This window comes from Schistocerca piceifrons, chromosome 5 (assembly GCF_021461385.2).
Source record: "Schistocerca piceifrons isolate TAMUIC-IGC-003096 chromosome 5, iqSchPice1.1, whole genome shotgun sequence".
Lineage (NCBI taxonomy): Eukaryota > Metazoa > Arthropoda > Insecta > Orthoptera > Acrididae > Schistocerca > Schistocerca piceifrons.
Window position 1 is genome coordinate 501,023,960 of NC_060142.1, and position 144,179 is coordinate 501,168,138.

Below are 144,179 nucleotides of genomic sequence, written 5' to 3' on the forward strand. Positions count from 1 at the left end.
CCTGGGCCAGAGTATATGCTTCATAGTTTTTATTCATATGAAACTGAAAACTTTCTCTGAGAATGTGCTTTTGCTTTGAGTATCTACTCTCGAGAATGTTCTCGTTTTTATTCAAACGACCCAATGTATTTACAGAAGCTGGAAGTGTTCAGCCAAAGAAGAAGACTGAACCAAGAACTGCAACAAATGAAGATGCCCAAATAAGTGCTTTAGCTGCCGTTGAGGCTAATCCGCACATCAGTAGCAGACAAACTGAGCAGGAATCAGGAATTTCAAAAAGTTGGTTTTGAAAATTCTACATCATCATACATTTCACCCCCACCATATTTCTATGCACCAAGAATCGCATGTTGATGATTTTGAATGACGTGTAAATTATTGCCACTGGAAAAAAAAAAAAAAAAAAAAAAAAAAAATTTACAACATGATAACACGTTTTTTTCAAGAGTTCTATTTGGTGACGAAGCGTCATTCACAAACAGATGTAACATAAACCATCATAATATGCACTATTGGTCAATGGAAAATCCACAATGGCTGCGACAAGTGGAGCATCAGCGACACTGGCGGCATAATGTAAAGCGTGGAATTATGGGAGGACATCTAATTGGCCCTTATTTTCTCGATGGCAATCTAAATGGTGCAACGTATGCCGATTTCTTAATTAATGTGTTACCGATTCTACTACAAGATGTTTCACTTCCTGACAGACTGGTGATGTACTTTCAACATGATGGATGTCCGGCACATAGCACACGTGCAGTTGAAGCAGTATTAAATAGAATATTTAATGAGAGGTGGATTGGTCATAAAAGAACATCTACCGAACCTTACATCTTCGTACTTCATTCTTTGGGGAAAATTGAAAGATATTTGTTTTCGTGATCCACAGACAACACCTGAAAACATGCGTCAGTGCATTGTCAATGCATGTGCGACAATGACTGAAGGCGATCTACTCACTGTTGAGAGGAATTTCGTGACGTGTATTGCCAAATGCATTGAAGTTGAAGGACATCATTTTAAGCATTTATTACATTAATGAGGTATTATTATTGCTCACACAGTAACAGCATGCGATCCCATAATTTATGATAAGGTCACAAAAGTAAATGTATCACATTGGAACAACAGAAAATAAAGTCCAAATGTAACTACTTTTTGTGTTTTAATTTAAAAGACCACATTGTTACCAACTGTTCATCTAAATGGGTGAGGCATATTATAAGTGTTCGAATATTACAGTGCCATCCATCACAAGGCAAAACAAATGTTCCATAGCAAACATTCATATTTATTTGCATAGTCTATGAATATGTAATCAAAAATGGGGGTGCCTATATAAAAAAATGCAGTTTCTATCAATTTGACGATTGGCATCTGTTTTCCCCTCATCATGCTCAATCAGATTTGTTGTTCTTATTTTTTCATTTGATGCTAATTTCTTGGGATATTTGCTCTGGTCACTATCAGAGGACCAGCCTGTTTAGTCCATAATCAGGTAACAAACTAACTACAAATCTACTAGACAAACACCGATAAGGCTTCCATAAACATTGCAGCCTTAATAAAGGTAACAGATAATCTGAAGCTTGCCATGGATGCACAAGGGGCAGCTGTCATGTGCTTCTTAGTCTTCAGCAAAGCCTTTGACACAGTTGAATATGACATTTTACTTGCCAAACTTAACATGCTAAATTTCCCGCCAAGTGCAGAGCAATGGTTTCACTCGTAACTGACATCTCACCAACAATGCATCATGTCTGGCAACATAGTCACCATGAAGACAGGCAGCACCAGACACCCCCAGGGTTTGGTATTGGGTCCTATACTCTTAATTTTATGTAAATGTGATGTGTCATCAGTCATGTCCTATTGCAAATAGCACATGTACACTGATGACCTGCAGTTGTATCTAAGTAGAAAATCTATAAACCTGAAGACAACTATTGAGAATCTCAATACAGACTTGTATGCGCCATCAACATGGGCGCAAGGTATAGGGCTAAAACTCAACGCATCTGAAACCCAAGCAGTACTGGTTGGTCATTCTGACTCATTAACCCGAAATATCAGAAATCTGTACCATCTATAATTCTAAATGGGACAAATATCAACCTCTCTCATTCAGCAAAGAGTCTAGGAGTAATAACAGATGAAAATCTAAACTGGACTGGACTGAGCAAACGACTGTAATGTGCAAGAAGGCATCAGCAACTCTATGTGGCCTACGAAAATATAAAACGTCTTTCCTCTTCACCTGAGAAAGAAAGCTTTACAAACACTCATACCTACAGCTATTGATCACAGCGATGTTACCCTGTAAGGCCTTTCTCAGGAAAGCTCAAGGGGCCTGGTTTTGAATGCCTATGTTCGTTATATTTGTGATGTTCGACTCTCCGATCATATTTCACCATCATACACATAGCAATCCCCGCTGCTAACAGACAAATGCAGAGATTTCCCTACTTCTCTACTATCTCATTGATGAACCCTTAACGCTCTAGTGTCAACAACATGGCAGAAACACCCTTTCCCATCAGAGCAAAATCCTTTTTGTCCCACTCCATCTTTCAGCCATGGTCTCGAAGTCCTTCTCAGTAGCAGGAACCTGGCTCTCGAGCAGCCTCCTGCATTATATTAGAGAACTAAATACCATCTCCACCTTCAAAGACAGGTACTGACATATCTACTAAAGCAACAATAACATCACCATTACCCCTGTATGTACTCGGTGCCCTTGCACATCACTCTTTCCAACCTGATCTTCATTTCCCAGGATCCTTAGCTGATGTAGTCTCCTGAAATTTTCTTACCCCAGAACTATCAGAAAACATCTATTTTGTAGACCTATAATTCTTCTTATGTCTGCCATTGCCGTCGTCGTCACCATCACTATTAGAGGCTGAAGCTGCAGTAGTACAAGTAATGCCATTATTAACTCCCACTCCCACTTGAGACACTCAAATCATTTTAATACTAGTTGTCATATTAAGACTGTCATTTCTTAAGTAACTATGACATAACAGATACTGTATGTGTGAAACTCTGGTCTGATGTAAGGAATGGCCTGATGCCTCTAATCAGATCACGTCAAATAAATAAATAAAGATATGATCCTTGGAATAGTCAAGCTTACCAACCATGTAGGTGCATCAAAAATACTCCATTCTTTCAAGGAAATTTATCAGACTTATCAAAAGACCCTCAGACATATATACCCATATCATTTGACTGATAACATTATTCTGACTACCCTTTAAATAGACTTTGTGGCAGGAGTGTAGGCAAATCATTGGTGTATATCAAGAACGGGAATAGTTAGTACAAGGGCAGAATCCTGTGAGAATTCTCTGGAAATCTGTAGGGTATTGCAGTTCTTCACCATGGCTGATTGACTCTATTGGATAGGTCACTTCTGATTGGAGACATTTCTGTATGTTTGATAGCATACCGTTCAAGTTTAGTGATTAGGATTTCGTCAGATACTTGCTTTGCTTGACACTTGAAGTGAATGAAAATGAGTGTCTTTCAAGTCTGTCAATAACTTCGGCAACTATGTATTTAACACCAGCAACTGTGAGCAAACAAGGTGTAAAATCAGCTGTCAAACTCAAAACAGAAACAGCATTGCTCTTTAATGCAGAGTTCTCTGCCTTTGAAAGCAGTTAGTGAAGGGATATTGGCCAGTAGATATCAGGGTTGTTATCTCCTCACACCAGTGCCATTTGATGCTCACAGTTCACAATAGTTTGCGTGATTTACTTTCTTTGTGCCAGTTAAAAACAATGCCCCAAAACTGCATTAATTTTCTCTGCTGTAGTGTTTTTACAATTTCAAGTTCAGGAATAGTTGGTATTATTACATTTTTCCAATCCATTTGTTGGTGTGAACTACAATGTCTTCCACCATGTTTCAATGATGAACATATAAAATTCATCAAAATGTGTAAGTGCATTTCTGGCAGTCCCTTTCAGCCCAGGTAAAAATTAGATAAAGTTTTTAGCACTTGTTCTTTCTACAATAAGAGGTTGACTAATGCAAACCTCTTCATTACCTTTTCCGATATAAAATGTGTAGAGGCCTGCTGTAACATCATGTGCAGAAGTTTCCTGCATGTCATCTCCCATTGCGAATATACAGATTCACCATTGTGATCATAAGCTTCAATAATTATATATCAAAATCGTCATCAGATTCATCACACGTCTGACCATCTTCTGAGTATCTATAGGTTTGATTGATCCATGGGAGAGTGTCACAGAGATACTGAAGGAACGGAACTGGAAGACCCTTGAAGATAGACGTAAACTATACTGAGGAAGTCTACTTATAAAGTTTCAATAACCAGCTTTAAATGATGGCTTTGGGAATGTACAACAACCTCATATGTATCACTCACATAGGGATCGTGAGGATAAAATTAAAATAATTACTGTACACACAGGCATTCAAACAATCATTATTCCTGCACTCCATAAATGAATGGAATGGGAAGAAACCCCAGTAACAGGTAGAATGGAATGTTCTCTCTGCCATGACCTCACAGTGGTTTGCACAGTACAGACACAGTTGTAGATGTAGGATTTCTTAGAGTCCCTTGCCATATCACTTCCCTGGAAATAAATATATTCACAGTACAACCAATTATAACTTACTATTAACAAGTATTGAAAAAAATGTGTAACAAATCATAAGCATATAAAGCTGAACAAATAATTACATGAGAGTACTTAGAGTATAGAGAGATTTATGGGGATTACATCTATCCTACGAATGTCTCTGAGATCAGCTATGGCAAACTGGGGATTTGGTGGCTGATACACTGGGGAAAAAAAGAGGTGTGTGGGGGGGGGGGGGGGGTGGGGGGCGTGTATGCAGGGGAAGACTTTTGAAAAAGGTAGTCTGGATCATGAACAATGATGACATGTGGGAACTCAATTACACTTCCAAGCACACAAATGGAGGGAAGGAGGAAAGTACTAGGGCTCTAACTGAATTGCACACCATGCAACTAATGAATCTGGAGTAGGGAGTGTTGAACAACACCAAGGTACTAGTAGGGCTACTGACCTCTTATGGTAGACAAAATGGGTCAGAACGCTGTTGCAAAAACAATGAAGAAAGTATGCCAAGTTTAACAGAACGCAAAATCCACACAACTGGCAAAGTTTTACAGAACATCGAAACTTAGCATAAACCTCAATGCAAGGTGATTTAAATTGTTTCCATAACGAAGCTCTGTCTCAAAATCTGACAGAAAACCCAACGAGATTCCGGCCGTATGTAAAAGTACACCCGTGGAAAGATGCCAGGGGAAAAAAAAAAAATCACAATTTGTATTATCTGACAAAGTCATCGAGGAAAACAAAAGGAATATCTGGAGTTCTGCGAGGAAGTGTGATACGCCCTCTGTTGTTCTGATCTACGAGCGCGCCAAGTTTCCGTCACTTACGACAGATATTGTAGGTGCAAGACAGTTTCAAAATGACGTCTGTAGATGATGTAGGTACGTTACAAACAATGTGCCATCATTGAATTTCTCACTGCAGAGAAAGAAACTATGTGGAATATTCACAAACGCTTGTAAAAAGCCTATGGAGCATCTGCTGTCGATAGAAGTTTTAAATAAATAATAATAATAATAATAATAATAATAATAAAGGAAGTATTAGTCGCTGGTCACCAAGGGTGAGGTCATCAGAGGCGATTTGGCATATCTCCACAATTTGCGGCAGCCAGGAAGACCATCCACAGCTGTCACACCTGACCTAGCTCCCTCGGATGTCCATTTGTTTGCACCATGAAAGGATGCTATTCGTGGAAGACATTTTGAGGGCGATGAGAAAGTGATTCTTCACACAGTGAAGCACTGGCTCCGCCACCAGGACAAAGATTGGTACCGACGGGGCATACACACCCTTGTTTCACGCTGGAGGAAGGCCATAAGAACATGGTGACTACGTGGAAAAAATGGTGTGCAGATAAAACACCATTCTTCCGTATGTGTAATTCTCAATAGGCCTATGTCCAATAAAGAGTTGTTGGAGAAAAAATCCGGTGCATTACTTTCTGTGTAACCCTCATAAATAAATAACATAGGATACAATGTGAGCAGCCCTCTTAAATTGTTTGCACATGATGATATTCACCATCTTGTAAAGTCACCAGATGATCAAAACCAATTACAAAACGATTTAGAAAAGATATCTGTATGGTGCAACTGGCAACTGATTCTAAATAATGAAAAGTATGAAGTCACCCACATGAGTACTAAAAGAAATCCGCTGAACTTCGATTACACGAAAAAATCATACAAATCTAAAGGCTGCAAATACTTGGGGATTACAATTACGAATGACTTAAATTGGAACGATAACACAGAAAACGTTGAAGGGAAAGCAAATGAAGACCGCGATTTATTTGCAGAACACTTAGAAAGTGCAACAAGTTTTATAAAGAGACTTCGTACACCACGCTTGTCCGCCCTCTTCTGGAGTACATAAAATGTATTCGCTGTTGCGAATACGAACAACCATCAGCTGTTTAAGGGAACGAAGACAGTGAAAACTTATGCCGAATCGAGTCTCTAAGCCGGAATTCCCGCTTTACTTGGGCGGTTGCCTTAATTACTTTGGCTATCCGTGCACTACCCTGGGCCAGACCCAGATTACCATTATCACCATATGTCTTCGATCCTGCGTCACAACCTGTGGCCATGTTATGTAATTCCCGTACGTGGGAAGACGTTTTAATTGCTGCCTGACGTCGGGGGATAAATACGGTATTGCAACACCTGTGTTGTTAAGAAGAACGATGTAATGTTCCCTTCAGACAACACAGGTATACGCTACACGACAGGCGGCCACCACAATAACAGTTTCATTTCACAGGCTAAACTATTAATTTCTATTTCAACATACAAAGTAAATTCAAAAGTATGACACAACCCAAAAATAAAAATCGTAAATATGGGATAAACACCGAAAGTGAAAGAAATAGCGTCTACAACACACAAGCAATTCGTCTTCTCCGGCACATCTAATTACGAACTTATCAAAGCTTATCCCAAGTCATCCTCCCATGGCTGCGTCCTTGTCCTTCTGTCTGGTTGGACAGTGGAAATCATGTACTGCCAACATACACCATATTTATGGTCCATGACTGCCAACATCTTCGCTACATGGCGCTCAAGCTTAGCACTAGACTGTGCGTGGCACACAGACGTAAACTGTAGAAACCATTTCATGGGGATGGTAGTAAACACTAACAAATAGTTCATAAGACAGATCAAAACGACATGTTGAATTATTAAACTGAACATACCTATTTGCTTCTTACTCTGTAAAACCTACACTTAGAAGTTATGTGATGTATGTTCTTTGCTAGACGTTCCGTGTAAAGCTTTTTATTTAGTGCATCTATTATTTCCAAATAGTTGTGTTACCGCAACCTCATTACCATACACACGACTTAAGCTAATACTATCGATCGATCGATCACACATGGAGAATCGATGAATTCAAATTTAGATTGTATGTTTACAGTTGGTTTCGACATGTAAATTGTAAATAGAGTATGAATGAATAGTAACATCAGTTGTGATTGAAAGTGAAAAGCCAAACATGTGAGAGTGTCGTAAACGCAACTTCTGTTACCATCTTTTTCGCACAACTGTTGATCTCAGTTGCATCCTGCGTTTGCCTCACTCCAACGCTTAAACAGTAGTAAGTATTCCAACCGTAGTGACAGCAGGCGTATGCTAACCTCAGATTTCGTCATCTGGTTTTCCGAACACTTTCATAATTTATGCAGTGAGCAAAGTATTATAGCTGAATCATTAACCTTCATTATCTGTATATGGCGGCAGACATCCCACAAAACTTTATAGTTTTGTGTTGCCACGGTGGGAAACACTTCGTCTGCAGTAGGCATACCTATCAACAATGTAAGCTAGGTGTTCTGTGCAGTGATTAGTTCTACTTTCGTTTGGACTTTATACGTGGCTAACAATCTGCCGGTCTATGAAGAGACTGCTGTGTGTCACAACACATGTTCCTCGGGAGACTTGGTAAATCAAACTGTGGGTCCAAAGCGGTTTTCAGTAAACATCTAAAGCAGCGTAATTGCGTCAATAATCAATATACAACGTTCTATTCAGGGGACCACTGTTGAGATACTTTCTAAATTTTCCAATGGCATTCTGCATCCTGTTGTGTTAAAAGTCTTGCCAACAAGTCATCCCCAGTTACTCATTAAGCTAAACCAGTGCTCCGTCCATAATACTAAAAATCTAGAATATTAACAATACAATCCAGACAAGTACATTCTGATTAATGTCATCTCATAGGCTACTTAATATCTGAAACAAATGATTAGATGTGAGAGTTCTGGTATCAAATAGGACTGCTATGTGGTCTCAATATGCTTCTTTTAATTTTTCTCTAGTTTAACTAGCAATATTTTTCAATCGCTGCAGATTTATGCAGTTGCTGATTGGCAGTCATGTTTAAGATTTTGAAATATTTTTAGGGTTAAATTCTGGATCTGCTGGAAGAGTAATGAAATGATGACCTTTTAAATTTACATATATAGGCTCTACTCTGTAAATTGTTGTGAAGTGCACGGCAGAGGTAACCACATGTTAAGATTTCTTCCCATTGCAATCTCATATGGAGTGTGGACAGAAAGATTGCATAAGTGCCTCAGGGTGTGCTTTAATGAGCCTAGCCCGTAGCCAGTCTTATTCTCATAGTTGTAAAAGACAGTAGTATGTAGAGGTTTGTAGTATATTCCTTGATTTTTCAATTAATACATATCTTAAATTTTGAAAGTAAACTTTGCTGGTATAATTGACGTCTATCTTCAAATTTCTGCTAGTTGAGGTTTTTCAGCATCTCAGTGAAGCTGTCCTGTTGGTCGAAAACCATATGTTTTGAGTTATGTGCTTTTCTGCAGCCTATAAACACTGCATCTACCTCACTATCTTGCTCTGCAGCTCAGCTCAGAATATGTTCTAAAATACTCTAATGGATGAAAGTCAAAGATATTGAACTACTTGATGTGGCAGGAAGTCTGAGAGAATTTTATCATCATATATCACTGCATTACTGTTCGTTAATATGTATTGAACGTAAGTTTTGTTTACTCATTCTGCTACCCTCCTTGTAGACAGGTGTGTCTTGTGTTTTGTTCCAACTACTGGACAAAGTTTTTTGTTGGAGATGCCATTGATATATTATAGTTAGTGAAGGGGATTCTATCTGATTCTGGAGCTTAGTTCAGTTTCAGTGGTTCAGCTGTTTCTCAACACCACAGACTCTAATATATGTAAGTCATTTAGGAGCACAGAAGACTATCACCAAAGTAGCAGGAACATTAAGTTAACAACAGGCACACACAAAAGAGAAATAACAATTGGTACCTTTGGGAATAAATTCTTTGTTGAGCTAGAGTACAAACACACAGCTGGACACATTGCCAGAATTGCATTTCTGCAGGTGGACTAGGTTGGAGTGGGTAGAGGGAAAGAGAGATGGGAGACGGGAAAAGCCGTTTGCGTAGTTTGTGTCTCGGAGGGAAGCAACAGATTTTTTGGCTAGGGATATGGGAGGGACGTTTGGTAGGTGCACGGGCTAGGCATGTGATAATCGGGTACCAGAACCAGTGAGGTACAGCACATGACGAAGGTATGGACTGGGAGGGAGGACAGGATGGAGGAAGGGGAAACTTGGATAGAGGGTGTGAGGATAGTATGTTAATTTCAGTTGAGGCCTGGAAGGTTACGGGGGTGTAGGATGAGCTGTAAGGTTAACTCCCGTGTGCATATGAGGGTCACTCCAAAAGAAATGCAAACTATTTTTGTAAAAATACAGTTTTCATTCTGCATGTGTGAAAGTTTTACAGTGTGTAGATACGTCCTTCTCGCTTGTTTTCAAACTTAGTTCAACCTGTTCCCATGAGTGGCACCATCACAGCATGTCTTCAAGACGGCTGCTACACTTGACGTTCGTCAGAAGCAACATGCTGTCATAGAATTCCTTTGCTGTGAAAATAAGACAGTGGGAAACATCCACAAGAGGTTGAAAAGTGTGTATGGAGATGCTGCTGTCGATCGCAGTAGAGTTAGTCAGTGTGCAAGCTGGTTACGTGATGAAAGCGGGCATAGCAATTTTGAGAATTGTCCTCGCAGTGGCAGGCCTCGTACTGCACACACTCCAGACAATGTGCAGAGAGTTAACAAATTGGTGACTGCTGACTGACGCATCACAGTGAATGATTTGTCATGGTACGTTGGGATAGGGGAAGGAAGTGTTTGCAGAATACTGAAAGTGTTGGCGTTAAAAAAGGTTTGTGCCAGGTGGGTTCCCAGGATGTTGACAGTGGCTCACAAAGAAACAAGAAAAACGGTATGCGGTGAACTTTTGGAACAGTATGAGAATGGTGGAGATGAATTTTTTGGAGGAATTGTGACAGGTGATGAAACATAGCGCCATCATTTTTCACCAGAGACAAAGAGACAATCAATGGAGTGGCATCATGCAAAGTCACCTAAGAAAGAAAAAAAAAAAAATTCAAAACCTCACCTTCTGCTGGAAAAGTTATGGCTACAGTGTTTTTCAGTTCTGAAGGACTCTTGCTTGTGGACGTCATGCCAGGTGTAATCACCATAAACTCTGATGCATATGTGACAACACTGAGGAAACTTCAAGCTCGACTGAGTCGTGTTCGACCAAATTTGCGAAAGCAGGATGTTTTGCTGTTGCACAACAATGCACGGGCACATGTCAGTCAAAAAACAATGGAAGCGATCACAAAACTCGGATGGACAACACTGAAACACCCGCCTTACAGTCCTGACCTGGCTCCATCTGACTATCATCTCTTTGGGAAACTGAAAGACTCTCTTCGTGGAACAAGGTTTGAAGATGATGACTTCCTTGTGCATGCTGCCAAACAGTGGCTCCAACAGGTTGGTCCAGAATTTTACCGTGCGGGTATACAGGTGCTGGTTCCAAGGTGGCGCAAGGCAGTTGAGAGGGATGGAAATTATGTGGAGAAATGAAAATATTGTTCCTAAAGGATGTATCTACACACTGTAAAACTTTCAGACATGTAGTATAAAAGATGGATTTTTAAAAAAATAGTTTGCATTTCTTTTGGAGGGACCCTCGTATTTCGGAAAAGCTGGGGCTGAGGGGAAGGGTCCAGATACTGTGAGTTGTGAAGGAGACATTGAACTCAAACATGTCACGCTCTGCTACATGCTGTGTCTCTAGGTGGTCAACTCTGTTCTTGAGCACAGTTTCGTGGTGGCCATTCTTTCTGGTGAGCAGCTAATTGATTGTCGTAGCATCATAAAAAGCCATGCAGTGATCGCAACAGACTTTGTATCTAAAATGGCAGCTTTCACAGATGGCCTTGCCTCTGGTGGTGTGGGATAAGCCTGTGACAAGACTGGAGTAGGAAGTGCTGGGTGAGTCGATTGGGCAGGTCTTGCACCTGTGTCTTCAGTATATCATTTCTGTGGCAAGGGGTTGGAAGTGGGATAGGAATGGAGCAATATGTTGTGTAGGTGGGGTGGGCAATGGAATACCACTTTTGATACTGGGTGATGAGAGGTGTGCTCTTTTGTAGCTGATTCTTTAGGGTTGTGTGAGGACATGGCATGGGAAATCTGTTTGTGGAATAGGTTTGGGGGTTGTGCCTGTCTATGAAGGCACTCGTGACACCTTCAACTTCCTGGGCAAGAGAATTCAGATATGCCATCCACAGGTATAGGAACTGTTTTTTGGTATGGAAGGGGCAACAGCTGTTGAAATGTGTGGGTGGGGAGGGGGGGGGGGTGTAGGAGGAGGAGAAGGAGAACGGATGGAGCCATCAGATGTGTGGAAGTCAGTATCCAGGGACGTGGCATGTCGAGCTGAGAAGGATTGTGTGAAGTGAATAGGAGAGAGTGTGTTGAAGATGTGGACGAATGAGGATAGGGTGTCTTGGCCCAGAGTCCAGATAATGAAGATATCGTCAATGAACCTGAACCAGATAAGTGGTTTGGGGCTTTTGGAAGCTGGGAAGTTTTCCTCTAGATGGCCCTTGGAAACATTGGCATAGGAGGATGCCAAGCGGGTATCCATGGCTGTGCCATGGATTTGTTTGTATACATTCCCTGAAAACGAGAAGCAGTTATGTGTGAGGTTATAACTGGCAAGGTGTATGAGGAATGAGGTAGGGGGGTTTGCAATTTTCCTTAATGTAATATATGCATCACTCATCATTGCAGCTGTGTGAGTGTTAAACTGTGGCCATAGGACCTGTTCTCATCCCCCCCTTCCCCCGTGTAAAGGAACATTAGAAAAAAAAAAAAGAATTTCTACTTTTTCTTTGCAACCAATAATTTCATTCCAGTGTCACCAGTAAGAGTCTGGGCACTTATTGTAACACCACTGACAGCCTTTACATATGATCAAAATTTCTGCAGGTTTTGTGAGAGTTCTATTGATATGTTTCATTTATGGTAGTCATTGAAGCTTTTACACATTGCCTTTTGACAGCCAAATGCATTTCTTTTAGTGTCTTTATCCATAGCCCTATGCTTTGTTTTATGCCTGTTGCGCAGTAGGGAGTCTTTGCATGGTAGTTTCTTTACAGTGACTGAATACCGCGGGGGGGGGGGGGGGGGGCTCCCATCATGAACAGTTCTACTAGGTACATATATATCCAGTGCTTGCTCAGTTATTATTCTAAAACTGAGCCACAGTTCAGAGTTAAATGACGAGAATGTTACTCAAGTCAGAGTTACATGAACCCATTTTACCCATCCAGTTTATTTCATTCATGGCAGATGAATTACAGGATGTAACAGCTAACAGTTTAGGGGTCAGTTGCTCCCTCCAAAGGAAAATAAACCTTTTATTAAGTAGGTACATGAAATTCCATAATTAACAGTTTTTTATTGCTGTTTTAAAGAGAGAGAGAATGTGCTATGTCATAGTTCATTTATTTTTCTTCTGACACTTTATTTCAAAAAATTGCAGATAACTCATTCATTTGAATAAAATACTGTTGTACCTCACTTAACAAACCCCCCCCCCCCCCCAAATAATGTGCAATTTTCGTAACAAGCAAACCAAATTGTTAAAAAAATGACTCGCTGAACAAATGATGTTTTGCATGACGAGTGAAGAAAACTTAGTGTGATGTCACCAGCCATTCATGCACAACAGTGAGGAAAACATTCAACAATATGAAAATCTCTCATTATTGGCAGTGGCATATGAACCATGTCTTTAGTAGATGCTGCAGTCTGGGTGTACGTAGCACTCTTTCTGCTACTATCGTAGTGCAGCTTGTGATCACAAATTTTTCTAAACTTGTGTTCACGCAGTGTTTTTTGTGTGCAAATTGTAATAACCATTGTAGAAATGCCCTGAAGGTAAAGCTGCAAGAATACAATCATAAGAGAAAGAAAATGAGCTTAGAAATGAAATGTAAAATCATTGAAAAACGTTAAAGTGGTGTGCACGTTGCTGATTTAGCACGCACATAAAGTCGGTCTATATCAACTACTTGCACTATCCTCACGAACGATGACAAGGTTAAGGAGACAGATGCTTCAAAGGGAGTGACAAAAGTATCTAAACAACCGTTTCGTATTCTGGACAATGTTGAAAGGTTGCTCCTTGTATGGATAAATGAAAAGCAATTCCAAGGCAACACTATTAATAAGAACATCATTTGTGAGAAGGCGAGAATGATTTTCATTGACCTTGTTAAGAAGACACCAGGATCATCAGTAGCTAAAGAAGTGTTGAAGGGAAGCCATGGGTGGTTCTAGAAGTGTAAGAGATTATCAGCAACTTCAAGATGCTTGTAGATTCTGAGGGTTATCTGCAGCAACAGGTTTTTAATTGTGACAAGACCTGTCTGGTCTAGAAAAAGATGCCAAAGCATACTTTTATAACTGCTGAAGAGATTACATAGCCCAGACACAAGCCAATGAAAGACTGTCTCACACTGGTATTCTGTGCCAATGCAAGCTGTGATTAGAAAATTAAACCACTGCTTGTTTACCATTCAGAAATTCTATGAGCCTTCAAGAAGTGTAAAGTGCAGAAAAATTGGTTAAATGTGATGTGGAGATCCACCAACAAGGCTTGGGTGACACATGATCTTTTGTGTGATTGGATCAATGAACTGTTTGGTCCTTCAGTGAAAAAATACCTGCATGAGATGAATCTGCCACTCCATGTCTTGCTTGTTATGTACAATGCTCCTGCCCATTTTTCAGGCCTATAAGACCACCTCCTTGAAGAATTTTTATTCATCAAGATCCAATTTCTGCCTCCCAACACCACACCATTACTCCAGCTTATGGGCCAGCAGATTATTTCTAAGTTTAAGAAGCTCTATACTACAGCACTCTTCAAGCATTACTTTGAGTTGACTGAAGCTACCAATCTCACTCTTAGAGAGTGTTGTAAATATTACTTCAACATCGTTGTCCATGTCAAGATGATTGAAAAGGCGTGGGAAGGGGTTACCAAGAAAACTCTCACTTCTGCTTGGAAGAAGCTTTGGCTGGAGTGCATTGTCAAATGTGACTCCAAGGCATTTGAGTCATTACCTGTGAAGTCTGTAGTCAATGAGATTGTGTCTTTGACTAAAAGCATGGAACTAGAGCTGGATAACAATATCAATGAGCTTGTGGAAGATCACAGTCAAGCTTCCTTGTAAAAACAAATTAGTTATGTATCGTGAATAATAAAGTACACGATTAATACTGTATGAACAATTTTCTTTGAATAGATGGCATGAATAAGATAAAACTTGTAGTACTTTTTCTGCATGGAATGCTTCATTGTATTTTACATTAATTTAGTTGGGATAAATTGTTTCATGTAACGAGTGTTTCACACTACGAGTAAGATTCTGGAATGCATTATGCTCACTATGCAAGGTTCCACTGTACATTTTGTTATTCTTTCTATGGCAGAGGAGTGTTAAGAAGATTTGCTTCATAAGTGTTTCCATATGTACACACACACACACACACACACACACACACACACACACACAAGGAAAAAAGCTTATACCCCTACATGGTGCCAGATTGACGAACAGTGCCAATGCTGCATTTCAGCAGTTGGGTGAGGTTGTGGGGATTGTCAGTTAGAGTGCGTAGAGAGAGATGTAGGAGGCAAGGAGAGGGATCGGGTATGGGTGGGTAGAACCCCTCATCCCCCAGTTTCATAATGGACTGCAGAAATTGAACCATTTCTTTCGCCAGGGATTTGAGTATCTCTCATCATGCCCTGAAATGGGAGACATGCTACCCAAGATCGCTTCCACCCGACCTGCATAATATCCTACACCTTTTGTATGTCACTTCCAGTCCCTTGACACAGGGATCTTATCTCTGTGGTAGACTACTGTGCAAGACCTGCCAAATCCACCTGCCCAGCACTTCCTATTCCAGTCCTGTCACCGGCTTATCCTGCTTCATCATAGGCAGGGCCACCTGTGAAAGCAGCCATATCATATACTAACTCTGTCGCAAATGATGCACAGCTTTTTGTGTTGGTATGAATAGCAACCAGCCATTCAGCAGGGTAAATGGCCACCACCAAACTGTTGTCAAGAACAAAGTTTACCACCTGGTGGCACATGATGCAGTTGCCAACACATCCTTTGCTCCCATAATCGTCCTGCCCTCAGTTCCAGTAACCCATATACCCCACACCCTCCATTCAACAGTTTCCCCTCCCTCCGTCCTGTCACCCCCTCATAATTGACATCTCCATGTCACATTCAGCATGCACCTTTTCCCACCGATTTTGACAACTGTGCTTCATATGCATAGCCTGTGTACTTGCCACCCTTCCCTGCCGCATCCCTAGCAAGCAAACTAACTTCATCCTCCGTGCTACTAGCTTCCCAGCCGCATTCCCTCCCCCACCTTCCTGCCTCTCTCTCCCTTTATCCACCGTGTGTGTGTGTGTGTGTGTGTGTGTGTGTGTGTTATTCTAGCTCAAAAAAGGATTACTCCAAAAGCTAGCAAGTTTTCTTTCTTTTTGTGTGTGCCTATCATCAACTCAATGCTTCTGCCTATTGGTCAGTGGTTCCCCTTAATTCAAGAGTATTTTCTTTCTGCCATAACTTTCATACAACATTTAATAAAAATCCATTTCATAACAAAGCTATCTAACCCTAAAAAATTCCTAATTTTAATTATACAAATAGTTTGGTAACGTTACTGTTGTCCATAAAACCATTATCACTTTCCACAAATTCATGTATGTACCTTTTCAGTACATGTTAGCATTCTTTTCCAAAATTTCTTTTATGAAAAATTGCAATTTTTAATCAGATGATTAATTCACTTTTAAAAGCTATTCACACACTTGGAATATTTAGATAGCAAGTTAATTTTACTGAGAATAAGATTTTGTATCTAAACACGAAATACCTGCTTATTTACAACATTAGTTACATAATTACATGATTATTTTCATCAACATTCTCTGCTGTAAGAACCATTTGATATATTCTTGTTGATATTCTTTCCCTGCCAACATTAGATGCAATATTAAATATATACGAGGGCTGGAACTTAAATAGTGGCAACTATTTATTCACAACCGATTCAAGAGTTACATGTTTGCACCTCTTACTATCCTTCAGAGTAGTCACCAGCATTGTGTAGAACCCGTTGCCAGCGATGTGGAAGGTGTAGTACACCATTAGCAGAGCCTGTTCTGTTGATGATGCTAACGGAGCGGTCTACTGCCTGTCAAATCTTTGGAACAGTTCTGAAGTGAATGCCACGAAGTGGTTCCTTCATCTTTGGAATTAAATCAAAGTCACAAGGACTTAAATCTGGGGAGTATGGTGGATGGTACAGTACTTCCCAGCCCCATCGACTGAACAGAGCAGTCACAGCTTGCGCTGTATGTGCCCGTGCATTGTCATGCAAAATGATGGGTGGGTTGCGCAGAAAGTGTTGCCGCTTCTTTTGCAAAGCTGGCCGCAGGTGATGCTCCAAAAATGAGTGTAATACTGTGAATTGATGGTTTGCCTGTGGAGGAATGTAATGCATTAGAATAATACCATCACAGTCATACACAAGAATCACCATAACTTTCACCATATTGGGGCTCTGACCTACTTTCGACTTTCGTGGCGACCCATAATGACACCATTCATTGGATTGGCGCTTTAGTTTTGGCTCATATGATGTGGCCCATGTCTCATCCAGTGTTACGATACAGCATAATAAAGCCTCTCCTTTGCGCTTATAGCGCTCCAAGTGCGTCTGAGCATTGTCATATCGCATCCATTTCTGCATTTCCATCAAGTCATGTGGAACCCACCATGATGCAGTTTTTCACGTGCCCAAGCATTCCTTCAGGATGCGAAGCACAGTCGTATGCACTAATCTGGTTTCGTGGGCAAGTTCACGAATCGTGTGGCATCAATCACTGTCCACGAAACGTGGCAACAGCATGCACTACTTCTTCAGAGACGCTAGGACAAACTGCCCGATGCATGTCTGCCACAGTTTTCCAACCTTCATTGAAGGCTTTTACCTAACGTGCCACTGTTCTGTATGGCAATGCCGATTCCTCACACGCCTCTTGAAAACCTTGATGTTGTTTTTGCTACCCTGCAATCTGGCTGGTTTTCTTGCTTTTGGTGTTTGTTTGACATACTGTGTTACAGATTTTGGTAAACTATATGGATATGACATTGCACCACATTTACTCACGTTAATGTGTACAGTTACATTTGTAGTCTCTGATTTTGGAAATAATCTGTTTACGCAGTTGCCATGGTATATTCATATGCTAAACACTGAGGTGGTGTAATATAATTATGTATGGCAGTGCACACTCATACTCTGAGAGCATTAGCTAACAACATGTTTGTATATTACCTTTTGGGAGTATTTCTTTGCTTTCATTTAGTGTGGCTTAGACCTTGTGAAGTGCCTAGTCTTTGATAGCCATTCATTCTGTCACATTAAATCACTTTATGTAGATACTCCTTCTGTGGCTGTGTGCCATAAGTAGTAGTGGTAGTAGTAGTAGAGGGGTTTTTGGGCGCACGACAGCAAGGTCTTCAGCGCCCTGCCATAAGGCATGCTGGTCAAGTGATCATAACCTACTCCAGCTGAGACAGTGGCAATACACGCAGAAGAAACTAATGTGAGTGACAGTAATGGAAATTTATGGATAGAGCAACCTTTAAAATAAAGGAAAGGCAACCACTCACCTGTAGTGGACCGATGCGTGGAGCACAGAAACACGTAGCAAGTAACACCATTCACAGTAGCTTTCGAGCTGTTGCTCCTTTTGTAGCAAAATACACACGTTCACACACAGTAGTACACAGATAACAAAATGCACACATCCATAGTCACAGCAAGACTGCTAGTGTGATTTTAATTTGTTGGCACTAAGGTGGAAGGAATTTGGTAGTTTAGGATTCTGTAACCTCTTCCTTGTTAACGTTATACTTGGCAATCATAGTGGAGTTACATAGAATCAGGGCTTAATTAGTGGGGCTGCAAGTGTGACATTGCTGTTGAGTCATGTATCAGTTGGTTTCATACTTGTACAAATGCTGTCAACACTCATAGTATCCCATATTGCAATGAGCTGAAGTTAAGAATGGAGATTGTAAGTTAAATGGTACATATTACTAATATTACTAAATGGTATTTCTTAGCTTCTGAAGGGTGCTTTTGAGTTGTTACTCTCTGGTCTGTATTTTGCGAAGTATAATGTTAGTTACAGTCTTTTATACAGGATCGTCCCAACAAATTTCTGGCTTGAGGAGTGGTAAAGAACCTGCATTAAACATTTATTTATGCAGATTAACTTCCACCATTTTACTGCCAAAAGTGAAAAAATACATTTCATGATGTTGACTCTAAGGTGGGAATTACCTTTTTTAGACCAAACCTTTGTTTCTGATACTGAGAAAGGAAGTGCAGCTATTAAAGACTCTGAAGTTCCACTCATGACGTTTGTCATTTCAATAAGTCACTTTAGGCAAATACTTGGTGAAACCTTTTCACAGGCCACAATATATAACAAATGTTCTCAATATAGTCAAAATATTTGTGTTACTTCTCTCTCTCTCTCTCTCTCTCTCTCTCTCTCTCTCTCTCTCTCTCTCTCTCTCTCTCTCTCTCTCTCTCTCCCTCCCCCCCCCCTCCCCCCCTCCCCCTTATGATAACTTTCTTATTACTCTGGGACACTGTTTATTATTAGCGAAGACATCATGTATGAGATTAGCTAAAGGAGTTTGCAGGCCATGTCCTTCCTATACATAATATAAGCAAGATCATCAGATAAAACTGGTAATATTGGCTGTTTCTGAAGTACAGTACTCACTCAAGATAAATAGTGACAGAAGTTGATTTTACCATCTGTGCTCTCATATAACACTTACTGCATCTTTCTTGCATTTGATACAGACTGCTAGCAAGAGAGCTATGGATGGTTGAACCAGAAACACGTATTCTATTAAAACAAGAAAACTGCTCTATCCAGGGCTTAACCTCGAACCAAAGTTGATAGTACAAGTACAGTTAGTGACACATGATCTGAAAATGGCCGCTGTCAATTATAGTGTGCCTTCTTTTGTGTTTTATTTTTGTTTTTATATATTTCAAAGCTTAGTAATCCTCTACCCTCCAATCATGTAGTCGCCAACTCCACAAAAGTGGATAATGATCAGTGTTAGTAGATTAGCATTAATCATGGTTTGTTGTTAGTATACTTTACAGAAGTAGACTGCAGTAACTGATCTACCTGTCGATGTATAACTTGGTTCATTAAACATCCCTGAAGGCTGTTCTCTGTGATGGAATTCACAGATAATTTTATGAAAAGGATAGATTTCTACACAGCATATAGAGAAGGTGATGAATCACACAGACAGGCACAAAAAAAGACTGCTATACATTTGTGCTTTTGGCTATACATTTGTGCTTTTGGCCGGAAGGCCTTACTCTAAAGCAGAAAACACTCACACAAGCACAACTCACACACACGTGACCACTGTCTCTGGATGCTGAAGCTGGACCTGATGTGTGAATGAATGAATAATTTGATTTGATTCATACACTTCACCTCAACCGCAGAGACTGTAACTACAGATGTCTGTTGCTAGGTATCAAGACAGCTATGTCTCTCCCCCATACACATGCATAAATTAAAACATGACTAAACATTAGATGAGTCATTTCTTGTAGACATTTAATCAAAGTTTTCCTCATTGAAGTTACCTAGATTCAAAATTTATGACTGCACCCTTGCAGAGATATTTGGGATGACAGTTTTCTGCATCATTTTTGGTTTTGTTAAATTTTAGAACAGCCCCTTCTGGAATACAAGTGTTTATTGTTACTGCGCTTAATGTTTGTGATGTATTTGATATTATTTCTCAAAGCAAACATAATACATATCTGATATTTACTTTTTCATACTTATGATATGTCCGTGAAGCCAGGGTAGCTTAGATATGTTAAGATTTTTATATTCGTCAGCAGATAATCCGTCTTCAGCCGATTCTTAGGTAAGGTTCCACTAGTTTTCAAGTAAAACTCTATACTCCTTGGTAGGGCCAGTTGAAATCCATCATTTCAACAATTTTGATCATTTATGATTTTGAGATAGACCCAGAGTGTATTAAAAAATAATTACAATCCGAATCTCCTCCCACTGAAGTTGGTATAATTTCCTCCCATTGAAGTTGGTATAATAATGCTGGGTACACGGGTTTTCCTCCTTTTGAGTCTGCGATATTTGCCATGACTGTCTCAATTCAGGATTGCACTCTGCTTGTAAAGCTGTATTACAAGAATGATGATTCTGCACACATCGCTCCACAGAAGTTCCGCACACTGAAGGGTTTGAAAAAAGGCGTTGGTCCGATGACTGCCATGAGTCTGGGGAAAATGATATGGAAATTCAAAAAACCAGGTTCTTTTGGTGTGCAACCTGGTAGAGGGAGAAAACAAATTGATCCGATGCCAGTGGGAGGAGCGGCCACAGAAATGCAGGAGGAGAATGAGTGGTGGTTTGCAAACGTGTATTGCATGGAGAATTGCCCAAACGAAGGACATACCCATGAGCATGGTACATAAAATCCTATGAAACATCCTTCTTTGCTATCCATTCAAAATTACCCATGTGCACGAATTGCTTCCTGTTGGCCTGCCAGCAAGAGAGACCTTTGCTTTAGAATTTCTTGCTCACATGGAAGTGGATTATGATTGGCCATAGAAGATTTTGTGGACAGACGTAGCCCACTTCCATCTGACAGGATATGTCAATACACCCTCCCCCCCTGAACCATGGACCTTGCCGTTGGTGGGGAGGCTTGCGTACCTCAGCGATACAGATAGCCGTACCTTAGGTGCAACCACAACGGAAGGGTATCTGTTGAGAGGCCAGACAAACGTGTGGTTCCTGAAGAGGGGCAGCAGCCTTTTCAGTAGTTTCAGGGGCAACAGTCTGGATGATTGACTGATCTGGCCTTGCAACATAACCAAAACGGCCTTGCTGTGCTGGTACTGCGAACCGCTGAAAGCAAGGGGGAAACTACAGCCGTAATTTTTCCCGAGGGCATGCAGCTTTACTGTATGGTTAAATGATGATGGCGTCCTCTTGGGTAAAATATTCCGGAGGTAAAATAGTCCCCCATTCAGATCTCCGGGCGGGAACTACTCAGGAGGACATCGTTATCAGGAGAAAGAAAACTGGTGTTCTACGATCGGAGTGTGGAATGTCAGCTCCCTTAATCGGGCAGGTAGGTTAGAAAATTTAAAAAGGGAAATGGATAGGTTAAAGTTAGATATAGTGGGAATTAGTGAAGTTCAGTGGCAGGAGGAACAAGACTTTTGTTCAGGCGAATACAGGGTTATAAATACAAAATCAAATAGGGGTAATGCAGGAGTAGGTTTAATAATGAATAAAAAAATAGGAGTGCAGGTAAGCTACTACAAACAGCATAGTGAGTGCATTATTGTGGCCAGGGTAGACACGAAGCCCACGCCTACCACAGTAGTACAAGTTTATATGCCAACTAGCTCTGCAGATGACGAAGAAATGTATGATGAAATAAAAGAAATTGTTCAGATAGTGAAGGGAGACGAAAATTTAATAGTGATGGGTGACTGGAATTCGGTAGTAGGAAAAGGGAGAGAAGGAAACGTAGTAGGTGAATATGGATTGGGGGGAAGAAATTAAAGAGGAAGCCCCCTGGTAGAATTTTGCACAGAGCACAACTTAATTATGGCTAACACTTGGTTCAAGAATCATAAAAGAAGGTTGTATACATGGAAGAAGCCTAGAGATACTGACAGGTTTCAGATAGATTATATAATGGTAAGACAGAGATTTAGGAACCAGGTTTTAAATTGTAAGACATTTCCAGGGGCAGATGTGGACTCTGACCACAATCTATTGGTTATGAACTGTAGATTAAAACTGAAGAAACTGCAAAAAGGTGGGAATTTAAGGAGATGGGACCTGGATAAACTGAAAGAACTAGAGGTTGTACAGAGTTTCAAGGAGAGCATAAGGGAACAATTGACAGGAATGGGGGAAAGAAATACAGTAGAAGAAGAATGGGTAGCTTTGGGGGATGAAGTAGTGAAGGCAGCAGAGGATCAAATAGGTAAAAAGAAGAGGGCTGCTAGAAATCCCTGGGTAACAGAAGAAATATTGAACTTAATTGATGAAAGGAGAAAATATAAAAATGCAGCAAATGAAGCAGGCAAAAAGGAATACAAACGTCTCAAAAATGACATCGACAGGAAGTGCAAAATGGCTAAGCAGGGATGGCTAGAGGACAAATGTAAGGATGTAGAGGCTTGTCTCACCAGGGGTAAGATAGAAACTGCCTACAAGAAAATTAAAGAGACCTTTGGAGAAAAGAGAACCACTTGTATTAATACCAAGAGCTCAGATGGAAAGCCAGCTCTAAGCAAAGAAGGGAAAGCAGAAAGGTGGAAGGAGTATATAGAGGGTCTATACAAGGGCGATGTACTTGAGGACAATATTATGGAACTGGAAGAGGATGTAGATGAAGATGAAATGGGAGATATGATACTGCGTGAAGAGTTTGACAGAGCACTGAAAGACCTGAGTCAAAACAAGGCCCCGGGAGTAGACAACATTCCATTAGAACTACTGACAGCCTTGAGAGAGCCAGTCCTGACAAAACTCTACCATCTGGTGAGCAAGATATATGAGACAGGCGAAATACCCTCAGACTTCAAGAAGAATATAATAATTCCAATCCCAAAGAAAGTAGGTGTTGACAGATGTGAAAATTATCGAACTATCAGTTTAATAAGTCACGGCTGCAAAATACTAATGCGAACTCTTTACAGGCGAATGGAAAAACTAGTAGAAGCCGACCTCGGGGAAGATCAGTTTGGATTCCGTAGAAATATTGGAACACGTGAGGCAATAGTGACCCTACAACTTATCTTAGAAGCTAGATTAAGAAAAGGCAAACCTACGTTTCTAGCATTTGTAGACTTAGAGAAAGCTTTTGACAATGTCGACTGTAATATTCTCTTTCAAATTCTGAAGGTGGCAGGGGTAAAATACAGGGAGCGTATGGCTATTTACAATTTGTACAGAAACCAGATGGCAGTTATAAGAGTGGAGGGACACGAAAGGGAAGCAGTGGTTGGGAAGGGAGTGAGACAGGATTGTAGCCTCTCCCCGATGTTATTCAATCTGTATATTGAGCAAGCAGTGAAGGAAACAAAAGAAAAATTTGGAGTAGGTATTAAAATCCATGGAGAAGAAATAAAAACTTTGAGGTTTGCCGATGACATTGTAATTCTGTCAGAGACAGCAAAGGACTTCGAAGAGCAGTTGAACGGAATGGATAGTGTCTTGAAAGGAGGATATAAGATGAACATCAACAAAAGCAAAACGAGGATAATGGAATGTAGTCGAATTAAGTCGGGTGATGCTGGGGGAATTAGATTAGGAAATGTGAGACACTTAAAGTAGTAAAGGAGATTTGCTATTTGGGGAGCAAAATCACTGATGATGGTCGAAGTAGAGAGGATATAAAATGTAGACTGGCAATGGCAAGGAAAGCATTTCTGAAGAAGAGAAATTTGTTAACATCGAGTATAGATTTAAGTGTCAGGAAGTCATTTCTGAAAGTATTTGTATGGAGTGTAGCCATGTATGGAAGTGAAACATGGACGATAAATAGTTTGGACAAGAAGAGAATAGAAGCTTTTGAAATGTGGTGCTACAGAAGAATGCTGAAGATTAGATGGGTAGATCACATAACTAATGAGGAGGTATTGAATAGGATTGGGGAGAAGAGAAATTTGTGGCACAGCTTGACTAGAAGAAGGGATCGGTTGGTAGGACATGTTCAGAGGCATCAAGAGATCACCAATTTAGTATTGGAGGGCAGCGTGAAGGGTAAAAATCGTAGAGGGAGACCAAGAGATGAATACACTAAGCAGATTCAGAAGGATGTAGGTTGCAGTAGTTACTGGGAGATGAAGAAGCTTACACAGGATAGAGTAGCATGGAGAGCTGCATCAAACCAGTCTCAGGACTGAAGACCACAACAACAATAACATGTCAATACACAGAATTGTCGAATATGGGCAACGGAAAATCCACACGCAAGCCAACCAGTACCAATTCATCCTAAAAAGGTCATTGTGTGGTGCAGATTTATGGCATTATTTATCGTAGGGCCATATTTTTTCGAAGGGACAGGTGCTTCCAGTCCTGTTACCTGTACCGTCACTATGAGTGTCTTTGGTGCAACCACATCATTCCAGCTCCCCAACAGCATGGATGTGTGGATGGGATCATTTTTATGCTAAATGTGCACCTCCGCACACTGCAAATCCAGTTAAGCAGCTGCTGAAGTGCCATTTTGGAAATGCTAGAATTATCAGCCGCCATTTCTTTACAGCCTGGCCGTCCCGATCACCTGATCTTAATCCATGTGGCTTTTGGCTGTGGGGCTATCTGAAAAATGTAGTGTTCAGTGTTCTGATTGCAAACTTAGGTGCATTGAAGCCATGCATTGCCTGACACACTCCGAACATGAGCCCGGAGACACCTCAATCAGTTGAGGAACATGCTGTTTCTCAATTTCAACTTGTTGCAGAAAATGGTGGACAGCATACTGAACATGTTTTGCACCAATCACACGGAAATCGGATATCTGATTTCATTTTACCTGATGCTTTTTATGCGAATTTTGGTCTCAAGACAATTAAAAACCTGTGTGATTGATGCTTTTTGTGTGCTTTTTGGCCTCAGAACAATTAAAAACCACTATTAAATTATGATGCTTACTAACTATTTATTTTTCTTCTGCCATATGTTTTCCCTCTTCTCTGATAATGTTCCCCCCCCATGAACCATGGACCTTGGTGTTGGTGGGGAGGCTTGCATGCCTCAGCGATACAGATGGCCGTACCGTAGGTGCAACCGCAACGGAGGGGTATCTGTTGAGAGGTCAGACAAACATGTGGTCCCTGAAGAGGGGCAGCAGCCTTTTCAGTAGTTGCAGGGGCAACAGTCTGGATGATTGACTGATCTGGCCTCGTAACATTAACCAAAACAGCCTTGCTGTGCTGGTACTGCGAACGGCTGAAAGCAAGGGGAAACTACGGCCATAATTTTTCCCGAGGGCATGCAGCTTTACTGTATGGTTAAATGATGATGGCAAAGCAAAGAAGGGAAGGCAGAAAGGTGGAAGGAGTATATAGAGGGTTTATACAAGGGCGATGTACTTGAGGACAATATTATGGAAATGGAAGAGGATGTAGATGAAGACGAAATGGGAGAGAAGATACTGCGTGAAGAGTTTGACAGAGCACTGAAAGACCTGAGTCGAAACAAGGCCCCGGGAGTAGACAACATTCCATTGGAACTACTGACGGCCTTGGGTGAGCCAGTCCTGACAAAACTCTACCATCTGGTGAGCAAGATGTATGAAACAGGCGAAATACCCTCAGACTTCAAGAAGAATATAATAATTCCAATCCCAAAGAAAGTAGGTGTTGACAGATGTGAAAATTACCGAACTATCAGTTTAATAAGTCACAGCTGCAAAATACTAACGCGAATTCTTTACAGACAAATGGAAAAACTGGTAGAAGCCGACCTCGGGGAAGATCAGTTTGGATTCCGTAGAAATGTTGGAACGCGTGAGGCAATACTGACCTTACGACTTATCTTAGAAGAAAGATTAAGAAAAGGCAAACCTACGTTTCTAGCATTTGTAGACTTAGAGAAAGCTTTTGACAATGTTAACTGGAATACTCTCTTTCAAATTCTGAAGGTGGCAGGGGTAAAATACAGGGAGCGAAAGGCTATTTACAATTTGTACAGAAACCAGATGGCAGTTATAAGAGTCGAGGGGCATGAAAGGGAAGCAGTGGTTGGGGAAGGAGTGAGACAGGGTTGTAGCCTCTCCCCGATGTTATTCAATATGTATATTGAATAAGCAGTAAAGGAAACAAAAGAAAAATTCGGAGTAGGTATTAAAATTCATGGACAAGAAGTAAAAACTTTGAGGTTTGTCGATGACATTGTAATTCTGTCAGAGACAGCAAAGGACTTGGAAGAGCAGTTGAACGGAATGGACAGTGTCTTGAAAGGAGGATATAAGATGAACATCAACAAAAGCAAAATGAGGATAATGGAATGTAGTCAAATTAAGTCGGGTGATGCTGAGGGAATTAGATTAGGAAATGAGACACTTAAAGTAGTAAAGGAGTTTTGCTATTTAGGGAGTGAAATAACTGATGATGGTCGAAGTAGAGAGGATATAAAATGTAGACTGGCAATGGCAAGGAAAGCGTTTCTCAAGAAGAGAAATTTGTTAACATCGAGTATAGATTTAAGTGTCAGGAAGTCGTTTCTGAAAGTATTTGTATGGAGTGTAGCCATGTATGGAAGTGAAACATGGACGATAAATAGTTTGGACAAGAAGAGAATAGAAGCTTTCGAAATGTGGTGCTACAGAAGAATGCTGAAGATAAGGTGGGTAGATCACGTAACTAATGAGGAAGTATTGAATAGGATTGGGGAGAAGAGAAGTTTGTGGCACAACTTGACTAGAAGAAGGGATCGGTTGGTAGGACATGTTTTGAGGCATCAAGGGATCACAAATTCAGCATTGGAGGGCACCGTGGAGGGTAAAAATCATAGAGGGAGACCAAGAGATGAATACATTAAGCAGATTCAGAAGGATGTAGGTTGCAGTAGGTACTGGGAGATGAAGAAGCTTGCACAGGATAGAGTAGCATGGAGAGCTGCATCAAACCAGTCTCAGGACTGAAGACCACAACAAAACAACAACAACTGATAATGTTCTGTTGCAATTTGATTTCATTCTGACCAGTCGTGTTATTTCTACAGTGGTGGGAAAGTTTAACTTTAATTATAATCACTCGGTACTTTATTTCCTGTCAGTCGGGCACCAAAGTCACAAAACCAGTTTTAATTTCTTGAGATGTTTCATTTCAGCACACTTCATTCCACAACAGCTGTTAGTTTTGATATGGATCAATTTATTCCTTGGAAATGGGAAACCTCTTCTATGGTGTTTTCAGTTAAATATTACTGGAATCATTTTGCAAAATGTTTCGTTGCTGGTTGTGGAAATTTCACGTAATTATTGCTCTCTTTTCAGTAAAACTTCAAATATTTTTTGAAAGATATCATGTCACTTGCAACAACTATAATTGTTCATTTGCCACATATATACATTTGTAAGAAATATAACCTATTCAAGAAATTGATATTTTGTTCATTGAGTACTAAGTGAAGCTATGCTGAACCAAAAGCTTGGTTTAAATGGTACAGTACTTTTCCAGGCTTGATCGTTTTAAGGCATTCCTTTGTTCTGAGAAGTATCTTACCCAGCCAGCAGAAACACTGTACTGGCATCCTGACAGGTTTAATTAATTAGTTAGTTTTATATTCTGTGTACCATAATTGTATCTCCCACTATGATATGGAACAAATCAGTTTTACTATTATACACTGAGGCGACAAAAATCATGAGATAGCGATATGCACATATGCAGATGATGTTAGTGTCACATACATAAGATACACTATGTGATCAAAAGTGTCCGGACACCCCCAAAAACATACATTTTTCATATTAGGTGTGTTGTGCTGCCAGGTACTCCATATCAGTGACCCCTGTAGTCATTAGACTTCATGAGAGAGCAGAATGGAATGCTCCACGGAACTCCCTGACTTCGAACTTGGTCAGGTGATTGGGTGTCACATGTGTAATACGTCTATACGCAAGATTTCCACACGCCTAAACATCTCTAGGTCTATTGTTTCTGTTGTAATAGTGAAGTGGAAACGTGAAGGGACACATACAGCACAAAAGCGTACAGGCCGACCTTGTCTGTTGACTGATAGAGAATGCCCACAGTTGAAGAGGGTCGTGATGTGTAGCAGGCAGAAATCTATCCAGACCATCTCACAGGAATTACAGACTGCATCTGATTCCACTGCAAGTACTATGACAGTTAGGTGGGAGGAGAGAAAACTTGGATTTCATGGTCGAGTGGGTGCTTATAAGCCACACATCACACCGATAAATTCCAAACGATGCCTCACTTGGTGTAAGCAACATAAACGTTGAACGTTTGAACAGTGGAAAAACATTGTGTGGAGTGAACAAATCACAGTACACAATGTGGTGATCCAATGGCTGGATGTGGGTATGGCAGATGCCCGGTAAACATCATCTGCCAGCGTGTGTAGTGCCAACAGTAAAATTCGGAGGCAATGGTGTTATGGTGTGATTGTGTTTTTCTTGGAGGGGGGCTTGCACCCCTTGTTGTTTTGCATGGCACTATCACAGGTGTACATTGATTTTTTAAGCACCTTCTTGCTTCCCACTGTTAAGCAATTCGGGGATGGCGATTGCATCTTTCAACACGATCAAGTACCTGTTCATGATGCATGGCCTGTGGTGGAGTGGTTACATGACAATAACATCCTTGTAATGAACTAACCTGCACAGGGTCCTGACCTGAATCCTATGAAACACCTTTGGGATGTTTTGGAACACCGTCTTCATGCCAGGCCTCACTGACTGACATCGATACCTCTCTTGAGTGCAGCACTCCATGAAGAATGGGCTGCTATTCCCCAAGAAACCTTCCAGCACCCGATTGAACATAAGCCTGCGAGAGTGGAAGCTGTCATCAAGGCTAAGAGTGGGCCAACACCATATTGAATTCCAGCATTACCGATGGAAGGCACCACGAACTTGTAAGTCACTTTCAGCCAGGTGTCTGGATACTTTTGATCACATAGTGTATATAAGGGCAGAGCATTGGTGGGGCTGTTTTTTGTATTCAGATGATTGATGTGAAAAGGTTTCTGACATGATTATGGCCACATTACAAGACTTAATGGACTTTGAACACAGAATGGCAGTTGGAGCTAGATGGTGGCATGTTCCATTTTGGAAATTGTTAGGGAATTCAATATTCTGAGGTTCACAGTGTCAAGAGTGTGGCAAGAGTACCAAATTTCAGGCATTATCTCTCCCTACGGAAAATGCAGTAGCTAATGGCCTTCACTTAAGAACAGTGGCCTTTGTGTAAAGTTGTCAGTGTTAAGAGACATGTAACACTGCATGAAGTAACTCCAGAAATCAATGTGGGACGTACAGCGAACATATCTGTTAGAACAGCACAGCGAAATTTGATTTTAATGGGCTGTGGAAGCAGACAACTGACTCAAAAGTGCCTTTGCTAAAAGCACGACATCGCATGTGGCATCTCTCCTGGGCTCCTAGCCACATCAGATGAGTCCCAATTTCAGTTGGTAAGAGCTGATGGTAAGGTTCAAATGTGGCACAGACTCCACGAAGACATGGATCCAGCTTGTCAACAAAGTACTGTGCAAGCTGATGGTGGGTCAATAATGTTGTAGGCTGTGTTTACTTGAAATGGACTGGTTCCTCCGATCCAGTGAACTGATCATTGATTGGAAATAGTTATGTTCAGATATTTGGAGAATATTTGTAGCCATTCATGGACTTGATACTATGGATGGCTGCACCCTCCCACCTGACCCCAATAGTTTGCGATTGGCATGAGGAACATTCTGGACATTTTGAGTGAATGATTTGGCCACCTGGATCGCCCAATATGAATCCCATTGATCATTTATGGGATATAATTGAGAGATCAGTTCGTGCACAAAATCCTGCACCAGCAACACTTCCGCACTCATGTATGGCTGTAGAGGCAGCATGGCTCAATATTTTTGCGGGGGACTTCCAATGACATGTTGAGACCAAGTCACGTTGAGCTGCTGTACTACATTGGACAAAAGGAGGCCAGACACAACATTAGGAGGCATCCCATGTCATCTCAGTGTAGCATGTATTTGTAGCAGAAAATATGTCATATTTACCATTTACATGATTTCTTAGGATATTTTTTCTTGCATACAGTGATTTATATGTAACTATGTTCATTCTTCCCCCCCCCCCCTCTCTCTCTCTCCCCCTCTCCCTCTCCCTTTAAGCAAAAAAAAAAAACACCACACACACACACACACACACACACACACACACACACAAATCATATTGTTGTTCTTAAAACCATGTTTGATTGTTGATAACAAGTGTAATGACAGAATAAATGTACTGCAAAGCTGTTTTGAGTATGCCAAACCATTTAGAGAGCTGTCTACAAGAGCTTCTAGAGTGCACCCCACACATTACCTTTCATGCCTCAAACACTTTTTCCCTCAATGACAAGTTGCTCCAAAAACTAATGATGCCATAACACATTAGTGAATGAAAATAGGAAAAGTAAGCCAACTTGACATTTTCAGCTCCAAAATCAGATACTGTGTGAATGCTGAAGTTGCAGAGCTTACACTTTCAGAAGATCGGTAACATGTGACATCTCCATATAATACTGTCCCCCGTTTAAGTGGAGTACATTTAGTGTAGTATGTATATCTCTTCTTAGTTTGGTTGTAAATAACAAGCCCTTCATTTTTTTATGCAATATTCTATGTGCTGTTATAGTAGCCTTGGTAAGAATGGCTTATTTGCCTTTGCCTTATGTTTTATGATGTGTGCTCTACTGTCAAATGGGCACATATGACCTTAGTTGTTTTTGTGCCCTGAAACAAAATTACAATTAAATGTCATCTTTATAAATTAACAGAATTACAGCTGAGCATAAATGCCTTTGCATGCAAGATGAACAGTCTTCTGTTCTCCTCAGTATTGCTTATTTTCCCTTCTCTGTCACTTATGCTTGCTTTTACATCCATGCATTTGTAAATTACAGTACCAAGATGGATGACCAAGCCTGTCCAAGATGTAAAACAACAAAGTACCGTAATCCTTCACTGAAACTGATGGTTAATGTATGCGGGCATGCATTATGTGAAAGTTGTGTGGATCTTCTTTTCTTGAAAGGTACGTATGTCAGTGACTTGAAGATATCTGTGCCATGTAATTAATTATTCCAACTGCCACTTATTACAAGCAGGAAGTCAACATTGAGTAAGCTTTGTCACAGTTACTTTGTGTACCTAACTGAAATTTATTCATTGTATTGCCATCTCCTTTCACTACTTCCACAGTGCTCTCTATTCAGCTCCAAAAAATAGCTGAGAAAGTTCTGACTACTTCATTTGATTATCATACTTTAAGTTTGTATTCCATGCCCTCAGTATGTAGCCGACTTCTAATTCTCATTATGGGAGCATAATGTTTTTATTTGCACACACCTGTGAATATACTGTATTTTTGTCTTTACAGGCTCAGGATCTTGTCCAGAATGTTTTGCACCACTTCGAAGAAGTAATTTTCGTGTCCAGCTTTTTGAAGACCCTATGGTGGAGAAGGAAGTGGACATACGAAAGCGTGTGTTGAGGGATTTTAATAAAAAGGAAGAAGATTTCAGTACATTGAGGGAATATAATGATTACTTAGAAGAAGTTGAAACAATAATATTCAACTTAACAAACAATATAGATGTGGTAAACACAAATAAGAGAATTGAGCAGTACAAGAAAGAAAACCGAGAAACTATATTAAAGAACAAAGTAAAACTTGGAAAGGAGGAGATGGAACTGGAAGAACTTCTGGAAGAAGAAAAGTTACAGGAGGAGCTTAGGAAGAAAGAGTTGCAGAAGATAGAGGAGGAAGAGAAGAGGAAAAAGATTAGGGAAAAAGAGGCTCTAATTGATGAACTTATGTTCTCAGATGCAAATGCAAAAAATATTGTGGAAACATATGCTCAGAATATTCAGCAAGTTAAAGAGGAAGCAAGGCAGGCACCTGCAACCCGTGTAACACAGTTTTCAACTGGCATCAAGTTTGGCCGACAATCTCAGCAGGGCTTCTTGCCTATTCCAAAGCAAGATGAAGGGACACCATTCACATACACACTACCTAAATTTGACTGTGGTGGTCCAGAACCACCAACCTGGGAAGAGATGCAGAGGAGAGGTTGTTCGAAATATGTGCGCAGTGAAACACTTGCCGAGAGAGCCGGTGGATACAAAGCAGAATTTGCATGTATGCGTGCATTGCAGGAAGGCCTTATGGGCCTCTACTATTCACATTGATACCTGTGCGTAAACCCAGTGTGTGTCAGCAACATTCATGTGGCTGGTATGAGACATACTTGCCCATCACCACTAATCATTGTGCTGTACTTTTACTTCTGAGGAACTGAAACATGACCACTACAGTTTTCAGATCATAGTGTCAGTCTCAGAAGTAGTATGTGGTTTGGTAGACAGACTTCTTCCTGTGGATATCATTGGGATAGTTCCATTAGTAATAAGTGTTTTACTGCTGCTCAATTAAGATATTTATTTGTAAATTTTTACCTCATTAGTCAGTAATTTGTACAATATGCCCTTTATCTTAAATTTATTAACTGGAAATGGATTTGTAAAAGCTGACAGTAATTTTTGGTTTATTCCATTTTATTTTGTTCTTTGAGACATATTAGCACCACTTCAACCACACTATTGCCAATACAGAATGAAACCGTATGCCAAAAAGAGTAATGCAATATTATTTTCCTTTATTCTTCTGTTGATGGTGTGAGAACAATATTTTAAGAAGTAGTGCTAATTTTACCCATTTGGGTGTATGAGTTATGATTTTATGTGCCTGTTCATAGCAGATGTTTACCATTATTACAGCTTTTATACTTTACAGAAAATAAATCATAATTGAATGTTTGAAGTCAGTGTTGTTATCTAAAACTTCTTTCTAGCTGTAACAGATCTTATCAGCCCTTCAGAAAAAAATACTTCCAGTTTGTGTCGTAAAGGCACGAGTAAATGTTGTGTGTGCATCTTACAAAACTTAGACATGTTAACTAAGACACATTTAATTTAAACTGTGTTACAGAATATTTTATAATTTGTCCCAATTTTCCATTGAAAATGGAAATGGTATAAAACACATTTATCAGAGTGCATCCATAAAGTGGGAGTATAACAGGTGATCAGAAATTTTTCATATCAAAAGTCATGTACTGTGAAGAGTGAAAGAATAGACCACCTCACACTGGTTATTGTTGTGAATACCTACTACTTAGGAAGTTGAAGGTGAAAACACTCCGTCATTGTTCCTTTTCTGTGTATGTTACGTCTTGAATAGGAAGACGGCTTTCAGGTATGCAGTAATCCATTTACATTTCTTGTCTGTAATAAAAAAAATATGCAGCTGTGGGAGTAAATTCCATTACCAAGAGGCTATAATGCTTTTTTTCCTTCTTTGTATTCTTCTGCAGCATGTCTCACTTTTTCATCTTGTGGGAACTGATTTTAACAGTCTTCCGTTTCCTTACAGAGGCCGATGCATTGGTTAGCAGCTGCCGGGCTGGGTTTTGTTGCCACTACATTTCAAACAGCACAAAGAAAGTGGTTGGAGGCAAAAACACGTTGTTTTTTAAATTATATTCATTCACTTGCTTTTTGACCTTGATGACAGTTGATGTAGAAACCTGCAAGTGTACATACTTGACAATAGGGAAAAAGCCCTATTAAGTGAATTTCTGAGGAATGACAATTCACTATGTGGCAGCAATGCTTATTATATCCAAAAAATTCCATAAGATGCATATGCCTTCTGGTTATGTCAAATAATAAGAATCTAAGGAAGCTTGATTAGTGACACATGAATATGTTTTTAACAAACATGAGAATCCAAAGCTGGTTGTTGATCATCGTCAGTTAGACCGTCAGCGAGAGTGCACCGCTAGTTCCTGTTACTAATAGGGCGAGTACACCATTCACTTGTTAAATATTTTTACGAGCTTCAAACAGGAGCAACTGCAGTACTGGATAGCAACTGTGATCATTGTGTACAGATGTGAGCTCAGCTGGCGACCCTTTGCTCACAGCTTCAGACTGCATTGGCTTCTGTCACACAGCTTGAGGCTGCTGCCAAGGGACGTTGCTGTAGGCGATCGGACACGGGGATGCGAGGGACATCGAACACGTCCCACGTGTCTTCTGATCGGTCCACTGCTGTGACCTCCCTGGGTACTGCCTGCACTGAGGTTGACCCCTCACCCGTGATCGAGAGGGAGATCATTCCAAAGTCTGGCAGGCAGCGAAAAACTTTCCAAGGGCCCGATTGTAGGGCCTCCTCAGTTTGTTTGACGAACAGGTTTCGGGCATTATCTGTGGCTGACGATGGTTCTGAGCCAGATGCAGTTGTCCACACTGTTCCAGAGGAAGCTTCTTGGCCCACAAGGTCTGGGCATTCACAGAGGGTGGGTTTGCTGGTAGTTGGGAGCTCCAACATTAGGCACGTAATGGAGCCCCTTAGGAACATGGCTGCCAAGGAGGGGTAGGAAGCCAGAGTGCACTCCGTGTGCATTCCGGGGGGAGTCATTCCGGATGTGGAAAGGATGCTTCCAGATGCTGTGAAGAGTACAAGGTGCAGCCAACTGCAGGTGGTGGCTCATGTCGGTACCAATGATGTGTGTCACTTTGGATCGGAGCAGATTCTGTCTGATTTCGGGCGGCTTATGGAAATGGTAAAGGCTGCCAGTCTTGCTTCCGAGATTAAGGCAGAGCTCACCATCTGCAGCATCGTCGATAGAACCGACTGTGGTCCTTTGATGCAGAGCTGAGTGGAGGGTCTGAATCGGAGGCTCAGGCAGTTCTGTGACCGTGTAGGCTGCAGATTCCTTGACTTGCGCCATCGAGTGGTGGGTTTCCGGGTTCTGCTTAATAGGTCAGGAGTCCACTACACACAGGAGGCTGCTACATGGGTAGTGGGGGCTGTGTGGAAGGGACTGGGCGGTTTTTTAGGTTAGTAGAGGGTCTCTGGGAACCACAAAAGGGGCGTCCGTCTAAAAGTAGGGAGCTAAAACAGAGTAAGGTAGTTGTAGAAACGATTGGTATTGTAGTTGTAAATTGTCGTAGCTGTGTTGGGAAAGAACCAGAGCTCCAAGCCCTAATATAAATCACTGAAGCTAAATACACTCCTGGAAATTGAAATAAGAACACCGTGAATTCATTGTCCCAGGAAGGGGAAACTTTATTGACACATTCCTGGGGTCAGATACATCACATGATCACACTGACAGAACCACAGGCACATAGACACAGGCAACAGAGCGTGCACAATGTCGGCACTAGTACAGTGTATATCCACCTTTCGCAGCAATGCAGGCTGCTATTCTCCCATGGAGACGATCGTAGAGATGCTGGATGTAGTCCTGTGGAACGGCTTGCCATGCCATTTCCACCTGGCGCCTCAGTTGGACCAGCGTTCGTGCTGGACGTGCAGACCGCGTGAGACGACGCTTCATCCAGTCCCAAACATGCTCAATGGGGGACAGATCCGGAGATCTTGCTGGCCAGGGTAGTTGACTTACACCTTCTAGAGCACGTTGGGTGGCACGGGATACATGCGGACGTGCATTGTCCTGTTGGAACAGCAAGTTCCCTTGCCGGTCTAGGAGTGGTAGAACGATGGGTTCGATGACGGTTTGGATGTACCGTGCACTATTCAGTGTCCCCTCGACGATCACCAGTGGTGTACGGCCAGTGTAGGAGATCGCTCCCCACACCATGATGCCGGGTGTTGGCCCTGTGTGCCTCGGTCGTATGCAGTCCTGATTGTGGCGCTCACCTGCACGGCGCCAAACACGCATACGACCATCATTGGCACCAAGGCAGAAGCGACTCTCATCGCTGAAGACGACACGTCTCCATTCGTCCCTCCACTCACGCCTGTCGCGACACCACTGGAGGCGGGCTGCACGATGTTGGGGCGTGAGCGGAAGACGGCCTAACGGTGTGCGGGACCGTAGCCCAGCTTCATGGAGACGGTTGCGAATGGTCCTCGCCGATACCCCAGGAGCAACAGTGTCCCTAATTTGCTGGGAAGTGGCGGTGCGGTCCCCTACGGCACTGCGTAGGATCCTACGGTCTTGGCGTGCATCCGTGCGTCGCTGCGGTTCGGTCCCAGGTTGGTGGGCACGTGCACCTTCCGCCGACCACTGGCGACAACATCGATGTACTGTGGAGACCTCACGCCCCACGTGTTGAGCAATTCGGCAGTACGTCCACCCGGCCTCCCGCATGCCCACTATACGCTCTCGCTCAAAGTCCGTCAACTGCACATACGGTTCACGTCCACGCTGTCGCGGCATGCTACCAGTGTTAAAGACTGCAATGGAGCTCCGTATGCCACGGCAAACTGGCTGACACTGACGGCGGTGTTGCACAAATGCTGCACAGCTAGCGCCATTCGACGGCCAACACCGCAGCTCCTGGTGTGTCCGCTGTGCCGTGCGTGTGATCATTGCTTGTACAGCCCTCTCGCAGTGTCCGGAGCAAGTATGGTGGGTCTGACACACTGGTGTCAATGTGTTCTTTTTTCCATTTCCAGGAGTGTAGTTGTAGGTACAGGGAGCTGGCTAAAGCCGGAAATAAGTTGAGCCGAAATTTTTTCAAATGATCTAACAGTGTTCAGAAAGGATAGATTTAAATACAGTTGGTGGTGGAGTATTTATTGCTGTCAGAGGTAGTTTGGCTTGTAGCGAAATTGAGATGATAGTTCATGTGAAATAGTATGGGTAAATGTTATACCTGACAATCGGAGTAAACTATTAATTGGATCATTTTATTGACCTCCCGATTCAGAAGATATAGTTGCTGAACAGTTCAAAGAAAACTTGAGTCTCATTTCAAATAGGTACCTCACTCACACAATTATAGTTGGTGGTGACTTCGATCTACCATGGATATGCTGGAAAAATTATATGTTTAAAGGCGGCTGCAGGCATAAAGCATCTCCGAAATTGTACTGAATGCTTTCTCAGAAAATTATTTTGAACAATTAGTTCATGAGCCCACTCGAAGCGTAAATGGTTGCGAAAGCGTACTTAACTTTTTAGAAACAAATAGTCTTGGACAAATAGTGAGTGTTGTGATGAATACAGGGATTAGCGATTACAAGGCAGTTGCTGCTAGGCTGAATACCGCAACACCTACAACCATAAAAAAGAAACGCAAGGTATATCTATTTAAAAAATCTGATAAAAATGCTCTTATCGCCTTTTCACTCCTCCTGATCTGATCATGTAAGTGTAGAAAAGTTGTGGAATGTTTTCAGAGAGACAGTATCAACAGTAATTGAGAGATATATACCACATAAATTAATAAGTGATGGTACTGATCCCCCATGGTACACAAAACGGGTCAGATCGTTGTTGCAGAAGCAACAAAAAAAGCATGCCAAATTTAAAAGAACACAAAATCCCCAAGATTGGCAAAGTTTTACAGAAGTTCGAAATATAGCATGTACTTCAATGCGAAATACTTTTAATAATTTACACAATGAAATTCTGTCTCAAAATCTGGCAGAAAACCCAGAGAGATTCTGGTCATACATAAAGCATGTCAGAGGGAAGACACAACAACACCTTCACTGCGCGATAACAACGGTGAAGTCACTGATGACAGTGCCACTAAAGCAAAGTTATGAAACACGGTTTTCCAAAACTCCTTCACCAAAGAAGACAAAGTAAATATTCCTGAATTTCAATCACGAACAACTGCCAAAATGAGAAACATAAAAGTAGATATCCTCAGTGTAATAAATCAGCTTAAATCGCTTGATAAAGGCAAGGCCTCTGGCCCAGATTGAATACCAGTCAGGTTCCTCTCAGAGTATGCTGATAAAATAGCTCCATATTTAGCAATTATATGCAACCACCTGTTCACAGAAATATCCGTACCTAATGACTGGAAAATTGCTCAAGTCACACCTGTACCCAAAAGGGGAAGTAGGAGTAATCCACTGAATTACAGGCCTATATCACTAACGTCGATTTGCAGTAGGGTTTTAGAACATATACTGTATTTGAACATTATGAAGCACCTCAAAGAAAACGATTTATTGACATATAGTCAGCACGGATTCAGAAAATACCGTTCTTGTGAAACACAACTAGCTCTTTATACTCATGAAGTAATACGTGCTATCGACAAGGGTTGTCAAATTGATTCCGTATTTTTAGATTTCCAGAAGGCTTTCGACACCATTCCTCACAAGCATCTTATAACCAAACTTCGTGCCTATGGAGTACCGCCTCAGTTGTGCGACTGGATTCGTGATTTCCTGTCAGAAAGGTGGAAATTGACCCTGAATAAAGAAAAGTGTGAAGTTATTCACATGAGTACTAAAAGAAATCAGCTAAATTTCGATTACGCAATAAGTCACACAAATCTGAGGCCTGTAAATTCAACTAAATACTTAGGGATTACAATTACAAATAACCTAAATTGAAATAATCACATAGATAATAGTGTGGATAGAGCAAACCAAAGACTGCAATTCATTGACAGAACATTAGAAGGTGCAACAGGTCTACCAAAGAGACTTCTTACACTACACTTGTCCACCCTATTCTGGAGTATTGCTGTGCAGTGTGGCATCTGCATTAGGTGGGACTGACAGATGACATCGTAAAAGTACCAAGAAGGGCAGCTCATTTTGTATTATCGCGAAATAGAGAAGATAGTGTCAGAGACATGATACGTGAATTGGAGTGGCAATCAGTAAAACGAAGGCATTTTTTGTTGCGACGGGATCTTATCATGAAATTTTAATCACCAGTTTTCTCCTCTGATTGCGAAAACATTCTGTTGGCACCCACCTACATAGTGAGAAATGATCGTCATGATAAAATAAGAGAAATCAGGGCTCACACAGAAAAATTTAAGTGCTCGTTTTTCCCACGTGCTGTTCGAGAGTGGTGGTGGTTCATTGAACACTCTGCCAGGCACTTTATTGTGAATAGCAGAGTAATCACTTAGATGTAGATGTAGATGTCAGCAGTGTTCTGTAACCATATGCACCGGACATGCTTCTTTGACAGCTGTTCAACAGAGATGGCTGCTGAGGCAAAACATTTGCTAGAAGGATGCCCAAGTGCCACCTGCTACACCTCCATTGCGAGCGGAGTCTACTGGCTGGGCTGTATTAGATCACCAGCTGCTTGTGTGGTTTGCATTTACAAACAAAAATTGAGTGTTTTATGATAGTTTTCCATAATGTAACATTGTTCCTGTCAGAAAAGTTAACGTAATATTGGTAAACTGCAGGAGTATCCAGGGCAAGGTTCCTGAATTAGTATCTCTTATTGAAGGAAATAGTGCGCATATAGTATTAGGAACGGAAAGTTGGTTAAAACCGGAAGTGAACAGTAACGAAATCCTAGACACAGAATGGAATATATACCGCAAGGATAGGATAAACGCCAATGGTGGAGGAGTATTTATAGCAGTAAAGAATTCAATAATATCCAGTGAAGTTATTAGCAAATGCGAATGTGAAATAATCTGGGTTAAGCTAAGTATCAAAGGTGGGTCAGATATGATAGTCGGATGCTTCTATAGACCACCTGCATCAGCAACCGTAGTAGTTGAGCGCCTCAGAGAGAACCTGCAGAACGTCGTGAAGAAGTTTCGTGATCATACTATTGTAATAGGGGGAGACTTCAATCTACCAGGTATAGAATGGGATAGTCACACAATCAGAACTGGAGCCAGGGACAGAGACTCTTGTGACATTATCCTGACTGCCTTGTCCGAGAATTACTTCGAGCAGATAGTTAGAGAACCAACTCGTGAAGCTAACGTTTTAGACCTCATAGCAACAAATAGACCGGAACTTTTCGACTCCGTGAATGTAGAAGAGGGTATCAGTGATCATAAGTCAGTGGTTGCATCAATGACTACAAGTGTAATAAGAAATGCCAAGAAAGGAAGGAAAATATATTTGCTTAACAAGAGTGATAGGGCACAAATCGCAGAATATCTGAGTGACCACCATCAAACGTTCATTTCTGAGGAAGAGGATGTGGAACAAAAATGGAAAAAATTCAGAAACATCGTCCAGTACGCCTTAGATAAGTTCGTACCGACTAAGGTCCAAAGCGAGGGGAAAGATCCACCGTGGTACAACAATCATGTACGAAAGGTACTACGGAAACAAAGAAAGCTTCATCATAGGTTTAAGAGTAGTCGAATCATAGCTGATAAGGAAAAGCTGAACGAAGCGAAAAAGAGCGTAAAGAGAGCAATGAGAGAAGCATTCAACGAATTCGAACATAAAACATTGGCAAACAATCTAAACAAGAACCCTAAAAAGTTTTGGTCATATGTAAAATCGGTAAGCGGATCTAAATCCCCTATTCAGTCACTCGTTGAGCACGATGGCACCGAAACAGAGGACGACCGAAGAAAGGCAGAAATACTGAATTCAGTGTTCCGAAACTGTTTCACTGCGGAAAATCGTAACACGGTCCCTGACTTCAGCCGTCGCACGGACGCCAAAATGGAAAATATTGAAATAAACGATATCGGAATTGAAAAACAACTGCTATCACTTAGTAGCGGAAAAGCATCCGGACCAGACGAGATACCCTTAAGATTCTACAGTGATTATGCTAAAGAACTTGCCCCCTTTCTATCAGCAATTTATCGTAGATCGCTGGAAGAACGTAAAGTACCTAGCGACTGGAAGAAAGTGCAGGTCGTTCCCATTTTCAAGAAGGGTCATAAATCAGATGCGAATAATTATAGGCCTATTTCGCTTACGTCAATCTGTTGTAGAATAATGGAACATGTTTTGTGTTCTCGTATTATGACGTTCTTAGATAATACAAATCTCCTTCATCATAACCAACATGGATTCCGCAAACAGAGATCATGTGAAACTCAGCTCGCCCTATTTGCCCAAGAAATTCACAGTGCCGTAGACACTGGCGAGCAGATTGATGCCGTATTCCTGGACTTCAGGAAGGCATTTGATACGGTTCCGCACTTACGTTTAGTGAAAAAAATACGAGCTTACAGAATATCGGACCAGGTTTGTGATTGGATTCAGGATTTCCTAGAAGAAAGAACACAACATGTCATTCTTAACGGTTCAAAATCTGCAGATGTAGAGGTAATTTCGGGAGTACCGCAAGGAAGCGTGATAGGACCTTTATTGTTTACAATATACATAAATGACTTAGTTGACAACATCGGTAGCTCCGTGAGGCTATTTGCAGATGACACGGTTGTCTACAAGAAAGTAGCAACATCAGAAGACTCGTACGTACTCCAGGGAGACCTGCAGAGGATTAATGCATGGTGCGACAGCTGGCAGCTTTCCCTAAACGTAGATAAATGTAATATAATGCGCATACATAGGGGCAGAAATCCATTCCAGTACGATTATGCCATAGGTGGTAAATCATTGGAAGCGGTAACGACCGTAAAATACTTAGGAGTTACTATCCGGAGCGATCTGAAGTGGAATGATCACATAAAACAAATAGTGGGAAAAGCAGGCGCCAGGTTGAGACTCATAGGAAGAATTCTAAGAAAATGTGACTCATCGACGAAAGAAGTAGCTTACAAAACGCTTGTTCGTCCGATTCTTGAGTATTGCTCATCAGTATGGGACCCTTACCAGTTTGGATTAATAGAAGAGATAGACATGATCCAGCGAAAAGCAGCGCGATTCGTCATGGGGACATTTAGTCAGCGCGAGAGCGTTACGGAGATGCTGAACAAGCTCCAGTGGCGGACACTTCAAGAAAGGCGTTACGCAATACGGAGAGGTTTATTATCGAAATTACGAGAGAGCACATTCCGGGAAGAGATGGGCAACATATTACTACCGCCCACATATATCTCGCGTAATGATCACAACGAAAAGATCCAAGAAATTAGAGCAAATACGGAGACTTACAAGCAGTCGTTCTTCCCACGCACAATTCGTGAATGGAACAGGGAAGGGGGGAGCAGATAGTGGTACAATAAGTACCCTCCGCCACACACCGTAAGGTGGCTCGCGGAGTATAGATGTAGATGTAGATGTAGATGGTGATCACCTGAATGCATTCATGCCCGTCAGAATGCCCTACCTCAGGGGCAACCATGGTGTGCAAAACTTCACGTGAGCACAATGTGCTGCCTGCATGTGGGCTGACGCTCAGCCTGTCTTGGCACTACTTGGTATGCTCAGTCCTCCTCAGTGTAGCACAATCTTTCATTTAGCTGTGCAAAGTGACACTTCCTTCCAGCATTTGGTGTGGCTTATTTTGCTCAGGATGACTTTCTTGACTTTGGCACAATCATGTTGTAAGCACTGCTTATCCTTTGCGATTTGTTCAGGGTATAAAGGAAGTTTACGTGTCCAGTGTGTGTCTGTGCAAAAAGAGGCAGTCAAGTGATCTGCCATTGCAGTCCATTAAAAATGAATGGGAACCACATAGAAGGTTGAGAACTCTCAATATCTTATATGCAGTTGCATGGTCGACGGGTACCACAAATTTGGTATGAAACAGCATTACAACACCCTGCAGAAAGAACTTAAAGATTTAGTAAGTGATGAAAGAGCTAAAAATTATAACAATTGACAGATGATTTGTATGGGATTCAGTGTCCTCTACATCAAGAAGCAATCTTGTGTTAAATATGCAGGTATGAAACATATAATGAAACTGGTAGTGTGAATAGTAGATTTTCTGAAGTCGCACACACTGTTACATTGTCAGTTGCAACAGACTATGATGGAATTGGACAAAGAGTACAGAGACATATTACTGCATAGTATGTTGGTTAAGTCAACGGACATGCCTTGAATGAGTTGTTGAATTTCTGAAGGAAAAAGGAAAGCAAGAATAAAAATTTGAAGATCCAGAATGGCTTGCAGACATTTCTTTTTTAACAGAGTTAACTGCAGAATGTCTTCAGTAAGATGCTGAAAGGTAAGAAGCAACATACTTTTGATTTAATTGTGAATGTGGATGTATTTAAAAAGAAAATCACATTTTGGAAGGAACAACTTCTGACAAGAATGACCATTCATTTCGCTGAGCTCACTGGCATTAAAGAATTTTGACAATTGTGTTGTTGAAAGAATTGCAGGAATAGGTTTCTCAATGTTTGAGGACAATGCCAACCTTACATCTGTTTTTGAGCTGTTTCCAAGACTGCTTGCCATTTCAGTTGAAAGTGCCCATGTGCATCTGCAGATGGAACTGGTCACTCCACCATGTAATTTCCATTTAAAAGACAAATTCTTTTATGTTAAAACTGTTCTGGAGCTCTATGTTGTTTTCCTCACGAAATTTTTCCATATTTCCATAATGAGGTTGCAAATGTGATATCATTGTTTCAATCAAGATATGTACGTGAAAGGTTTTTTTCTATTATGAAACTAAGTATGTCTTGATTACATGTCTGTATGCCAACAGGTTGTGCAAATATAAATTTTATCATGTCCTCATTGTGCCAAAAATTATTAAATAATACCAAAAATTGTTTTCTTTGTGATATATGTTGTTGAGAAATATGAAACAAAGCTGCATTTTGCATGCGGTGCTTTTGAATTCTATCCCCTTCCCATTGAGGCAACATGATGTGGTAGAGGGGAAAGTGTGCAGAAGAGAGACTGACACGCGTGCACAAGCACCACGTGCTAGCATAGTTCTTGTTGGTCCGTGTTCTACCTGTTTCGGAAGGTATTGTGAATTTCTAATATGCTGTATGATATTTCTTATCCGGTAAATTGGAATAAGTGCTGAATGATGGAAGCAACTACAATTTGTGTGATTGTATTATCTTTCTCTGAGAACAGTCCAGAAAGATACTTCACAACAGGTTTATCAGGCAGCTTACTAATATTAATCCAAACTGTTTGTTCTGATTGTTGTGCAATAATTTATACGTATTTTTGGGACTGACTTGCTATTTGATTTGATTTTATTTATTTACAAGAGTGTCAAGACTTTCACATCACTTGCTTACATAAATGTAGCCCATATTCTGTCACATTATCATTGATTTTGAAATAATGAATGTTTGATGAAATAGCAACAAACAAATAAACTTGCAGTTTCACTGATGAAGAAAAGAACCTTCATACACTTTCTATTCAGGTACTTGTTTCATATACCATCCCTGCAGACAGTGGAAACTTCAACAATCCCAGCCTTCTTATGCTGAGCAGGTTGTGAAGCATGACGATCTTCAAATACTGTCAGGTAGACTAGGGATGCCAACACTGAACCAGTCATGGGGCCAACCCAGTACACCTGTGTGCAAGACAAGTCGTATCAATGGCAATCATTGTTATGAAATGCAACTTCAATTGCAATAAAGCAGAATTGCACTAGCTTGCCATCAGTGATGAAACACACTTCTGAAATGTATGTACATAGGAGCAAAATATGACTAAAGCATGTTGAAACTTCATAAGATTTTGCATGCCTGATAAAGACTTTTACTAGCTACAGCAGTCAAAATAAGCATAGGACAGGTCGGTTTAAGCATACATGGCTATCAGGGTCCTCTGATTTGGTATTTCATCTATGGTACTTTGGGTGAATTCAAAATACTATGTTCAACAGTTACTGATGGCTGGGTTTTACATAATGAAAAACAAGGACACGATAGACAAATACATCTCAGATAAGAATATCAGACAAATAAATTATATCCCCATCAATAGAAATAGGAAGTAGTGATGAGTAAATTGTCACTCAGCATACTAACAAAAATGCCAAAGGTCATCCAACATATGCAATAATGTAGAAACAATTTTAACAGCCACTCCTCTGAGAAATTTTAGTTTATTTTGCTTCATCTTTTTTTATATAAATGAAGAAATGAGTAATGTATTATTCTAATAGACACACCACATCTTCTTCAGTGTGTACTGAAATGAAAAAGTATTTAACTGCCGCTCTTCTGAATAATTTTATTTTATATCGAACAATGGAAACTCCACATACAAATATCAATAATGTAGGAAAAGACAGATATATACTTACCATAAAGAAGACACATTAAGCTGTAGACAAGCACAGTTAGAAGACATTTACACAAAGTGTTTGGCCACAGCCTTCACCAGTAAAAGAGAAACAGAGAGAGACACACAGTTCATACACACAAGCAAGTATATCTCGCCCACACATGACCACCAACTCTGGCAGCTCAGGCTCAAATGCAACTATCACAGCAATTTGGTAGGGCCACGGAAGAGGAACAGATAGTAGTGTGTGCTTGGTGGGACAGAGGAATGGTTAGGGGGACAGAGGAATGCTGTCTGGTGGACTGTGCAGGGACTAGAATGCCAACAGGTGCAGCAGCAGGAGCTGCTGGAGCAGGGAGATGGGGACTCAAGGCCAAGACACGCTTCCTTAATTCCATCACAGCCTCAACATTTTCTCTCCCATCCGCTGCACCAGGTTCTCCTGAACCCAGCATACCACGTTCCTGGACGCTGACATCCTCCTCTCTGATGACTTCATCCGCACCTCTGTCAACATTAAACCCACCAACCACTAACAGTACCTGCATTTCATCATCTGTCATCCCTTTTACAACAAAACAATCTCTCTCCCACATCCTGGTTACATGGGGATGGCATAACTGAAGTGACAAGGACTCCCATGCTCAGCATGCTGAGGGTCTTACCAAGGCCTTCATAGACAAATACTATCCCCTAGATCTAATCAGCAAACAGATCTCCCATGCCATTTCCCCTGACACCCCCCAATCCTCCCACCACTCTCAACAAATTCCCACAAAGGGGTGCCCCCTTCATCACCCAGTAACCACCCCAGACTGGAACAACTGAACCACATCCTTCGCCATGGGTTTGATTACCTATCATCATGCCCTTAAATGTGGGACATCCTACCTGATATCCTTCCCTCCCCTCCTAAAGTGGTGTTCCATAACCCGCTCAAACTTCACAACATCCTAGTTCCTCCATATGTCACTCCCAAACCCAACCCCTTGCCATAAGGATTGTATCCCTGTGGAAGACGCCACCCAGCACTTCCTATTCCAGTCCTGTCACAGGTCCATCTTCCACCATCAGGGACCGAGCCATATGTGAAAGAAACCATGTGCATTTACCAGCTTTGCTGCAACCTTCCCACAGCTTATTATATTGGTATGACTACTAACCAGCTGTGCACCAGCATGAACGGCCACCACCAAACTGTGACCAAGAGCAAGGTACACCACCCTGTGGCACAACATGCAGCTGTGTGTAACACACTTGAATTCAATGGTGCTTCACTACCCCTCCACCACCAGCGTTTCTGAGCTGCACTGATGGGAGTTATCCTTACAGCACATTCAATCCTCCCATAATTATACCAGCCTCAATCTACAGTGACATACTCTCTCCATACCCTCCACCCAACAGTTTCCACAGCCTATGTCCCATCATCTCCTCCCCATTCTTGTTTCCCTGTCCCTTTGCTTGCTGTCCTCCACCAAAGCATCTGCCCGCCTTTCCCCACTCCTCTGCTTTTCGCTTCACCCCCACCCCCTGCACCCCGCACCTGCCTGCCCCACTACATCCTGACACTGCACCAGTTGGCATTATTGGCCCTGCACACTCTGCCAGACAGCATTTCGCTGTCCCCGCACTTGTTCCCATGTCCCCCCCCCCCCACTACTGTCCCTTCCCCTTGCCCGCCCCTTCCAGAGTGCTGCTGCCATCCTACGTAATATACCCGGGCCACTGAAACATTGCACTTGACGTTTGCGTATGAAGTTGGCAGCGTAACAGTGTAACAAGTGAAGAACGAGAGGCACTAGGCGTTCAGCATGGGGTGCCAGCCAATCACAGCAAAGTGACCACTGCTGTTACTCACGTGCTGTGATGTCAAAGTTCCCGCGTTGCCAGCTTTGTTTAGTGAATGTGTAAACAACGTGAATTGTATGTTGTTTACTGCATATTTTTGCTGCACTGTGTTCTATATCGTTGTGACTTTTGTTACATTGTGAGTTTACATACTTGGAAAATGGCACCGAAAAGACTTCGTTCACCTAGTGAGAATCCTTTGCGTCGAGGGGTGCTGCTAAACAGCCAGGCACTGGAGTTACTACGCAGAACTTGTGAGTTTTACGAGCAGGAGAAAAACTACATAAGCATTCATGGACTGCTGGTAAAGTGGTGGAACGTACGTCAAAAACTCTTTGAATTAGTGCAAGAACCGTAGTAAGTAAGGGAGTACTACTACAAAACTTGGAAGATACTGAAGTGAGCCGTAATGATTCCGAGCTGTCTGGATCAAATAATACATTTATAACGACCCTGGGAAAGAAGAAAAAGCAGCCTAGTCCTATCACCGATTTAGATTCATTCCAGACTGATGCAATTTGCAGGCACGTTTATGCTTATTACAGGAGAAAAGAGTATCCAACTGTAACTAAGTTATTAGCCTCTTTAAAAGAAAGTGAACTCTTCAGGGGTGGTGAAACATCACTAAAAATTGTGCTAAAAAATGGGTTTCCATTACAAAACACCAGACGGACAAAAAGTACCGTTAGAAAGGGCACATATTGTTACCGCTTGAAGCATTTTCTTGCACAAAATTGTGGGCAGAGACATTCATTCCATAATTTGGCTAGACGAAACGTGGGTTAATGCCGAGGAAGCTGTCAGTAAATGCTGGATGGATAACACACCCAGCATTAGCGGCCATCAGCCGACGGGAAGAGGAGCTACACTCCTGGAAATTGAAATAAGAACACCGTGAATTCATTGTCCCAGGAAGGGGAAACTTTATTGACACATTCCTGGGGTCAGGTACATCACATGATTACACTGACAAAACCACAGGCATATAGACACAGGCAACAGAGCATGCACAATGTCGGCACTAGTACGGTGTATATCCACCTTTCGCAGCAATGCAGGCTGCTATTCTCCCATGGAGACGATCGTAGAGATGCTGGATGTAGTCCTGTGGAACGGCTTGCCATGCCATTTCCACCTGGCGCCTCAGTTGGACCAGCGTTCGTGCTGGACGTGCAGACCGCGTGAGACGACGCTTCATCCAGTCCCAAACATGCTCAATGGGGGACAGATCCGGAGATCTTGCTGGCCAGGGTAGTTGACTTACACCTTCTAGAGCACATTGGGTGGCACGGGATACATGCAGACGTGCATTGTCCTGTTGGAACAGCAAGTTCCCTTGCCGGTCTAGGAATGGTAGAACGATGGGTTCGATGACGGTTTGGATGTACCGTGCACTATTCAGTGTCCCCTCGACGATCACCAGTGGTGTACGGCCAGTGTAGGAGATCGCTCCCCACACCATGATGCCGGGTGTTGGCCCTGTGTGCCTCGGTCGTATGCAGTCCTGATTGTGGCGCTCACCTGCACGGCGCCAAACACGCATACGACCATCATTGGCACCAAGGCAGAAGCGACTCTCATCGCTGAAGATGACACGTCTCCATTCGTCCCTCCATTCACGCCTGTCGCGACACCACTGGAGGCGGGCTGCACGATGTTGGGGCGTGAGCGGAAGACGGCCTAACGGTGTGCGGGACCATAGCCCAGCTTCATGGAGACGGTTGCGAATGGTCCTCGCCGATACCCCAGGAGCAACAGTGTCCCTAATTTGCTGGGAAGTGGCGGTGCGGTCTCCTACGGCACTGCGTAGGATCCTACGGTCTTGGCGTGCATCTGTGCGTTGCTGCGGTCCGGTCCCAGGTCGACGGGCACGTGCACCTTCCGCTGACCACTGGCGACAACATCGATGTACTGTGGAGACCTCACGCCCCACGTGTTGAGCAATTCGGCGGTACGTCCACCCGGCCTCCCGCATGCCCACTATACGCCCTCGCTCAAAGTCCGTCAACTGCACATACGGTTCACGTCCACGCTGTCGCGGCATGCTACCAGTGTTAAAGACTGCGATGGAGCTCCGTATGCCACGGCAAACTGGCTGACACTGACGGCGGTGGTGCACAAATGCTGCGCAGCTAGCGCCATTCGACGGCCAACACCGCGGTTCCTGGTGTGTCCGCTGTGCCGTGCGTGTGATCATTGCTTGTACAGCCCTCTCGCAGTGTCCGGAGCAAGTATGGTGGGTCTGACACACCGGTGTCAATGTGTTCTTTTTTCCATTTCCAGGAGTGTAGATTAATTGTGGTCCATGCAGGCTCCTCCAGTGATTTTGTCCCCGACGCACTTTTAGTTTTTAGATCAGAAAAGACAGGTGATTATCATGAAGATATGGATCACACACGATTTGTCAAGTGGTTCAGGAACCTTTTAAAACAATTTCCTGTCCCTACAACAGTTGTAATGGACAATGCTCCATATCATTCGGTGATACTGAACAAAGCCCCAACCACAAATGATCGGAAAGAAGTTATGGCGCAGTGGTTACAGGCTCGAAATATTGCAGTGGATATGAGTATGACAAAGGTTCTATTATATTCTCTTGTTAAAGAAAATAAGCCTACGACACCTACATATGTAGTAGATGAAATTGCCAAGGAGCAGGGTCATAGTGTAATAAGTCTGCTACCATATCACTGCCATTTCAACCCTATTGAGTTAGTATGGAGTGATGTGGAAAAGTACGTAAGGAACAACAACAAGTCCTTTACAATATCAGAGGTGGAAAAGCTTTTGCGTGAAGCTCTTGTGACTGTGGATGCAGCCTCATGGAGGAAAAAAGTTGAGCACGTTGAGAAGCTTATACGAGCAGCACAGACAATAGAAGGCATTATCAGTGGCCATGAACAATTAATGATTTGTCTTGCTGATGACGACAATGAAGATAGTTTTGGCGGTGAATCGGACAACAGTGACGATGGCAAGCTGGATGGAATTGCATCATAATCACTGTAAATTGGTGAGAGAAAAATTACTAATATTGATTATTTATTGCAATCTCAGTTATTATATATTTTGTAAACTATGTACAGTATTGATTTTAAAGTACCAGTCATCAGATGCTTGTTTTCTGTATTTCTTTGCTCCATTATCGAAAGAGTGTGCATTGTTATGCTTTTACGTGCATTATTATACGGTTGTTTACTTCCTGTCATTGTAGTATAACTATAAACGAGTGTTTATATACTCTGTAATTGCTCAATTGCTTGCATTTACCATTTACAAGACAGGATGGAAAACTGTATCACCTGCTGTTGCAACATCGCTATTACAGTATAGTCAACCTAACTTGACAAAAAGTGAACTGTCAAGTGCAATGTTTTGCCGGCGTGGGTATAGTTCCATTCGGATCTGAGTTGCCGAAGTTAGCAGTCATCTGTGCATAAGGTGTGCTTGCTCGTGTGTATGAACAGTGTGTGTCTCCCTGTTTCTCTTTTACTGATGAAGGCTGTGCCCAAAAGCTATGTTAAGTGCCTTTTAATTTTGCCTGTCTGCAACTTATTGTGTTTTCTTTTTTTATATCATTTGTTTATGTAGATTTTCTACAAATTAAATTGTGTTGTTTGAGTTCTGTAGCAAAGTCATAAACATGATACATCATTTGAAGTTAAATGTTTCACCAATCCAGAAGACAAACACTTTTGCAATGAAAAAGTTAATACTTCATTCATTCTGTAATCTCATAAAACTAACAGCTGTGTCACTAATTTACTGCCAGATGATAAACTGAAGCAGTTGCAATGCCAAAATGTTATTTTAGTTCATGAAATTGGAGATGCAACTCCAGTAGTCAGTGGAATTAAACAGAATGTTAAAATATTGTGACAAGGTGACACGTTACTAGTAATAATATCCTGAACCTGTGACCCTCATATTTTAACTGTATCTGTGTTGAGTACAGTAAACGGTTGTCAAAGGAGGGTGAAGAATGTAGCATTGCAAATAAGTGGTTGACATTGATGACAAAAAGAAGTGAGACTGAAGCCCAATGTTGTTGCCCAAGTAACTCCATTCAAATTACATTGAAACAAAGAGACTGCTAAGCCCCCCATTCAACAGTCAGATCAACAACAAGTGTGTGACATGCCTTCACTCTATGCAGAGAAGTCTGTAGTTTAATCCATGACACTGTTGCAGAGTTGATAGTGTGGAGCTTTGTGTCACCTTACTGCAGGGCAAATAGCTGCTATGTCAATTGCCTCTCTGGCCAAAATTCCATTCTGCTGCCTAAGAGAAGGGCTACTGCAAAAGCAAGCACTAAGGATCTCACCAATATGAACATGTAACTTATAAAATAAGAATCACAAAATAGTAGTAGCAAAACTGTTATTCATTGAGCTTCAGAAAAACAGGTGAGTGTCTTGTGCAATGATGAACTGTATCATGCTGTGGCCCCCTGTTAGCCATATTTGCCCCTAGTGAATGTGTATGTGTGTGTGGTGGCAGAGGGGGGGGGGGGGGGGGGAGAGATTATTACGTGTGAGAATGAACTATTGTGAATGTGGAATTTTGTAATTTTGCTGTTTTTTCATTGGCTTCAGTTCCTCAGGTCAGGAATACTGCAAATGGCAATGGTAGGGCAATAGTCTTGTACTCCTGCTGCAAAAACAATTATGAACTAGTCTTTCCCATTTTAAAGATTGTGATGCGCCTATTTATTTAACAAAAGCCATAACTGAACAGTCTGACTAAATCTAATTAAAACAAACCAAATGGTCAGCCCAAGGTCATGATTCATTACCTTTAAGTGTCTTTCATTTATTCATCATGTCCTACAACTCACCAAGAAGGGAGAACATTCAGGGCATGCATTGTGTCTTGGTACCCACTAATAAAAAATAAGTGAATCACAGTAGTGTATTAACACTAAACTGTCACAATACCACTTACTGTTATTCATGCTTATGTCAGCAAATTTAACAAAATAAATTAGAATGAAAGGTGCTATTTTCTTAAGAAATTGCTACCTCCTCAGTTATACTAATTACCTGCTTTTTATCTCTTATTGGAAGCTTAATATTTCCCGGATTGCACTGGTATTTTACAAAGAATATAGATACCCATATTTGCAAAGAGAGTCCTGTTTACTGAACATTACTACTTATCATGCAGGGTTTTGCTGATTGTCATGTAGCTAGTAGAACTTTTCAATCCTTGAATTTAGATATTCAGATAATTGGTAAAAAGAGTTTCTAATGGGGTACGTTGTTAATTTTCTTTTGAACTGCTAGAGAATTGCAGGTTTTGTTAGATGAGATCTTGTTTCATACCTTTGCAGCAGACTACATAGTTCCATATAAGAGATTGCAAAGTCCACATGAAAATTTTTGCTGTGTCTATGTTTAGATCATAGTTCACCTGAAACTGAATTTTACCGTTAGGAACAGAAACCATTTAGGAATAGATATGTTGATGTGGGTATAAGAATTCCAAGAGTCTTAAAAAGGCTTCTTCATGATGTACAGTTTTTTTTCTGTACAAACACTTTTATTTCCTTATTCTGAATCTGTGCTCAGACTTAATCTGAGTGTTACAGTACCGATTAACATGGCGACTGGAAATCACCAAAGTTAATGGAGAAAAAGTTTGCTATGTTCAGGGGAATGAAAATAAAGATCTCCAGACATCTACTTCTGTAGAGTTCAAAAAATTCGAAGTACAATACAGGCTGTGGGAGTGCAAAAGACATATGTACATCATACTGATTCAGTCACAAACCTGAGTAGGTTAATTTTTGTGAGTATCCTGTCAGAGGATTTGTTGATCAAGAAAAAATATTTGACAATGTAAAGTGGTGCAAGATATTCAAAATCCTAAGAAATGTAAGTATGCCCTTGAGGGAAAGACAGGTAATATGCAGTAGGACAGGAAAAGAAAAAGATGTGAGGCAGAGTTGCAGACTTTTTCCACTACTTTTCAAGCAGTATATTGAAAAAGTAATAATGGAAGTAAAATGAAGTTTCAGAAGAAGATTTAAAATTCAGGGTGAAAGTATAGCAATGACAGGATTTTCTGATGAGAATGTTATCCTATTTGATAAAGAGGAAGATTCACAGGACCTATTGAATGGAGTTAACACTACTGAGCACACATAATGAAATTAGAATAAACCAGGAAAGACAAAAGTATTGAAGACTACCACAAATGAGATTAGCAACAACCTTAACATCAAAACTGGAGACTACAAAGTAGATGAAGAGAACAAATTCAACTAACTTGAAAGAAAATAATGCCTCAAGGCTGAAGGAAGTAGGACGTCAAGCGTAGGCCTTAATCTGAGAAATCTATTATTAGAAGCTTATGTATAGAGCACAAAATTGAACAGAAATGAATCATGGACTCTGGAGTAACTGAAAAATAAGGAAGCATTTAAGATATATATATAAAGATTTATAAGGATGCTGAAAATTAACTGGAGTAATAAGATAAAAAAATTAGAAAGTTCTCTGTAGAATTGCTTTTGACCAAAAAGCCTTTTTCTGAATAAGACAAAACACACACACACCATTCATGCAAACAACTCACCCACACATGACCACTGTTTCTGGCTGCTGAGGCCAGACTGTGAGCAACTGCACATGATAGAAGAAGCAATCTGGCTGGTGGAGGTGAGGAGAGTACTGAGGTGAGGAAGAGGAGGGAAAGCAGGATAAGAGTGGGGGATGGCAAATTGTTGCTTGTGGGAGTATACAGGGACATGGTAGGTAAGAGGGTAGGGCAGTTAGGTGCAGTTGAGAGGTTAGACAGGGGGTGGGGGGAAGCAAAAATGTAGAGAGGTAAAGGACTGTGGACTGAGGGTGCATTGGTGGAATAGCAGAAGCCTTTGCAGTGCTGGAGTGGTGACAGGGAAGGGGATAGATAGGTGAAAGACAGTGACAAATGAAGACTGAGGCCTGGCAGCGTACAGGAACGTAGGGTATATTGCAGAGAGAGTTCCCACATGTGCAGTTCAGTAAAGCTACTATTGCCAGGAAGGATCCAGATGGCACAGGTTGTGAAGCAGTAATTGAAATGAAGAACACTGTGTTGAACAGTGCACTCAACAACTGGGTGGTCCAGTTGTTTCTTGGCCACTGTTTGTCTGGGGCCTTTCATGTGGATAGGCAGCTTGTTGGTTGTTATGCCCATGTAGATTGCAGCTTAGCATGTAGATCACTGGACTGGTTTCACAGGTAGCCCTGCCTTTGATGGGATAGGTGATGCTTGTGACCAAAGTAAGTGGAGTTGGGATGATGTATTGGACAGGTCTCGGATCTCTGTCTATTAAAGGGAAGTGAGCCATGAGACAAGGGGTTGGGAACAGGAATTGTGTAGTTGCTCGCAGTCTGACCTCGGCAGCCAGAGACTGCTTTCATGGTGTGTGTGTGTGTGTGTGTGTGTGTGTGTGTGTGTGTGTGTGTGTGTGTGTGTCTGCAATTCAACATCTTCACTGTATGATGAGTATAAATATATCCTATTCATAATATTATCATTATTTCATCCTGAATTTTCCATTCTTTAGCTAGAAGAATAAATAGGATGATAGTACGTGTATTAAAACACCAGTAAATAACTTCCACGGCACTAAAGAGAATCATAGAAGGCAAAAATGATAAGGCAAGACTAAAATTAGAACATATACAAGTAATTATGGACATTAGGTATAAAGATTACTCTTAGATGATGGGTTTGGTACAGGAGAAGAAATCACCCTTCCCATTGCTCTCACTCTAATGCTGGGCAGTTCTGGTACTGCAGTGCTACAGTCAACTGGATTTGCCAATAATGCTTCAACTGTATATCAGTTCTGAATTTAAGTGTACTGTTTTCAGATAATTTATGTAAAAACACTGATTTGGAAACAAATGTGCCTGTTTATTTTTGAAATAACACATGCAATATAACTCACCCAATGTCCATCCCAGATGTTGTGCCAGATGGCAGGACCAAAACTGCGGGCTGGGTTCATGCTGCCTCCAGTGTAATGGCCCTGCAAAGTTTGCAGCCAGCAGATGCATCATGGAAATACTTACAGAAGCACCAAAAGAACCAATAAAGACTGTAGCTACTATAATACTGTAAAGCTTGTGTAGAGAAGAGACAGAAATGCTTCCTGGGCTTACGCAGAACATAGTTAATAAGGTTGCACAATTATTAAGACAGTGGAGTCATGTACAAAAGGAGCAAGATACAAATTTCTAATCGGCTATCGTGATTTACATTCTTCCAAGAATGCCATTTTCTCTGCCATTGTTTTCGAGTAAAGCAGATTTCAAATGTTCATTGACATCACTGTAACTGTGACATTAAACTCTAATATTCATTTTTTCTCTTATGTGATTGTGCATATGGTGCTAAGTGAAGTGTCAAACACAGATCATGAATGTAACAGAAATATTTGTTCATGGAGTTTACTGAGAAATAATTGTTCTCAAACCTCTTCCCACCTTTTAACATTGAAGCATAGTCAAAACAAAGTTTATATGCAATTACACATACAGTATGGATATAAGTGGGGAGTTAATAACTTCTTGGAGACTGAATACAAATTCTGTATATTAAATCTGAACCATTTTCAGTTAAAGAAATAAAAATTTATATGATAGTTGGCCAACATCAGTTCACCAAAAGCTTTAAAGAACTCAGAATAAATTTTAACTGTCATCAAGAAATACATGGGTCTGGGGAGAGGGTATAATGAGTTCTACTGTGTAGAAACCCCTCCTATCTATGAAGAGTACATTATGTTGCCAAATATTTTCGAACAATTGCTCTGTGTAATGTCTGATTATGCATTAGTGAATAAGTAAGTATTATTACAATGCGTCAGCACAGTAGGCATACCATGAAGAAAGAAATCACAGCACCAAAAAATAATTAATGTAGAATAATGAAATATCAGGAATACATTTGTCTATGTAACATATTTAAGTGATTAACATTACAAGATGACAGGTTAATGTAAGTGTGAGACAAGCCATTGCACATGTGAAATGCCTGTACATTAGTAACTGGTGTAACTGCCAGAATGTATTGTGCAAGCAAGCAACTGTGAATACATTGTGTTGTACATGTGCCAAATGTCAGTTTGTAGGATGGAGTTCCATGCCTATTGCACTTAGTCAGTCACTACAGGAGTGATTAATGCTGTGTGTGGATGATGCCGGAGCTGTCATCCGATGATGTCCCATAAGTACTCAATTGGAAACAAATTTGGTGATTGAGCAGGCTAAGGAACATGTCGGCACACTGTAGAGCATGTTGGGTTACAACAGCAGTATGTGGGGAGCTTAATCCTGTTGGAAAATACCCCTGGAATGCTGTTCACGAATGGCAGCACAACAGGTCAAATCCCCAAACTGACATACAAGTTTGCAGTCAGGGCGTGAGAGTGCTGCTGCTGTCATACAAAATCGCATCCCAGACCATAATTCCAGGTGTAGGTTCAGAGTGTCCAGCACGCAGAAAGGTTGGTTGCAGGCTGTCAACTAGCCTCCTCCTAACTAACATATGGACATCACTGGTACCAAGGCAGAACCAGCTTTCACTGGGAAACACAACAGACTTTTGCTATGCCCTCCAGTGAGCTCTCACTTGATGCCACTGAAGTCGCAAAGGGCAGTAGTTTGGGGTCAGTGGAATCCACACTACTGGTCATCTGGCTCGAAGCTGTCCTTTAAGTAACCAATTTATAACAGTTCATTGTGTCACTGTAGTGCCAACTGCTACTCATATTGCTACTGTTTATGCAGTACGATGCACTAGAGCCATAAGCTGAACATGATGGTTTTCCCTCTTGGTAGTTCCACATGGCCATACAGAGCACAGTCTGCTTGCAATCGTACATTCTCGTGGCCACCATTGGTGCCAATCACATACAGTGGTTATATTCCTTTCAACTCTTTCTGCAATATCACAGAAGGAACATCCAGCTTTTTGTAGCCCTATGACATGTCCTCATTTAAACTAAATGAGGTGTTGATACTGGTGGCTTTGTCATTCTTGACTAACATCAACTCACCACGTCCAATCTCAAAGATAACTAATACTCATGACTATTACATTGTGTATTTAAAGGAAACTTGATTTGCATCTTAACAGTGGTACCACTAGCGCCACTCTTACGCGACTGGTATGAAACTAGAATAAACATCATCACTCAGATGTAGAAGCAGGCCTGCCAGCTTTCAATTATGTTGCACAATCCTTGGTGGTGTAATTTTTTTATCTCAATGTATTTTCATTGGTTAAGTGTTAATGGAGAATTGGGCATGACAGTAGGAGCCTTCAAGTTAAGCCCTCTGTTAGAGAGATTGTACAGGAGATATGTGTGCCAAACCATACCTAATGGGATACAGTCACAGACTAGTGGCAGGTAGCCCATGTGATATCAATGAGTTGATGCTGTATTGAGGCCTAGTCCTCTAAGGTAAGGTTGAGAGCTCCATGCTTTTGGTAAGGATTTGACAACAACTTCAGGACCACAGGCTGCATTTAAGATGTGTTTGAGTGTAAATAATTTTATACTTTGTGTGTCTTCATATCAAACAGATGAACAAGACCTACTCACCTTCTCCCACTTCCTGCAATAGAAGCACTTCTTTGCCACCAATCCCTCCAACTGAAACCACCCTAATTCCAACATTAAACCCTGCCTCTTCCAGTTCATAAGACCATCCAATCGTGATCCTCCTGGCTCCCCCCGTTCCACCTAACCAACCGCTGGTCACCTTCCAGGAATTCTTTACCTCCAACTTAGCCTCACTATCCTTCCCCAGGTCCCTTCCTGAGAACACCAACCTTTCAGTGGAAGGAAGAACAGCTGTACACTACCTCAAAACAAACCCTGACCTAATCATCTTACCTGCAGAAAAAGGTTCTACAGCTGTTGATATGAATCACAGTGACTACCTGGCAGATGGTCTCTGCTAGTTAGCTGGTGGAGGAGTCAGACAATTGGCAGAGGCCTTCTGCCAGGTAGTCATTGTGATTCATAACAACAGTGGTGGAACCTTTGTCTGCAGGTAGGATGATTAGGTCAGGATTTATTTTGAAATTGTGTAATTCCAACACTGAACTCTGCCTCCTCCAGTTCATATGACCATCCAACTGTGATTCTCCCCTCCTCCCATCTAACCAACATCTATATAAACAAATCTGCTGCTCAGCCATGGGCACCAACATGGCATGTTCCTATGCTAACCTTTTAAGGCCATCTAGAGGAGACCTTCCTCCTTCCTGACCTCCCTAAACACCAAACCCATAGTCTGGTTCTGTTTCATGGTTGATATCTTCATGATCTGGTCCCAGGGCCAAGACACCCTATCTTATTCCATCGCAACCTCAACACCTTCTCCCCCATCTGCTTCACATGGTCCTCGATTACCCAGCATGCCACCTTCCTAGACGATGACCTCCTCCTCTCTGATTGCTCCATCCACACTTCTGTCTACATTATACTGACCAACCACCAACAGTACCCAAATATTGATAGCTATCATCCCTTGCACACCAAAAAATCCCTCCCATATAATTTGGCCACCTGGGGCAGTATGTCTGCAGTGACAGAAACTTCCTTTTCAGTATACTGAGGGTCTTACCATGACCTTCACAGATAGCCACAACCCCCAAACCTAGTCTGCAAACAGATCTTCCATGCCATTTCCCCTCACACCCCCAGTCCTCCCACTACCCCCAAGAACCAGTCACAAAGGAGTGTCCCCTTCACCACCCAGTACCACCACAGACTGGAACAACTGAACCACATCCTTCACCAGACTTTGATCACCTATTGTCGTGCCCTGAAATGAGGGACTTCCTACCGAAGATCCTTCCCACCCCTCCTAAAGTGGTGTTCCATCACCCACCCAACCTCCACAACTTCCTAGTCCATTTCTATGCCACTACCAATCCAAACCCCTTGCCTCAAGTATAATATCCCTGTGGAAGACCCAGATGCAAAACCCGCTAGATCCACCCACCCAGCACTTCCCATTTCAGTCCTGTCACAGATTCATCCTACCCCATCAGGGCCTGTGCCTCTGTGAAAGCAGCCATGTCATTTACCAGCTCTGCTCCAATCATTGCACACCTTTTTGTATTGGTATGACTACCGACCTAACTGGGGCCAAGAACACAGTAGACCACCCTGTGGCACAACATGCAACTGAACATAACACACTTGATTCCAATGGCTGCTTCACTACCTGAGCCATCTGGATCTTTAATTCCACCACCAGCTTTTCTGAACTGCACAGATGGGAGTTATCCTTACGATAAATTATCCACTCCCTTAATTATCCCGGCATCGGCCTACAGTTATGTATTGTCCCCACACCCTCCAGCCAGCAATTTCCATCCCATCTATCCATCATCTTGTTGCCATTTTCATGTCCCACCCAGTTTATTTGCAGTTCTTGGCCAATGCATCTACATGCTTTCCTTACTTCTCTCCTTTTTTGCTCTTTTTTTCCTCACCTCCTTGCCCGACGACCTCCTGACACTGCACCTGTTGATAGTGTAGTCCCTGGACACTCCACCAGATAGTGTTCATCCCTCTCCCCACCCTTACACTACTATCCCTTCCTGTTCCTCGCCCCATCCAGATTGCTGCTTGCATACCATGTGATTGTTGCGTTTCAGCCCAAGATGCTGGTGTTGGCAGCCGTGTGTGTGTGTGTGTGTGTGTGTGTGATTAACAAGAAAGTTGGTTCAGTCACTATAGACTATGTATGAGTTTCATAGGTCCTGAAAAGAAATTGAAAATAAATACTTTTTCTTCTTTTTTCACTGTATGTCCAGATAATGTCAGGGTCTGTTCATGATGGGCAATCAGTGTCACACTAGCTGGTAAATATTTCAATTTCTATTCTGTTACAAATAATTTTATTACCCGAAACAATGGTTACCCTTTCTGGCAGATTAAAACTATGTTCTGGTTCTGGGCTCAATATTAAACCCTGGCTTTCAAGAACAGTGGTCTTACCTACTTAAACAATCCTGCTCACAGCTGTGAAGACAGGTAGTAAGTTGTGCCTGGGGAGCTTGGTTGGTAAGAGCATTGTCGACAAAATGCAAGGCTCCAGGTTGAAATTGCTGCCTAGCATACAGTTTTAATCTGCCAAAAAATTCAAAATACAGCACACTGCAGAATGAAAAATTCATTCTAGAAATGACCCCTAGGCTGTGGATAAACCATGATATCATTTCCAGCCAAGTTTCCAGTAGAGCTTCTGTGCCTATAAATATACTCCACAACCTGCTATTCAGTGTGTGGCAGACATAAGGGACTTAGTACTATTTTAGTGTTTTCTTTCCTCTTCCACTCACATATTGAGTGAAGGGAGAATGATTGTTTGTATACCCATGTATAGCTATAATCTTTCTTATCTTATTCTAATGATTAAAGTTATTCAAGAGGGTTTAGTAGAAACAACATTGCATTTCTTTCTCAGTGAAGAGTGAAGTTCGCAAAGTAGGAGAGAGGTATTGTTAGAATTGAAGCAGTGAGACTGAATCATGAGTCATTCCTGGATAACTTAGCCATTGCCTATGAAAGGTAAGGGTCCAGATTCAAAGCCCATTTTGGCACACAGTTTTCATCTCAAAGGACATTTCAGAAGACTGCACATCTTACTGTAGAGTGAAAGACTATTTCTGAAAATAGTTATATAATTCGAGGAAATTTGTGTGTTCTACCTGAATGTGAATCATGTAAAGTTTCTTCTGTGTGTTTTTGTATTTTAAGTGTTTGTGTTCTGTTTTTCTTGGGAGGGAACCAGCCAGGCATTTGTGTATAAAAGTTTAGAAACTCATTATAAATAACACTCAGGGTAGCCAGTGTGCCAAACCATTGGTAGTAGGGGAAGACAGATAGTAAGAAACTGTGCCATCTCCCAAATTGATCTGCATCTGTAGAGTCAGAGCCTGTAAGGATCAGTTACAAGGTAAGGAATTGTGCCTTAATTTACACAACCATGTATGACAGCATCCCATGTAAAATATGAGATTCTGAAATTGTGAATAAACTCTACAGATTTTCATATTTACTCTAATATTTTCTTACCCTTCTGGATTTATATTCACCATCATTGAAAATGTAAATCTTTCTTACCATACTCTAGTATGTATTTAAAACTCCCAAAATGAGCTAAGTCAAGACCTATCACTACTGGCCAGTATTTTTACTGTAACTGTGTACCCTTCTTATCAACAATTTGGGAGTGTACATAACACAGGCCACCACTTACAATGGTCAGTACTGCACAGGAGCAAGGAGCAAGAAGTACCACACCCTCATTGTGAAATGGTGCATGACATATGGAAAAATTGCTGTTAACCAATGCATTTTCCATAATGTACATTACTGGGGAGGGGAGAACTTTATGAACACCCAAAAAAAGGAAAGAAAAAAAACTTAGTTGTCATTGACTTATATTACCATACAGTTTTAAAGATGTTCTGATGTGCAAGTAGGCTGCAGAACCTGAAAATATTTTTAGCAATATGAACACATTTTCCATAATGTGTGTTACCAAGCTCGAGGTACTTTTATGACCACCACAAAAAATTTTAAAAATGCAAATTTCATTACTTTTTTGTTGATTTTTATTCACAATATACATTTTAAAGAGAGACTGATGTGTAAGTAAGGCTCTGAATTGGAAAATATTGAATATGGCATTTGCCGTGGAAAGTGACATTTACTACAAAGACTTAAATTTTTGGGTTATGTTTAATTAAAAATTTTAAAGCATTTATGGAATCTGGTAGAAGAATTCAATTAAAACAACACATACTGATCTCAAAACTGTAAAATATAGAGTAACAGACTAGATTACAATATTTTCAAAAGATGGGCATGAAGTATCCCCCTACCACCCCCATCCCCTTGGAATTGCTATGGTTAAACCTAGTGGACAGACTAAATTGGAATGCTAATTACACTGGTTGCAACAAATAGAGAAAAATCTCAAATAAATGGACAACAAAAAAGTTATGTTTTAAATGTGATGAAACAAGAATAAGTGAGGAACACAGGATACTGTGTGGGTAAAGTAGGGAGATACAGTTGGTGGCAAATAAATCCTGTAACAAGCAGTAGAAGTTAACTTTATGTCGCTACATAGCTCTTTTAAGTACAAGTATCTGCAAATTTGTTTTGAAGAACATGGAGTGTCTGAAACCTGTATGGTCAAAATTACACAGGTGACCGAGGATCATAGACTGACAGTTGTGAGATAAGCAGCCAGGAGTTGAAATGAATGTTTCAGATGGCCTAAGTCTTGAATGACCATTGTGTACAAGGAAAGTGTTTGTGAATTGCTAATGATTAACCACAAACAAGTGCCCACCATATTGAAGTTGGTAGTGTTATCTTGAAAAACGATACTCAGTTGTCTGTGCTGTGTCCACAGAGGAGTTTACCATAGTTTACAATTCGTGGTCAACAATCAGTATGCCGGGAAAACTTTAAACATCACATCTAATTAGAAGATATGTATCACTATGGACAGAAACTTCCAAGAAACTGGATTTCTCTAGCCACTGAGAGCTGTCCAAGATTCTCACCAAAAGAATTGTTCACACAGTAAAATCTGAGGAAATGCTGTTCGATCACATACGAGAAGATTCAGCAATAAGCACTAACCAGCTTTTCTGTGAAATTTCTATTACAAACAAAAAGCTGTTGGAGAATACAGGTGCACCAGCAATTACACCACTCTCATAAACAACTTCTGCAAGTAATGAGGCCAAGTGGTTTTGAATCCAGAGTTTAGTTTTGTCAATGGAACATGGTGTAATGTATACACTACAGTTTGCAGTTGTCATTATGAACAGTTACTATGAGTTTAAGTTTGTACAAAAAGTCTGCAACCGACAAGCACCCAGGTAACATCTCTATTTCACATTGTGTTAGAGTCTCGGTCAGGCAAACGAACATGCAATAACTATGCCAGCTAATGGGAAAGTCTATGACAGGCTAGCATTCTGATAACATAACTATGTTGATTACAATACTAAGTGATTTATCAAAACCATAACAAATCATGTGAAAATCTTTGCTCTGACATTGTATGTGTACCTTCTATGTATCACATCTGTAACCTCAAAATGTTAATGCTTGACTACTGTTATTTATTGGACAGTGTAATTAATTTTGTTGACCATACAGCAAGTTATATAGTGTGCACAATTGACTGGGCAATTTTGTCACTGTTTTTATTATCCTACTGTGAAGTTCAACAAACTGTGACTGTGATTGATGGTTGAATTAGTTCCCATCTGAATATGCTTACAAAGGAAGAGACGCATGCCTTTTTTTACCTGTATAAACTGTGATGTGTAAACTGGAACTGGTTATCAATAACACTACAGTCATAGTGTGAATAACGTGGGAGGAGTCACTTTTAAAATTAATCTGTTGTGTGGTCTACATCATTTGGCACTATCCTTTAGAAAATCAGTTTCCAGAATATTATTTCAGAACATCAAGATACGAGACTTGGAGATATTTGGAACAGAGGGCATTAACAGGTAAGGAATACATCACACAGCTCAGAGACAGACCTTCAGAAAAGGCTTCCTAACACTTCAGTTGATATTAGATGTTAACAAAGTCTTCTTTTTCATAAATGTTTTTCTGCTATAGCCAATCTGCATTTTCTATCTTCTCTACTTTGGCCATTATCAGTTATTTAACTGTCCAAAAACTTATTTACTACTTTAAGTGTCTGATTTCTTAATCTAATTCCTTCAGTGCCATCTAATTTAATTTGACTATATTCCATTACCCTTGTTTTACTTTAGTCAATGTTCATCTTATAGCCTCTTTTCAAGACACTATCAATTCCATTCAAATGCTCTACCAAGTATTTTGCTGTCTCTGACGGAATTACAATGTCACTGGCAAATCTCAAAGTATTTTTTTCTTTTCCTTGAAGTTTAATTATCTCTCCAAATTGTCATTGGTTTCTTTTACTGCTTGCTCAATGTACAGAATAAAATTGGGGATAATTTACAATACTGTCTCACTCCCTTCTCAACTACTGCTTCCCTCCCATGTCCTTCTACTCTTATAAGTGCAGTCTGGTTTCTGTAAAAGTCATAAACAACTTTTCGTTCCCTCTATTTTGCCCCTAGTGCCTTCAAAATTTCAAAGAGTGTATTCCCGTCAACATTATCAAAAGCTGTCTCTAAGACTGCATACTGCATACGGTATAAATGAATGTTTGCCTTTCCCTAGTCCATCTTCTAAGATAAGTTGTAGGATCAGTATTGCCTCTCATGCTCCTACATTTCTCTATAACCCAAATTAATCTTCCCTGAGGTGAGTTTCTGTCAATTTTTCCATTCTTACACAAACACCTCATGTCAGTATTTTGCAGTCATTACTTATTAAACCAATAGTTCAAACAATGGAAACTCCAGGTAGGAATATCAACAATGTAGGAAAAGACAGATTGCTACTCATTGTAAAGAAGACACATTAAGTTGCAGATGAGCACAATTAAAAGACATTTACATAAAGCTTTCAGCTGCAGCTGTCATCAGCAAAAGAGGAACACACATCATTCATACACACAAGCAAGCACACCTCATGCATACACGACGGCCAATTCCAGCATTCTGATTTGGAATGCAGCTATCATGTGGGATGCAAGAGCAATCTGGAGGGGGTGGGGAAAGGTTAATATTGTATAGGTGTATGATGGAATGTGCTGGGAATAGAATGCCAACAGGTGCCACGTCCGGAATTGGGGGGGCTGGGAGGTGGGGTGAAAAGAAGCAAAAAAGGAGAGGAGAGTGGAAAGATGGGCAGATACATTGGCATGTCCACACCTTACACTCCTTGCTATGGTGAACAGTAGGTGTGTGTGTGCCTCATAATCATAACACCATTGTGAAGTCTTCTGCACCTACACTACTTGATCGTATCACTCTCCAGGTGGCAGCTACAATGTCAGATTGTAGAGGTAGGTGTCCTACTCCTCTAAGGGCATAACAGCTAAAATCATTGATTTCCAGCACCTGTAGCCCCATCTGAGTCTTCTGCATGCTAAATTTCTGGTTATAAATTACTGCTACAGTGGACAGATCAAACCTATAACTACCTGAACAACTTTGAGCTTGAACTGTCTCCAGTTTGCATAGGATCTTCCATTGTATTTCTTCCAGTGGATGATACCTCAGTGCTGTTGAACCAAGCTGTTTATCCCAGCTGTTTTTGTGGCTTTTGTGCAATGTATGTAAACTGGTGTATGAAAGTTCCATCAGGTTTTAGGCATCCAGCTGGGAAATTATTATTATTTCATTTTCTTCTTCTTCTAATTCCTCATCCAAATTCTGTGTGAAAATGGAAAATGTTGCATGGGATAAATTAAAAGAACAGTGTATTGAACACCAATGACACATTTATCTTTCTCAGCTGAATTACTCTGTTGTGACTGAAGATTGTATACTGGCTACACCATAAATTATGACAACCATGTCCTGGTCAGACCCTCATCCTTTCCCAATTCGGTGGTCAAGGAAGCATTGGAAATATATGTCACAGACAACCTAGTCAATCAGGACAAGAACTCCCACTTACACAGTTTGTGAAATACTTTTGCTTCTCAATTTTGACTCTTACAGAAATTTGTGTTCTGAGCTTTTGCAGCTTTGTTCTTCAAAACTGCCATCAATTGTAACAGTGGCCAATTGGATTCACAATCATTGTAGGTTGTCAGTTTCTAGTGAGAAGCTCTATATTTGTTTTTAACGGAAGATAGTGAAATTTCAACTCTGATACATTTGTTATTAAACAGAATAAATTTTATCTTTGACTGTGTTGCCTGACACACATGGTTTCACAATATATAGTTATGCCACAGGTTCTGGATATCTCAAGTGACAAACAGGCACTAGTTTATACTCAGTGATCATTGTAAATCACCAGTTTGTCTTGACAATGGCTGGAAGGTTTTCGACCAAAATACTGGAAGATGAAGTAATGGCTTCCCATCTGAATGACCAGTACCTGATGGAACTCTCAATCCATTGGGAAAACTTCAATAACCATAGTATATTAACTTCTGAGTGGTTACTCACAGATGCCAAGGCATAGCTAGAAACCAGCAGACCTAGCTTCACGGGCGCTGCATCACCAGTTCCCCGGTTACGGCGGTCCCAGATGGCATGTGCAGTCATCACAAGCCCGGTGGCACCCATTGCCTCGATGCCGAAAGCCTGCGCCTCCGTACAGCCTTGCTTGGGCACTGTGGTGCAGTCACATGTTACAGACTCGGGCATCACAGCCTGCAGGCACAAAGTTTTTGCCATGACTGGAAGATTTTTCAAAATGTGTAGTATCATAAGTGGCTACAGGACAGTTGTCTGTGGTACAGGCTAAGACAGTGTGTTTCCACAACACTTTCACAACTTGATGTCTTTCTGGATGTTGGGCTTTCAGTCATGCTAATTTCTTTTTACCATTCATTGCACTAGTAGGCAATCTCCTCCAGATGTTCCTGGAGGTTATAACAAGACTACATCTGTGTAATTCTGGAGTATAGTAGAGGGCAGTACAGCTGTAACCAATCATACAACATGATACACTGTTTTGCTCTTATAATATTTTGTTACATTGATAATGCATATTTTTTATATGAGATTGTCAGTTTATTTCAATGTTTGAAGACCCGTATTTTTTGTCATGTTTAATAATTTCCTTTTATTATGATTATTTAGACTTAATGAAAGACAGAAATTATTTGATACAAACTATCCACATATATGTCATCTGTGTTGAAAAATTGATGTGAATGAGATTCTGTGATCTGTTGATATAATTCCTACACATCTTTCTTTTACATTTTTCTCTGGCTATTAGCAGGTACCAAAGAGTTGAATGTAAGCTGTGATGGAGAGAAGTCAACATGTAACTCATCTCTGATGCATCCTTGTGGGTTATATTGTTAACATTTCATGAAACGTGAAAAAATTGTTTGTAGTTATTTAAAAGTGAAAAATACATATGAAAGTGACTGGTGTTCCATTTTAAGGGAGTTATATTTATACCTGAAACTTGTCATTCTGAGAGCACAAATGATTATTGACAAGTGCTGGATGAATGAATTATGCCACAATATTGAGACCAAGAGGAAAAGTGAGATGATGAGCTTAAACACTTTCAAGACCCAAGAATCCTGTCAGCAAAATCATACCTCATTTATTTTCAGGGCAATGAGCAGCAACAACAACAACAACAACGTCAACAGTGACAATCAAAAAGATGAGTAGTATTTTCTACTGTTGACTTTTTGCAACGAGCAGTGCTAACAAATTATTTCTTGGATCCATGTCTTGTAATTGATCTTAATCAATTCTATGTCTGGTAATCACTGACTAAATTGTAACTGTTCTTTGTTATGTCAATTAATTACATAATATTTCAATTATAAGCAGGAGGGGTACCATTACAAGGTGCACAATAGGTTGTAAGTAACTGCTTCTTCCATAACTGGTAATGTTATCAGTACATGTGATATCTCAATCACAGAACTTGCAGCCTTTTCCCATCTATTTTGTTCTCATCTAGTACATGTAATAACAAAGAACACGGTCACAGTAGTGATTAAATATATTCCCTTGTTTGTTTTCAATTGAGATAGGTCAATATGACTCAGTTCAGTGGAAGATGGTTGACCGCAGTGAAGATGGTTGACCAGATGCTGAGAGTCTGGCGAGGTGCCTGCTGAGATAGAGGGAATGAATTTTGATTATAGCTGAAAGGCTAATGGTGTCAGTTCAAGTATTTAGCAATGATTATTGACCAAAGCCAATAACAATGAAAGACAAATATTTCAGGGAAACTTTGATTGTTAATTAACATTTCTGAATGTACCAGTACATGAAGATGTATGAAATGTTATTCAACATTTGGAGAGCACTCTCATCCAGGATATTCTAGCTTAGTTATTGCTCAGACATAATCTTGTCAACATTTTATGTTTAGGTGAGCTTTGTTCAATAGTAATGTATAAGGAAATGAGTAAAGCTAAGTGCATAGTCTTGTATTAAGTTACATGATATTTAATATAAAATATTTTTGAATTTTCTGTCATCAGCAAAGTTAAGGTTTTTTCTTATCTGCAGTACACACTCATGGTTAACCACTGAGCAGCCAAGAGTGCCCCGTGCTTGCACTCATCTGCAAATACAGCTCTGTAGCTGCAGCATTCATTTAAAATATTATAATGCATTGAATTAAAAAGTATGCACTCTCCTGTACCCTGCTATATTATTTATGAGGAGAAAGTTTAGCTCATCTATAAAGGAGACCACATGTAGAACACTAGTGTAACCTTTTCTTACATGCTGCTCAAGTGTTGGGATTCCCACCAGGTTAGATTAAAGGATGACACTGAAGCAATTCAGAGGCGAACCACTAGATTTGTTACAAGTAGGTTTGATCAGCACATGAATGTTATGGAGATGGTTTGTGAATTCAAATGGAGATTAATGGAGGAAAGACAACATTCTTTTTGCAAAACATTGTAGAGAAAGTATAGAGAACCGGCATTTGAAGCTACCTGCAGACTGATTCCACTGCCATCAGTGTACATTTTAGATAAGGAACATGAAGATAAGAAATGAGAAATTAGAGCTTCTACAGAGGCATATAGGTACTCATTTCTCCCGTGCTCTACCAGTGTATGGAAAGGAGAGGAAATGACTGGTAATGATACAAGGTGCATCCACCATGCACCATACAGTGGCATGCTGTATGTAGATATATATCTAGATGTAAATCTGAAATTATTCTGGGCCTCTTCAGTAGCAAAGCTGACAATCAGATCCAATGCTGGGTTAGATTAGGTATTTGTCCGACACTAAGTACCACTCATTTAGTTTTAGGATAAGTAGGTTGACAGGTTACGCATGAGCCAAAATGGTTCACTGCACACTAGGTATTTTTTACTAAGTGTATCAGATGCCACTTTGCAGATAAAATTTGTGTGACGAGTGTGCTGGATAGCTTTTTTTTTCTATCTAAGGACATCCTGAAAAGTGTTAAGAGCTGAAAATATGAGATGATTTTATTTTTCTTGAAACACGAAAATATACTGTTTTCAGGCATATTTTCCTGTGTAAAACTTAGTCTTCTACAACGATAACCAAAAGAGATGGCACAGTTGGAAGTTACTGTACTTGTATTAAGAAGAACCATAATTCAAAACTTCATCTGGCCACCAGGATTTATTTTTCTCTCAGTTTCACAAAATCACTCAGTGCAAATGCTAGAATGGTTCCTCTGAAAAGGACACAGCCCATTTCATTCCTCATGCTTCCTCAGCACTAGCTTGTGCTCCATTTCTAATGACCTCTGAGAGAACCATGTCAATTAACATGCCTCAGGTAGCAAGACTAATGAACTTTATTTATACTCATAAATTGAATACAACCAAACAGTTATTCTGATGTCGATCTGCCCTGCTTGGTTCCAATCCACCAATAGTCACTAATATTGCTCTAGGAGATTTCTTACAAGAGCAGTACCAGTGCAGCTGTATTGGTGAAGAGTGGTACAGCTCAAGGACGGTCCAGTAGCAGGGCTCCCAGTGGGGCAGAAGCTGATAGCCAGTCACAGCTAGTGTGGTTGCTGCAGACAATGCAGACAGATTAACTCTGTCTGCTGGCCATGGGTGCAATTTGCGTTATCCAGGAGTCATGGTGAGTTGCACACTGATAGACAGGCTGTGGGTGTGGCTGGCTTTGAGCCCACTGTGGAGATCTTGGACAAGGCAAGGAGTGAGCACTCAGACGTGGCTCAGAATAAATGACTGCAATGGAGCGAAGAGATCTTCAATTCAGCGACTAGCAAGATGTGTTCAGCATTTGGTCTGGGCAAATCCCAATGTGAACTATTGCTGACCAGTTGGGTGGCGTTGTTTATAGCTGACTGGTGGAAGAATATTGCTCTAATGAAGGGCTGGCATGTGACCTGTGTAAGAAGATTCAGTGCCCACAATGCAGTGCTAATTGCAGTGATTCTCTCACCATTAGCAGCAAAGTTGGCACCAGGCATTACCATGCTGGCTGAAAGAAATGTGGTTGACAACTTGGTAAGCTTATTTTTTTGTTTTCCTTCATCTCCTACAGTGGTGTCGCAAGTGATTGAAGAGGTGGGGGCCAACAGTACAAGCTTGTGTTGCTTGTAGGTGCGTTCCAGGTGAATACAGTACCCTCCCCCCTTAAGAAGAGGTGGTGAAATCAGCACAAAGGTAGTAAGGGTGTTGGCAGTAGGAAGAGTCTCAAGGCTGGTGAGTCATGGGCAGTGTCGGCAGATGTCTTTGGCCACTGGAAGGTGACTCTTGACCAGCAGCAGCTGCCTGCAATGCAACCATGCCAATAGGCCAGCAAGATGTCCAATGTGCCACTGATGCAACCCTCAGGAAACATCAACACTATTAGAGACCTGAGAAGCAACAGATGGGCAGGGCTGTTGTTAAGGTAGGCAAGCCGGCCACCATGAGTCGGTGACAGCAACGAGACTAGGTATCACCCAAGGGTTTGCATTGGAACTTCCATGAGCGTCCTACCATATGACCAGTAAAACAGACAGTGGAAAGAACTGGAAACAGGCAATGGTTTGACCAAGGGAAATATGACAGAAGGCAAAAAGGCAGAATGGCAGGAGGAAGTGACATAAAACATGAAACCGCAGAAATGGAGAATGCGATGGTGGCATCAAGAGGGGTCGGGTCTGTGTGAGGGAGCCCCTACCAGCAGCAAAGGAGGATGGGTCAGCATTGGAGAAGGTCAGATTGGCAGTTGAGGAGGCTGTGTGGCGAAGTGGGCAGAATTGGAGCCAGTTACAGCAGGAGGGTGATGGTGATGGCAGCAGTTGAAGACTCGTTGAATCCAACAAGCAGCATGGGAGTGGTGGAGGAGAAGGCAGCTCCATGGGCACCCAACACAGCACCAATGCAGTGACAGGGGCAGCTGCAAAGGAGCTAACAGCAACAGGTCACTGGGACATTGGCAGGCAATGGGCAGCAGGTTTGTGGGATCTGAGCAGAGAAGCATCGGGCTTGGCTGGGTGAGCAACAGATTGCTAGCAGCAAAGCTAGCACTACATGTTACTGTGGCAGCTGCTGGAGATGTGGTTAACAACAGCAACTCCATGTGCTTATTTGATTGTCAGATTGTTTTCCTGTATATCTTGCAGTAGCGAGTGAGGCGGCAGGCTGAGGTTCATGCCTGTTTTGCTTGGAGGTGGATCCCAGGCTGATATGATTTTTACAGTAAGAACCAGTTTGCAATGTTTCATTGGGGAGTTTGAAAGATGCCTCACTGAACTGATGTTTATTCTCTGGAGTGTAGTGCACAATCCATGTTTCCTCACTGATTACAATGTGACTCAAGAATCTGCATCATCCTTGTGATAGCACTCCAAAATGGACACAGAATACCTGAGCACTCTTCACAATTGGCAGGATTACTGACTGACATGGTGACAAATGAAGCAGTACAACCATGCAACCAACAGTGGTAGAGACATGAAACGTAATGGTGGCATAGTAAGAGCCTGGCCAAGGGTGGCCAACTTTGAAAGGATGTCATGTGACGGGATGTGCAGACATGATGCGCTACTGGTTCTTATTTTAAAAATGACCCTCGTACAATCCTTTAATGTTGATTTAGCATGAAACCTCAGTTTCCTTCCTTTTTTGTGAATCCCATACAATCCCATGTGTGTGAAAGGAATTGTGGAATACAATATACACATGTTTCAAGGGGGAATTTATAGTAAAAACTGAAAGCACACATTAAAGATGACATAGCATTGCCCAGTGATGATAGAGAACAGCTGAAGCATATGATGTTGTGTTAAGAAAGGAAGAGAGACAGATATCAAATTGATGGTGTCACAAATTGGCCTTTTGTTTGGGCACACCATTCCAATTAGTCTTGGTGCACTGCTGTATTTGCTATGCTGACAGAGTAATTCATCTCCTTCAAGAATAAGTCACTCATATAAATGATACATTGATCAAACAGTCCATGGGTGTACTGCCAGTTGTAATATCCTTCCTCCTTCCTTCTTCCATCTATTGTCTACATTAAACAATGCCCAGTCCAGGTAATTAATAAGCAAAGTCCTTTATGGAGATTTGAGAGGAGCAAAAATTACAATAAACTTTAAAGTTTCCTTAGCTTGTCATGTTGAGATGGCTCCAGTTCTTCTAGTCTATAAGTCTTGTTCTTGAAATTGAAAATCTAACATCAGGTTCTTATGGTTGGATTGAACTAAATAAATTGGAAGATTGTTGTTGCAGACTTTTTTATGTGAATATGTTTCCCGTTGATTTCCCACATTTTAGTGTATTATACAGTATTTTGACTTTCAAATTAACAAAGCCGAAATTACATTGTTCGCACCTATTTTTCAAAAACATGTCTGATCATATGAGAGACAAGCTTACGACTTCCACACTTTGTGGAAATAACAACATTCCAAAGGGTTTACAATTTTTCTCAATAAATGAGTTCCTACTAGTTTTTGTCCCATTATTAATTTTGATTATTATTTCATAAATGAATCCAGAAATAAACATAGTAAACAGCACAGGATTGTGTAATTAATAATAGAAATTTTAAGTGTGCAAATAATTTGTAATTTCAAATGTTTCTAAAAAGAAAAAAAAATAACTGTACATCCAGAACTAATACTTATTGATTATAACGTTGAAACCAAAATATTTTATAAAGTAATTCCTATTCATAAATTTTAGCTTGAAATATAACATACTGTGTATAAAATTACATGAAAGTTTTCAGAAGAGCAACTGAGATAATATTGACCTGTCCAAAATTCGAAAAATAATACGAGGGTAATCCCAAAAGTAAGGTCTCCTATTTTTTTATAAGTACATAGACCTGTTTATTTCTATAATGGTTTAAATCAGTTTACAACTTGAACATTTAGATATTTTTCAACATAATCACCATTTCTGTCAATGCATTTTTGTAGACGCTGTGGCAGTTTTTGTATGCACATGTCATACCAGCTCGCCGCCATGCCATTCAGAAAGTTATAAACCTCTGCTTTTACCTCGTCGTCGGAGCTGAATCAATTTCCAGCCAAATGTTCTTTTAACTTAGGGAACAGGTGATAGTCACTGGGCACCAAGTCAGGAGTGTAAGGTGGGTGAGTGATTATGTTCCACTGAAACTGTTGCAGGTGAGCAACGGTTTCCCGAGCAATGTGTGGGCGAGTGTTGTCATGGAGAATGCATATGCCCTTGCTCAACATTCCTCTTCTCCAGTTCTGTGTTGCCCATTTGAGTTTTTTCAGAGTCTCACAGTACCTGTCAGCGTTAATTGTGGTCCCAGTAGGCATGAAGTTGACCAACAATACCCCTTTCTGATCCCAAAAAATGGTTGTCATCACTTTACCGGCAGACTGTGTTTGTTTGAATTTCCATGGCTTTGGTGAAGAACGATGCCACCACTGGCATGATTGTTGCTTAGTCTCAGGTGTAAAGTGGTGTGCCCAGGTTTCATCACCCGTGACAATTGAGTCCAGAACGTTTTCCTGTTCGGCTGCAAGGCAGTGAAGAAATGCGCAGGAAGCATCAACTCGTTGCCACATGTGGTCCTAAGTCAGCATACATGGCACCCATCTTGAGCACACCTTCCAGTAGTTCAATGTTCCCGTTAAAATTCTGTGACCGGTGCTTCGGGAAACCTCAGGAACCAACGTGCAATGATCATCCAGGGTGATCCGTCGATGTTCATGTATCCTTTGTTTGACCTTCAACACTGTCTCCTCAGAAACTGATGGTCTCCCGCTCCTTTGTTCATCGCGAATTTCGGTCCGACCAGCTACAAACTCTCTACACCACTTGTGAACATTTTTGACATCCATGCATGACTCACCATTCACTTCCATCTATTGGTGATGGATTTCAACTAGTGCAGTGCCCTTTGTGTTCAAAAACCAAATAACTGCGCGCAATTCGCACTTGGCAGTAACATCCAATGGGAGCTTCATTCTCAATGGCTGCCAAGCCAAGACTGAGCGCCTCAGTGTGGCATGTGTATGTTTACACACAGTGCGTGAAGCACTCTTCATAACAGTGTGACCAACTCCCACACAAACAGAGTTCTGTACTTATAAAAAAATAGGAGGCCTTACTTTTGGTATTACCCTCATATTAATAGTGTCCAATGGGCACTATGGACTGGCAGTACACCCGTGAACTGTTCAGACATCAATATCAGTGTTTCTAATACTTCTCTTGAAATTTTAAAGAAATGGTTGTATGGTTTTCCATCTGTTGTTAGTTACTTTGCAATTCAAAACTTCTATTGTATCTGAAATGCTAAGTTTCACTATCAGTTTTGGCTGATGGCAGTAAGATGTGGACTTTCTGTGTGAAAATCGTTCAAAAACTGATGGTTGCTAAGTGAGCAATAGGACATGTTTGACAGGATTCACTGTGGGAGGCAAGAACGCAAAGAAACAATCAGAGGGAAAACTAGAGTGGAAGGTATAATTATGATTGCAATGAAAATAAACTGTAGGTGAATGGAATTGTAATGAGAGAACTGAATGATAGATGAACCAAGAAAGTTCTATGCTGGAATCTAAGAGATAAAAAAAGACTGTGATGGCAATATAATTTAAGGTAGAAGATGATATTAGAAATTATCCTTGGGCAACATTGAAATGTGTAAAGTAATATGTAACGTATGGGGAATTTGTAAGAGACCTTTATCAAGCAGGTGGGGACCAAATGTCTGAATGTGTAAACGAAGTTTTTAATAAAGAAACTAAATGTCCTGTATGCTTCCATGATCACTGTGAATAATTTTATGAATAAAACTGTCTAGATTGCTTTCTTTATTATGCTGTTTTGGCTACTGCCATTATCAGGTATCAAAAACATAGAACTTTCAAAACAAGGTTCAGTGTGAATATTAAAAACCTATAACTACTCAGGGCGTCAACTAACTCTGAGTAGATATAGGTATTTAATATCGACACTGGACCTTATTTTGCAAGTTCTAAGTTCCTGATATTTGATGAGGGCAATAGGCAAAATGATGTAATAAAGAAATTTATTAGGCAATAGAGATAGTTGTTTATGCAGCTACCATCTCAAATAAATAAACAAAGTGATAGCAAAATGTGTATAAAAAGAAACTTCAGCAAAAACAATATGGATATGTTTTACATTAAGCTAAATGAAATAAACTGGTCCCTAGATTATAATATTTCAAGTTCTGAGAACTTTAGAAGATTTATAGAAGCATTTTTAGCAGTATTCAATGAAGTATTTCCACGCAGCATTTGGCATAAAAAGACTAAAAATAAACCAAGCTGGATTACTCCAGGCATTAAAAGAATCTAGTATAAGAAAAAGAAACTTGCATAATGAACTGAAATTCAATACAAATCCAGACTTTGTTGAATATGTGAAACAATATGAAACTGTTTTCAAAAAGGTTGTAAAGGCCGCCAAAAGAATGTCTAACAATAAGTTCATCAGAGGTCATATGAACAAGTCAAAAGCTGTCTGGTCCATTATCAATTCTGAACTAGGTACATCAACAAACAGCCAGGAAATTTCAAAAATCAAAGACCAGGCTATTACCATTGTAAACTATGTTCAAATATCCAATTGCTTCAATAATTTTTTTATAAACATAGCTAAATCTAGTGTAAATGTGTCTACTTATAAGGATAATGTGGAGTTATTTGGCCTTACTCAAGATTCTGAACAGCTTCCTGCATTTACAAATGTTATACCGAAAGATGTGGAAGATGTTATATTATCCCTGAAAAACAAAAATTTTGCCAGATGGGATGGTATACCAACTAAAGTAATTAAAATGGTGTTGAAAAGAATATCACATCCTCTGACAGAAATAATTAATCAATCGTTTCAGCAAGGATGCTTTCCAGTATTACTGAAGTATGCTGAAGTAAGACCAGTACACAAAAAAGGCCCAAAAGAAGAAATGGGAAATTACAGAACTGCTTCTAACCTGTCAGTTTTCTCTAAGTTATTTGAAAAGCTTGCTGCAACACAGATACAAAATTTTGTCTCAAAATGTAATATCATCAATAAATATAAAATTGGGCTCCAAAAAGGAAAACGTACCTTAGATGCAATAAACACATTTGTTGAAAGAGTTAGCTCCTCATTGGATAACAGCACAAAGTTGCAGGTACCTTCTGCGACCTAAGCAAAGCATTCAGTTCATAGAATCACTCCATGCTGCTCTATAAATTAGACAGATATGGGATCAGTGGGAGTGCCCTCCAGTGGATGACTTCATATTTGAAGAACAGGACGCAAAGAGTTATAATAACATCTAACTCTGCAAATTACATATCAAAATGGGAAACTATCTCACTAAGTATTCCACAGGGCTACGTTCTGGGACCAATTCTCTTCCCATTTTCTATATATGATTTACCCTTGAACATCAATGCAAAGTCAGTCCTATTTGCAGATGACACTTCAGTGCTGATTGACAAAAAATAGCTCTGCAGAAATCAATGAATGTGTTGTAAACACTTTGGATTCTCTGGAAGTCTGGTTTCAATTAAATGGTCTGAAACTAAACATTACAAAAACACAACTCACAAAGTTCAAAACAAAACAATCTAAACCAAGTGAGATCTATGTCCTACATGAAATGAGAAGATAGAACCAGCAAGCACAGTGAAATTCTTAGGACTAAACTTGGATGAAAACTTAAGCTGGCAGGCACACTCAGAATATTTAGTTAACAAACTAAATAGCCTTTCTTTTGCAATGCCAGTGTTACATGATGTAATAGACACGGACAGCTGAAAAATTGTGTATCATAGTTACTTCAAATCTGTCATCAGATATGGCATAATTTTTTGGGGTAATTCAAGTTATATGGTATGGATATTAAAACTCCAAAAAAGGATCATTAGGAAGATGTGTGCCGCACATCCAAGAACCTCATGTCACCCATTGTTTAAAAAACGAAATATATTATCTGTCCCATCACTATACATTTTTTAAATTCTAATTTTCCTGTACAGTAAACCTGAACTTTTTGCAAAGAATTTCACTTCAAACACACTTACACAACGAGGCAAAAACAAAATTTTATGCTCCCTCCACTCCGATTAAAGCTATATTCTATGACTCCTCAACATGAGCATGAAAATATACAACAAATTAAAGGGCTGTGATATTCTGAACATGGAAATTGGTCATCTAAGGAAAAAATTACATGAACTCTTAGTGGAAAAATGTTATTATTCAGTGGAGGAGTTTATGAATGATGAAGTGATAATTTAAACAGGACAACTACCATCTCTGAAAAAAAAATGAAAAATGTAAAAGTATTGTACTGCTAGAAAATTGTTTGATAACTATACTTGTTATTATTTTTAAGTCTGTAAACTAAATCCCTAAAATTATATACTGACATGTCTCCAGTACAACAGATCACATGATCTGAATATTGTATGTTATGAGATGAAATAAATCAAATCAAATCAAATCAAATCATGAAAACAAGGAGTTTGGTGTGTCCTCAGTAGGGAAAAAGACTCTTACTGCACTTCAGTGTTGTGATTACTTCAGTTGGAGTTGAGCAGTACTCACCAGTAGAAGGCCATAGGCCAGAGAGCTTCCAGCGAGCTGAGCGATGATGTAGACAGCAGCGGCTGGTAGTGTGATGTCACCACGTAGTGCTGCTCCCAGTGTCACGGCTGGGTTCAGGTGGCCCTCCGAAACTTGATGGGTGAACTGCCGGCCCGAACACAGTTTTACTTACCATTCTGCAATGGATGACTTTCAGGTACACGAGGCATTAGGTAGAATTGAATTGAATTTTATTTGATCCTGTAAGATTACATTGTGTACAGGAAATGTACATGTAATATAGGACATGTCAAAGTATTAACATTCATTATCACTTATTTTTCTACACCTTTAGCTTACATTTTTACATCATTGATAATGAATAACAATATATACAAATTTAATGGCATAAGTATTCTACAACACTGTAAAACTCTTTTTCAATGAGATAGTCTTTAAGTTTCTTTGGAAAGTCATTGTGAAGTACACCATCTTGCAGGTTTTTAGGCAGACTTCTTAGTAGTCTGATACCAGAGTACTGACAACATGATATTATTACCATTGCTTGATCTGTGAGTGTGCCCTGATGGTTAAGAGTGGAAGTGTCAGACCACTGATCATAATGTCTAGGGTCAACAACAAAATGCAGTAGATCAGATAGGTTACCATAGAATGTTGTGACACTGTGGATCATGTTATTGTCTTGGGGACATAACTTAACGGCTATTGATATTACTGTGAAGGCATTATTCTGGAGAATTTAGAGGTGCAAGAGATTGGTGTCAGATGTCATAGAGCACACTTCTGACTCATACAGGATAATTGGAACCAAGAGCTGATGCTAGAGCAGCAGCTAGAAGGTGTTGAAATTCTGACAATCAATGTAGTGGGTTTGTGAACAGTGGGACTGTGATCTATATGCAAGGACTGAGAACTTTGCCACAATTTCGCTTTTGCTTGTTTAAAGAGTGTCCCAGGAGGAGTGGTCAGTGTTCAGGGATATGAGAGGAACTAAAAGTAAATACATAGCTACAATGTTAAGAAACTGTACTAAAATTGGCTTAGCTGTTTGGAAAGTAATAAATAGCTTTAGCGATTGTAAGAACAAATCAACTAGTGATCTTACCATAAACCATAAAGGGCGTATCATGAAATCCCAAAACCAGATCACAAATGTTTTTAATGAGCACTTTTCTTCTGTTGGAAAATCCATCAGTGGCCATTCCTACAATCTTCTGTATAGATGTAAGGATATTCCAACCAAAAAAAAGCATATACTTGGCCCCAAGTGACAGCAAGGAAATATAAAAAACACAGTGAGGACATTAAAAGATACAAAATCAGCAAGCCATGATGGATTGTCTATCAACACACTGAAAAGGCACATAGACAACATAACTGATGCATTGTGACAGCAGTAAATGATATAATTGCATCAAGTTGTTTCCCAGATAGTCTAAAGGCAGCACAAGTAACCCCAATTCACAAGAAAGGTCATAAATTTGAAACTGAAAATTACCACCCCATCTTAATTTTACCTGCATTTTTAAGGTAGTTGAGGAGGTTATTTATAGTAGATTGTGACATTCATGAGTCAACACAACTTACTATTTGAAAATCAAAATGGCTTTATGAAAAACAAGTCAACTTCAGTAGCTGCAGCACAATTAATAGACAAGGAGTATGTTACTGGAGTGTTCCTTGATCTAGAAAAGCTTTTGGTTGTGTCAACACCATCATGTTACTTGACAAGTTATGGATCCTGGGTATTAGAGAAACCAGCTATGAGTTAATAAAACCACATATGAGCAATAGAAAACAGTTTATCTTGCGTAAAACAAACAGTGGGTCTTTCAAATCCAAAATTACTGATTTTGAATATGGAGTGCCACAAGGTTTTGTCTTGAGACCGCTTCTTTTCTTGATTTATGTTAATGATATACAGTATTGTTCCTCTAACTGTAAAAAAAACTATTGTATGTGGACAAACCATCAATTGTGTGCAAACACAAAGCCTATGACAGTCTGGAAGTGCTGTGCAATGGTATAACCAAGGAAATAGTCAAGTATTTCAATGAAAGCCATCTAAATGTAAGTACTTCAAAGACTGCAATAATGGAATTTAACACAAGGCCCCATGACGCACTCATCATACAGCCTCCATCACGGTTATGATCATTTTCGTACACCACCAGCATCACCATTATATCATAGCATCATTAATATTATCATCTGTAATAATATTTTAATGGTAATATAGAATCATGTAAAGCATTTTAAAACTAATGAAAATTGTCCACCAATGTGTTTTTCAAAAAACATCATTTATTGTCATCTGTTTTGAAATTTCTTTTAGATACATATAATCACTGGCTGAAAAGCAGTTTTATCTGCTGCCAGTCCCACATTTCGAGGAGAACTAAAAGAACAAAAATAGCCACTGTCAGTCTTTGATAGCTCAACTGAAGATGGCTGACACATTCGTGATAGTGAATGACAGCTGGCTGCACACCATTGCGAAACCTGTTGTGCATGGCAGTCTTTAATTTCATCTTCCCAAACGTTTCTTGACCAGAAGTTCTTTAAATTTTATGAAAAGGAGAAAATCATTAGGAGCAAAATCTGGACTGTAGGGTGGGTGATAAATAATTTCCAATCCAAACTGATCCAGTGAGGCTCTGATTGCAGCAGCAGTAGTGTGAGAATGGACATAGTCATGAAAAAACGCAATAACACAAGATTTTGTGTTGCTCACTGTAATTTTCTCAGGGTACCACAGTATCGGTCTGCACTGCTCATGTGGTGCAATGCGCAGGGCACTAGTTTGCGAGACAGGAAGGTGGCTCAGACCTGTATCGAATCTGCACAGCAGATTAATGACCGTGGCTGACACACCAACCAGCCTGATGGTCATTTATAGGTGAGTTCCCGTACTCATTTAGGCAAATACTTGGCTGATTCCCACCTTTCAACTCAGGAAACATAACACAGAAACAGTCAAAATACAATAACAAAATACAGAACAAAGTTCACACATTTCAGAGATACATAGCACACACAACTTCCCTTCCATAGATAACTGAAGACTGGAGAAGAAGAAGAATCGCAGTACCAATTTGCATTCATCATAGTGTCTATTCTGACAAGAAATCCACCAAGAAAACATTCTTACGATTCCAAAAAGCGAGTGCCATGAACTAGTGTTGATAGAGTTGGAAATTTCATGGTTTTACGGGTGATAGGGATCGATGTCACTTAGGCGTTAGGTGCTTCATCTCTGGAGTGAAGTTAGACCACTATTTCTTATCACCAGTGACAGTCTGATTAAGAAAGGCATTTCCTTCTGTTTGAAACCACATCAAAAACATCAGTGCTCCAGCCATTCTCCGTGTTTTGTGTTAACCACTATCTTGCTGGGGGACCCATAGTGCACTAATTTTTGTACAGCTGAGATGTTCAGGCACAGTTTCACCAAGGAAAGACCAAAAAATTCTTGGGAAAAAGAAAAACTGTAACCCCCTCTAGAGTTACACATCTTTCTTGTATAATTTCGTTCACTTGATTCTTAAAATCATATGTGATGAGTGAATGATGTGCAGGTCAAGTTCTGAGGTGCAAATTTAATTGTCCAGCACTGAAAATTTCACATTACTTCATATAATTGACAGTAAATTTGTGATAGTTTCAACTTCCAAACATTTAACACTTTTGACCTCACAGTCAGTTTGTGTTAAAATCTCACAAAATGCACAATGACTTATATTTTTATTGGCACTTGTAGATCATTGTGAAAGGATATCAAAGAAACCAGTTGACCTAACAACAATATGCTCAGCGAGAACACACAACAGATTATTGACACCTGGAGTACCCTTGTACATAACCATAAGCAATAAAAATGCAATGAGAAAATAAGGAATTTGGAAATTATGGCATTCCCAGACTGGAATTGTTTAACATATATGGGAAAAAAGCTGCTGTCTCTATTATAATTAAGAAAGCTTTGAGCACTTACCCTCTATGGGTATGGTGCTGCATATGAAATAATATATACCAAGTGGGAACTGTTATATTTGGAACATATTCACCAAATGAGAATATGCCACAGCAAACCAAGAGCAAGAATTTGACTAGATGGAGAGACAATGGACAGAACTGAAAGAAGATGGCTAAGCTGAAATGCACATTCATTGAATCTGACAGACTAACATTACTCACATAATGTGACATTCTGGAGACCAAAAATCTGCTCTATAGGAATTAATGAGGGTTTCTAAAACAATGATCGTGTGAAATGCAGCTCATTCTGTCCCTCCTTGAGACCCTAAAGTAGTAGATACAGGCAACCAGGTAAATGCTGTGTTCCTTCACTTCCAGAAGGAAGTTTTGCACTGTTGCCTAATGAACAAAATACGAGTGGACCATCAGACCAACTGAGTGAGTGGATTGAAGAGTTTCTAGCAAACAGAACACAGCGTGTCATTCTCAACAGAGTGATGTCTTCAGACGTAAAAGTAACTTTAGGTGTGCCCCAAGGGAGTAGTTTTCCTAAAATATATAAATGATCTAGCAGACAACGTCAGAAGTTTCATGAGGCTTTTGCGAATGATGCTGTTGGAGATAGAGGAAACACATTGCTAGAAAATTGTAGAGAAATGCAGGAAGACCTGCAGAGCAACTGACCCTCAACATAAACAAATGTAAGGCACTGCATGTACACAGACAGAGAGACCCTTTACTGGATAATTACACAACTGTAGAAAAGTCTCTGAAAGCAGTTACTTCCATAGAACATCTAGGAGTATCAACATGGAGTGATTTGAAGTGGAACAATCACATAAAATTAACTGCAGGTATTCCAGATGTCACACAGATTCAATGGAAGAATCTTGAGGAAATGTAGTTCATCAACAAAGGAAGTAGCTTACAAAACACTACTTTGACTAGTTCTTAATTATTTCTTGTCAGTCTGGAAAACAGAGAAGATCTGAAGGAGAGCAACAAATTTCGTTACAGGTTCCTTTAGTAAAAGCAAAAGCACCACAGAGATGCTCAGCCAACTCCATTGGCAGACACTGCAAGAGAGGCATTCTGCATTGTGGACTGGTCTACTGTTAAAGTTCCAAGAGTGTATGTTCCTAGAAGAGTCAACCAATATATTGCTTTCTCCTGCTTATGTTTCATGAAAAGACCATGAAGATAAAAGAAGAGAGATCTGAGTCCACATGCAGGCTTACTAGCAATCATACTTCCCACAAACCAATGGAAACTGAAACAGGAAAAAGGGGAAGTGATGTTGGTACACACAGTACCCTCCGCCAAACTCTCTAATGTGGCTTGTGGAATATAGACGTAGATGTAGATTTAGTTTAGATGTAGATGAAGAAGAGTGGAGGCAGACGTGACATATTATGAGGTGTGATTGGAAAGTTTTAAGAGTGGGCTTATAATTGTACAGTGGTGGTACTTACATGGTACTGTCCCCTTCTGACTGAACACACCAACTCCAACAATGTTTCCACTTTTGGAAACATCCCTGGAAACTTTTTCCTGAAGTGTGTTATGGACACTCTGGGTTTTTGCCTGGATGTCTTCAATCGAGTCAAATCCCTTCCTTTCCAGTGAAAATTTCAGTTTAGAAAACAGGTGGAATTCTGCAAGGGCCAAATCAGGAATATGGTGGCAGTGGAAGCACAGGAATTTTGAATTTGGTCAAGAATTCAATGGGAGCTTTGTCATGGTGTAGCACCCAACTCCTGTCTTTTTACAATCCAGGCCTTTTCTTCTGCACCTTTTCACACAAACACTCAAGGACACACTTGTAGTATTCCTGGTTAACTGTCTGTCCTCCAGGGGTAAGTTCATGATGCACAATACCACTCGAATCAGAAAAAGTCACCAACATTGTTTTCACCTTCGACCAACTTTGCTGTGCTTTTTTCCATCGTGGTGAATCTGAAGTCTTCCACTGCAAAGACTGCACTTTGGTTTCAGGTTCATATCCATATACCCACAGTTTGTCACCTGTAATTATCCTATTTAACAAATTTGGGTCATTTTTAGTCCGATTAATCAATTCTTGGCACACTTAAAGTTGGTATTGTCTCTAGATACTTGATAAAACTTTTGGAATGAATTTTGTGGATACTCGATGCATGTTCAAATCTTCAGTTAAAATTGACTCAACTGCATAGAAACTTAAATTAAGTTCATCAGCCATCTCCCTAATTGTAAGTCTATGATCAGAGCGCACTAAGTCGTGTACTTCCACAACATTTTTGAGGCGGATGGACGGCCGGACCGTGGTTCATCTTCAAATGATTCGCAGCCATTTTTAAATCTGTTGAATCAGACAAAAACATTTGACTGGTTCATACAATTATCTCCAAAAGTTGTCCAAAAGGATTTTTCTGTTGCATGGCAATGCATCTGCGCACACGTCCAATGTTGTGGCTGCTAAACTGACGACCCTGGGCTTCCAACTGGTCAACTATCCTCTCTACTTGCCACACCTAGCCTCCTCAGACTGTTATCCGTATCTAAGCTTAAAGAAACACCTGAAGGGTAACTGTATTATATTGTATTATATGTTAACTGGGGACCTAGAAACGACGGTGGGACTCCATCCCACCACAGTCGCAGTGGTCCACAACCCCACAACGACTACCACAGTCCACTTCACCTCTCCGCCGCCCCACACCGAACCACTCTTTCACGTTATTGTGTAGTCCAGCCCCCAGTGGATCCCCCCCCTTCCAGACGAGTGTAACCCCCATGTTTGCATGGCAGAGTAATGGTGGAGTACGTGTACGTGGAGATCTTGTTTGCACAGCAATCGCCGACCTAGTGTAGCTGAGGCGGAATAAGGGGAACCATCCCGCATTTGCCGAGGCAAATGGAAAACCGCCTAAAAACCATCCACAGACTGGCCAGCTCACTGGACCTCGACACAAACCTGCTGGGCGGATTTGTGCCGGGGACCAGGTGCTCCTTACACTACATGGCTAACTGGGCGGGCAAGGGTAACTGTATGCAGAACACTGAAGCTGTCAAACAGACTACTGAGAGCTGGTTTCACGACCACCACATAACTTATTTGCAAATACTAAAAAAGCTGCAACAACGATGCACCAACTGTATCAATCTCAGGGGAGAGTGTGTCGAATAAATGGGTAAAATCAAAACCTTAGTGTTGTTCTTTCTACGCAGAGACAGAAATTATTCGGCACCCCGTTGTATACTGCACCGACTTACTGGCTCCCAAATCTAAGTCATACTCTCCACCTGAACTTATAAGGCAGGAAGCCTTGTTACAGGACAATAAGAAGATACTGGGCAACCCAGAGCTTCCCATTCATGACTATCCCATTTTTCACATGTGACAGTTTAAAATCTAGACAACTAACAATAAAAACTGCTACAGAACTTCTTGATGAAATATTTGATACATGCAGTAAATGGACGCAAATGCAAATCAAGCATTAACAGGAGTAGGAACAGACCTGAACGCCTGGTCCCCGGCACATATCCGCCCAGCGGATTTGTGTTGAGGTCCAGTGAACTGGCCAGTCTGTGGATGGTTTTTAGGTGGTTTTCCATCTGCCTTGGCGAATGCGGGCTGGTTCTCCTTATTCTGCCTCTGTTACACTATGTCGGCGATTGCTGCACAAACAAGTTCTCCACGTACGCGTACACAACCATTAATCTACCATGCAAAAATAGGGGTTACACTCGGCTAGTGTGAGACGTTCCCTGGAGTGTCCACTGGGGGCCGAACCGCACAATAACCCTTGGTTCGGTGTGGCGGCGGAGGGGTGAAGTGGACTGCGGTAGTCATCGCGGGGTTGTGGGTCATTCCGGCTGCAGCGGGGATGGAGCCTCTCCGTCATTTCTAGGTCCCCGGCTAACATACAATACAAGCTGATACGCTGTTTTGTTACCTGAAAAGATGTATGTATTACATACTACGTAATTTTTATGTAGTTTACGTAACTAAAAATACATTTTAATTACCGGTCGTGGACGCTGAATAGAATACGAAAAGAACCAGAAATTCAGAGTTCAAAAAAGGTTTGAAATAGATCAAGAATGGGCGTGTGAAGCAAACAAAATGCACGACAACAGCTCGATACTGAACTACAAGCAGTCGGCAGTGGAACTGCGACGAGTGGCCATGCGAGGACGAGTCCGGCTGAGTGAGACCGAGACAGAAGGGAACGGGACCGAGACTGGGAATGAGACCGGCCAACGTGCCGTTGCGAGAACGAGACCGACCATTTCCCGTTCCCGGGAACTATAAGCAGAAAGCCGCGACCGAAGTGAAACATGAAATTAGAATTCATTCCTCGCTCATTCCGTTCATCTTGGAAAACCGTTCCTTTGGACCCGGTAGTTCCCGAACGACCCATCTCTACTCAGAACGTCAAGTAGGAAAGCAGTATAGCCTTCAGCTGATAGGAAGCAACCTCTAACAAGGTGATTAGTTAAAGTATAGCCTATGTGATGCCTCTATAGCTCTCTGTTTCTAGTTGTATTCCTCCTGACTATGAAGACTCTTGTACCACCAGTTAAGTGCAATATATTATTTTTTACCAACGACTTCTAATTATTTTAGTCATTACAGACCCAGACCATGCAGCCAGCTCCTTACCGACTTCACTGACAAACCTGCTTTATATCCAAAGAAGAGATTTGTATGTTTCTATTTAGCACTGGGCACCAGTCATTCACACTGGCGACGATTCGTTCGTCGTCATCGTAACACTGATAAATTACATTTAATATTACAAACTATTGTACTGTATGTGTAAAATATTTGCACACTCTGTTTTATCTATTTTTCACTAATACCATTGTTTTAGGTTTGTATAACAACAAAATGTGTTCTGCCATATGCTAAATAAATGAGCCAAGAATTACGCTAGTGAACATAAAGAATAAATGACACGAAAATACTGCAGCACATCCATTAGCACGATCAGATCTTAAGCTTTGTAAGTAAAGCGTTCCAAATGGAATCAAAACTGAATAACTGATATTTAAAGTTTATTTCCCACTTTTCCACTAAAATAAGTATGATCACTGGCGTTTCTTGATGGTTAAATAAGTATAACACTGGCGTTTCTTGATGGTTGTTTTTGTTGATATGTAACAGAATTTTCTCAGTTGTTCTGACTGTACTCCAATTTCAGAGTTCTAATTTTCAGTATCAACCTAACATTGCTGATACATGAATTAACATATAAAGGGCAATCAAATGAAAATCGAAAGGCCACCACAACAGGACAAGGAATGGTTCTATTCAAAAGTAATCATCACACGCATTAAGACATTTATCCCATTGGGAGACGAGACCATCAATTCCCGTTTACTAGACCGTAACAGGAAGTTTCCTCTGCTCATAGAGTTCCTCGAACGTGGAACAACTATTAATACGTGGGGCTATGGTAAAGACACTCCGCAGAAACTGTGGTCCGCAATAAAGTGAAACCGCCTAGGAATGCTGTCGGACAGAAGCATCTTGTTCCACAACAATTACGCCCGCCTCCCCTCCACCTACCCCTACCCCCTCTAACACTCCACCGCCCCCTCCCCCACCACCCTGCCGCCGACTGCCTGCCAATACTGCCAATCGGACGAAAGCTGCGCTTCAGCAGATTGGTCGGAAACAATGCAACATCCTCCTTGCAGCCCGGATCTTTCACCGTGTGATTTTCACAGCTTTGGCGACCTGAAGAAAGATGCATGAACATCGGTTTCAGTTGGACAAGGAAATGCAAGAAGTGGGAGCAGCTGTGAATCCATCAGCGGCCAACCGCGTTGCGTTCTACGAAACAAAAATTGATCATCTCGTCTTTCAGTGTCTTAAGACGTCTGGTGATTACTTTTCAATAGAATATTCCATGGCCCCGTTTTTCCCATTGTTTGGTTTTCATTTGACTGCCCCTTATATCTCTTTTCTACATTTTGTAGTTTTGTTTCATAAGTCGTTGGATGCGCTGAATTTAACAGTATGTGGATTTAATCCCAGACTAATACCGCAAAAGAAGTGCATCCATAATCTTATTTTTGATGTCCATAATCTCATTATGGCGATGAAATTCAGTTCCATCTCATGTAATCAGTTCTATATAAAAAAAACAGCATTTTTAGATTGATTTATTGTTTATTCATCCCATAGGTCAGTTAAGTATGCAGTTGTACTGTAAGCACGGGATAAGTCAATTGCAGCACAGCCAAAGTTAACATGCATTGTTATTTACAGAATAAACAGAGCGTTACAGCGTAACAAATTACAACAGCTGAAAGTCAAAACATAGTGACTCATCTGGAAATTACAGTTACATGAAGAGAAACGGAATATACTGATTTAAAGCATCAGAACTTCATTTGTAGAAACTGATTGACAGAGTAGAAGCAATGACACAGAAGTATCAACATGAGCCATCCGCTAGGCATAAACATATGACACATATGATCACCAAAGTTTGACATCAGCCCTTCTGTCTGTGAGTGCAAGTGAGTTCTGCAGGAAAGGGTTGGACGAATGCTGCCCCACTTTCCTCTGTTACTCTCGTAACATTACATAAAAAGCGCTAAGAAGGACGCAACAACATCTGTCAGGGGTTCGACAAAGCAGTTAAGACAGTGAAACAAATTGATTCAGCGAATGTAGCAGCAGTGAAGACTGATGACAACTTGTGAAGAGCAGAACTAGTTCAGTTATGTCAAAAAGCAGAGCCCCTCCTCGACGTCAAAAATGCTCCACCTCGCTAGGCTGGAGTCAATCGATGAGTAGAGTTGATGATGTTTATGTTATTCACTTACAATTCCCTGATTTTTGTATTGTAATATCTTGTGTATGGGATTTTTCCAGTACTGGTTGTACTCCTGCCGCTTTACTAGATGACCACAGATCCTTACACATGGATGATAGAAGACAGCCTCTCTAGTACCTTCTGCCGCGGAAGTCGAACACGCGCCTGAACAAATGGACGTGGTCAGCCCATAGAGGGCTCCGCCTCAGCGGCGGCTATTCTGCGCAGCGGCTCTCGTGCAGCGAGGGCGCCACCGCTATGCCACGTACAGACAGCGGCCAATAGCCGCTCCATCCGGTTTCGTATGTAGGGACCCGCTCTGCCCTAGTCCAGGCTCCTGTCTCAGTCTCCTCAAGCTCCTCTCTGGCCGTACATGGGGTCTGGACCCCTCCACCATCCTCCACACCTATAAATCCCTCATCCGCCCTATCCTTTGTTATGCCCATCCGGCTTGGATCTCTGCCCCCCCTACCTTTTATAAATCCCTCCAAATCCTTGAACGCCATGCTCTCCGCCTCGTCTATCGCATCCGTCTCCACTCCCCCACACGGATCCTGTACGATCTCATCCCCTTTCCCCACCTCCTCCTTTTCCTTGAAAGGATACGGATCCTGTACACCTCCCGTAAGCTCGATCCTCCCCACCTGCTAGTCTCCCCGATCCTCTCCCACCCCCGCCCGCTGCCGCACCTGTATTCCCACGTCCCACCCGGTCTCCATCTCTCAACCCTCCTTACCCTCTCCCAAGGTGGCTTCCACCAGCTCCCCCTCCCTGATGATGTCCTCCTCCCCTCCATCTACCTCTCCTATCAACTTTGACCCTGCCCCACCCCCCACTTCCAGTGTCCTTTCCTTTAGGCACCCTCCCTCCCTTCTCTTCCCTTCCCTTCTCTTTCCTTTTCCCCCGTCCCCTCCCTCCACCCCTCTTCCCCAGGGCTTCCCCTCCCCCTTCCTCCCTCCCCCTATCTCCCCTGCCCGAGGCATCTCTGCTCTCCCCTCTCACTCTCCCACTCCCCTTCCTCCTCCTCCTCTCTTGGCAGGTCCCCGGACTCGCACATGCACAGTGAACATTCGCGCGCCGGCGGTCATCGCCGTCAGTGTCTCGTGTGTGTGCCTTCCTTTGTGTTTAGTGTTTGTTCGCCGACACGCCGCCACTGTTCACGTGTACCGTCGCCATCATCCATGTTTTGTGCGCCGTGTCAACTAGTGTCAGTGATGTTTTCTCGTCCAGCGTGAACGGCTCCATGTTTTTTTTTTTGTTTTTTAGTGTCTACATTGTTTTGCCCGCCGTTTTGATTGTATTTTCTGTGCCCCCTCTACGTATTACTTATTGTAAATCTTAAGGCTGAAGAGCGGCGTACTCAGCTGCTGACAGCCCCCCTTGTAAGGTGATAAAAATCACAATAAAGAAGAAAAAAAAAGACCTAGTCCAGTCAGTCTGGTACTCGCTCTGGATTTCGTTTCTATCTCGGCAGTACTGCGTTCTGGTCATTGCTCGTTGTTGACATTTGCCTGGCTCTGGTTCTGAGTGGATTTACTGTTGGTGTTTGGTGTTGTGGTTTCCACAAGCCTCCATTGTTTATCTCTTCCTTGTTGTGTCGGTCATAGTCGGTCGTGGTCGGTTGTTGTCAGTTGTCGTTGGTCTGTCGTCTGACTCGTCCTGTGTTTACCCGGTGGTGTGTGCTCCACTCTCGGTGGCTTCCCCGCCTGGCGGCTCCGATCCGCAGCCCAAGGCGTTCCCGCAGTTGGTTTTGGTTACTATAGCCTCCAGTATGAGCCGCCACTGATGGCTAGTTCAATGGTCTACCAATACCGTTCCAGCCTGGAGCACAAACTGCTTTAAACTCCAACATCACTTGAGCCAGATGGCATACCACACTGGTGGGCCAGGATCAGCATTCAACACGACTTTACAGCATCCGACATCACTGTCTGTCTGATGGGACAATACAGGCTGAGACAGGGGAGAGACAGAGCACTCACAGAATGGCGTGTGAGTCACAGCACACACACACCATGGTCATTGCCATGCGTGATCTGAGTTGCCGATAGGGCGTGCCTTCCATATCACAGGCGAGAATCGTCCTCCTAGAATTCAAAGGCCTGAGCGCAGGGCTGATGCAGCGAGATACGGCAGCCTGAGCCAGCCCCTAGGTTCAGGAGATTCCTTGCCAGCTTGCTACGCCACCAGCTGCCACCGAAGATGTGGCAATCAGGTGTTTTCAGAAATATAAATGAAGTAATATTTAATCCTGTTTTATTGCATCTGATGATGCCACACAGGTTCCTTGGCCTAAACCCTGAGCAACGGTAGTGGTTTCCAGCCTGAGAGTGGGCGACCACTACAGCTGTTTCAATTTGACTTTTAATTTTATTGTTGATCTAACTGAGTTGAGGTCCACTGGAAGATGATTATACATTCAAGTGTACCTCTAGCGTTTCAGAAGGCGACTGTGTAAACCTACAAGATAAACAGAAAACCGACAGATATCACTGGATAGGGGTGTCTCGAAGTTTAGATTCGCAATACGTGCTACGGCATAGTTGTGGAACGCACCAGTATGGGACAGATGTGCCATAAAATGTAGACAAATCATGCACTCCATACGGTCGCGTCAAACTAGTTCATCCTGCAATTTGGCAAGCTGGTGAACAGATTTCAAAGCAAACTGCTCACATTGAACCTCCTCAGGCAGCAATGAATGGTACACACATGCTCTTCCACCCATAATTTTTGCCATGTCACAGACAGTGCCCATGTTGAGGATCTGTAACATGAGTTAAAAACTAGGAGAGGTGCCCTATCCACTCGTATGTCTATTTCCTATACTGTGTTGTAGTTTTCATGCAGGCATCTTCTGAATTTCTGGAGGTGCTTATGAAAAACCCCATAAACTTTATTCGCATGCATTTTTACACTGTTGTCATATGCTTTTCGCTGCAAGATAATTATATATTTTGATTTTCTTGCATTTTACACTATTGTCGTATAGCTCTGTACTGGATAGTGTGAAATGTAAATGACTTTTGTGTCTTGTGTCATAAGACGGCCATCGAAGTTCTTATGAAGAACTGTACTATGACGCTAGGGCTGAATTTTAAACTGTTTGAAAAGTGGCCTACAGTGTCCGTATTTCTTTTTAAATGACATTATTCTCACTGCTTGTTTCTTAAATTTAAAAATGGTATGACATTCAGGGCTACTGACCATAGAATCAGACGATAGCTCATAACAGACACAGATAAAGCATTGTAGACTTACTTTCAAGTGTCAACATTGGATCTATCGCTCAATCATGGCAATAAGGAACAGATTTTACTCAGCGTTTTTGATACCATGTCTGCACGTAATTTCAAGCTTAATGGTTTGTGGACAAAAAATTTTGTTTTCCGTATTGTGCTAATTTTGTTTCTTTCAATACGTACATGTGGACTGCGTAGATTGACATGGATGTGGGTGTTCATGATGATTGTTTTTTGTGCAATTATCAGCAAAGTGTTTGCCTCAAACCTAGACTGGACTGTGTGCTCGAAACTTGTAATCAATACATTTGCATCATATGTGTATAACAAATTAATTAGAATTAGTATGTGTTCTGGAAGGTTATTTATGAAGAAGATATAGAGAGCAGGGCCAAGAAAAGAGCCGTGTGGGGCACCACAGGATGTGGCGAATGTACTTTAGACTCTCGCTCACTCTTGTATAGATTTCTGTGGACGCTCATGAATGGGAAGTACCCTGTACTATGCATTTCACAGTGATTTGCAGATTAAGTAATCACAAAATATTTGGTTAAGTGAACCGAAACGGATTTTTATGCTATAAATTAAGGAGACAGATGTAGATCTGTGTACATACCTTCACTGCAGCGACGACGGCAAAGCCGAACGCGAGCGCGACCTGTACGAGCTCCGGCTCGCCATCTGGTGTGACCACGGCGGACATGCAGCCCAGGAAGACGACCAGGCCCAAGCCCAGGAACTCTGCGCACGCCACCGCCGCCATCCGCCTCACAGACAGCTGCCCAAACAAACGCGACTCTGAACCTGAAGCCTCCAGGCACACGGCACGCCGAGCACCTGCAGCACGTCAGACACCACGGACTGGTGACAGCTCTTGAAATTAGGGTCAGAAGAAACCTGAAAATCATGGGGGGGGGGGGGGGGGGGGAGGGGGAACGTGTAACTGTGATATGGTTTAATTATTTGCTGTTATGGCAGATGAAGATGGGTGCTTTGCAAACCCTCGCAAATCTTAGTTTGGGATAAATGCTGAGCCCAGTGCTTTGTTCTACACTCATGCTCATAAATTAAGGGTAATTGCAGAAAGTTGAGAAAACCATCCCGAAACACATGTGCTACAAAACGCCACTGTTTCCTGCGCATGTACCCCAACATCATTATGGGATATGATCACCATGCACACGTACACAGGCCGCACACTGGGTTTGCATACTCTGGATCAGGTGGTCGCGCAGCTGCTGGGGTATAGCCTCCCATTCTTGCACCAGTGCCTGTAGGAGCTCCTGAAGTGTCCTACGGGTGTGAAGACGTGCAGCGATACGTCGACCAAGAGCATCCCAGACGTGCTCAATGGGGTTTAGGTCTGGAGAACAGGCAGGCCACTCCATTCGGCTGATTTCTTCTGTTTCAAGGTACTCCTCCACGATGGCAGCTCGGTGGGGCCGTGTGTTATCATCTATCAGGAGAAAAGTGGGACCCACTGCACCCCTGAAAAGGCAGACATACCGGTGCAAAATGACGTCCCAATACACCTGACCTGTTACAGTTCCTCTGTCAAAGACATGCAGGGGAGAACGTGCACCAATCATAATCCCATCCCAGACCAGCAAACCACGACCTCCATATAGGTCCCTTTTAAGGACATTAAGGGGTTGGTATCGGGTTCCTGATTCACACCAGATGAAAACCCAGCGAGAATCACTGTTCAGACTATATCTGGACTCGTCCATGAACATAACCTGGGACCACTGTTCCAATGACCATGTACTGTCTTCTTGACACCAGGTTTTACAGGCTCTCCTGTGACCAGGGTTCTGTGGAATGCACCTTGCAGGTATCTGGGCGAATAAACCATGTCTGTTCAGTCGTCTGTAGACTGTGTGCCTGGAAACAACTGTTCCAGAGGTTGTGATGAGGTCCCGAGCAAGGCTACCTGCAGTACTTCATGGCCATCTGCAGGCACTGATGTTGAGATATCAGTTTTCTTGTGGTTTTGTACACTGTGGACGTCCCATACTGTAGCGCCTGGACACGTTTCCTGTCTGCTGGAATCGTTGCCATATTCTTGAGACCACACTTTGTGGCACACAGAGCACCCGTGTTACGACCTGCTGTGTTTGACCAGCCTCCAGTTGCCATAGTATTCTACCCCTCATGACGTCATCAATATGTGTTCTTTGAGCCATTTTCAACACACAGTCACTATTAGCACGTCTGCACACTTACTCGCTGCACTGTACTCTGACATGCACCAACACACCTCTGCGCATGTGGACTGCTGCCAGCACCACTGTGCGACGACCGCAAGTCAAATGCACTGCACGGTTATAACCCGAGGTGATTTAAACTCGCAAACCGCCCACCAGAGCGTTGTTTCACCCTGTATCAGCATTATCCTTAATTTATGAGCATGAGTGTAAATGCACTTATCACTGTTTTTGTCGTTGTGGTCTCCAGCTTGCAGACTGTGTTCGTGTAGTGGAACAGACGCAACAGAAACTACGAAATCAGAAATCTGGTGAAAAAGAAACTGGAGGAATGAGACATCTCCGTGTGAGCCGTTTCATTAGTTCTGTTGAGCTGACTTCGGTTTTTCGATATTTTTTAGCATCTGTAACTGTCGGTGCATCTGTCCGTTGAACTGGGGAGAAAGAAGAACAGTACAGTGCTTCATTTGACAGCCATTTCAGTATTCAGATCTTGTAATTTTTCAGTTTATATTTTATGTTTCATGCTCCTATACAGAGTGAACAGTAATGAAACCGACTCGCTGCAGGGACGGATTCCTCACTGGAAGTGAAGGAAAAAGGTCTCATGAACTAGTGTCCGGAAATGCATCGTTACCACAGCAGATGACGCTTACGAATGACAGTTCCTCTGATCACGTGCCGTGTGTTCTGTGTATGATGCAGAGGACGCAGTGTTCCATAAACAGAAGAATGGTCCGGTATTCATGTCGGGGACAAGCCTAGATGGTGTTTGTATGCAGCCAAGCCGATGGAAACGGTCGAGAGGCAGCACGGTTAACCAAAACAAGTACCCTCATAGACACCAACCACATAACACAACATTTCAAACCATTTTTTGGCGTTTGTGTGGTCACGGGTCCTTTCAGACAGACGAACATGCAGGGAGACGGTGCACTATGCGTACACCAGATTTGGAGGGCCGGGTTCTACAGGATATTGAGATGAACCTTAGCACAAGCTCCAGGCAAGTGGCTTGCCATCATGGTGTAAGCCAAAGTACGATTTTGTGTATCCTGCATGATAACCGCTACTATCCCTACAATGAGTGCAAGGATTATCAGCAGTGCATTTCCCTCAACAGGATGGATTTTGTGATGGTTTTTGCAACAGACCACCACAGATATGGGACTTCTGACATCAATCCTCTTTATCGACAAAGCAACCTTTTCCAGAACTGGCATCACCAATCTGCATAATAGTTACCCGTGGGCTACAGACACGAAACGTGGTGATAGGAACTTTCATTAGTCAATGCATCTACTGTGGCAATGATGCATTTCCGGACACATGTTCATAGGACCTTTTTTCCTCCATTTCCCGTCAGGAATCTGTCCCTGCAGTTTGTAGGTTTTATTAATGTACACCTCATATGTCTATTATTTATGTACTCCATTTACCGCTCCTGCTCTCAGCTGGTACAGAGAGAGCGTGATTGTCTGTGTGTGATGCTTCAAATGCTTTGGTTCACGTGCATGTGTTCTTTGGACAGTAGCGGCAGTTTATCCAACTATAGTGTAGAGTTTAAGTAGAGATATGCTGGACCAAAGAGACATTAGTGCTTACTGGTCTGTAGCTATTGTGTAAGTTGGTACAGGTATCTAGTGTGTATTTTCTCTGACAGTGCTACCGTATGGACCCCAGTCTGGTAACATGGAGGGTCTCACTGTACTCTATGGCTTCTGTGAGTGAGAATGTTCTCTTTCAGGTCATCTCTAGTAACATAAGTTAGGAAGATGGAATGTGTAAGACATAGTTTCGTTTGATAATGTCTCTGTTTCAGTTGTAACCACTGAAATACATGCAGTATAATTCATCTTAGTTGGGAAGTGGTATCATGTTCGTTAATATTCTATTTCTTTAGTTTGATCCTTTGTCCTACAGGAACACAGCGATGGGAGAGTGTTTTAGCCAATGTACATCCAAATTCAATTAGTTTGTGTCTCTTATGTGTGAAATAATTGTGTATTTTCTATATGTTCGTACCAGAATTCTTTTTCTGTCGTTCGAGTTCATTTCAGTTTGTGAGTTTCTTATAGCGTCTGAAATTGTGTGATTGCTTCCACATGTTTCTCATGTGGCGTGCTGAGCCTTCAACTATGGTAATTCATCTTCCCTTGCTGTAGCATTTTTAATAATCTCCCGTATGATTGTTATTTTACATCATACTAATATCTGTCGCGAGTTCTGTATTTTGTATTGTGTTTCCTATCTGATGCACACCGCCCACGTCATCGACAAATGTGAGCTATCGACCTAATATAATCACTTATTGCTTGCAGTGAATACTAAATTCACCATCTTGATAATGTGTTTCTTTCTGCTAGCGTTTATCGAGAGATCAGTGGTTTTTATGTATGTTTACTGAAGTAGGACTTTGTTCGTTGTTGTATAGTATAACTGTTGTTGTATTCACGTTCATTGTTCAGTCTAACTTTGTATCGTATGCCAGATTACCCCTGTTTCAGTATTTATCATATTTGCGCAGTTGGGAACTTTTATGTAAGTCACTGACCATGCAGCTGACCGGTAAAGCTAGTTACTCTGTAGCCCAAGACATATTAGTTTGGTATGTGAAAATATCATCACAGATTTTGTTCCTCACGCTATGTGGACTGTTGGTATGAATATTCGTGTACCTGTGCCTAATAAATCCTTTTTTTTCACTTGTCCTACATAATTCTCATGTTTTGATGTAAAATTCATGTGTGTGCTGCGTTGTGTAATGACTATCAAGCACTATCATTCCCTTCTGATTACGATGTTATTTGACATTTTTATTAATAACTCAACCAGAAAAAATATTTAGTTATTCCTTAATTGCAATCCTAATGTTATTTCATACAGTCCAACCAATTTTTCAGCATGGGTTTCTCGAAAGCCATCCGCTTATCTGCACCTTCAATAGCTATTAGATTTTTTAATATATTATATTATGTGTTTAATACAAACATCTATACTCCGATTACGATCAAATGCTAATCAGGGAGCTAATTTATTTTAAATTGAATTAATTATTCATCAGTTTATAGTTTATTTGACTGAGGCCTGCTTAGAGGAAACTAGCATGAGGCTCTGTTTCATCTTGACTGTTAAGCAGGATGTGTTAGCTGAGAAAGGAATCTTCCTAGGATTTTGAACATGTTACTGTCAAAGAGTGTTAAAAATTATGTGGATAGGTGATACACTAAATAAATTAATAGTAAAAAGAATAGCTGCGGAAAGAACTCTGTGGAAGATCCTTGCTAGAAGGGGGGGCTGGCTTTGGAGGGAGCAGTAGAGGGAAAAAACAGTAACAGCTTACAGAGGATGTTTAGCACAAGAAAAGAAGAGCAAAGGATAGCATAAACCATTCAAAAGATTGATGCCTTTACAAATGGTTAAATATCCTGTAAACTGACTCGCTCGAAACAATTACGATGTTTCATGCTAATAACGACAGACCAAAATATGAACCTATGGAATATCAGACAAAGTGGAACATTGGGTTCACAACTTTCTGGTAAGTAGAACTCAGCGTGTTCTGAACGAAATGAAACTGTCAAATGTAAACGTAACGCAGGGAGTACTTTAAAAGAGTGTTATAGGACTGTTATTGTTCACGGCAGACAGACGGTTTTTAGTGAAATAATGCCCAGCCAATTTTAAAATTAATGCATGTTTATTTACACAAAATCAAAGCTCATTATTTGCCATTTTAGTTAACAAAGATATTTGTGAAAAATAATGTCGTCAAGGTGATGTCCATCATTTCAAATGCAGGACTCAAGTCTCTTCCCAAAATCCTCCATCACACGGACTAAAATCTCTGCAGAGATGGCAGCAATTTCTTGAATAATTGCATTCTTCAACTCGTCCAAATTTCGTGGTTTGTGGTTATAGACACAGTTCTTAAGGTTCCCCCACAGAAAAAAGTCACATACTGACAAGTCGGAAGACTTGGGAGGCCAAGGAACATTGTCAAAACGTGAGATAATCCGGCCAGGAAACATGCGTCTAAGAACTGTCATTGAAGTGTTTGCGGTGGGCGATGTTGCCCCATCCTGCTGAAACCAAACGCGTTTTAAAGGGATTCGTCGTCTTCTTAGTTCTGGTTTCAAGAATGTTTCAAGCATACGGATGTAACGAACCGAATTAACAGTAACTGTGGCCCCATTCTCTTAAAAAAAAATAAGGTCCAATAATGCCAACAGCACCAAGATCACACCAGACTGTTACTTTTTCTGAGTGTAGAGGACGCTGGTGGATAAGGTGTGGATGCTCTGGAGCCCAGTAACGTAGGTTTTGATTATTCACGGTCCCGTTTAAATGAAAATGAGCTTCATCGCTCATCAATAAAATTTCATTTTCATTCGATCCCAAAATCACTTGCATTCTGTAACCGAAGTCTTCTCGTACACCAAAATCAGTTTCCTTAAGTTGTTGGACAGTGAGCATTTTGTAGGGATGGAATTTTAATTCTTTATGCAAAATTCGTCTAACCGATTCACGATTGATTCGTAACTCACTAGCATGACATCTAGCTGACCGTCCTGGGCTTCTGACTGCCGCTTGCCTTACCCTTTCAACATTTTCTGGTGTCGTTACCCTGCGTCTCGGGCCAGGATACTTCTTATACAGTACGTTTCCACTTGATCTGAAGTTTTCCACCCATTTGAGGATTGTGTTATGGCTCGGAACAGCTCCGTGTCGACTGACATTAAACCGCGCATGAAACAATCGCTGTGTAGCAATAACAGACTCACCACTTTTCACGAAACTGTCATAGACAAACACTCGGCGTTGAAAGTCCCACTGCTCCATAGTGACTGAGTAAATGAAATGGCGTCTTGGGTGGATCAGAACTATCCCCACAACGACCACCTCCCACCACCGCACCTTCAGTACTACGCAGTTCAAAACCGTCCGTCTGCCGTGTGTCACCCTGTATAAATGGCCTAGTGGATAATGTCGGACGTTCCATGAGACAGTCCATAGATGATGCTGTTCTGTATAGAAAAGTTGCATCACAAGAAACCTATAGATGATTGGCGCTTGATGCATAGACTGGCAGTCCATAGATGATGCTGTTCTGTATAGAAAAGTTGCATCACAAGAAACCTATAGATGATTGGCGCTTGATGCATAGACTGGCAGTTGGCCCTCGACATAAATGCATGTACTACTCATAAATACGGTAGACGAAAAGACAAATGATTGTTCGATAGCAGGAGATAAATCATTGGAAAAACATAACAACTGTAAAATGTTTAGGAGTATTCACCAAGAGCGACCAAAGTGTAGCTACTAAAAAAAGAAAATAAATACTTCTCCCATATATATCTTGCGCAATTAATCAGAAAAATTATGATTCATAAGGAGATTATCGACAGTCATTGTTCTAAGCATCTTTCTCATATGGAACAGGAAAATACCGAAATGATAGTGGTAGTAGAACTAAGCTCTGCTATGCACTATAAGGCGGCTTGCGCAGTATAGATGTACAGAGTAACTTTGTGCGAAGACACCTCCCAACCAAACACTAATAGAGCATTCAAAATCAGGGAAAGAGCAATAAGAATAATAGACAACCTTAAACAGAGAAACATATATGCCAGCATTTGAAGCACTTAAGATACTAGCACCACCAATCTCATACCTATATTAACTCCTATGCTGGACAAAATTGAAATACGTTCCCAATAATCAAGATATCAAGACACAACACAACTATGACACAATAAAGAGAATTTATTCCGTGATACAACATAATGAAATTCAAATCAATCATCATATGCAGGATCAAAATCACTAGGACAACTGCCTTTAAACTTGAGATGGATAAACAATAAAAATATTTTCAAAGAACCTCTCAAAACATTTTCCACAGAAAACTGTTACTGTATTATAAACGACTTTGTGTGTACTGCAGAGTAAAGCAAATTGCAATGTAAAAAATGAGATGTAGCTTTCTTAAACCACGAAATATGTCCTTAAAAAAGAGTAAGAAACTCTCAAACCATACGGAAATATAAACACATACAGCACGTATGATGTAATTAATATCTTAAGGACTTAAAATGTTGATGTGTACAATCATAATTTGCTAAATGCTAGTTATTAGATATATGTATTCTTTTCAGTGCTTGTGATACAAATTCGACTTGGTCCAGACACCGCATGTACACGGCGACAATTACTGAACTATATGAAATAAAATCGTCATAACTTCTGAACGATTTGCACTCGGACAGGCACGAGGCATGATGAGAATTAGAATTCGCATGATGGTTTGGTTTAGCGACGAAGCCCAATTTCTTTTGGATGGATTCGTCAATAAGCAAACTTGTCGCATTTTGGGGACTGAAAATCCGCATTTCGCAATTGAGAAGTCTATTCACCCTAAACGGGTGGCTGTGTGGTGAACAACGTCCAGTCATAGAATAATCGGTGCGATATTCCTTGATGGCACTGTGACTACCAAACAGTGCGTGACGGCTTTGGAAGATGATATCATCCTCTGATTTCAACAGGATGTGGTTCATACAAGACGAAGCTCTACCCCATCGAAGTAGAAGAGTGTTTGATATTCTGGAGGAACACTTTGGGACCGCATTATGGCTCTGGGATACCCAGAGGCCACTGGCATGGGCCTCGATTGGCCACCATATTCTCCGGATCTGAACGCACGCGACTCCTTTTTGTGGAGCTATATTAAAGACAAGGTGTGCAGCATTAGATCCAAAAGCATTGCTGAACTGAAAATAGCCATTCAGGAGGCCATCGACAACATCGATGTTCCACACTTCAGAGGGTAATGCAGAATTTTACTATTCGTCTGCGCCGCATCATCGTCAATGACGACAGGCATATCGAACATGTCATAACCTACATCCAAATTTATATAGTGACGTTTACACGTTGAATAAAGTGTGTTCACGCCGTAGTTTTGTAACTAATTTACATTTTTTTTCATATAGTTCAATAAAGTCACCCTTTCTGTTGTCTATGGAGCCAAGAAACATAAATAGAAATAAATATATGTTGCTAACTAAACTGAAGTTATTACAGAGAAATAGAAAAGGACATATTCTAAGAACGTTGCCACAGTTTGCAATTCCTGATATTGTCATGTCCTGACATAGGTGCGAGAGGGAGGAAAGGGGTTACTGGTCAGTCTGAGCTCCCGAGCGGTACAGAGTAGAAGGCAGAAGGGCAATTCACAGTGAAGGCATTTGACTGTTTTCTTCTATCTGAGCCAACACTGGTACTGGCATTTACTAGGAATGCAGGTGGTGAGACTTGGTAGGGAACTCGTTGTGGATACTCTTGGACAAACAGGGTTTTGAAACAGTTGTTTATTCCAGACAGGACTAACTAATACACTGGGGGCTAGTTCTCAAAAATGTTCAAATGTGTGTGAAAACTTATGGGACTTAAATGCTGAGGTCATCAGTCCCTAAGCTTACACACTACTTAACCTAAATTATCCTAAGGACAAACACACACACGCCCATGCGCGAGGGAGGACTCGAACCTCCGCCGGTACCAGCCGCACAGTCCATGACTGCAGCGCCTAAGACCGCTCGGCTAATCCCGCGCGGCGGAGGCTAGTTCTAGGGTTAGAAAAAGCATGAATAACACTGTTGCAACAGAAGCCAATGCATAAGTCCCAGGAGTGGATGCTAACCACAATAGCAAACACTTGCAGCATATTAAGGCAACAACTTAGTTGCAAAACAAAACATACTGAATGTGACACTGTTCACTGAGGCACTCCAAGTGAGAGAGCAGACTTACGCGGAGCTGGACCGAGGCTGAAGTCGACGGACACGGATTCGGCGCCCAGATCGTCTGACTGAGAACTCCAGCAAAATGCGGAATCTATGTGTATTAAAGAGTCGCGTGGGGGCACTGTTTTTCCCACATAAAGCCACCCAGCCAAACCCTCAGGTCTCTTGCAGGCGCCTGCCAATCACAGTTTAGTTAGGTCCCCTCTACCGCTCCGAAGGCGGGGATGTTCATGCAGTTGCACTAACTAAGTCCGTATTTGGTATCAACATTGTTCAGCTGAATGCTAAACGTAACTGCTCTGCCAAATAAGGCTTGCAACATTACTGTTATACATCATTTAGCCCCGCCCCTCGGGCTCCCCGGAGTAGGGACTGCTAGGTCAACAGTTTTTGGCGTTTTCGCTCTCTTTCTAACCCTTGTGAGTCTACTGACGTTGTTGTTCTCTGGACTGGTATCAAGCTGGCACGCTAGTACGTGTCTGTTGGTTACAAAGTTCTACGCTGGCAACCTACCACAGCGTCTAGACGACATATGAAGTTACATGTTAATTCCTTGAAGAATAACTAGCGCCTTGGGACCGCGTCTGGGGGCGTCTGCATTTTCGCAAGGCTCTCCCCTTACGGTTTACTTCATGTAACAATATCTCTCCTAGTTTCGTCTGCCCTCAGCATCGTCTCTGCTTCCGCACCTTGGAGCGCCTGTCCTTTCTCGCAGCTTCAAGATAACACTCCAGTAGCAAGGAATAATCAATATATTACAATATGTTCTAATGTATTCTCGTCAACATTGTTCATTCTGGCATCGACCAAAACCTATTGGCCAAGCCCACACTAGGAGAAACTGGCCCAGAACTTCCAGCTACCTCTAATGATTTTCACCGTCGCCACAACACAATAAGGCGCTCTAGCCATTCACCAGACCTACACACAGCCAAACGGCTGTCGGGACGTACACCCCTACTCAGCTAGCACTGTTCCACATATTATGTGCACCATTCACACCTGTATTTCAGCATTTCTGAGGATTACTTCACTGGTACAATTTCATGCAATTGCACGTTATTTATTTCAACGTTGTCAACTCCCAACCATTTCACATCAATGAATTAATTCAACTGCATTATATTCCTTGCGGAAGATTGAGCCATGATCCTATGTCATACCTTTTCCTCGTAGTCCTATTTCGGTAATGAAGAAATATCTGTGTTTGTTTGGATTAAGGAGGATATTGAGTGAAAATGAGGCACTGTTATCGATACCCTTACGAACTACTGACGCAGCAGTTCACTTCTGGTGGATATGACTGCATAGATTTTCGAGAATGTCAAGGGAGTTAGTGCCTCGCACCAACGACCGGGATTGTCGGGTGTCGACGACAGTGCCTTGGTAATCTGCGCGCGGTTTTTAAGAAGTGGGGAGGAGATTCAGTGATGTGTGTCGGAGCGTTGAACTTCTTCCTTTTGCTCAGAGAAAAGCTAAAATTGTGGAAGGAACAGTCTATAACAAACTGTGAAGAAGTATTATGGCCAAAGAATATTTAAGTGTACTCAGGAAGTATTATTGAGAAATTATTTTGGAGAATTAAGAGTTTTTTACTAGTTACAGGCCACGGAGTGATACATTTTCGCCGGCCAGTGTGGCCGTGTGGTTCTAGGCGCTTCAGTCTGGAACAGCGTGACCGCTACGGTCGCAGGTTCGAATCCTGCCTCGGACATGGATGAGTGCGATGTTCTTAGGTTAGTTAGCTTTAAGTAGTTCTAAGTTCAAGGGGACTGATGACCAAAGATGTTAAGTCCCATAGTGCTCAGAGCCATTTTTTTATACATTTTCATACGCTACATGGCAAATCGTTCCTTTTATAGGCTACCGTGTTTGAATTTCGTATATTGGAAGAAGCCATGAAGTACAGGGTGTATCAAAAAGAACCATCCGATTTAAAACAAATCATAACTCTTATGTTAGTTGAGATATTTGTGTGAACAACGTACTGTTGGAAGGAGCAAACTCTCAAGTTTTACATGGTTCCCGCAAAGTAGCAGCAGTGTGTTCCCACTTCAGTTCTAGTAAAAATGGTGTCGGGACAACAAAAAGCGTTTTGTGTTCTACCTTTTGCGTAGTGCGGGTCAGTAATAACCGCTCAGTGTATGACACAGACGCCGAACGCATCCACCTTAGTTTCGCAAGGAGACCCCAGAAATCCGTTCGCCGTGCAGGCGACAGCTCAACATGCCCCCGATGTCCGTATGGTCTGTGCTGAGTCGACGTTTACACAGGGAACCACACAAAATTCAGCTGCACCTTCGTGAAGGTGACAAACAACAACGTGTTGAGTTCTGTAGTTTCGTTCTTGGTAAGACGAAAGATGTCAGTTTTCTTCCGCGATTAGTGTTTAGTGACGAAGCAATATTTCATTGAAATGGAAAGGTGAATCGTCATAATGTGAGAATATGGACCGTGGAATAACCACATGAGACCATACAACAAGAGAGGAACTCTCCAAAATTTAATGTGGTTTGTGCAGTTTCATGGGAAAAGGTGTATAGTACATTTTCCTTTACAGAGAACACTGTTACAGGGAGCACAAATCTCGATACGCTTGAGAACTTTCTTTTCCCACAGCTGGAGACCGATTCGAACGACTTCATTTACCAACAGGATGAGGCACCGCCACACTGGCATCTGAAAGTGCGGGAATTTTTAAATCAGAGGATTACTGAGCGATGGATCGGTCGCACTGGATCAAATGATTCAGCCTTACATTACAGACCTGATTGTATGTGATTATTTCTTGTGGGTGTTTACAAAAGACACTGTTCATGTGCCTCCATTACAAACAACAACGAATGAACTGGCTCTGAGCACTATGGGACTTAACATCGATGGTCATCAGTCCCCTAGAACTTAGAACTACTTAAACCTAACTAACCTAAGGACATCACACAACACCCAGCCATCACGAGGCAGAGAAAATCCCTGACCCCGCCGGGAATCGAACCCGGGAACCCGGGCGTGGGGCCGGCCGAAGTGGCCGTGCGGTTAAAGGCGCTGCAGTCTGGAACCGCAAGACCGCTACGGTCGCAGGTTCGAATCCTGCCTCGGGCATGGATGTTAGTGATGTCCTTAGGTTAGTTAGGTTTAACTAGTTCTAAGTTCTAGGGGACTAATGACCTCAGCAGTTGAGTCCCATAGTGCTCAGAGCCATTTGAACCGGGCGTGGGAAGCGAGAACGCTACCGCACGACCACGAGCTGCGGGCAACGAATGAACTGAGACGTCGCATAACAGCAGCTGTAGAAGCTGTAACTCAAGACATGCTCACTGCAGTCTGGGAAAAAATTGAATACCGGATTGACATATGCCGTGGATCTCAAGGCGGGCGTATTGAACACTTATGAAAAGGCGTGAAAAAAATTTTTGAGTTTCCTGTTCATCAAAAAACAAAATTTTTATATATGTTTATCAGTTTCATAAATATAGACGTGCCAAATCGGATGACTCTTTTTGATACACCTTGTATTTTATGTAAAGTTTCCCAATAACTAAATTTCATAATACGATCTTTTATGACTTTTGCGGCTAAACGAGGATTGTGGTTGTTGTCATAGTGTGCCTGTTTAGGACTCATTAGTCGATAGTGATGATGATGATGATATTTGGTTTGTGGGGCGCTTAACGGCGCAGTCACCAGCGCCCGTACAAAGTCCCAATTTTTCACAGTCCAATTTATCCATCATCACGAATGAGATGATGATGAAATGGTGAGGACAACACAAACAGCCAATCACCGGGCAGAGAAATTCCCCAACCCGGCTGGGAATCGAACCAGGGCCCTATAGTCGATTTGGTGTAAGTGATGCCCATATTGGGCTGGGCGCAGCAGCGTAACGCGCCGACCTCAACCGATCACGTAATGCGATTTCCCAGACTTCCCTATAGCAAGGCTTCAGTGCTGTCACAGTTTTATAAACGACTATTGTTTTCGCCTGCAACCGTTTGCGCATCGCAGATGAAAGCTGACACCAGTGCTACTAGCTGCCAGGGATCATCTTAATGCCCCTACGCACGTATCAATTTATGCGGACCAGTTCATCAACGTCCGATCAGTTGAACGTGTGTAGGCGTTGGCCGACCAATTTTTCTTGTCGGCGGTCGGTCGGATCTGATCATTCGTCAGCCGACCCCTCCACCACTTCCCCCAACAAACTGCGCCGTGTGTAGCGCTATCCAATCAACTACCTGAGTTACGATCGTCTGCTATCTGAACGAGCGAAAATATACACTGTTTGAAATGGCTAGTGCGGTAGATAGCGAGGCAGACAGGTATGGAAAATTGGTGGTAAGATCTTATGAGACCAAACTGCTGTGGTCATCTGTCCCTAAGCTTACACACTACTTAATCTAACTTAAACTAACTCACCCTAAGTACAACACACACAGCCATGCCCGAGGGAGGACTCGAACCTCCGACGAGGAGAGCCGCGCGGACCGTGACAAGGCGCCTAGACCGCGCGGCTACCCTGCGCGGCATAGAGGTATGATGACAGAGTTTCGGGAAAGGTATAGAGATTTTGAATGTTTGTGGGACACCGCATATAAAATGTACAGCAACAGAAGCCACTATTATTCGTCGTTACGTTTACGCAATTTGGGGCTACTTTCTGCGCTATCCAGGCTCACTCTTCTGCTACAAATTGCCTCTTTCTCTGTCCCACGAAGATTTGTTGTTCCAGTCCCTTACCCACCCACTATTACACACATCCTGTCTTCCTCCTCCTCTTTCAAGATCCACATCCATCACCCTCTCCCTCCCCACTCCTGTTGAATTACACTTAGCGGAGAATGGGTGTGGAGAATTTAGCCTGTGAGAATGTTTTATTTTCCAAACAGTGGGACCTCCTGTTGCTTTCATTACTATTGTTTATTTTTATTATTTATGCTACCAACGTACGATAATAAACTTAACACTAATATAATTTGCTTCAATTTTGTATTTGTGTTGCATTACCTCCATATATTTCCCCAGGCAACTATAAATATGCTGCACGTTTCAAGATACATTTTCGATAATAGTAGAGGATATACAACAGCCCTGAATTTGAGATCCTATTAACTTCTTCTGGTGGCTAGAAACCGCAATGTAGTTAACAGCCTCTCCTCGCAGCTGACGGCCTGTACTCTGTTTCGTTAATAATGGATTAATGATGTTCAACAGTTCTGAAAAGCATGTTTCATCCATTTTTAGATAATTACGAAAATCACAGGCTCCCAGCTCCTTGAGTAATAGGGAGTGGGTGAACCTCTTTCTTTGTATAAGCCACTGCTTTGCCCACAGCTTTCACTCGGCTTTTCTTGGCCTTGTTACCGCTAAAACAGCCAATGTAAATCCCAGTTTTGGCTTCTGCGTCAAAAAAAGTGGCTTCTCGTCTCGCATAACATCAGTGAACTTACTTTAAACTGTTCGCAACCTGTAATAGGAATAGGGTGGCGCTGCTATTGCTGAATGCAGTTAGTTGGGACGTGTGTAGGCTGCCACGAAATTGGTTGGTTAGTTGGTCGGACGATACTTTGGTAGGTGTGTAGGGTCTATTACGCCGACTCTACTATAGCAAGCTGAAATAAACAGTGTATAACTGAATGACTTCGCTGATTGAAGAAATACGGTTAATTCAGTTTTCTACAATAATAGGAATCAGAACAAGGATTGGCAGTAGGCACGTAGGTTACATGATACCCACTTGGGTTGGTACTGTAACAAGTCACTTCACTCGTTCGACTGCCGTTGTGTGTGTTCAGATGTGTGTGAAATCTTATGGGACTTAACTGCTTTTGTCATTAGTCCCTAAGCTTACACACTACTTAACCTAAATTATCCTCAGGACAAACACACACACACACACACACACACACACACACACACACACACACATTCCCACGCCCGAGGGAGGACTCGAACCTCCGCCGGGACCAGCCGCACAGTCCATGACTGCAGCGCCTTTAGACCGCTCGGCTAATCCCGCGCGGCCCGACTGCCATTAATTCTGAGTGAACAACCGTGTAGATATATTTTCGAATGCATGGTTTAGCGGCGATATATACCGACAAAATTCTTTTGAGCTTCCAGCCGCGTCAAGAGATTTAAAATCTACGAGCTTTCAGCCGACTACTTCTCGGTCATTGTTAAGTGTCGCGGTTATCTGGTTACTGCTACCGACCTTATATAGTCGCTTATCTCAATTGTTCTTTTTTATGTCGCTATCCGAGAAACTATTAATCCATGTGATAACATATGTCTTGTCGAATGCAATACGATGTCAGTTTCCTAGAGCATGCTCTGCTACTGCTGATTTCTTAGGGTACCAATGGCGAAAATATCTCACGTGTTCCTCATGAGATCTGGAACCCTGAAGACCGAATCGATTTTATGCCTCTTTAGGAGCTAGTTGATCTTTCCTGTTACTGAGCCACAGTATGGCAAAATCGCAAGCTTCTTCATGTCCTCCTCGAGGTCCTTCTGCTTATGTGTTTTGGGAAAGATGGCTTGCGGCATCTGGCGGTTGTTGTAGCCATTTTCCTTGAATACTTTCCGTAAGTGGCTCAGTTTCTTCAGCACGTTTTCAGCATCTTAGACGGCTTCCGCTCGATGCACCAAAGTCCTCAGAGTAAGAACGTTTCTGCAATAGATGATGATAACTGTTTACGTGCAGATAACGGTCCCACAGTAGGTTCAAATGGCTCTGAGCACTATGGGACTTAACATCTGAGGTCATCAGTTCCCTAGAACTTAGAACTAGTTAAACCTAACTAACCTAAGGTCATCACACACATCCATGCCCGGGGCAGGATTCGCACCTGCGACTGTAGCAGTCGCGCGGTTCCGGACTGAAGCGCCTAGAACCGCTCGGCCACCGCGGCCGGCCACACAGTAGGGACCTGTGGTCTTCCAGTAGACGCTGTGGCTGAGACACCGATTTGCTTTACGGCGGACGAGGACGTCAAGGAACAGCAAGGCACCATCTGTCTCTGGCTCCGTATGGAGTCAGGAGTATATAAAATACCGTGTGGTTGTGGAGAGTTTTATGTCGGACAGACTGTGCGTACTACTGAACAGCGCTGCGCAGAACACGTGAGAAGTCTTCACCTTCGGTACCCTGAGAAATCAGCAGTAGCAGAGTATGCTCTATAAAACGGACATCGTATTGCATTCAACGAGGCATCTGTTATTACACAGACTAATAGTTTCTGGGATATCGTAATTAAAGAAGCGATCGAAATAAAAATTTGTGACAATACCCTCAATAAAGACGGCGGGCTACAGCTAAGCACGGCTTGGGACCCGACAATTGGAACGCTGAAGCGAGCGCACAAGAAGAACATTACCTAATACGGCACTACAGAGAGCACCAGCGAGGTCACAGGAGGCAGCGCAGCTATACTACTGGCCATTAAAATTGCTACAACAAGAAGAAATGCAGATGATAAACGGGTATTCACTGGACAAATATATTATACTAGAACTGACATGTGATTACATTTTCACGCAATTTGGGTGCATAGATCCTGAGGAAACAGTACCCAAAACAACCACCTCTGGCCTTGATACGCCTGGGCATTGAGTCAAACAGAGCTTGGATAACGTGTACAGGTACAGCTGCCCATGCAGCTTCAACACGATACCACAGTTCATCAAGAGTAGTGACTGGCGTACTGTGACGAGCCAGTTGCTCGGCCACCATTCACCAGACGTTTTCAATTGGTGAGAGATCTGGAGAATGTGCTGGCCAGGGCAGCAGTCGAACATTTTCTGTATCGAGAAAGGCCCGCACAGGACCTGTAACATGCGGCCGTGCATTACCCTGCTGAAATGTAGGGTTTCGCAGGGATCGAATGAAGGATAGAGCCACGGGTCGTAACACATCTGAAATGTAACATCCACTGTTCAAAGGCCGTCAATGTGAACAAGAGGTGACCGAGACGTAACCAATGGCACCCTATACCATCACGCCGGGTGATATGCCAATATGGCGTTGACGAATACACGCTTCCAATGTGCGTTCACCGCGATGTCGCCAAACACGTATGCGATCATCATGATGCTGTAAACAGAACCTGGATTCATCCGACAAAAATGACGTTTTGCCATTCGTGCACCCAGGTTCGTCGTTGAGTACACCATCGAAGGCGCTCCTGTCTGTGATGCAGCGTCAAGGGTAACCGCAGCCATGGTCTCCGAGATGATAGTCCATGCTGCTGCAAACGTCGTCGAACTGTTCGTGGAGATGGTTGTTGTCTTGCAAACGTCCCCATCCGTTGACTCAGGGATCGAAACGTGGCTGCACGATCCGTTACAGCCATGCGGATCATATGCCTGTCATCTCGACTGCTAGTGATACGAGGCCGTTGGGATCCAGTACGGCGTTCCGTATTACCCTCTTGAATCCACCGATTCCATATTCTGCTAACAGTCATTGGATCTCGACCAACGCGAGCAGCAATGTCGCAATACGATAAACCGCAATCGCGATAGTCTACTATCCGACCTTTACCAAAGTCGGAAACGTGATGGTACGCATTTCTCCTCCTTACACGAGGCATCACAACAACGTTTCACCAGGCAATGCCGGTCAACTGCTGTTTGTGTATGAGAAATCGATTGGAAACTTTCCTCATGTCCTCACGTTGTAGATATCGCCACCGGCGCCAACCTTGTATGAATGCTCTGAAAAGCTAATCATTTGCATATCACAGCATCTTCTTCCCGTCGGTTAAATTTCACGTCTGTAGCACGTCATATTCGTGGTGTAGCAATTGTAATTGCCAGTAGTGTAGATTAGGACGGTAGCAGCAATCAGAAGACAGTCACACTTGACAACGCCCGAAGAGTACTCGACCGCAAGCTCGTGGATTTTAAACCAATTGACGCGGCTGGAAGCTCGAGCGAATTTTACCAGTAAATGTATGTCATTGGTAACATTAGTTTCATGGGAAACAGGTCGTGGTCCAAAGCATAATTCACTGCCCATAAAACATTATCACCAATAACTCAAACATCAGCTGTGAAAGGCTACATTACATTACATACTTTAAAAGGAGCTGAGGGATACGTTACAGCCCGCATCTCGTGGTCGTGCGGTGGCGTTCTCGCTTCCCACGCCCGGGTTCCCGGGTTCGATTCCCGGCGGGTTCAGAGATTTTCTCTGCCTCGTGATGGCTGGGTGTTGTGTGCTGTCCTTAGGTTAGTTAGGTTTAAGTAGTTCTAAGTTCTAGGGGACTGATGACCATAGATGTTAAGTCCCACAGTGCTCAGAGCCATTTGAACCATTTGATACGTTACAGCCTGGAAGCGTACTCAGATAGCCTAATGGTTAGGGAAAGAACTTTCAGTTCTATATAGGTTAACCATACTTCTAGCCAGTAGCAAACCAGACACTGTTCTTGAGCCCACAAGTACAGCAGAACCGGCAAACAACAAGAAATAGGCAAGACAGAATGGTGAAAGCCCTTTCGCTAAGAAAAGAAAAAAAAATAAAATATAGCGCTACTGAACTGAACAAAGTCGGTATTTTCTACGAAGTCTCTAAACTAAGGTTAACAAATCCAAGACCAAAATTCAAACGTATAGCCTGCTATAAGTGAATTCTTGTTTTCAGTCCATCAACTGTTACGAAGATATAATGTAAATAAAAGTTTGAATTGAAGCAAAACACTTCTTTCACCTAATTGGTATATCTTTTCCTCTTCAAGCTCATTACCAGGACTTTCTCTTCTTTCCCATCGACAAAATAAGGACAAGTACATAATCATTTTCAGTAGTAATTTCTTCTAAAGAGTCCTCCAGCAAACGGTTTCTCTCATCTAATCATCTGTTCCTCAGGAGGCTCAAAAGTCTTTCCCTGATGGCACTAGAGTGAGGTACAGGAGGCACATAACAGACAGCTTGAAACAAATTCTCAGACTTTGCACGACAGCGCAAAAACGGCATCCACTTTTCATCATTCTGCAGATTAAAAAAGCTCTTCCCGTCTTCTTTGATAACGGCACTTTATTGAACACATTCTGTGAAAATCAAATCTTCAGTAACACAAAGCTCTTACCGCGAAGTCCGTACTAAGAATTTTGTAGCTGAGTGTTGTTTCTTTGGCAATGAACATGGTTAGAAGTCTCTGTACAGGTTTTATACAAAATCAAAACGCTTGTTAAAGTAGCTACAGTTATCAAAATTATGCGACACCATAAGTAACTGGTAGCTTCTCGTTTGAATGTTTTGGTATGATCGTCATTTATTGACACATAATCATTATGTAAAATGTTATCCATTTTTTGCGATCGGAATCTTTACGTATGCCGACAAAATTCAATCAAGAGTCATGTTTTCAACAATCTGGATACTTGCGGAGCTGGTTCTGAAACGCTTTTCCACACAAGCAAATTATCATTTGGCGCCACCTCCCCTTCTCACGACCACTTTCACCCAAGCCTGTTTTCGCTCCTAACTGTAGTACAAACTGCGTGCAAGTCTTGAACTTTTGGGTACCTCTCTCAGTATGGCGTCCCAAGCTGCTGCTACTAACTGTGTTGCATCCTATACAGGAAATGGTGTCTCTGGCGCCCCTCCCAACTTGGCGCCCCAAGAGACACAAGCTGTCGCTTGGGCCTTAAACCGCCCTGAATAACTGGCAACCGTGCATCACACACAGCATATCCCGATCCAGTAGGATCAGAGCCCTACAGATGTTAGAGTGTACTAACCTAGCCCGTCCGGTTAGCCATTCGGTCAAACGCACGGCTTTCTACCTGGGAAGGAGTGCCTGGTCCCTGGTGGACTTGTGTCGAGGTCTGGTGAGCCGGCCAGTCTTTGGATGGTTTTTAGGCGGTTTTCCATCTGCCTCGGCGAATGTGGGCTGGTTCTCCTTATTCTGCCTCAACTACAATATGTCGGCGATTGCTGCGCAAATAAGTTCTCCACGTACGCGTACACCACCATTACTCTATCAAGCAAACATAGGGGTTACACTCGTCTGTTGTGAGACGTTCCCTGGGAGATCCACCGGGGGCCGAGCCGGACAATAACCCTAAAAGAGTGGTTTGGTGTGGGGCGGCGGAGGGGTGAAGTGGACTGCGGTAGTCGTCGTCGGGCTGTGGACCACTCCGTCGTTTCCAGGCCCCACCTAACATACAATAAATACAATAATAACCTAAGATAGGGAACTAAGGATTGTAAATTAATATTTAATGTTTTTTGGCATAAAACAGTTACATCTTGCAAACTTAACTTGACAAAAACCTTTCTAAACTACAACAGTCGGTATTATTGCATGCATTTCAGCAGAACTCTGGGTTCGAAATAGTTTGGCTCTAAGACAACAAAAAAAGATTGAAGCGTCATTGCTGCTCCACCAGTTATCTCCAAACTGCATTCTTCGATGTGTATACTACACAGGGAATATCCAACAGCTGCTCCTTAATTTCTGCTGACTGAACAATTCTTTTTCGAGATACTTTTCCCTCTCTTCATGGCCTGAATGACTCAATTTCTTATAAGCTTCTGTCCTTTGTGATAAATTTCTTCCAGTTAAGATGACGACTGTTGCAAATGCACACATCAAAAAAAGTTTTGAATCGTCCTGGTTCCGGGGGTTCCGGAACCTTTACAGAAAATTGGAATGGAGATCGACATAAATATCATTTCCGCCCTTTTTATTGCTCATTAAAACCACACACTGCATGTTGTACCAACATACAGCGAGACCTTCAGAGGTGGTGGTCCAGATCGCTGTATCCACCAGTACCTCTAATACCCAGTAGCATGTCCACTTGCATTGATGCATGCCTGTATTCGTCATGGCATACTATCCACAAGTTCATCAAGGCACTGTTGGTCCCGATTGTCCCACTCCCCAATGGCAGTTCGGCATAGATTCCTCAGAGTGGTTGGTGGGTCACGTCGTCCATAAACAGCCCTTTTCAGTCTATCACAGGGATGTTCGATAGGGTCCATGTCTGGAGAGCATGCTGGCCACTGTCGTCGAGCATTGTCGTTATCCTGAAGGAAGTCATTCACAGGATGTGCACGATGGAGGCGCGAATTGTCGTCCATGAAGACGAATGCCTCGCCAGTATGCTGCCAATATGGTATGCACTATTGGTCGGAGGATGGTGCTCACGTATCGTACAGCCAGTACGGCGCCTTTCATGACCACCAACGGCGTACGTCGGCCCCACATAATGCCACCCCAAAACAGCAGGGAACCTTCACCTTGCTGCACTCGCTGGCAGTGTGTCTAAGGCGTTCAGCCTAACTGGATTGCCTCCAAACACGTCTCTGACGATTGTCTGGTATAGACATATGAGACACTCATCGGTGAAGAGGACGCGATGCCAATCCCGAGCAGTCCATTCGGCATCTTGTTGGGCCCATCTGTACCGCGCTGCATGGTGTGGTGGTTGCAAAGATGGACCTCGTCATGGGCGTCGGGAGTGAAGTTGCGCCTCATGCAGCCTATTGCGCACAATTTGAGTCGTAACACGACGCCCAGTGGTTGCACGTAAAGCATTATTCAACATGGTGGCGTTGCTGTCAGTGTTACTCCGAGCCATAATCCGTAGGTAGCGGTTACCCACTGCAGAAGTAGCCCTTGGGCGGCCTGAGCGAGGTATGCCATCGACAGTTCCTGTCTCTCTGTATCTCCTCCATGTCCATGCATGGTTGTTTACACCTGTGGGCGGGTTTAGTGACATCTCTGAACAGTCGAAGGGACTGTGTCTGTGATACAGTATCCACAGTCAACGTCTGTCTTCAGGATGGCTCTGAGCACTATGGGACTTAACAACTGAGGTCATCAGTCCCCTAAAACTTAGAACTACTTAAACCTAACTAACCTAAGGACATCACATACATCCATGCCCAAGGCAGGATTCGAACCTGCGACCGCAGCGGTCGCGCGGCTCCAGACTGTAGCACCTAGAACCGCTCGGCCATTTCGACCGGCTGTCTTCAGGAGTTCAGGGAACCAGAGTGACACACAACTTTTTTTTATGTGCGTATTTTCTCATTGCATTCGTTTCACTTTCTGGGCACAACATCTTGCTCAACCAACATTAAATAAATGCCTACAAGTTTCCATAAGGAAAAGTCTTCCATCACGATGATTCACTGTGGACACATGACAGATGACAGTGTATTTATTTTCAAACCAGCTTCGCCTACATCGACATGGCAGGCAGTTGGTTCTTACAAAACGTCAGCAGTGTACCAAAAAGTGCCTCACTCGAGTAGCACAGCGACGGCTCATGCCCACTTAAGTCACCTGTGGCGTCAGAGATAAGTGCTGTAGTCGGACATGGCACTGCTGTGCTGGAACATACGTAGCCCTACTACTGCTACTACTATTATTATAAGATCGAGTGAAGTTTTATGATATCAGAGATACAATGATCAGCCAAAACAGTATGATCACTGGTGACCGCGACATTGGATGCCGCCTGGTGACGCTGCAGGCACGTGACGCTGTAACAAAATTATGTAAATAGAGCAGAAGTGGAAGAGGGATCACCCTAGCGAAGATATGGGCTGGGAATGGGGAAATTCGTTGAGATAAGCGACTTTGATTAACGAAGATTATTATTACACAGATCCTGTAAAATAAGAATCTCGAAAACGGCGAAGCTGTTCGAATGCTCACGCGCTACTGTCGTGAGCATCTACGGAAAGAGGTGGATGGACTGTGAAACTATCATTACGCGCTAAATATTTGGGCATCCACGACTCTTCACAAAACGTGGGGTTCGGAGGCTTGTATGCTCTGCAAAGCATGATAAATGGTGATCTGTGGCGTCTCTACTAAAAGAGCATAATGCTGGAGTATGCACAAGTGTTTCGGAGCACACCATTCATCGTGCATTGTTGAACATGGAGGTCCACAGCAGACCACCCCCGTGTGTTCAAATGTTGACCCAACGACATACTCAGTTAGGACTGCAATGGGTACAGGACTGTCGGGATTCGACTGTCGATTAATGGAAACGTGTCGGCTCTTCGGGTGTTCACATTTTTGCTACACTAAGTTTCAGGTCGTCTCCACAAACGCCGTTATTGAGGTGGACGGTGGCTCGAAACGTGCAGTGCACCACGTACGCAGGCTGGTGGGAGCAGTATTATGCTGTGGGAGACGTTCTCCTGCACTTGCATGGAATCTGTGGTAGTAATCGAAGATACGCTGACAACTGTGAACCACCTGAATCCCTCCATGCTTGATGTCTTCCCCGACGCCGATGTCACTTTTTAGCAGTAAATTTATTCGTGTCTCGGAAACAAGAATCGTGCCACAGTAGTTTGAAGAGCATTATAGTGAATTCATTTTGATGTCTCTGTGACCAAATTTGCCTGATATAAATCCTATGGTATTGTAACCTCCCCACCGCAATTTTAAAAGAAAAAAAGTGACAATACGCAATAGAAATGGGAAGCCAGCGTAACCTCCCCACAAAAATTTTATAAGAAAAGGACGATACTAATTACAAATGCTGATGGACATGGCTCTATGCGTAACCTGCCCACAATCAAATGTACTGACAATGGCAACAAATGTGAAATTCGCAATCTGACTCAAATATAAATTCCTGATGAAAAATTAAAGTCCATTCAGTGATAAGAAAATTTAATTAAACCGAAATATCGGTCTTTGGCCCTGTGTAAAACAATCAGAATTAAAGTCTTACTTCAGAATAAATGGACGTCACATATCTGCTCTTGTTGTTGCGCACCGCTTGGAGGAACTGCATTGCAAATAATAATATTCTCCTTTTTTGTGATTTTACTAAAATTTTCTTTTAAAGAAGTGGAGTGAAAAGGGAAGTGCAACGAAATCTTTAGTTCCATAAAAAATTAAATTTTTGAAAAAATGCTTTTGAAATAAAAATTATTATTGGGGAACTTGTTGGAGAATAGTTACAATAAATAAAATTTTTCATTATCTAATGATTATATTAATTAACAGTATACCTTATTCCTCATCTTGACCAGTGTTGCCGACCGCCTACATCACACAACCGCACTGGGCTGCTACTACTGACCGACCGCTCTGCATGACGACTAAACCGAGCTACAGACTCGCAACGACTGAACTGACAGACTCGCAACGACAGACTGACTGCTACTGACTCGCAACGACTACTGACTGCTACTCGCCACGACTACTACTAACAGACTGAGAACCGCTCGCAACACTCGCGCGGTCAAGCGCAACCTCTCTGGTCACAGATGCTACAATGCCTCGCCATCGCTGCTGCGTTACATACGTGTTTCATAACCCTCCACTGGGGGGGCAAAAATTTGGCAGCGATGGTGAGTCATTTGGACTTGCCAAGCGCGGCAAAATTTTTCTTTAATTAACAAAATTCTACAACTTACAGAATATTTAAATGTTGTGCACACGCACTAAGTACAAAATATACCAGACAAAGACAAAATGTGAATACAAAACATAGTAGCAAATCAGAAAAATGTATATACAAAATTTTTGACAGATAACAAAGTGCACAGGCACTGAAAAAAATTCTTTAGCATATGCAGAACAAATAAACAGACTGGCAAGAATAATTAGATGTAGTACATAAAGTAAATGTTGTGCACACGCACTAAGTACAAAATATATCAGACAAAGACAAAATGTGAGTACAAAACATAGTAGCAAATCAGAAAAGTATATACAAATTATTTGACAGATAATAAAGTGCACAGGCACTGAAAAAAAATTCTTTAGCATATGCAGAACAAATAAACAGACTGGCAAGAATAATTAGATGTAGTACATAAAGTAAATGTTGTGCACACGCACTAAGTACAAAATATATCAGACAAAGACAAAATGTGAGTACAAAACATAGTAGCAAATCAGAAAAGTATATACAAATTATTTGACAGATAATAAAGTGCACAGGCACTGAAAATTCTTTAGCATATTCAGAACAAATGAACAGACTGGCAAAAAATATTATGTTGACAAGTGACATAAGTGTAACCTATGAACATAAATGATGTTACCAAAAAATTTTTTCTTTATGCGACAAGAATCAGGATAGGGAAGGGAAGGATTGCATCATGGTTGTAGCACTTTAGATTGCACACAGCTGCTCTGAAAGTCCATATCTTTCCACAGAAGTACAACACCAAGTGACACAACTTGAAGTTCTTTTCCCATCAGAATTTATCAGTGTAGCAAAGACACTGAACTGTCGTAGTAATGTTCCATGTTTTCATTTTGGCAGTACATTAGGTACACCAAACAGTGGGACCATAATAACGTCTTCATTGCTCACGGTGGTGGACAGCATGTCGTGTCAACACCACACTCTTACAAGGCACACCAACGTAGAATTAGTGCAAAACTAAAGATAGTGCTCCATGATCACTAGGATAAACAGGACAAATGGACATTGCAGTAATTCAGGGTAGTTAGCTCATAAGGTGAAGGACATTAAGTCACATAATATTGTCAATTACAGTAGTAGTGTGCGGCATTCATAGCCCAGTTATTGAACATTTCTGTACCATGTATGTAGTATTACAGAAGAATGTTCATTAATTGTTTTACATAGAATCAGTAATCTTCTTTTCCTAGTTACAAAGCATTATTAAATAATCGCATTCTTTTCCAGTTACAGAGTATAATTAAGAATCATTAGCCTTTTCCTAATTACAGTTAATTAATCATTTGTCGTTAATTAATCATTTGTCTAATTACAGTTAATTAATCATTTGTATAATTACAGTTAATTAATCATTTGTCGTTAATTAATCATTTGTCTAATTACAGTTAATTAATTAATCATTTGTAGCCTTAATTAATTACAGAGCATTATTAAACAGTCACATTCTTTTCTGGTTACAAAGTATCAACATTGGAAACAAGAGCTAATCAATGGCATAATTAATAACAATTCGTGGAGTGACATTAATTATTGGCACTCAGTGGCCAGCAAGTATTGAATAAAATCATCATTCAGTATTATTCAGATTATTACGAAGTCATTATTAAAAATCAGTTAATTACAGTCAAATCATTAATAATCACAGGCATTATAAGTGGTAACATTACAATAAACAGTGTTCCTCCTTCAGCAGTATTCAGACCATTACAAAGTCATTATTAAAATCAGTTAATTACCGTCAAATCATTAATAATCACAGGCATTATACGTAGTATCATTACAATAAACAGTGGCAGTTATTAGCTAGTGACAAAGCATTATTTTGAATATAGTCTCATTAAGAGGTCATTAATCAAGTGACATGCTATTCAGAGTTGATCAGTATTAGTCAGAATTATCATAAACTAGTGACATTATGTGGGACTGGTAATACATTTTTTTTCATAGCAATGCATTGCGTTGTGATCGATAATTAATTGCTGAGGCATAATACTTTTTGCTTTTGACCTATTGCTGCAAATGAGGATAGGTAACGTCATTCGTCATGAGTCAGCTGTAGCAAGATTATGTAACAAGGCAGTACATGTGATCACATTTATAAACGATAGACAAAAATGGGTAAAAAATATAAAAATGCAAGTACTAGAACAGGTATAATAACTAACAGGTTTAGTAAGTATCATGAAAAGCTTCTCCTGGAAAAAATACAAAAACGGATTATTGACCTGAAAGAAGAAACGCACACTATGCTGAAAAGTAGTGAACTTCGAATTAACAGGCAGTGAAGTGTGTATAAAAATATGTTCCATAGCTGTCCTTTCCAAAACTTTCAGTCATCCTACTATGCAATGTAACACCTGCTGTCAAAGCAAACTGCAACAAATACTTAAATAACTACGTAGCATAAATACATAACTTCAACATTATCCTCATCTGTAAAGAAAACTTCATTATCCATATCATCATAGCTTCATTATTATCATCACCTGTAGAGAAAAACTTCATTATTCATAATACCATTTCCTTCATCATTATTCATCAGTATTCATTATCTTCTGCAAAAAATCACTTCATTACTCATTACATAACTATTCCTTATCTCTAGCATATTTCATCACTAAAACTAAGATGTGTAGTTCTCTGTGACAGCCTGCATCAATCACCTTGTATTCTGAAAGAAAAAATTAGTTAAGACTGCTATTCTGTGATGAGTATAGTATATTCTTGTTAATGTTTGTTAATCCTGATCCATTTACTCTTCCTCATGAAGTTATTGCATCTCCTTTCGTTTATTCCGTGGGTGAAATTCCCATTTCTGTTGAATTTATTTCTTACACGCATCATTTCTTTCTGAAATCGATGAACAAAGATTAATGTCTTGCATTTAAATCATATACCCACTAAATAACGACTGGTTTATGGTAACATAATTAACCATACAGCATAACATGACAGAAAACGTAATATGTCAAAGACATTGACAGTGTTCAGATGCAAAAATGTACACAGAATATCACAATGCAGCAGCAAAAAATGTAAAACAGTCACGATGTTGAGATGTCATAAGGCAAAAATATGTCAAAGTCACTGGTGTGTTATATCTTAACTATTTTACAGTGCATACAAACAAAACTGGAATACAATCGTATACACAAAAAATATGGAAAATGTGCACGGTCTGATGTGTAACGACAAGAAAAGCGACCTGCTAACCTTACCTTGCCGGGCACTTCCCAAGAAAAAATACGATAATCATCAGTAATTAGTCACGTGAAATAATTGCATTAGTAAATGGCATCATAGTGTGTTGAATCATACAGTGGTTTCACTCAATAAACGGTTTAATGTTTGAGATATGGTGATTGCCTTTCGATTTTCTGGTTCTCAAAGTTTCGACGTGTACAACATTGGGGTGAGGGATACTGCGAATCCGATATGGACCTGCGTATAGAAGTTCAAATTTACTGCACTTACCTTTTAATTTGCTGGATAAATAGTGTGTACGTACTAGTATCTTCTGTCCAACGTGAAAGTCGCGGCGTGTACAAACCTGTTTTTGCTGTCTTCTCCGGCGCTCTGCGGCACGTTTGATGTTGTTCAGCGCAATGTCAATTATTTCGTGGTGTCGTAGGCGACGACTTTTGGGGAATTCTATTAATTCTTTAATTTTGTTCGGTGGTTCAACGTTTTTCAGTATAACAGTCGGAGATAGCATAGTGGATTCATTTGGAATGGAATTAATTACATCTTGGAATGAGAGTATGTGTGTATCCCAATCAATATGTCTTTTGTGGCAGTATATTCGGCACAGCTTACCAATTTCCTTCATTAATCTTTCACAGGGGTTCGAAGAAGCGTGGTACTTGGATATATAAATCGGAGAAATGCTTCTAGCTCGTAACATGCGTGTCCATATACTACTACGAAATTGTGATCCATTGTCGGAAATTACTTTCATTACATGCCCTACATGAGATAGAAAATGTTTTACAAATGCTTTCGAAACAGTTTTAGCAGTAGCTTTGCGTAACGGAGTGAAAGTAACAAATTTTGAAGTGAGCTCAACAGCGACAAAGATGTAGCAAAAACCTCTGTTAGTTCTCGGAATCGGACCAAAAATGTCTACTGCGGCCATGTGTCTTAATTTCACAGGTATAATGGGATATAAAGGAGGAATATGTGAAGTGGTGTCTGATTTAGCTTTCTGGCAAATTTTACAAGACGCTAAAACTCGTCGTATACGTTTCTCCATGTTGGCAAAATAACAGTTCTGTCTCAGTATAAGAAAACATTTTCGTGCTCCGTAATGTGCGTAACTTAAATGAGTGTACCAAATTAGTTTGTTAACCAGTTCGTCAGGAATGCATAATAACCAATTGTTGCTGTCAGGATGAGAGCGGCGAAACAGAATGTCATTGCGCACTGTGTAGTGGTTCCTAATCGTAACATTATTCTTATCTTGCCAAAGCTGTTTAATTTCTTTCCACACATTGTCTTTGTTTTGTTCTTGTGCTATGTCCTGTAATGACGATGAAATAAAATTTTCAAATGCGACTTGCTGAATGTACATGACACTGAAATTTGTTTTGCAGAAGTTGGTTGCTACGTCTTGCTGATTGTTGCCGAGAGAACGCGATAGTGCGTCTGCTATAACATTTTGTGTGCCGGGAATGTGAACTATTGTAAAATTAAATTCCTGTAAATAAAGTTTCCATCTACTTAATCTATCGTGAGTAAATTTGGCTGAAAGTAAAAATTGTATCGCTCTGTGATCTGTGTAAACTGTGGTATGTCTGCCATAAAGAAAGTGCCTAAATCTCGTGAAAGCCCATACAACACATAATGTTTCAAGTTCTGTAACAGAATAATTTCGCTCAGCAGGTGACAAAATGCGACTTGCAAATGCGATGTTTTTGATTACTATTGAACCATCTTCTTCAATTTCCTGGAAAATATGTACGCCTAAGGCGGTGTTGGAACTGTCAGTGGCAATAGAAAAATTTCTAGTAAGATCTGGGTGCGACAAAAGTGGTGCATTCAACAGAGCATTTTTCAAATAATATTCTCGTGAGCAAAATTCTGCTTATCAAAAGTAATGTTTGCGTTACTGTAATATGCAATCTGTGCTGTATCTGGTTAAAAACTATCGTACGTATTATTATTTACGGGAGAATGTTGTGGCATATCCACTATATGAACTGCTTTGTTATTTCTTACTGATGTGTTACGCTATAGATGACACCTATTGTTTGGATCATTCATGATAATGTGTTGTTGCTGATGTTCTTGCTGCTGAAAAGATCGACTGTTATTAAATGTACGCTGAAAATTGTGCTCGTTATTTTTACGTCTGTCATGATAGTAATTTCTATACGGCGCATTGCGATAGGAATTGAAATGGTGTGTTGTCTGTACGTAGTTATTTTTTTTTGCTGCCATGCGTTACTATTTGTTGGGGCTGGGACTATACGTGCATGCGGCGAAACATTAAAGTTTGGTTGACCTTGTAGACTGCATTGTTGCTTAGGTATGCTAAGCGGCTGACTTTCATGCTGTTGCGGTGAAAAACGTTTGTTGTTACAAAAATGTGGTTCCTGTTACTAATAATTTTGCACATACTGATGATTACGATTTTATCTGTTATTAAAATTACGGCGGTAGTTGTCATTACGGGAGTGCCTACTGAATATTGTCACATTCGGTAAAATATTTGTCATATCCGGTTTTCTTTAGTCATTTTTCTTAATTCTAGGTAGAGCAATAGTTAAAGAGCAGTTTTGATAGATATAAAGGATAGTAGAAGAAAAGGCAGCAGTGCAGAAAACTAAAGATGAAACAGCACTACTGCAGCTCGGGGCCCTATGCTCGCTACGGCACATATTCATTAAAGCGTAATGAATCCCCTGAGGTCAATCACGCACTGAGAATAATTTTTAGCTTTTGTGTTATAGGCAACGGCGGTAGAAATTCAGAAATAAATTGCTGTCTGCATGCTAATTCTAGTTTCTTCATTACAGGCAATGCTGTTGAAAGTGCAATAATAAATTGTCGCCTCAGGTTCAAAGCTAGTTTCTGCATTACAGGTAATAGCGGTGAATGTACAAAGATAAATTGTCGTACACAGTGCAAAGCGTGTACCTGTACGCTGTCATTATTAAATTCCTTAGATTTCCTTACAAATGCAAATTGCTCGAAATCTACGTTCTCGTCACTTAGTTTGATAATACATTCAGGTTTGTCTGTGAATCTGTTCATCTGTGTCATTTCGGATTTCAAGTTGCGTAGCTTTTCATATTTTAAATCGCGTGGCTTTTCGGATTTTACGTCTCGTAGTCTCTGTAAATTGCTCACATTATACACGCTGCGTGACTCTGATAAATGCTCATAAAGTGGCGTCTGTTGTGGTATGTTATTAACTGACATGTTTTTCATCTCTGTTACTTCTTGTTGTAAATTTGATAACTTCCAACGTAACGTGTTGTTAGATGAATCGATCTCATTAATTGTCTGCTGTAAATTTTGAAATTCAGGCATTTGGATAAATGAAACCGGTGCAGTATCGTCTGATTTATTGTCATTAGTATTTTCGATAGCATCAATACGACTGGCCAATTCATCACATTTTTCAGTCAGTATTTTAACCTGATCATCGGTTTTAGAATCAGACGCATTAATCTGTTTTTGCAACTTGCGCGTAGTTTCGCTCAGTTTTTTAACATCACCTTTGATAACATCACAATCCTGTGTTAGATCTAATTGTTCGAATCTATCTGTCACTGTTTGAATATTTACTGTTTGTGTATCTGTTTTTGATTTAAGGTCAGAAACTTCATCCCGTAATTCCGCGTTCAATTGTTCTATGGTATTAATTTTGTCGGACACTGTAGTAATATTATTGTCTACATACGTCTTCGCTTTCGCGAATATTTTACGTTTGTCCTCTTGTCTTTGTGTAGTGATTGTTTCCATGACTTGTCGTTTTACTTTGTTTTGATCCTGAATAAATCTGCGGAAACGCGTATCACTGCTCTGTATGTGCTGATTAAAGCGCTCGTTAATCTGAGTGTTCTGCTGTTCGAATTTCGCGTCTATCTTTGCGTCCATAGTGCGCGAAAGTTCTACCGTCATTGCTCTAAACTCGTCCCGTAATTGTGTAGCTTTTTCAGAGCACTGTTTGGCGACTCCGCTAATTTCGTCTCTGAGTGTATCTGTTGCGGCTGTCTGCATTTCCCTTAATTCTTGTGCAACAGTCTTAATTTCTTCGCTATTTTTTTGAGAACAAGCCTCAATTTCCACGCGCAACTGTTCCTTAGTGTCATGGCACTGCGCGGCAACGTCTCTAATTTGCTCACTAAGCTGTCTGTTCTGTTCCCTAAGTTGTTTAAAATCTTCACTCTGTTGTCTGAAATTGTTGTCTGTTTTCTCACTCTGTTGTTTGATTTCTGCACTAAGTTGTTTGAAATTTTCGTCATTTTTGTTCTTAGACTGTAGCATTATTGTCATAAATTGTTCCAAAGTAACATTACCTACTTTATTCTCACTACTGTTTGATGGTGTATCTACAATTGTTGCGTTTTGTGTGACCATTTGGTCATTCTGTAATTTACAAAAACGTTTATCAGTCGGATGTACATTGTCAGACACTGTTCCGGAATTAAATAAATCCGTCGTACTTTGTGTATCCTGATCACTTTCTTTAGACAAATTTGCCTGTACGTTACTTGAATTTTCCAAATCGGGTGTGTTAAGCTCTGCAGCGCTCATTACCATAGAGCATTCTGCGTCATCAATTGTCGTCAAATTAACAGACGAGACAATTGAGTTCGTTTGTTCATTATCAAGGTAAAAATCATCACTAGTGGTTGGAATGCACTGATTGGTAGTGAACGCAGGATTGTCATCATTACACTGCGTATCACATGTCCTATCGGTAAAGTCGTTTGAGCCGGTAATTTCGTTCGTAATACCTCGCGATACACTATTCACAGTCTTTCGCGGCATTTTTACAATAGTCAAAATTTTTCACAAAACAAATAAACACAATGCAAAAGCAACACACAAATACAACAAAGCAACAAATTGCCGTTGACCTGTAGAAGGAAAGTCACAAGATTAATAAAAGCGTTGCGCCAAATCCTAATTATATCTAAGCAAACAAGAGCAGATATCTGACTGTTGTTCAAAAGACTCTCAACGAAATACGATCCTGGACTGGGTGTCGCCAAGTGTAACCTCCCCACCGCAATTTTAAAAGAAAAAAAGTGACAATACGCAATAGAAATGGGAAGCCAGCGTAACCTCCCCACAAAAATTTTATAAGAAAAGGACGATACTAATTACAAATGCTGATGGACATGGCTCTATGCGTAACCTGCCCACAATCAAATGTACTGACAATGGCAACAAATGTGAAATTCGCAATCTGACTCAAATATAAATTCCTGATGAAAAATTAAAGTCCATTCAGTGATAAGAAAATTTAATTAAACCGAAATATCGGTCTTTGGCCCTGTGTAAAACAATCAGAATTAAAGTCTTACTTCAGAATAAATGGACGTCACATATCTGCTCTTGTTGTTGCGCACCGCTTGGAGGAACTGCATTGCAAATAATAATATTCTCCTTTTTTGTGATTTTACTAAAATTTTCTTTTAAAGAAGTGGAGTGAAAAGGGAAGTGCAACGAAATCTTTAGTTCCATAAAAAATTAAATTTTTGAAAAAATGCTTTTGAAATAAAAATTATTATTGGGGAACTTGTTGGAGAATAGTTACAATAAATAAAATTTTTCATTATCTAATGATTATATTAATTAACAGTATACCTTATTCCTCATCTTGACCAGTGTTGCCGACCGCCTACATCACACAACCGCACTGGGCTGCTACTACTGACCGACCGCTCTGCATGACGACTAAACCGAGCTACAGACTCGCAACGACTGAACTGACAGACTCGCAACGACAGACTGACTGCTACTGACTCGCAACGACTACTGACTGCTACTCGCCACGACTACTACTAACAGACTGAGAACCGCTCGCAACACTCGCGCGGTCAAGCGCAACCTCTCTGGTCACAGATGCTACAATGCCTCGCCATCGCTGCTGCGTTACATACGTGTTTCAGTATCCATCTGGGTCGCTATGGGGCGCCATCACCGTGTACCCAAATCAGCAGTCCGTTATTTACGCAAATTAGGTGACCTGTGCATAGACATTTAATGCCACATACATTCACAGCACCCCACTCCGTCCTCAGACCACAAGTGGCCTACCGGGACCATCCGACCGCCGTGTCATCATCCGAGGAGGATGCGGATAGGAGGGGCGAGTGGTCAGCACACCGCTCTCCTGGTCGTTATGATGGTATTCTTGACCAAAACCGCTACTATTCGGTCGAGTAGCTCCTCAATTGGCATCACGAGCCTGAGTGAACCCCGAAAAATGGCAACAGCGCATGGTGGCTGGATGGTCACCCATCCAAGTGCCGGCCACGCCCAACAGAGCTTAACTTCAGTGATCTCACGGGAACCGGTGTATCCACTGCGGCGAGGCCGTTGCCCACATACATTCACAGACCTACCAACAAACTGTTAGATCCCTGATACGCAGAATCAGTGATATATTTCGTTCCAAACACGGACAAACAAGCTATTAAGCAGGTTGTCATAATGTTTTGGTTCACCTGTGTAACTGACGTCGTTATACGTGAACATATATACTAGACATCTGCGCGAATAACAAAAGTCCTTTCCGTATCAGTACTGCCTCCGAAAGTCTCTTATCTGCATGTGCATAATCTCAATGCATTCGGTACGATGAAGTTCTGATGGCAGGCGAAAGTCTGAAATTTTTGTCTGCTGAAGTTGAGACTCGTAATGTACATTCCATACACTAAGAACGTTGAGAGCGATCATGGCCACATTTTAATACAACATAGTTTGCCATATTCTTAATACATTCCGTTTGTTATAACTTTCTGTCGTAACTGCTCAATCACATTTTGTGAAACTTTCTACGGAATGTTTCCTCAACCTCGGAAACTTAAAGACGTCAGGAGAGCACCATATCGCCATCGTTAGCATTTACAGCTCAAGGCTCATCCTCTTTCAAACCAATATCATTATCAATCACTTGTAATGCACAAATGGACGAAACTGAGCCACAGAGTAATTACACTGAGGTGGTAAAAGTCATGAGATACCTCCTAATATCGTGTCGGACCTCCTTTTGCCCTGTGTAGTGCTGCAACTCGACGTGGCATGGGCTCAACAAGTCGTTGGAAGTCCCATGCAGAAATAATGAGCCACGCTGCCTCTCTAGCCGTCCATAATTGCGAAGGTGTTGCCGATGCAGGATGTTGGGCACGAACTGACCTCTCGATTAAGTACCATAAATGTTTGACGGGATTCATAGTGGGTGATCTGGGTGATCAAATTCACTCGAATTATCTAGAACGTTCTTCAAACCAATCGTGAACAACTGTGGGCCAGTAACGTGACATCGTTGTTTGGGAACATGAAGTCCATGAATGGCTGCAAAAATTATCCGAGTAACCGAACATAACCGTATCCAGTCAATGATCGGTTTAGCTGGATCAGAGAGCCCAGTCCATTTCACGTAAACACAACACATACCATTATGGAACCACAATGAACTTGGACAGTGCCTTGTTGACAACTTGGGTGCGTGTCTTCGCAGGGTCTGCGGCACGCTCGAACCCTACCATTAACCCTTACCGACTGAAATCGGTACTCATCTGACCAGGCCACGGTTTTCCACTAGTCTAGCGTCCAATCGATATGGTCACGAAGCCACTAGAAGAGACGCTGCAGGAGATGTCGTGCTGTCAGCAAAGGCATTCGTGTCGGTCGTCTGCTGCCATAGACCCTTAACACCACATTTCTTCGCACTTTCCAGAACGATACGTTCGCCGTGCCTCTCACAATGATTTCTGCGGTTATTTCACGCAATGGTGCTTTCTGTAAGCTCTGACAACTCTACACAAACGCCGCTGCTCTCGCTTGTTAAGTCAAGACCGTCGCCCATTGCGTTGTCCGTTGTGAGAGGTAATGCCTGAAATTTGGTGTTCTCGATACACTCTTGAACTGTGGCTCTCGGAATATTGAATTCCCTAACGATTATCGAAATGAAATGTCCCATGCGTTTAGCTCCAACTACTGTTCTGCATTCAACGTCTGTTAATTCTCGTGCGGCCATGATCATGTTGGAACATTTTCAGCAGAATCAACTGAGTATAAATGAGAGCTCCGTCTATGCACTACTTTTTTTATACCTTGTGTACATGATACTTCCAGCATCTGTATACGTGCATATCATTATCCCATGACTTTTATCATCTCAATGTACTACTGCTAATATCCATAGATATAGCCTGGATATCCGTATCGGTGCAGGCTTTTATCTGCAGAATCAGATATCAACAAACATATCTGCGGGTATCTTCGCTTGAACGGACTTCCTTATAAAGCCTTACTACTCAAGCACATCGCTCATTCCATCTCTCACACCACCTTAATTATTCATTTCAGACCTCTGACATCTGATCTCTAGATACTCAAACTATAATTTTGAGTTCTGTCTGTTTTACCAAACCATAAACTGCTTCTTATGTTCTTCCAAACACATTTCAATAGATTTGTGCCACCATCAGTGAATTACCATTATTTTACAGAAAACTTAAAATTTCATTGCTTGCTACTACTATTCTTGGTTACGTTTTAATGTACTCTAATCTAATTTAGATGATTCAGTTACACGATACACGGAGCAAGAAAAATGAGTCATATATAATGTGCACGAATTGATGAACATTCCGAATTAAAGGTGTGTGGAGAATATTTCCAAGAAAATAACTTGCTGAAGGAAGCCACCAGAGATCATTTCATTGATAGCACTATCGTTCTTTCGAATGACCTTTCTGCAGCTTAGTTCTCGGATTCACAGAGTTCCTCAGAAGAGATCTGTTAAAGAATAATAAATTACATTCTTGTTCTTTCTCCTCTCCAAAGTTGTTTATACTTTTGCCTCCACCCGCTTCCTTTCCTGTCGGCCTCCTCTTTGCTCCCTTTCCCCGACAATTTATCAATACGATGGAGATGAGTCACGCAGTACACAGTAACTGTGTCAATGTTAGTTGTGAGGGAAGAGAAGACCCATATTTTCTGATTAGTACTGAAACTAACACGCAGAGCTGATTAATACTCAAATCTTGACGTACTAAAAACTGAAAGAGACTTCATAATTTCACAGATGTGCACTGAAAGAGGCTTTGCTATAACATACCTCACAGTTTCATGAGAATAAACTGCCTAACAAAAAAGTGAAGCATCAAAAAGACATGGTTGGATCACAGTGTAACTTCGTACATGTACACATAATCGGCAGTAATGTAAATGTTGTAACCGATAAATTGAAAGTTTTTACAACACAACTTTTATTTACGTGAGTACACATGGAAATGACTGAATAACACCGAAAAGTCACAATCACAAGGCCAGTAAGAATTTCCTACTAGAGGCAACAAAAGATAACTTCTAAGTTTCCCGCAAGAGTCCGTGGTAACACACATACACTTAATTCCAAGTCTTATTCTGATGGCGAAGACGTAGTCTGCCGTGGAGACGTCCTTGAGGTCGGTATTCGACGTAAACTGACGTCCGGTTTTTTTTTTCCTTTATTGATTTTCAATTCCCCCCCCCCCCCCCCCCGAAGGGGGCGGGCTGGCAGCAGCTTAGTACGCTGCTCTACAGCCTACAGACTTTTATTTTAAAAAACGGAAGAAGAAAAGAAACAAGAAAAACAGGCGATAAAACGGTGACGTCAAGTGTAAAATGGCGGAAAAATGCGGAAAGTTAAAACAGAAAGCAAAAGGGGTTGGCAACGTTAATAAAAGACACAGGAATCAGACAAGGAACATAGTACACACACAATTAAAAAAAAAATACACGGCGACAGTCTGGTTTCTGTTCGCAAGAGATAAAAGGCACACCCAGTGACAGTATGATGGCCGTTCGCAACACTTCCCAAAAAACACAACACGGAACACTCACTGTAAAACACTCACTGTAGAACACTCACTATAGAACACTGCACGAAAGTGGCGGCACAAAGATGACACTCCCGAGTCAAAGGCCCAAAAGGGGGGGGGGACCTGGAGGAGAGGGAAGAACAAGGAGGGAGGAAGGAAAAAAACGAAAAAGGGGGGGAACCAAGGAGGGAGAGGATTAATAAAGGGGGAGAAGGGCAGACGCGAGAGGGAATGAGAGGAGGCAGAGGAGGGAAATGTAAAAGGACTCGGGGGAGAGAAGGGGGCAAAGAGAGGGGAGGTGGGGAAGAAAGAGGATGGAAGGGGGGGAGATGGAGGCTGGGAAAAGGACAGAGGAAAGGAGGGGGAGTGAGGATCAGAGTTGATAGGAGGGATAAATGGAGGGAGAGAGGGCATCATCTGGGAGGGGGAGTTGATGGAAGCCACCTTGGGAAAGGAAATGTAGGGTGTAGAGATGGAGGGTAGGGGGGACACAACAGTGAAGACTTGGCAGGGGGCGGGGATGGGAGAGGAGAGGAGCAACCAGGGGGTGAGGGAGTTCAAGGCGGCGGGAGGTGTAGAGGATGTGGATATGTTCGAGGAGTAGGAGCAGATGGGGGAAAGGAATGAGATCATAGAGGATCTGTGTGGGGGACGGGAGGCGTATACGGAAGGCGAGGCGGAGTGCATGACGCTCTAGGATCTGGAGGGACTTATAGAATTTGGGGGGGGGGCAGACATCCAGGGAGGACTGGCATAACAGAGGATGAAATGGATTAAGGATTTGTAGGTGTGGAGGATGGTAGAGGGGTGCAACCCCCATGTCCGGCCAGAGAGGAGTTTGAGGAGTCAGAGGCAGTTGTGGGCTTTGGATTGGATGGAGCGTAGATGAGGGATCCAGGTGAGGTGACAGTCAATGGTGAGGCCAAGGTAGGTGAGGGATGGGGGTGAGGTGGACAGGACGGGCGCAGACAGTAAGGGAGAAATGCAGGAGCCGGAAGGAGTGAGTGGTACCACCTACGATGATTGGCTGGGTCTTGGAAGGATTGAGTTTCAGGAGCCACTGGTTACACCATGCAGCAAAAACGTCAAGGTGATTCTGGAGAAGGCGTTGGGACCGTTGGAGGGTAGGAGCGAGGGCGAGGAATGCGGTGACATCAGCATATTGCAAGAGGTGTACTGGAGGGGGGGGGGGGGTTGGGGCATATCTGCAGTGTACAGGAGGTAGAGGAGAGGGAAGAGGACAGAGCCCTGGGGCACACCTGCAGAGGGGTAGAAGGTGTGGGAATTGGCATTATGGATGGTAACATAGGAGGGGCAGTGGGAGAGGAAGTAGGTCATCAGACGGATGTAGTTGATAGGAAGGGCGTAGGTTTGGAGACGTCCAGTGCTGGTTCTAACCTTTAAATAGTATTGGCCAGCCAGTCTGATGTTGTTGTAGTAATACTTCCTGAAAGCCATCTCGAACTCCCTCTGCCGGAAGTAGTACACAGAATGTCTGTTTCCAAAACAGCCGATGTTTACCATTGCTTACGCCTTGGGCATAGACAACCTTGGTCCTGTGTGGTGTTAGATGTGTTGCTGGCCCGCAGGGGCTACCTTGACGACGGCGGAACAGTAAATGATTAGAAGCTGCAGTTCTCTGTGACAAGTAAGAGCAGCCATCAATGTGCACTTAATATGGGTCCTGCTTATTGCTGTTACCAGAACCTGGTAGGGTAAACAGGGACGACAAAATGCAGGGACGTATTCCTGACTGGAAATGGACGAAAAAAGGCCCTATGAATGTGTGTCCACAAATGCATCATTATCACAGTAGGTGGCGCTGATGAATAACAGTTCCTCTGACTACGTGTCGTGTGTACCTTGTGTGTGTTGGAAGCTGTGTGACTGAAGCAGCATACTCTAAGTAGAAGAATGGTCCGGTACTCATGTCGAGAACAAGCTGAGTTGGCATTTGTGAACGGTCAGGCAGATGGGAACGGTCGAGAGGCAGCACAGCTATACCAAAACAAGTGGCCTCACATAAACCAAACACATCACACAAAATTTCAATCCCTTTCGGTAGTTGTGTGATCGTCGGTCGTTACTGAGAGACGAATGTACACGGAGGTGATGGACTGGATGTACGCCAGATGTGAAGGACCAGGTTCTACAGGATATTGAGACGAACCCTAGTACAAGCTCCAGGAAAGTGGCCCGCCAACATGGTGTAAGCCAAAGTACGATAATGTGTATCCTGCATGACAACCAATGGTATCCCTTCAACAAAGAAAGAACACACTGCGCATTGCCAGAGGAACTGCCATTCGTCAGATCCGTCTACGATGGGAATGATGCATTTACAGACACATGTCCATAGGGCCTTTTTTCCTCCATCCGTCCCTACAATTTGTCGGTTTTATTAATGTTCATCCTGTATGAGGGGTGTGAACAGCGAGAGATGTTCGCTGTGAAGGACACAGAGATGCCGTGTACTCGTGTTGGACAGCCTTATCTGCACCTGACAGAGTTGAAAGGGGGCTTATTGTGGGTCTCCATTTGGCCGACTGATCGAATCGTACACTATCCAGATTTGTTGAGCATTTGGATGTGATGGTAACCTGTTGCTGAACTCTATGGGAACATGAGGGCAGGCGGTACGGCTCTGGTCGACCACATCTGATTGCCAAAAGGGAGGATCGTTAGCGCCTTCACATCTACACCTGCTATCTGAGAAAAAGAATGTGCTGCCTGCAACATTCCGTCATCCCACACCGTTCGTCGGAGACTAGCAGCAGCAGTGCTAGAGAATTACTGTGCCGTCTCATTCACAGGTTGCCGTCAACAGCACAACACAAACAGCTGCGTTAGGAGTGGTGCCGCCACCGGGAAGGATACATTGTCGATGATTGTCGTCGCACTGTGTTCAACAAAGAGACGCGGTCCTGCAGTACCCCAGATGATCATCATCGGCGAGTATGGAGATGACTTAGAGAGAGGGGCAGCAGTTTTAGCCCTGAGGTCATGGTGTGGGGAGCCATCAGGTACAACTAGAGGTCACAGCTGGTAGTGACTGAGGGTTTTCTAACAGCACAACAGCTCGTCACAAACCTGCTGTGTTCTCTTGTGTTACTTCTCATGCAACATTATCGTGCTGCCATTTTTCAGCAGGATAACGCTCGCCCGCACGAGTCTCTGTGAACTGTCTGCATGATGTTGAGATACCACCGTAGCCAACTGGATCCCCAGATGTCTTGCCGATAGAGTATGTGTGAGACGAGCTCGGACTGAAAAGAACTTGAACGTCAACTCCATTCCAGTGGCAGTATCCACGATATCAAGGACCATTTACAACAGGTGTAAGCCAAATTGCCTCAGGATACAATGGATTTATGACACCCTTCCCAACTGAATCAACGAGTGCATCCAGGCCAGAGAGGACACAATGTCATAATGGTAAGTGGGCTCATACTGCTACGTTCTTTGTAAATATAACTCCGTTTTGTAATCACCGAAATAACATCTCATAAACACTCAACCCACGAAGTTTCATTTCGTTCCGACCTCCGATTGTGGGTGCTTCAGTTTCTTTTTTATCAGGCAGTGGACATTAATATGGAAATACTCAAGAATGGAGCTATGGTAGCTATTTCATTGCAGCATTTTCAAAACGGTGCTTGGCATGTGAATTTGCACTCACAATAACTTTTTAAGAAAAGACATCACCCGGTTCTCGTGCTAAAGCCGTTATTGCTGTATGCTATCTTCCAATTTCAATTATTACGTTGTTTTCAAGCGAGCGCTTGTAGCACGTTGTGCACACATCTGTCAGCCACCATTGTCCGAACGATATCGTTGTTGGGTTTGGCTCAACACGCGGAGGTTTTCGGACTGAAGGCTTTCGAGTTGTGACGACTGAGGAGTATGGCGGCAACATGACTGGGGTAAACGCGCAGAAAAGGTGGAGGGGGTAAAGGTGGCGGGCGTAAAGGTGGAGGGAATAAAGGTGATGGGGTACCTCCTGTACTTGCCACTCCAATTTCCAATTTCGCTGCTACCTAGTATGGTTTGCCTAGATTTGGATGTTAAAGGAATCATTATTTAGAGGAACTATGAAAACCAAAAGTAGCATGAGTAAATGGGGATTTGGACCGTATTCCCTTGGGTTACAAATTGAGGTGACAAAAGTCAAACGCTACCTCCCAATATCGTGTCCGCCCCGATAACTGAGTGGTCAGCGTGACGGATTGTAGTCCTATGGGTCCGGGTTCGATTCCCGGCTGGGTCGAGGATATTATCCGCTCAGGGACTGGGTGTTGTGTTGTCTTCATCATCATTTCATCCCCATCCGGCGTTCAGGTCGCCCAATGTGGCGTAGTATGTAATAAGTCCTGCACCAAGGTGGCCGGACCTGCCCCGTAAGGGGCCTCCCGGCCAATGACGCCAAACGCTCATTTCCATTTTTCATAATATCGTGTCGGACGTTCTTTTGCCCAGCATAGTGCAGCAACTCGACGTGGCCTTGATTCAACAAATCGTTGGAAGTGCCATGCAGAATCTGAGCCATGCTGCCTCAATAGCAGTCCATAATTCCCAAAGTGTTACCGCCGCAGGATTTTGTGCAGAAACTGACCTCTCGATTATCTCCCAGAAATATTATACGGGATTTATGCTGGGCGATCTGGGTGGTCAAATCACTCACTCGAAATTTCCAGAATGTTCTTCAAGCCAATCGCAGACAATTGTGGTCCCGTGACATAGCATATTGTCATCCATAAAAATTCCGTGGCTGAAATTCGTCTCCAAGTAGCCGAACATAACCAGGATTTCGTGCAAACACAGCTCACATCATTATGGAGCCACCAGCAGCTTCACAGTACCTTGTTGACAAATTTGATCCGTGGCTTCGTGGGGTCTGCACCACACTCGAAACCTACCATCAGCTCTTATCAACTGAAATCGCAACTCATCTGATCAGGTTAGGGTTTCCCAGTCGTCTAGGGTCCAACAGATATGGTCTTGAGCCCAGGAAAGGGGTTGTAGGCGATGTCGTGCTTTTAGCAAAGGCACTCGCATCTGTCGTCTGCTGTCAGAACCCATTAACGCCAAATTTCGCCGCGCTGTTCTAACGGATACGTCCGTCGCACGTCCCATATTGACTTCTGCTGTTATTTCAAGCAGTGTTGCTTGTCACTTAGCACTGACAACTCTAGCAAACGCCACTGCTCTCTGTCCTTAAATTAAAGCCATCAGCCAGTGTGTTGTCCGTGGTGAAAGGTAATACCTGAAATTTAGTATTCTGGGCACACTGTTGTTACCGTGGGTTTCAGAGTTTTGAATTCCATAACGATTTTCAAAATGGACTGTCTCATGCGTCTAGCTCCATCTACCACTCCGCTTCCAAAGTTGCTAATTCGCGTCGTGCAGCCATAATCACGTTGAAATGCTTTTCCCATGAATCACCTGAGTATAAATGACAGGTCCACCAACGCACTGCTCTTTTACACCTTGTGTACGCTATGCTACCGCGATCTGTATATGTCCAGGGTTATTACAAATGATTAAAGCGATTTCACAGCTCTACAATAACTTTATTATTTGAGATATTTTCACAATGCTTTGCACACACATACAAAAACTCAAAAAGTTTTTTTAGGCATTCACAAATGTTCGATATGTGCCCCTTTAGTGATTCGGCAGGCATCAAGCCGATAATCAAGTTCCTCCCACACTCGGCGGAACATGTCCCCATCAATGAGATCGAAAGCATCGTTGATGCGAGCTCGCAGTTCTGGCACGTTTCTTGGTAGGGGAGGTTTAAACACTGAATCTTTCACATAACCCCACAGAAAGAAATCGCATGGGGTTAAGTCAGGAGAGCGTGGAGGCCATGACACGAATTGCTGATCATGATCTCCACCACGACCGATCCATCGGTTTTCCAATCTCCTGTTTAAGAAATGCCGAACATCATGATGGAAGTGCGGTGCAGCACCATCCTGTTGAAAGATGAAGTCGGCGCTGTCTGTCTCCAGTTGTGGCATGAGCTAATTTTCCAGCATGTCCAGATACACGTGCCCTGTAACGTTTTTTTCACAGAAGAAAAAGGGGCCGTAAACTTTAAACCGTGAGATTGCACAAAACACGTTAACTTTTGGTGAACTGCGAATTTGCTGCACGAATGCGTGAGGATTCTCTACAGCCCAGATTCGCACATTGTGTCTGTTCACTTCACCATTAAGAAAAAATGTTGCTTCATCACTGAAAACAAGTTTCGCACCGAACGCATCCGCTTCAATGAGCTGTTGCAACCGCGCCGAAAATTCAAAGCGTTTGACTTTGTCATCGGGTGTCAGGGCTTGTAGCAATTGCAAACGGTAAGGCTTCTGCTTTAGCCTTTTCCGTAAGATTTTCCAAACCGTCGGCTGTGTTATGTTTATCTCCCTGCTTGCTTTATTCGTCGACTTCCACGGGCTACGCGTGAAACTTGCCCGCACGCGTTCAACCGTTTCTTCACTCACTGCAGGCCGACCCGTTGCCCGTTGATTTCCCCTTACAGAGGCATCCACAAGCTTTAAACTGCGCATACCATCGCCGAATGGAGTTAGCAGTTGGTGGATCTTTGTTGAACTTCGTCCTGAAGTGTCGTTGCACTGTTATGACTGACTGATGTGAGTGCATTTCGAGCACGACATACGCTTTCTCGGCTCCTGTCACCATTTTGTCTCACTGCGCTCTCGAGCGCTCTGGCGGCAGAAACCTGAAGTGCGGCTTCAATCGAACAAAACTTTATGAGTTTTTCTACGTATCTGTAGTATGTCGTGACCATATGTCAATGAATTGAGCTACAGTGAATTTATGAAGTCGCTTCAATCATTTGTAATAGCCCTGTACAGATCGCTATCCCATGACTTTTGTCTAGCTCAGTGTAAATCCAGGGTCTTAACCAGTGCGCCACTTCTTTCGGTAACTAAATGACATTGCATCGAAAAGGAAACTAAAAATAAAAAACAGAAATACGTTCCCTTAAAACAAGAACGTGCATTTAATTTTACTTACCTGCTACAAACCCTCTAGCAAGCGATCTGTCTGTTTCAAGCATCTTTGGCCAACGTAGTGCAAGCAGGCTGGTAGGACTCGCCTAAAATCGTCCCAGCGTGCGACCTGCAAAATAATTAACTGAACACTGTCATCTTACAGTCAGTACATGATCTGCTGTTTTAAACAGCTGTCAAAATAATGAAAACACTGTTCCTGATGACAGCGAATTGCATGCAAAAAACTTATGAACTGTTTCCAATGTAATTGTGTACCACTCGTCAAACAGTGTAGCTCCTACCGTAAGACTTATTTCCTCTGACAGGAGTCGGTCAGAGCCGATGAGATTGCTTTTTGAAACATTTGGCCGGTCGGGGTGGCCGAGCGGTTCTAGGAGCTACAGTATGGAACTGCGCGACCGCTATGGTCGCAGGTTCGAATCCTGCCTCGGGCATGGATGTGTGTGATGTCCTTAGGTTAGTTAGGTTTAAGTAGTTCTAAGTTCTAGGGGACTGATGACCTCAGAAGTTAAGTCCCATAGTGCTCAGAGCCATTTGAACCATTTGGAAACATTTCAGTTGCTCTGGCACCAACTGGTTGATTGTAGCACACTAGGTTGACTTATTTGATTACGAGGCGTTCCAGCTTTAACACTGTGGGGCTTTTTCAATCGAGATCGTATGCAGTCTTTCAACTTTGGTCAGTCAGAGTCAATGGGAGTCAGGGCAGTGGTGTTAAGACATACCCGGCAAGGAGCAGTAATCTACACGACACGAGACAATAACGTAGATGCGTAGAAAATGTGATCCACATCTACATCAACATGATTACTCTGCAATTCACATTTAAGTGCTTGGCAGAGGGTTCATCGAACCACAATCATACTATCCCTCTACCATTCCACTCCCGAACAGCGCGCGGGAAAAACGGACACATAAACCTTTCTGTTCGAGCTCTGATTTCTCTTATTTTATTTTGATGATCATTCCTACCGATGTAGGTTGGGCTCAACAAAATATTTTCGCATTCGGAAGAGAAAGTTGGTGACTGAAATTTCGTTAATAGATCTCGCCGCGACGAAAAAAGTCTTTGCTTTAATGACTTCCATCCCAACTCGCGTATCATATCTGCCACACTCTCTCCCCTATTACGTGATAATACAAAACAAAAATAAAGTGCATTAACTATTAAAAATGTGAAGAAATTGTGAAAGGAACTTGTTAAAGAAGCAGCATTGCGACTAAAAGTGAGACAGATAATGAACAACAACTTATTACTTATAAGAGAAGATAATTTGTTTCAAACGATGTTTAAATTACACGATGTTTAATCTAAATCTATTAGTTTAATGATGTGTGCTAAAGCCAAGGCAAACAGTAAATTATCTTCTATAGGAGATACATAAGCGACGTTGACTTTTTCTCTACCTCTCTCTTATACAAGTTTTAAGCAAGTGAATGTTTTTAAAACCTGTTTTGAACTTCATCATGTAAGAGAGTAAATTTAAAAATCGTTTTACATACTTTGACTTCGCTCACCTCTTAGCAAAACAATTTGGCTGTTAGTAAGCCAACTTGTAAGAGGTCTAAACATCAAATAACAATTTGCAAATTCTTTCCACGACAAACACATTGTTGTACTTATTACAATGTACCCCGTTTGTTTTTTGTAACGCTACCGTTTTTAGATGTGTAGCCATTATATACTAAGTAATATTTAACGTAACATACTGGATACTGCTGATGTCAACAAATTACTTCTGTTCTGATTCGCTGCCACATTTTCCAGAGATGGAGTGCAAGCACTCAATCAACATCTAGCCAGTTACTTCCGACAGGACGCTATTTACATCATGTATTTATAATATGCTAGCGGCAATACACAATCACTTCTCTGCGCGATAGCAATGGAAATACAATCGATGGCAGTGCTGTTGAAGCACTAACTAAACACAGGTTTCTGAAACGTCTCCACAAAAGAAGAATAAAGTAAATATTGCAGAATTCGAATCAAGAGCAGCTGCCAACATGAGTGACTCAGAAGTGGATATTCTCGGAGTAGTGAAGCAACTTAAATCACTTAATAAAGGCAAGTCTTCCGGTTCAAACTGTATACCGATTAGGTTCTTTTCGGAGTAAGCTGACGCAGTAGCTCCACACTTAACAATCACATACAAACGCTCTCTCGACGAAAGATCCGTACCCAAAGATTGGGAAGTTACAGTTCACGCCAATATTCAAGAAAGGCAACAGGAATCGTCCAATAAATTACATTCCCATATCATTACCGTCAACATGCAACTGGATTTTGGAACATATTTTCTGTCCGCACATTATGAATTACGTCGCAGAGAACGGTCTATTGACACACAGTCGACAGGGATTTAGACAACATAGTTCTTGTGAAACACTTCACACGAAGTGTCGAGTGCTATCGACAAGGGATTTCAAATTGATTCCATATTCGTAGATTTCCAGAAGGCTTTCGACACAGTGCCTCACAAGCGGCTTGTAATCAAATTGCGTGCTTATGGAATATCGTCTCAGGTATGCGACTGGATTCGTAACTTCCTGTTAGAGAGGTCACAGTTATTAGTAGTTGACGGAAAGTCATCGAGTAAAACAGAAGTGATTTCTTGCGTTCTCCAAGATAGTGTTAATAGGCCCTCTGCTGTTCCTCATCTACATAAACGACTTAAGAGACAATCTGAGCAACAGTCTAAGTTTGTTTGCTGATAACACTGTCGATTACCGTCTACTAAAGTCATCAGAATATCAAAACAAATTGTAAAACGATATAGAAAAGACATCTGCATGGCGCGAAAATTGCGAATTTATCCTAGATAATGAAAAGTGCGAGGTCATCCATATGTGTGCTAAAAGGAGTCCGTTAAACTTCGGTTACATGATAAAGTAATCAAATCTAAAGGCCATGGATTCCACTAAATACCTAGGAATTACAATTACGAATAACTTAAATTGGAAAGAACCCATAGAAAACGTCGTGGGGAAGGCGAACCAAAGACTGCGTTTCATTGGCGGAAACCTTCGATATACAGCAGATCTACTAAAGAGACAGCCTACACTACACTTGCCCGTCCTCTTTTGGAGTACTGCTGCTCAGTGTGTGATCCTTACCAGATAGGGTTAAAGGAATACATCGAGAAAAGTTCAAAGAAGGGCAGCACGCTTTGGATTATCGAGAAATAGGAGAGAATGCCAGGGGAATAATACGGAATTTGGAGTGGACATAATTAAAACCAAGGCGTTTCTCGTTGCCGCGGAATCTTTACCCGAAATTTAAATCACCAACTTTCTCCTCCGAACGCGAAAATGTTTTATTGACGCCGACCTAAATAGGGAGAAACGATCATCGAAATAAAACAAGGGAAATCAGAGCTCACATGGAAAGATGCAGGTGTTCGTTTTTCCCTCGCGCTGTTCTGGAGTTGAATAACAGAGAATTATGTAAAGGTGGTTCTATGAACACTCTTCCAGGCACTTAACTGTGGTTTACAGAGTATTCATGTAGATGTGAATGTAGATACAAACGAAATTTTCACATTTTAAAAGCTGGTTCCGATGTAATATAACAGACACTTTCAGCTGCAACGTAAGAGTACTTGAAATTATCTGTATCCTCCCACATCAGCAATTTTACTCATGTCTACTCTTATCAGCTACCTTCATTTAATCAAGATTTTCTTTTTGGTTTGCGTTTTAGAAACTATGCTCAACATCCCCAACATTTATTGAAAGTCGTAAGAGTAGTGTAGAAACCAACTATCTGGGCCACTTTGAACTTAAATGACCGTAAAAAGTGCAATGTGCGTCACCTTGTTCATAACAACGGGATCAATGACTTTTGATCTAGACTGTGACCTTGACCTTTATCTTTACCTCGGGATGTAATCAGGCCCAACCTCCTAAAGTCCCCTCCGCTTCACTTCTTCCATATTTACAGCCAACCATAGTGCAGTATTAAAAATCAAACAGTGAACCAAAAATCCAGAATGATGGAACTGACCCAAATGTGTTTAATGGAAAATTAAAAACCTCCCCTTCCTCACTCCCCATTCCTCCTATTCCACCCTACTAAAAAATTCAAGATGGGTGAAATAGTTCAAATGTGCTTTATGCCCCATCCACCTCTCCCTGTCTCCAACCAATTACAGCGTAGTATTAAGCATGGAACAGCCAATTGGAAATCCAAGATGGGGGAACCAGCTCAATTGTGATTTGATTTATACCGCTGCGTTCTCCCTCCTACTCCTCTTTCCGGCCAATAAGAGTGTAGTGTTAAAATGATGGGTAAAAATGGCTCAAAGTTGCATTACTTCTGTGATATTTATGTAAAACTGGGTAAACACACACAGCATAACGTACCACCAAAATCCTTTGCTCACTAGTCAGAGCCTAGCATATCAGCGCCATTAAAATGAAAGAGTCAATAACAACGTATCCTCATGTGAGAGCTCTCAAAAATATCCAATCTACCTGAAACATTTACCAAAAAATACGTCACGCACTTTAAACAGTATATGAAGAGCGTAAAATGGCGAGAATGTTATCAGCTATATTTCCATTATTGAGTACAAAAAGTGGTTTCTGAATTGACTGGCCAGTTGCACCGATAAATTTAATTTGAAGATATATATCATTCTCAATTGAATGTTGGAACAGTTATATGATATTCTCTCTATAAATAATTAAAAACCAACATCTGCTTCTAAAAAGTAACTAACGAGTTAGTAATACATAGTTGTTGAAGATGAGTTCCATTTTTAAACACTAATCCTCAAATACCAAAAAAAGGTTAAATAAAATAAACTGCTGATTTATATCCCAGTTGCTTACTGTTACCAGCAGAAGTCTGCGCTGCTAAAAACGTTAAACTTTGTTATATGTAGCACTCTTGGTTTATGACACAATACAGCCTTAAATTAATTATTTTTCACGTCTAAGATGATTGTCAAACGTCACAATACTCTAAAACGCATGAAAAATGCTTCAGGACTGCAAAAGAGTGCAGTGTTTACGTCATTTATTACAAAGTTTACAGCCAGTATAACGTTGTTATTTTTCACAAATATCCTCAAATTGGTGACTATACATGATGACTGTGGACTTCAATATACGGGGTTTCCACAAGTGAAATCATGACTTTGGACTCTAACATAAGGGGTCTCCACAAGTCAAGGCTCAGTTTCAAAACACTCTAAAAAATGGACCACTGCTCAGAATGACGTCAAATTTGAACAGCATATTATTGATGCAAGGGGAAACGTCATGTAACAACAAAAATTTAACGAAAATTTGACCGATAGATGACGCTCTATGCGTCATAACATGCATACCAACAGACGCTTGGCACAAGGGTGGGCCTCAATTTTCGTCCCAGACGCCCAAATCACTGTCTCCATGAAGAGCCACGCCCTTCAGGCAAAGCTCTTTTACAAGAACGGTGACTGTGGGCCAGTAGCCCTGCAGAAGTTCCAGAAACTCAGGGATATACGGAAAATCATTTGTCCGATGTCTGCTAGAGGTCTGGAGAAAATGATTAAAAATTCGAAAATACATGTTCTTTTGAAGTGGAATGTAGTAGGCGAAAGAAAGCAACTGATCCGACATCTGTCGAAATAGTGGCCACAGCATTGCAATAGGAGTCTAGCGATGGTGTTCAAACATACGGTGCACGGGAAATTGGTCAAACGTTGGACACGTCTGCGAGCACGGTGCATAAAATCCTACAAAACATCCTGCATTATTATCCATACAAAACTACGCATGTTCAGGAGTTTCTTACTGCTGACCTGCCAGAAATACAAACCTTCGTTCTGGAATTTCTTCCTCGCATGGATGTGGACAATGAATGGCCGTTGGACATTCTGTGGACTGACAAAGCCCATTTCCATCTCCAAGGACATGCCAATATGCAGAACTGGAGAATATGGGCAATGGAATACCCGCACAAATATCAGTCGGTATCACTTCATTCTAAAAAAGGTGACTGTGTGGTGTGGGTTGATGGCATCACTTATCGTAGGCCCGTATTTTCACGAGGAGATGAGCACTGCGAGTCCTGTTACCGGTGTCGCCATTGATAAAGACTATGAGAGTTTTTTTGTGCACCATCCTCATTCGACTCCTTCAACAGCGTGGATGTGCGGGTAAGATCATTTTTATGCAAGATGGCACTCCTCCGCACATTGCTCAACCAGTGAAGCATCTGCTGCAGAGGCATTTCGGAAATGTTAAAATTATGACCATCATTTCCCTGGAGCCTGGCCATTCAGATCACCTGATGTTAATCCGTGTGACCTCTGGCTTCGGAGTTATCTGAAAAATGTTGTATTAAATGCTCCAATTCCGGACGTAGCAGAAGGCACACGTTGCACACCGCATCCTGAACGTGACACCTGAGACACTCCGATCTACATCTACATCTACGTGCATACTCTGCAAATCACATTTAAGTGCCTGGCAGAGGGTTCATCGAACCACCTTCACAATTCTCTATTATTCCAATCTCGTATAGCGCGCGGAAAGAACGAACACCTGTATCTTTCCGTACGAGCTCTGATTTCCCTTATTTTATCGTGGTGATCGTTCCTCTCTATGTAGGTCAGTGTCAACAAAATATTTTCGCATTCGGAGGAGAAAGTTGGTGATTGGAATTTCGTGAGAAGAATGCGTCGCA

At 41.7% G+C, this 144,179-nt stretch overlaps 2 protein-coding genes across 2 annotated transcripts; one reads left to right on the forward strand and one right to left on the reverse strand.

Moving 5' to 3' along the window:
* The first annotated feature begins 7,511 nt into the window (after window positions 1-7,511).
* Window positions 7,512-33,294, forward strand: LOC124798360 (CDK-activating kinase assembly factor MAT1). Its single transcript, XM_047261728.1, has 3 exons — window positions 7,512-7,727; window positions 31,376-31,506; window positions 31,852-33,294. The coding sequence occupies exons 2-3, from the start codon at window positions 31,383-31,385 to the stop codon at window positions 32,661-32,663; spliced, it is 936 nt and encodes a 311-aa protein (XP_047117684.1). The 5' UTR covers window positions 7,512-7,727; window positions 31,376-31,382; the 3' UTR covers window positions 32,664-33,294.
* An 11,236-nt stretch (window positions 33,295-44,530) lies between these two features.
* On the reverse strand, window positions 44,531-92,731 carry LOC124799111 (aquaporin-6-like). The gene is made up of 5 exons (XM_047262648.1): window positions 92,585-92,731; window positions 77,931-78,074; window positions 66,373-66,579; window positions 55,190-55,270; window positions 44,531-44,677 (listed from the first exon to the last, which is right to left on the reverse strand). The coding sequence occupies exons 1-5, from the start codon at window positions 92,729-92,731 to the stop codon at window positions 44,531-44,533; spliced, it is 726 nt and encodes a 241-aa protein (XP_047118604.1).
* Window positions 92,732-144,179: the final 51,448 nt, after the last annotated feature.

Coding starts and splice junctions, on each gene's coding strand:
- LOC124798360 (XM_047261728.1), top strand. CDS start 31,383: ATGGATGACCAAGCCTGTCCAAGATGTAAAACAACAAAGTACCGTAAT. Junction 31,507..31,851: donor GGATCTTCTTTTCTTGAAAG/GTACGTATGTCA, acceptor TTGTCTTTACAG/GCTCAGGATCTTGTCCAGAA.
- LOC124799111 (XM_047262648.1), bottom strand. CDS start 92,731: ATGGCGGCGGTGGCGTGCGCAGAGTTCCTGGGCTTGGGCCTGGTCGTC. Junction 78,075..92,584: donor CCGTCGTCGCTGCAGTGAAG/GTATGTACACAG, acceptor TCGGGCCGGCAG/TTCACCCATCAAGTTTCGGA. Junction 55,271..66,372: donor CTAGCTATGCCTTGGCATCT/GTGAGTAACCAC, acceptor CAAACTTTGCAG/GGCCATTACACTGGAGGCAG.